Source organism: Brachypodium distachyon, chromosome 4 (genome assembly GCF_000005505.3).
Source record: "Brachypodium distachyon strain Bd21 chromosome 4, Brachypodium_distachyon_v3.0, whole genome shotgun sequence".
Taxonomy (NCBI): Eukaryota; Viridiplantae; Streptophyta; class Magnoliopsida; order Poales; family Poaceae; genus Brachypodium; species Brachypodium distachyon.
This window is the reverse complement of record NC_016134.3, coordinates 1,584,082-1,691,401: the sequence shown is the minus strand read 5'-3', so window position 1 is coordinate 1,691,401 and position 107,320 is coordinate 1,584,082. Positions and strand designations below refer to the sequence as shown.

Below are 107,320 nucleotides of genomic sequence, written 5' to 3'. Positions count from 1 at the left end.
GCGAATTTTCCCTTATAAATAGAGGGCATCCTAGCTAGGGTTTTAGCAAGGACGTGAGGGAACTCAAAGCTTTGGATCTAGATCAATTCTTGGAGAGTTCTTGGATGCATGGTTGCATTTTTTGTAATCGATCGACATCGTTGCAATAAAGAGATTCGTTGGCGGTGTCATCTCTGTTCTTCTCGGATCTTCGTGAAATCTTCGTGCTAGATCTTTCTAATACTTTGGTGCAGGTTCATCACAAGTTTATAATACTTTGCTGCAGGTTTATCACGAGATCAAGAGAAGATTGCAATTAATTCATCTTTCTTGTTATTCCTCGAAATTGGTTTTAGATTAATCCTCGTAACTTTCTGTCAGCTGTTACTATTTTGATCATATCCTTTGATTGGTAAGTCCGATTGAGGTGATTCTTGTTGCCTTGGTTAGATAATTTTAATACCTTTCTTTTCCATACTCATACGTATTTTTTGGTTCATCCAATCAAAAGTTACGGCTGTTTTACTATCACGGACAGAAAGGTGATTTAGGGTTTGAACTTTCGGGAAAAGTTTTAATTTGCTTCCGCGCAATCATTCACCCCCCCTCTGATTGCCTATCTCGATCTCACAATGTCAGCCAAGAAGACTTGAAGGGCTTGTCACGGGAGATGCAAGAGCTTCATGACTTCTACTTGAATGCATCAGCTCATTCTACTCAGCATGCCCAACAAATCAATGTTCAAGTGCCAGCACATTATGGCTTCTACAACATGTCAGAGCAGGGCATTCAGACACAAGATATCACCTTTGGCATGGAGTTCAACGAATTGTTCCACCTCTTCAACCGCAAAGAGCTAGAAGCCAACTTGTCAAGGGTGTGGTGTGCCTACCAAACGAGGGAAGCCTTGCAAAAAGGTAAAAGGAAGGTGGCCATACTTGACCCCACGATGTTCAGCTACACCGACATCGGTACCGAGCCACTTAAGCATCAATCGAGAGAACGGTCGGGAATATACCTTCAGCAATGTCTGAGGAGATACCATGAGATGGATGATATCATCATTCTCGTTAATTTGCAGTAAGTTGTTTCAATAATAACTATGTATCGCGTTGTTTCTTTTGCTACTCATGTCTATCACTCTTTACTTACGGAAGTTTGTACATTTCGAAAACAGAGACCATTGGGTGACACTAATCCTGACCCTGCCGATGGCCACGGTGACGTACTTCGATTCACTATCAAGGCCGAAGGGTGTTGACCAACGCCCATGGAGACCCATCAAGACACTCCTGGACGTCGCTTGGAAAGTGGCACTCACACGAGAATTGGCTGGCAAAGGCACTACTACAGAACAGCACGTTGCTGTCGGACGATTTTTCACTTTGCTGTCGGACGGAGCGCCCGACAGCACGTCGGAGACAGTGAAGCTGTGGCCATTGCTGTCGGTCGAAATGACCGACAACAATGATCTTCATATTGCCGTCAGTCACCAGCTGCCCGACACGGACGGTTCTCAACGTTGTTGTCGGGCAGGAATGAGACCGACACTGATGGTCCTATATATCAGTGCCGGTCACTTTCCTCGATCATTGTCGATTTTGCGACCGACACTGACCGTGTACAGGTAATTAAAAAAAAATCTGTTCCAGATCACAGAAATATATATGCAGGTCTACAGAAATACAGAAATTCACAGAAACACGTATATTTATTCCAGAATGCATATATTTCGTATTGTAACCACAACCACATAACTAACCACAACCACATAACTAAAAGCATTCATGCATATCCATATAGTTCACTTCAATTACAAAACCAAGTTACAAAATAAGGCTTCTGATATGGTTCTAGACCGATGTCATTGTAATTGAACACCGTGGGGTCTAGTACGGCGGTTCTCTGTTTACCCTGTCGGACGGTTTTCCTTATTTGGAAGGCAACCCACGTCCTTAACATGTTGCCTTCAAGCTTTTGGCGGTTGAAGAGATGGAACAATTCATTGAACTCCACGCCAACGTTCATATCCATGGTCTGAATGCCCCCCTCGGAAACGTTATAAAAGCCATACTCTTTTGGCACAAGCATATTGAGTTGTTCGGCATGCTGCCCAGAACTAGATGATGCTTTCATGTAGAAGTCATGAAGCTCTCGCATCTCTCGTGGCAGTCGCTGCAGGTCGCTTGTATTGACCATCGGTCTTTTAGGATAGAAAAGAAGCACCTTGTTCTCATTCCTAGCCACGAAATAGGATCCGTCCGACAATTTTTCGCCTACACGAGGGTTCTTCGGTATACTGTTAGGTCGGTCTTCCCACAATCCTTCAATGTTAGGCGGCCATTGCTCCTTTGTGGCATCAGATTTATCCTTCGAGGAGTCCTGGTTGCCCCTGCCACCACGCCCCCTCCTCTTGTGTCTTCTGCCGTGCTCCCAAGCTTTACGCTCCTCTACCTTGTACCTGTCATCGATCTTGCAGCCACCCATGGCCTCTGCGGCGCCCATGAGAGAGGGAAAATTAGGAGGGAGGCTAGTAGTATGCCCCGTGGTTGGGGATGCTTGTTGTTGTGCAGGGAACGACGACGCCCGCTTATGATCTCTGCCTTCATCGGCTCCGTGCTCCGCGTCATCGACGGGAGGCGGCATTCTAGGGGATAGGCCGAGCGGCGATGATGGAGTACCCTTGCGGGAGGAGGGAGATGGAGTCTTGCCTGGTCGGGACAACGGAGATGGAGTCGGGGAGGGGCGCTGGTTGTGAAGAGATACCAGCCTCCTAGGCCACATTAAGCGGTAGTTTGGACAACCGCCTAGGAGGTCCACGTCTTCCTCCAGAGGAACAGGGACAGCATAATTTTCATGCCCCTCAATGACGGAGTCAACCCACACACTCACTTGTGTGTCATTCATCGCTATGCCGTGGACGAGGGGCGGCGACTCTCTTGGCACCAGATGGCCATGTGCACCTACAGGCTTCCCAGGCAAGTCTAAGTGAATACGACACTTCACCGGGGCCTGCACGTAACAACATAAGCCATGTGCGTAAGTGCTTGATTAAGGTAAGTAATCAATTAAAGGGGTACGCAAAATTATGCTTACCGGGATTTGGTCGCTCGGCCCCGGATCGTCATCCCGGATGCCCTCGTTTGGATCCGGCTGGCTAACGGCGATGTCCATGCTTGGAGCCGGGCTATAACGTGGGGTGTCATAGTAGTCGACGTCCTCCACACGTGTCTCGGAGGCGGCGCTGCTCCTCGGTGGCCGCGGCGGCCGCGGGGTAGAGGAGGAAGGAGGTTCCTCAAACCGTCCATTCCTTGCGCCAGTAAGGGTTGAAGGGTGGGGTGCTGACTGGCGACGGCCGAGAGCAAAGAATGTACGGCCAACACCGCGGTTTCTCGGCAAACCTCATTTGCCTCTTCTCACGCCTGCACCTTGCACTTCTCTAAGATCTCCTCTTCGGCCTTCCTTTTGAGGCCCCGTTGCTTTGGAGCCTTCGGGAAATGATCGTTCCAGCTCGCGCCTTCACCTACCCCATACACACGGCCCCTGTGCTCAGCCTTTCCTAAGCCGGCTGTGATAGCTGACTCCCACCTATTGCTCTGCACGGAATCGGGGGATCCGTCTAACCTTGTTGCCTCCCATCCCGACGCTTTTTCCTGTGATCATAACATAGAGCTAGTCTGAGTTTATATGTAATTGTCATGATTAACGCTAGAAACAAAAGCACGTGGACCCTTACCGTAAAGTCGGCCATCTTCGGTACCATAGGCACGTCCCCCGCCCACTCGGCCGGGCCCATGTGAGCCCGTGCCCAGTCTTTAGCGCGTGGATCTTGCAGCATGTTCTCCAAAGGAGGCACCTTCCCTTCTGCCGCCAGCCGACGATCCTCCTTCGCCCAAACCTTCTTCTTCCCCTCTTTCCCCGCACTCCCGAGCCTGTGCGGATACTCCCTCTTCGCGGCCAGATATTTAAATTTTTGTTCCTCTGCCAAGTAGGCAGGGTCACTCACTTGCTCCTTGAATTCTTCCCAGTCGGCCTCATCTATCGACGGCCATTTCTTCTTGACCACCTCGAAGTCCTCTTCAAGGTAATGATTTTTAGCGGTCCCTCGCCAAGTACTGATACCCTTCCGCAGTGCGGTTCGCGCAGCCCCCTTAAATTTCTCACGCCATTCGGGCGCCACTTCAAATCTCTTGAAGACGTCCTTGAAGCACTGGTCTTTCGTGACCTTATCCACCTGATGCCATTTCTTGGTGATTTTGCAATTTCGACAGGCAATGGCTGCACAGGTGGATGAGAAGGCCTTCTGTGCTTTTTCTGGCTCCTCGGGTCGTCCTCTATCTGAATGCTTGGTGACGACGTAGCAGAAGTCCCTCAAGATGTGACTCCCCCTCTTCGTCTTCTCCTTCGGCTGCGTCGAAGCCGTAGCTTGTTCCTCGGATGGCTGCCAAGTTGCATCCGCCCGTTCCTCGGGATCATCTTGTTCAACTTCTTCATCGCCAGAGTCATCATCACCGCATGAGCTTTCGTCAAATGGGTCGTGATCCCAAGACGGCTCTCCGTTGTTGTTCGGTTTCTCCAAAGCTTGATCCTTTCGAGCTAGTGCATGTTCATCTGGAGCTGGAACTTCACGAGCTGGCTCTTCACGGTTCTGGCTACTATTGTCCATTTGGAATGCCTATGCCATCAATACTATCACATTTAAGGCGGCAAATTTCGGCATAACCTAGGTAGGAAAACGAAAAAATTTGAAATGATTCAGGTACACCTATAGGTTTCCGATCGGCCAACCAATCCGTGCAAAACTCGACACACTCTTCCGCCCTGTAGCCTTCGATAATGCTGCCCTCTGGACGCGATCTGTTACGAACGTAGCGCTTCAGAAATCCATTGTATCGTTCAGGCCCATACATGTTGTGCAGGAAGGAGGGTCCTAGGCACAGGATCTCATCGCAAATGTGGATCATTAGATGCACCATGATATCGAAGAATGTGGGAGGAAAGAACATCTCAAATTCGCACATAATCTTTATTATACTGTCCTGCAGCAACCGGCATCGTCTAACGGTGATCGACTTTTGCGAGATGCTGTCAAAGAAGTCGCAAAGCTTCATGATCGTCTCCCTGACTGGCAGATCCATGAGACCTCTGATTGCGACCGGCAGTAACTGAGTGAGTATGACATGACAGTCGTGAGACTTCATGCCAGATAGCTTGTGACTCTTCATGTCAACAAAATGCTTGATGCTAGACGAGTAGTTCGATGGCACTTTAATGCCATGTAGGCACTCGCACATCCTATGCAATTCGTCTTTGTACATGTTGTAACAGGCGAGATGACATCGCGTAGTCACCGTCACGAAACCATTCTTGTCTGCTGCCGACACTTCTTCTTTGGCCCACAACTCTTTTCTGATGGACATTAGTTCCAGGTCCTTCCGTGCTTTCGGTCCGTCTTTCGTCTTCTCCGGAATGTTCATCAGCAATCCCAGTATGCTCTCGCACACATTTTTCTTGACGTGCATCACATCTATGCCGTGACGGCATTGCATAAATGGCCAGTACTCCAGGTCCCAGAATACATACCTCCTTTTCCATACCACGCCTTCAGGCTCCTTATATTTCAGGGCAGCAATCTTTCCGGGAACAACTTCATCCAGATCATTCACAATTGCTAAGATTTCTGGACCAGACTTCTCCTTTGGCCGTGTCCCGTGCTCTATCTTTCCATTGAAGTTTGACTTCTCATTCCTCCAAGGATCTTTATCATCCAACCACTTCCGGTGACCCATGTAAACAACTTTGCTTGAAGCAGGCAACCTCTCAGATGTCGTGTTTTCCTCGCACTTTGTACATGCCTTTTAGCCTTTTGTTACCTGGCATGACGTATTGCCATTTGCAGGGTAGTCATGCACGCACGTCAGCAGCGCCGCTATCATCATGAAGTAGTCCCTCCGGTTTGCGTCCCAAACGATCCTCCCAGGGTTCCAAAGTTGCTTTAGTTCATCCTTCATTAGCTGCAAGTACACATTCAGGTCAGCTCCTGGCTACTTTGGACCCTGTATGAGCATACACAGGTGGATGTACTTCTTCTTCATGATTAACCATGGAGGAAGGTCGTAGACAAACAAGATCACCGGCCATGTGCTGTGCTTGTTGTTCATGTTCCTGAAAGGATTGATTCCGACGGTGCTAAGCCTGAGCCTGATGTTCCTGGGCTCATCGCCAAAATCCAGAAATGCCCTGTCAAGCTCCCTCTACTGAGTCCCATCGGCAGGGTGTCTGAGGACCACGGGTTCCTCTACACGATACTGACCGTTGGGATCTAATACGGCTTGGGCCGGATCGTGATGGACCAAATACCTTGCGTCCTTAATGTTTTGCATCCAACACTCAAGTCAGCCACCGCATGATAGATACCAGGCAATCTTCCTCGGCCGACCCTTCTTTCCTTGTTCCCCATCTTCTTCGCCAAGAGTGCCAGCTTTTTTCTGCTTGTATCTTGGTGTTTGGCATATTGGGCATTTGTCATGGTTTTCGAACTCTCCAATGTATACCATGCAGTCGTTTACACATGAATGATATTTCACGCATTCTAATCCAAGCGGGCATGTAATATTCTTCGCCTCGTATGTACTCTTAGGCAACTTGTTTGGCTGTGGTAAAATCTCACCAAGGTAACTCAACAAGTCTGTGAAGCCCTTGTCCGGCCAGTTCGCTGCTGCCTTCAGCCTCAGAAGTTCGAGGATCACTTCCAGCACGTTATTCTCTACGCCAGCTCCATCATACAGGGGAGTGTTTGCATCATGTATCAATTTTGTAAACTTCACACATTCTACCTCATCGTCGGGGTCCTCCAGCTGTTCTCGAAGATTATTTACCATTTCGGCCATCCGACCATGCAAAGCTTCTTGATCTTCCACATTCTCCTCATCATCAAGCATCACTACATCCTCCGGATCATTTGCATGATCGTACTGCATGTCTGCATGATCGTCTTCGCCGCCATCAACCGCATCCTCACCGTGAGAAGTCCAACGCGAATAACCTTCCATAAAACCTGATGCCAGCACGTGCACCTCCACAACTCCAGGCTCATGCATAATTGTGTTTCCACAATTGCGACATGGACAACACATCTTCACAAAACCCTTCCTTCTCATATCGGCTCTCGCGAGATTGTAAAAGACCTTCCATTCGGCTAACCAAGTTGTTGTGATTCTTTTCTTGGCATACATCCAACTCCGGCATTTTGTCGATCTACATACGGAAATGCATGCAAAATTAGCAAATATCGACCCCATGCAAATCCCCGTCGGTACCAACACATGCCGGAAACAACCCGCGTTAATTAATTAATTAATTTTTCCGACACGATGGCCGGGAACACACATCTTCCCGACATGATGGCCGGGATCACATCATACGGAGAGAGAACGCAAGAGAGATGGAACAATATTAGGGATTTTTGGGTACAGAAAAAGTGAGAGAGAAATTAGGGATTTTGGGTTCAAATTAGGGGTGAAATTGGAGTGAGAGAGAGAGAGAGATCGGGAGGGAAAATGTAGGGGGAGAGAGAGAACTTGCTGGGGAGTAGAGGGAGCTCGAGCTCGAGCTCTAGAGAAGGAAAAATGAAGGGGAGGTGGCCGGCGGCCGGAGCACGCGGGGAGAGAGAAGGAGGCGCAGCCGGCTGCCAGGGAGAGAGGGGAAGCCAAGTGAGAGGCGGATCTACCTGTTTTCGGTCTCCATGGACAATTTTGGCGGAGCTCCGCCTTCGCCGGAGAAGGAGGCAGCCGCAACTGGTCGGGGAAGATGCGCAGCGCGACCAGCTGCGGCCTCTGTTGGCTATTTTATACATGTAATCATCACTGTCAGTCACCCTAAGTACGCACCGACAGCGATGAAAAGCCTAGTTCAGCGACGGACAGCGTTGTGCTGCCTGACAGCAACACGTATCCGTTTATTGTCGGTCCCGCCAAGCGTGACCGACAGCGATGCATTCCGCCAGCTATAGCGAATCATCACTGTCGGTCACTCCGTCCAACCGACAGTGATGGGTCTCCAGATCAAAATCGGCTTTCAGCCCAGGTGTCATTGCGGTCAGTCATTATCTCGCCCGGCAGTAAAGATTCATGGTTCTGTCGGACCTGTGGCGACCGACAGGAATGCACCGACAGGAATGACTCGTTCTGTAGTAGTGAGGCTATCGCAGTGAGCTTAAACATCAGTACCACTTCCCCTGCAATCAACAGCTGGAGGACAGTGTGTACTGCGGGTACTACTGTTGCTTCTTCATTATGGAGTGGGTCTCCAACTTCAAGCCTGGGTGGAAGGAGTACAAGGCTATAGAGGAGTACTGGAAGGGTCGAAGGGATCACAGGCACCTCCCTCAATGACTAGTGTATAACGTTCAGAGGGAGCTCGCCTATTTCTTAAACGAGGAGGTCGTCAAGCAAAGTGGGGATTTCCACCCACGAGCTGCGCATCTAGTTACTCGGACTCACCGAGGAGCATAGAATCAAACTATAACTTCATCGTGCGATGTAACACTAGAACCTTGTCATGTCTTGTATATATATTCTTTCTTGTAACTAATTAAAGTGAACGATGGAACATGCATGCTTTCATTTATGTTGTTAACGTAAGATGTGTTATGTACTGCCTATTCTGTGTACTTCTGTGTATTCAGTGAATTTCTGGAATACTTTGCTTATTACTGAAATAATATCAGTGTCGGTCGCGCGCCCGACACTGACGTCAAACGGGCGACCGACACTGATGTGGTATGTGTCATTAGTGTCGGGCCGTTGTGCACCCGACACTGATAATAAGCAACATCAGTGTCGGGTGGCCCGCCCGACACTGATGAGGGCCACATCACTAACATGAAGTTAGTGTCGGGCGCCCGGCCCGCCACTGATGAACGTTTTTTACCAACACTGATAAGTCTTTGTGTAGTATTGGTGGATGATGATGTGGACAACTTGGATGTATAGTTTGCAATTAGTGAGGATGTGGATGATGATATAGACATCTTGCATGATGTAAACATTAAATGCATCTTAGTGAGGAGCAACTTACATGTGATGGGGAAAATTAAAAACTGCATGCGCAATCGATCGACCGCTCCATTTATATTGCCCTTCTCCATGTGCTGCGCATCTCACTGCTAATTAAGCACTAATTAGCGGCATCCACACACGCGCGCGCGCGCACACACAGACACACAAAAAGCAAGCTCGAAGAGAGTACTGCCGCTAGCTAACCATGGAGAAGTTCTCGGTTGGGTTGGCCAAGTCGGCGGTGGAGGGGACGCTGGTGGCGGTGAGGTCGGCGATCGAAGAGGAGAGGAGGCTCAAGGTGCAGTTCACCAACGACCTGGTGTTCATCATCGACGAGTTCGAGATGATGCAGTCGTTCCTGAGAGGCACCAACTCGGGGGAACGCGTAGCAAAGAACCAACTGGTGGGCACCTGGGTCAGGAGAGTCCGCCGCCTCGCCTTCGACGTGGAAGACTGCGTGGAGTTCGTCGTCCATCTGGAAAAGTCGTCGGCCTTGGACTGGGTGAGGCGCCTGGCCTATCATTTCACCTGCAGGACGTCGCTGCTTCCCCTGGACCTGGCGGTCGCCCAGATTCAGGAGCTGAAAGCCAGGGTGGTGGATGTAAGCCAGAGGAACACCCGCTACAGCCTCCTCACCAACTTCGACGACGTCCCTGCCTCCAAGCCGGAGGAGGCCACAACCCCCTACGCCGGTGCATCATCCAACATGCTACACGATGTGTGGGAGGCCGCAGGGGAGGGTCGTCACTGGACGAGGGACCTCAAACCTTTGATCAGGGGTGGAGGCACCGACCTTGAGGTGATCTCTGTATGGGTAAGCACTCCTACTACTGAAGGAGGTGGTGGTGGTGCTGCTGCTGCTCATCATCCTGAGACGGCGTACGTTATCAGTGAGGCGTACGATGACCCAGAAATCCGCCGGGAGTTCGAAACCCGTGCCAGGGTGAAGCTGATGCATCCCTTTGACCCGGACCATTTCCTCGAGAGCCTGCTCACCCAGTTGTACTGCAACTCTTTCCATCCAAGAAAGATAGGTGCAGAGTTGGGTAAAAACTTGAAGGCAAAAGTGGCCAGGTACAACGATTACCTCATGGGGCAACTGAGCCAGCAGAAGTATCTCGTCATCCTGGAAGATGTAACCGATGTGGCAGAGTGGGATGCCATCCGAATGTTTCTGCCGGTCACTAACAATGGCAGCCGGATCGTCGTGTACACTGCGCAGCACATAGGGCTCGCACGTTTCTGCACGGGGGGGGCGTGCCGAGTATCAGAGCTCAAACGCTTCTCCAAAGGTCAATCTCTTTGTGCCTTCTCCAACGAGGTAATACGTACGTTAACCCCCATTGATCCAACAAATTAAACTACCTACGTTATGTACCTCCTTCCATGAAAATTATACCCTTTTCCTTCTGAAATAGTATAGTGAATGCTTTTTTAATTATTATTTATATGAACTAGCGCAGTGTCTTGCTGGGAAATTAGTTTCCTTAATATTTAATTTTATTCATTTAGTCCTCTACCAATCAAATACTTACAACTGAATGTGAGGATCCTGCCTGCCTCTCACTACTACAAAGCATATCATCAGTAGCATGCAGGTGGAAATCTCCATCGCGGTGGCAGTTTCACCGTCCACCACTAATTACGCGCCACCCCATTAGTGGCAGGTCCAAAAACTGCCACTGATAGTCATCTTGTTAGTGGCGGTCGACTAATGCACATCTTAATTTCCATTACATTTTAATCATATTTTTTGACTTTTTCTCAAGGATGGGTGAAAATTGTCGGCACATCTTTCCATTGCAAGGACCCTCGGCGAACCTTATATAATTCTTACTTGGATACCTCAAAATGAGTTTTGAATGAACTATCACACACTTGTAGTTCACATTTAAATTACTTTTGAGAAATAGCTAGAAATTCATTTAAATGGGCAAAAGCATCTGGAAAGCTAGAAAATACAAAATCTTTCGACACTAGCAATGAAATATGGTCTACTTTGTTCGAAAATAGGATGTGTGACATTTTGAAACATATTAATTGTACTTGCTTCACAAAATACCCCATTTTTACATTTAGAAAATGGAAAAATATTTTTTAAATACCACAAATTGGTAAACTCTTTAGAAATATTGTTTGTCATGATGACAAGAGATGCACCTCTATGCAAAAGATTAAGACTTCAGCAAAAAGAATCGTATTTTTCGATTTTTTGTAAATTAGTTATGAATTTTTTAGAATTTAGGGATACGGTTTTCAGTTGCTAAAACCGCCACCAGTGACACCCCCCCCCCCCCACTGCAGTGAGAGTTTTTGGTTCAGAACCGCCATTGGTGACCACCAATTTTCAGTTGAGAGCCTGAAAATTGCAAAATTCATAACTAATTGATAAAATATCAAAAAAATATGATTTTTATTGAAAAATTCTTCAGTTTAATTGGTTAACATGGTGAAACGGTTGTCACCATTCACACCAAAGAAAAATCCCAGATGTTCATCGCAGGTTAGAAGCTCAAAGCTTTGCTCAATACTGAGAAATATTTGAATTCAACGACATCTTCCGGGCTCCATGGATATACACCACAAAGGTTATTGCAAAATTCTGTGAACGTTATGCTTGTTTCTACTACCTTCGGATAGCAAAATGCAGACAACAAATGCACTTTAGTGCCCCGGAGTGTTCTAGTTTCCATACGAACTGCTAGCCGAAAAGCAGTCACTGGATCAATCCTATTCGATCAAAAACAGAGTGTGCAGTTAGGCGACCTCGAATTGGCCGGTCGGTGTAACCAATCACGGGCACAATCGCCCAGTCCTAGGCATTCTACTGAGTTAGATCACACATAGGCATGGTATTGGATTCCTCTGATCCCTGAACGACCCCATCATCTCCAGTAAAGCCGATGCTTTGCGCGGTGCTAGACGAAGCCATTGCTTTGTCCACGTCGTAGTAAGCAGCAGAAGAGCAGCTCCCCTCTAGCGTTCGAATAAACTGCCGCAGATCCACGCGCCAGCCCACGGTAGGATAGGACGCAACAGCTGCCTGCTCTTGTAGTGGGGTGGGGAGGTAGTGGGGAGGCCTGATTGGGAGTGGCAGTTGGGTTTTTGTGGGAAAGCTTTCGCGGTGCGTCCCTTCGCCCATCTAGCCAGCGAGCTCACATTGGTGTATTTGGCGGCGCCGGTGCCGGTGCTACGCAGCCCGTGATTTGGAATGGGGGGAATGGGTTGTGAGAGATACAAGACTGACCCCACATGTCATGCTTTTGCGCAGGCCCACATGTAAGTTAGGTCGACCGCCCCTAGTTGCCATGCCACGCATTGGCCAACATGTAAGGAAGCTAGACCCGTTAAGCCCTGCCTGCTTGCGCTCGCAGCCCCACATGTCAGAATGGCCGAATTGGCCCCACCTATCAGGCCATCCTGCGGTCCACTTGTCGGTAACAAACGGTCAAAGGGGCTTGACCGTTAGGAGGTGCTCCGTGAGGGCATTTGTGAGGAATGGCCAAAGGGGAAGGCGTAGAAGCGAGCATAGTTTTAAGGCTTGGGCAAAACTGAGCACAATTAAGGAACAAAGGGCATCGAAATAAAAGCCCTAAGTAATATATATTTCTCTCTCCTTGGCCACGCCTCCTTCGGAATTTTTTGCGGCAGTGGCCCCTGGCCAACGTTTTTTGTCAAAAATGGCCCCCTTCAAAAACTATTGCCAAAACTAGCCTGGCGGAAAGCAAAAAAAGCGACACGTGCTCCAATAACATTGGCGGAATGCACTGTAACACGTACTGTCGGTTCGCGCAGTGTTTGCGCATTTGACTTTGTGTACTGAAAAGCTCTTCCGCACGTCCTTCCACCAATGCTATCGGCGAAAAGGTCTTTCTGCCAATGGCATTGGCGGAAAGGCCACCTGCGTTTTATGGTCTTTCTGCCGGACCATTTTTGACTTTCATTCGGAAAACCGCTATTTCTATCAAAAACGCCCGCCAGAGGGCTAGTTGAGCAAAAAAAATTCCCTCCTCCGTGAATCGCCGGCTGCTGCACCCTTTGGCCTACTCCTCATATTAGAGGTAAAGACCGGCTCCTACTCGATAATACTAGTATCGGTGCGTTACAGATTGGAACTCACATCACCGGCTTCTGATTCTACATATCCTAAACAAGAACTGATCTCTCCTCTAAAGCTCCCTCGGCTGGCTTTATATAATCAGCCTGCCTAGGGTTACAAATTTATGCCGTAATTGATTCGAACTCCGCTCCTTGTGCGAGCTGACTTGGATCCGCTAGATGGAGAGGTTCCTCCGTGACGCCTGGCCCCTGATCATTGACTCCGTCTCGTGGGCCTACTCGGTTTGGGTATTGCCTCCTGTTGCCTCTCCTGTTCTTTCGTCTCCAACTATACAAAAATAACGTATTTAAATTTTTATAGCATACTCCTTTCATTCCAAAACATAACACGTCCACGCATTTTAAGGACTAACTTTGATCATCAATTACACCAACAAAATGTGAATTATAAGTTATAAAAATTATACCACTAGATTTGTATCTGAAACTAGCTAGTTTGCAATGATATAACTTTCATAATACATAATTCATATTTTGTTGTCTAACTGATGGTCAAAGCAAAATCTCAAAATGTGTGCGTGCCTTGTGTTGAAACGGAGGAAGTCTCTTATAACACATCGAATTAATTATATGCTGTCCTGCAGTTGGCAGTCCGTCGCAGTGATTTGGGTGAACTTAATTGGCAAATAACGCGTGGTGGTGTCATCTCCCTGCTTCATGCTGGTGGTCCATTCGCCGAGGCGGATGTCATCAAAGAGAGCACTAGTGGTGACCATCCATATCACATTCAAATGCTCTACAAATACATAATGCATATGCGTATAAAATTGGACATACGGCTAAGGGAAGATGTAAAGGAGAAGCAGAGTTGGGTGAATTTGAATGTGATTCGGTATCACATGAAGTCCTTTTCTGTTGGACTGCTTCTCGAGGCATTCTCTGTTGGACTGTTTCTGGGCTTTCAGCGACGTGATTTTCAAGCCAAAGATATTAAAGCAGTCGGTGGGCAGGGACACCAAGCTATAGTCCGACGGTGTCGCAGGTATCTGCGTCATTATGCCTGCCTTGTTGTTATTAATGGTCTGTCGGAAGAGTCCGAATGGGAGATGATCAAAGACACATTCTTATTATCCGGTGAGCCAATTAATAAAGGCACCAGTATCATTGTCATTACAACTGACAGGCAAGTAGCCGAACATTGTGTAGATGACCAACAGCATCGAGTCTTTTGTATGGACAAAGATGTGAAGCACAACAAGGCTCTAAACCGCTTCATCGAGGTACTTACGTAGTACCTCCGTTCCTAAATTCTTGTCGAAGTATTATATGTATCTAGACGTTTTTTAAGAATAGATACATTCATATTTTTATAAATTTGAGAGACAAGAATTTAGGAACGGAGAGAGTACTACTGTATCATTGTATTATTGTAGTTTTCCTATACTAACTTGATCCATCATCCATGGTCTCGGTAGCTTGTACAAAAGATGTTTCCGGAAGGAAGTAAAGCTTGTACTACAAAAACGTCGGTTTAATTAACAGATTGTCTTTTTGCGCATAGGTTTAGTTAATTAACAGCTACAAATAAAGTATATGTGTATCTTAATTAATTTTAATTTGTAGGATTATAAATGCTCTGAAATTGGAGGAAAGCAGCGTTCTCGTTTATTCCATGACACAGAAAGTCTATCGTACTCGAATTTTGAGTTCCAACTTATTGGTCGAGATAATGAAGTGTCTGCCCTTGAGAGACAATTACAAGATCCTGGTGTGATCTCCGTATGGGGCTCTTCTGGTTTTGGGAAATCACTGATTGTTAAAAAGGTCTACTATGGAGAAATGCGCAAGGACTTATTTGAATCACTCAGCTTTGTGGACTTGCCTGGTCGTGATCCATTCGATCTGACCGACTTCTCTTGGCAATTGCTGCTGGACTTTTATACACGTAAGCCTCGAATCAAGGAAAAGATTGTAAATTCTCTGTACAAAGGCCAGCAGGACCCGATTCAAGCGTGTTGTCGTGTTCTGCGACGAAGAAAATGCTTGGTTGTGATCGATGGTCTGCAGTTTAGAGGTGATTGGGACAAGATAAGAGATACGTTCTTTCCCCCCGATGATCAGCCTATTAAAGGATGTGTTGTTGTCATTACAAAGGATAATAGTCTCGCCAGACATTGTGTCGCTGCAGATGATCGAGTGCTGGGTGTGGAACGTCTGAGAGTGTTTCGACGTCTTCCCTTAACAGAGGTGTGTATCTTTACTCCATCGTCAATCGTACGTCTCTAATCTAAATCGTCGACCTTAATTAATAATTTGTACGCTCGTTCTGACTTAGCTAGCTGGCTAGATATACATACTATTTTAATCAGTGCACTACGTTTTCTGTATATCTTACTTGCAGTTACGTCGTCCTCAAGTCAGTTTTCTGTACCACCTTGTTGGGCGTGATAAAGAAAGTGAATGGCTTCGGTGTCTGCAGCCCGGTGTGTATTCCTTGTGGGGGGTTGCTGGTGTCGGGAAATCAGCACTCGTCAGGGATTATTGCCTTAGAAACCAGAACCTCCGACAGATTTGGGTTGATGTGCCTGATCCATTCGATCTGACGGAGTTCTCCCGGCGCTTACTTGTGGGTTATCATTCGCATGATCTTCGAACCCCAGAAATTGCAGCAGTTGCCATCATAGAAGGCCAAGACACAGTTCACGGGTGTCGCCAAATTCTGCGTGAAATAACATGCTTACTTATTATTGATGGCCTAAGATCCAAAGATGACTGGGATCTGATAAGAGCTTCCTTCTTGTCCGAGCATAATGATCATACTATGATCGTCATATCAAATGAAGCAAGTGTCGCCACACATTGTGCATCACGTGACGAGTGTAGAGTGTTCAATGTCAAAGGTTTAAAAGCTACACATTCACTTCATCTCTTCAGACAGGTGTGTTTTACACTCAGTCATATGAAATTCATTTTTTTCTCATGTTGTAATATATTGTTGGGTCCAAATATATTATTATTATATCAATAAAGTTGATCCCCACTAAAATTCATTAAATATTTACAAGCTCAACATGCAAGATGTCCATGTCACCACCAAACTCCCCACTAAGATTTGTTCACGTCATCATCGACTTCACACTAAAATTCATTTAATGTTTGCACACTCAACATGCAAAGTATCCACATCAACATCAACTAAGTTGATCCCCACAAAGATTTATTGAATGTGGGCAAACTCAACATACATAGTGTCCACGTCATCATCAACTCAACCAGCTCCTAGCATCTGCACAATCCAAGGAAAATTTTCCATCATTCTCGGCAAAAACAAATAAAATTCTTTACCTCTAGGACCATATCCATCATTCCATCTTTCATCATTCCATCAAGGAAAGCTCATAAGAAATATACAGATGTAATTCAAAATCTGAGTGATACTAAACCACCACATGTTTGTGTTTAACTTTCAAAAACATGCCTTATGCTCACATCTCAAACCAACTACCAGCATGTGATCATCCATTTATCAACATTGATTACATGAAAAATGATCCTCCAAGCTAGAATTAAGAAGCAACTCAGAGCAACACCAACATGTAGTTCAGCCTAAATATATTTATTTTTGTTTCCTTCCCAAAAGAAAATAGCCATGAGTATAAGCAAATTTGTATACCTAGAGACACATTTGCATTCTCTCTTAAATCAATCATATCATGAGTTCTAATACTCCTATAATATTTATTTGCTTAACTGCAATCTATTTTTCTTGAGGAGTTCTCTGGTGCTTGAAAATTTTCTGAACCGTCCGTTTTATAGGATCTAACGGTTAGATATTGATGGTACCTTCCCTCCCGTTCCACTGCTCGTCTTCTCCGTGAACCGTTACTCCGTCAAATCTGCTCTCACGCAGCCGCCTTCCACACCCGCGAATCCCGGCTAGACAACCAGCCTGTTGCCATGGTGGTCACGGGGTCACTGCAGACCAAACTCGTCGGCGGCGCCTGGCGCTTTCGTCGTCTCTAGACCACACGTACGGGCTCCACCTCAGCCCTCCCCCAAATCGATGGCTTACAAGGAATAGGCAGGGACACCATGGCAATCGCGGGGTCGGCGTCTTCTCCGGGCGCAGCCTCCGTTCCCTTCCAGTCGCCCAGGCGGTTAGGATAAGGCCGCACAGAAGATCTGCTGCTGGGCGCAATTCTCCGGCGGTCCTGGTGCGGGTCTGCCCCGAGGTGGCTTGCGCCGGCAGGCTGGGAGCAACGGACGACGATGGAGATGGCTGACGCCGACAGAAGGTCGTTTGGATTAGGAAGAGAGTTGGGGCTGCAACTTGATGCATCTTACCCATCGCCAAATCAATGGTGGATGGTAGGGAGGTACCAGGAGTACCGGTACCTCCGTAGAATTGCTCATTTTTCATTCATGTATGGATGGATGCATTTCCTTTTGAGGCCCGCAGCAACGCACGTGGTATCCACTAGTTTCATATATGGCGATGCCAAGAAAACAAGTGGGGATATTTTTAGAAAGCCCAAGTTTTTTCTATTTTTGAGTACAAAGACCTCAATCAATTAATTCACAAGAAGAGAATTGCCTGGTCAATTAGCGAAAAAAAGAAATAATCGTCACAACAATCCCACAATACACCCCCAAATGCAAACACTTTGTTTGGTTGGCCCTTCAAAACCGTTTCTGGACTGCTGATGGATTGGGCCCACAACCCGATCTGCCAACTTTGCCGCCATGCCCCCGAGTCAGTCACCCACCTCCTTTCCGGCTGCCGCTTTTCCAGGTGTGTTTGGAATGCTGCAAGACACTGGATAAGCCTCCCCTCGATGGCCATTGCCCCCTCTAGTGGCAACTCCTCCTTGCCCATGTTGTGGGACATTGTGTTATCCTCTTCGGGCAGGCCATCTAAAGGGGCCCGCTCGCTCACCATTCTTGTGCCCTAAGAAAATCTAGAATGGGCGCAACACCTGTATTTTTGGAACACTTCGGCGCCTCCTGCGGTGATCATTGCTTGTATCAAAGACAAGACTTTTTGCCAGGACCAACGCAGAGGCTAAGGATCTTTCTACCCTAATGTAGTGCCTCTGTTTTGGAGGGGGCCGGTTGCCCCTCACCTCTGTACATACTTCCTCCTTTATTAATATATTGGCAATTCTTTTGTCTTCCAAAAAAAAACAATATGCCAAGTCGGCCGCGTCATAATAAAAAAATGCACGGCCCACATGGCTTCCAACACACACTCTCTGTACACATCTCTGCGAAGAAGACCATCAGCCGAGGTTGCCAGCATGTGTCATCATCATCACTATATACTTTCACTATAACCAACCAAAGTCATGCCCTCGCCACAACAACCACACTTTTTTCAGAAATGGAAGCATTTATGGATCTCAATGTTGCATCCAGCGATACAACCACAGAATATCACACCCGCAGCCTCTACGCCGGAACGCACACAACCAACAAGAACTGAACAAACTTATGACAATGAAAGAAAATGAACAACTCTAAGCAGCCCCCAAGGTGGAGACTAGACCGCCAGCTATGGTGGGTAAAAATATCCCTAACAGCTTGCTCCAACCTATTGCACTCCATCAAAGCCAGTTGGCGGTCCACCGACTTGAGAATTATAGACCACATATGGAGCCAGAGCGTGCAAGAATGCAAAACCTGAATAGGAGAAGTTAAATTATTTGTATTGAAAACATTATCTTTCATGTAAAGTCAAATTGCCCAACATAAAGCTGCAGCCCCGAACATAAGAAATCCGCTCAATCTTTTATTAACACCCTGTAAGCTAGACCCAAACAAATGAGCAACAACACCAGGAGGATAAAGATTAGAAGTTATTTAGACCATTGACCACACAATCGAGAGACACGACACCGAAAAATGTGTATAATAGTCTCATCCTAATGACAAAAACTACACTTTGGGCTACCCTTCGAGTTATGCTTTAATAGGTTGTCTTTAGTAAGAGTGACAACCGCCACAATAACAAAAGTAATTTTTTTATTTTAAGAGGAGCCTTTAGTGTCCATGTCTTTTGGTTGGATATCGATATATCAGCATGGACCAAGGCGGTTCATTCATTTGATCGAAAACAAACCGTTGGGGGGGGGGGGGGGTGAAGATTTCACTGAAACTCATCCCATCCACAAGATAGGTTCGTTGTAGTAAGGTGCGCGAGGAGGTCGGTCGAAAAGTCACCAGTTTAAGTCTAGCAAGACTTCGTCTGAAGGGCAGTACATTTGATGGAAAAGAAGCGAGAACATGTGCGAAGGTATCATGTTTATTACGAACAATGAGGAATAATGATGGATATTGATCTCGAAGGGGCCACTCACCAAGCCATGAAAAAAAGAATTCACGAAACAAATTGGACCGACGGTAGAAGGTGAATATTGGAGCATAAAGATCTTTTATGTAAAAAAAAAGGAAGTAAAAAGGTGGAGGCTAATTTATCTGGCAAGTCTTGGGCTATATTTAGGACGAAATGGACAAAAAAAATCATATAATTCCAGAGTCAATTTTGTTTCACCATCTTGGTCAACCTTTAATCTTAGCATGGCTTGGTACACAACAACTAATGTCACACTACTGCATAAGCAGATAAACATTAAAAAATTGTATCAGTTGACAGGCAACGTATCCAGTGAAAACTCTCATTTAGTGCAACTTGCAAACTATTTCGTGAGCTATTGGATTAAAAATGCTCAGATCAAAGGTGAAAGTCCCACCAGCCAATGAAACGGACTTTTGCACATAACCCTCTACCATTGAGTTTAAGTGTACAAAACTGGATCAGGGATATCGCATCATATATCATTTGGATGATTTGTATAGTCCGATTCGGAACATGGATGGTGCAGATCATCCGGATGGATCTGATATATCTCATGATTTTTACTTTGAGTGGTGATGATGGTTATAAAATTCGTTTGCAGCTCACTTTTCACATATATTTTCATTTGCATTTGTGAATACAATCTTTCAATTAAGTCATATTTGTGATGTATTGGTCATGCGTGCATTCCACATTTGAGTTTTTTTTTCCTTTAAAATTTATTTCATGTCCCGATACCCATTTTGGAAGTAATTTTAATAGACGTGCGCAGTTAACTTGGTATATCACTTGCAAATTGAGCATTTATGTAACTCGAAATTTCTTATTTCAGATAGCTTGGGACGCCGGCAAGGATCAGTTGACTACCGAAGAGAGGGAATTTTCAGAAGCTATCTTGGCCAAGTGTGGCGGACTTCCCAAAGTAATAGTTGCTATAGGTGAATATGCCTCGGAAAGAATTGCTTCCCTGTTCTATTTCCAGGCCTTGACTAGACTATCAACAGAAATACATCATGACTTTATGGGCAAGTTGGAGATGGACTCGAGATTCCATAGTTTAAGAGGTCTATTTTGTTGGATGCAGTCCTACTTCGATGCTTGCTCGGATGAACTCAAGCCATGCATCTTCTATCTCTTAGTCTTCCTGAACATCAGACGAAGGCGTATGCTGAGGCGATGGATCGCCGAGGGTTATTCCGCAGAGGACAATGCGGAAATGTTGTTTGATCAGTTTGTGGACTTGAGCATAATTCAAAAGCAGGAGACACCAAGCAGCGGCAGAAATATGTACCAAGTCAATGGTTTCTTCCTTGAATATATCAAGTCAAGGCCAATGGAAGATAACCTTGTCTTCGTACTGGAAGAGCATTATTGCAGCCCCAACACACAACACACGATACAACACCTTGCTATAATGAGCAGCTGGGACAGAGACCAGATAGTATTTGAAAGCATGGACTTGACACGGCTGAGGTCTTTGACTATGTTTGGGGAGTGGATGTCATTCTTCATCTCTGCTGATACCAAGATGAGACTGCTTCGTGTGCTTGATCTGGAGAACACGACTTCTGGTGTAACAGATGATGACCTCGAGCAGATCCTGAAGCTATTGCGTCGTCTCAAGTTTCTTTCCCTAAGAGGATGCCGAGATATCAACCGTCTGCCGGATTCTTTGGGTTGCTTGAGGCAGCTGCAGACTCTGGATGTCAGACACACCAAAATACGCATGCTGCCCCGTGCTATCATCAAGCTAGTGAAGCTGCAGTATCTTCGTGCTGGCACCACCACTCATAAATCATCGGATGAAGGCGTACTACCAGCAGCAGATGAGGATGGCTGTACATCGATATGTAGCCAGACACCAGCATCAAGGCAAGGCGATGACAGTGATGACGCGAGCTCAAGCCTGCAGATAGCATTCGGAGATGGTGATGTCGCGAGCACAAGCCTGCAGATAGCATCCGAAGGAGATGGTGATGTCGCGAGCACAAGCCTGCAGATAGCATCCGAAGGAGATGGTGATGGCACGAGCACAAGACTGCAGATAGCATCCGGAGGAGATGGTGGTGGCACGAGCACAAGCCAGCAAGCCGCTGCAGACGGTGGTGTCGCGAGCACAAGCCAGCAAGCAGACAAGGTCCTGACAGCAGCGCCACGCAGCTGGACCAGGGCACGTGATCTGGTGGTGTTGTGCAGGAAGAAGCTGCGCAGACGGCGACGATCACATGCCGATGATGGCAGTGTTGTTGAGGTTGCTCTGGGCGCTGCAAAGGAGATGGGGAAGCTGAACGCCCTACATACCCTCGGTGTTGTGCATGTTGGCAATGGTGCTGCTGGAAAGGCATTCTTGGTGGAGCTCAAGAAGCTAACCCAGTTGCGCAAGCTCGCGGTGTCCGGCATCAACCGGAAAAACTGGCACAAGTTATATTCTGCCGTCTCGGGTCACCTCCATTACCTCGAGTCCTTGTCAGTGCGAATCGACAAGGCAGCAGAAGCAGCTAGTTTCTTTTCGGATGAAATCTTCACCAAAGACGTACCGAATGGCTTGCCCAAGAGCCTAAAGAGCCTTAAGCTGTACGCGGAGGACGGGAAAGGGAACGTACACGTATCCCCGGTCCTGATCAAGCAGCTTGGCAATCTCACAAAGTTCAACTTCGAGTTGACGGTATCAACGCAACAGGACATAGACAGCCTTCTGGAAGTGCCAAGTCATACGGGTAACCTGTTTCATCATCTTTATGTCAAGCCCATTCAAGATGGGCAGCTCTGTTATGCTCCGTGGCGTCCGTCAGATTCAGATTGGGTATTGTTCAGCAAAGTCAAAGTCGTCGAGATTGATTGCGGCAGCTACAGGTCAGAGATATTTCTTGGAGAATGGGTACCACCAAAGGCTGAGGTGCTGGTGGTTCACTGCTCTAGTGCTGAGTCGTCTTTGGAGCTTTCTGGGCTAGAAGAGTTAGATTGCGTCAAGGAAGGGGACCTCAAGGAAGTGCGGCTCAAGGGTTCCTACAGCGAAGCTCTCAAGCAACACTTGCAGAAGAAACTTGACGAGCTCGAGGATCCTCGTTGGGGGGACAGACCTGAGTTGAAGACTTGAAGTTGAAGCTTGATGATGACCATCAATCAAAGTCTAGCTGTCCTGCGTGCTGACAGACACGTTAATTCAAGCTAGTTTCTTCTCACCGCGTGCAAAGCAATGTTATCATCCGGCGTGTTTGTAGTTGTACTGCTATTTGAACTTTTTATTTTATTTTCTTAAAAATCAATACCTTTCACACTATGCATTGACAGTTAACTCCTTTGATTCAAAGGAAATTCTTAGGATTTTTGGAGGATTTGAAACCTTTGGAAAAATTTCTTTGTTGGTCGTTTGATTCATGGGAATAGAATCCTTAGGAATCTTCCCTATGGATTCATTTGCACTCTATTTTGGAGGAAAATTTCCATCCACTCAAACCTCATTTTACAAATCCTTTGTTTTTCCTGTGGTGTGTCAAACACACTTGATGTTAATTCCCGTAGTCTTTAATTCCTGTAGTATTCATGAGTACGTGTCACTCTAATCCTGCGTTTTTCCTATTCCTGTATTTTATAAATACTGCGAATCAAAGAGACCCACGTGTACAATGGGGTGACGTCAGCCTTTTCTTAACGCCGTCACGAAGGACAATTACTGATGTGGAAGAGAGAGATGTGAAGAAAGGCATAGGACATGTACAATGGTTGATAAGACTGTCTTAGGTGTTCCACGTCATTTTGAGAAGACAAAAAAACATGTTGTACAATGGGTTATCTCTTAGCGTTATATCTTAAAAATTAATGCATAGATGAATAAAATTAGCTAAATAAATGCTAAGAAAAGGTGATCTAGTACAATGAGAATTTTGCCTTTTCTTTACCTTATCATTTTTGTGAAGAGATCATCTCTTAATTAAGAGAAGGTTTGGGTTTTTTCTTCGTTTCTCTCTCATCCACATCAGTTTTTATCCTATGTGACATCGTTAAGAAAAGGTTGATGTCACCCCATTGTGCACGTCTTAAGCTTTCTTTTAGCTAAGAGATGATATGTTCACAAAAAGGATATGGCAAAGAAAAGACAAATTTCCCATTGTACTAGATTTCACATTTTCTTAACGTTTATTTGATTAATTTTATTCATCTAGACATTAATTCTAAGATAAGGCTTTAAGGGATGACATATTATACAACATGTTTTTTTGTCTTATCAAAATGACACGGAACACATAAAATAAAACCGTTTTATCAACCATTGTACATCCCAGTATTCGTGAGTTTACAAGTTGCAGAATACTTATATCAGATGGAAGAGTTCTTCCGTTATTTATTTGAGTTCCTTCATTTCCGCTCCCTCCCACGCATCGTCGTCGCACGTCCTTCTTCTCCCAAGCGAAACGCTGCCGTCTCTTTCTTCCATCTCCTCGATCCACTGATGAACGAATTCCATCCACTGATGCAGTTCCCCTCTCTTCCCTTCGCCGCACCGCCCCTAAACCATCCATACAACCACCATGGCTGCTGTCTCCGAGCACACGCGCGTCGCAGGGCAGCTTAACCGTTCGACGGAATGTCTCAACGGACCTCTGTTCCTCCCCGGCCGCTCCGTTGTTGACCACCAGTGCAAATTCCGATTCCGATACACCCTCTACGCCGTCGCTGCACAGCCTGCGTCGCTAGGTATATACCATCCACCTACATCCCTCGCAATCCCCTCACGCTAAAAGACCTCCCCCTCCTGACATGCTTTCGCCACCAGTTTCACTCCCCAGGCTAAATCTTTCTCCTTTTCACTGGCAGGAATTTCAGCTCATGAATGCACAATCAGTGTGTTCACCAAACAACGAGAGCTGCTGTTTTCAGTGGCATCGATGTTGCGTAGAAGCTACCATATATATGCCCGCCAAGTGTTCACCAAAACGCCAAAGCTGCTCAACTATCTATCTTCGGGAAGGTATCACAACTTAATTCCTCAGCAATTTCATTTAATCTTGGTTTTCTTTCACTATCATTAAAGTTGCACGGATTGAATCAAAGAGCAAGGTGCAAAACTGTTCACTTTTATAAATTTCAACCTTTGAGCTTACAGTGGTTCGTTCGCAGTTGGTTGACGATGTCATCAACCAAGGTGTGCGTTCCCACAGAGTCAGGCCTACACACAATCTGGAATGGTCATTCTCCAAACAAAAGGTGGTGCGTCCTCCTTCATTTAACTCCTGTGCTTTTGCTTTTTCAGTTGTTAAGCTATTGTGATAGTCAATCCTTAGTAATTGTGTATGTGTAGCCCTGATATGTACTTTATAATATGAGAATGAGGGGAATACACCCCCCACCCCTGATGTTCATAAAGATGAGAATGAGGGGAATCCCCCTGTTTTCATCCTAAGATAAAAGGTCTATAGACCCAAACCCAGGTGGGCTGAGTGGAACCTTTGTCTCACTACTTTATTGCCCTTAACATTGACAAAACCGTGATGAAACTCAGCAAAAACATTGCCGTCGGAGACAAAATTTACCAGTTGGTGTCAACGTGGCAACCAACTAGAGATGAAGAATTGCCCTGTTCAGTGAGGAGAACATGGCGAGAAGAGCAGTCCAGACTTTTGCTGACTTGCCTGAAGATGCCCTCCGTCATGGAAGAGAGGAGGATGCTGAGGACGGTCTTGTCCTACTGGAACTGAGTTGGTACACGAAGCACAGCATCGCCAGTCCCTTTTGTGATCATGAGAGCCGGTGCAAATGTTCCCATGCCACAACAAGAAGTTGTCCCGGTTCAGCTTGATGCTGATGAGTTTGCCGAGGGAGGACACAGACATGGTGGCGCCGATGAGAGATGACAGGGGCCTGATGAGCTGGGAACTGTAAGACGCAGCAGTCGTCGTGATAAACGGATTAAACTCTGAAACAAATTTAAATATTATGGTTTGGCATGGAGAAACTACCCAACCAGCTCTTGGTTAGAATCCAAACTATACAAGCAACAACCATGTTGCCAGATAAGCTGCAGTATGTAACCGACAACAGTTATACAAGAGATATACACGGGAAAGATAACGATTCTACTTTAACATGGAGATTGCCTGAGGATTCTTGCCAAAACCTACCACATACATATACACACACAGCTCAGGACCCAGGCAGACTGTTGAGGCTGGTGAAGCCCAGCCGAGCATATCACAACTTATTTGATGGCTGTTGTCAAAATTCTCCGATGCACAACGATATATATCAGAAGTTCTACCCTGGGTCGGAACTTTAGCTTCTTTTTGCCGTCTGCTCTTCCATGGGGTCCTGACTTCTTGGCCGGGAGCTGCTCCAAGCCTTCTCTTGAAGACAGGGGGCAGCTCTCCAGTTCCCCCCTTAAGTCAAGCTTTCTCAGCCCGGTGTCAGTTCTTGCACCTGAGCCAAGGACAACCCTCCAAGGCTCCAAGAGAAACTGAAGAATGTCCGCATCTTCTTCACTAAGCTGCGGGACTCAGCTCAAGATGAGATTCAGGAGGCCTAATTTTGCTTTCATTGTCCTTCTGTTAGGACCTTTGTGTCTAAAGTTTGTAATAAGCTAGACCTTTTCAGCTTTCAGTTTTAGATCTTCTCCCGAAGACTTGATACTGGGACTGTTAAGTGTTGGACTTATGCCTGGTTTCTTAATGGAACCGGGGGGTTTTCTAGCCCGAAGAGCAACAACTATTGCACAATCTCCAAGATGGAATGAGAGAGCAAATAATTTATTCTCTCAAGACATGACCAATTGTAATGTTAGTACATAACATGACCATTTTTTCTCATAAGCTAACATACAAAGTGTTGGAGATGCCCTTAGAGGTAATTAAGCCGTAGCATATAATCCTAGCCATTCAATCTCAAGGGTAGCTTTGGTAAAGAATATTGGTAACGGGGTCATTGTAAATAAACAATGGAAGTTACGAGTGGGTTCCATCGGGCCGTCCGGGTGGAGTCCGCTCGGTCGACTGGTTGTAGGGCGAAGAATAATTTACTCCCCTGATCCATAATATATGGTACTAAATCTGCGACAATTATTATGGGTGGGAGGGAGTATTTTTGTTTAACCCGGTAGTATATTAAATAAAGTATCTAAATTGTAATAGTACTTAAGTGTGTGTGTGTGTAACACAAATACACAAATATTATATCTACAAAGATAAAAATATGACTAATATATATATATATATATATATTAGATATTAGAGTTTTAAATGGGTTATTATAATATTTTAATATTGAGCTTATTTTTTGCAGGATCTTAAGTGGCTGGTGAGGCCTACAGAGCTACCGACGGTTTGTGTAGTGGTGTAAAAATCATACTCAGTACTCACCGTATTTATTACTATATTGCTTCAGGAGTAGCTAAGTTTATTTTCATAGGCGTCTTTAGTCAGGTTTATATGGGTGATTTCTTATTGTCTTCCCAGGTAATTCCACCCGAAGGGAACACTTCTCTACGGTTACAAGGTTCTCATTTCAACGCCATACAGAGAACTACACACAGAGGTTTCTCCTATAGGATCCCTAGCATAAGCACCCACCCGTATAAACATGTTAAAAAGACCGAGGGAAAAACTAAACTACTTCATTTCACAACATAGCTTACATATGGTTTTCCCTTTCGGGAACCCAAAGAAATTACCTTACTACCTTCCCAGACTTATGTTACAAATGCCTTGATTACACAGGCTTTATTACAGTGGGAAATGGTACTGCTACTAGAGAGCAGATAGTTTTCTGGCTAGCTGCTCTAACTACTTGCTGCTCTGATGGCTTATGTTGTGCTCTCGATGGTTGTGTTCTCCAATGCTGCAAAGAGCCTTCTTATATAGGCAAGATGGCTGGCTCAAATAGTGCTTTCATGCATTATTTACCTCACCTTTCTCCATGGCCATGATGCACCTTTTTTATAGGTCCTAGGTCTCCTTTATAGGTGCATACATGCATGGTGATAAGGGGTTTTTTGGCTGCCACTATCATCTTTGGCTACATTAGTACGTGGCCTCCTTCATATAGGGAGTTTCTTGTACTTCCATGATGATGTCTGCGACAACTATATCAGATATGTAGCCTTATCTTGTGCTTCCTTGACTATCTCCATATGCGTACCACAATTCATAGGATCTCTTGTATTTGTGAGATCTAGCATGCTAATGATGGATCTTATATGATTATATAGTTACTATTTATTATTATTATTATTAATCAATTTTTTTATATATTTTTAATTTGTACCTTAGTTTCCAATTCTTACTCATATTCTTATTCAAATTATATTCTATCAACTATTCGGGTATCTGTGTGTATATGTCCTCCCCGCCCGAATAATTGATAGTATTACCAATTAAAATTCTGGCTTCTGCCCATGGCCTGCAATATCCATGTGATCATCATCTGAAAGATTAAAATCAAATTTTGAAAGATTTAGTTCAATTTTTAAATCATATTCTTTCTTTATTTTTTCAAATTTTTGCATGAATTCAAGTCTTGATTATTTTAAAATTTCTTCTTTTAACTCTTCTTTCCATAATTTTGAGGTATCTTCTAATGTTTCGTTTATCTTCAGATCTATATATTCAGAATCTAAAGGATCCACTCCTTTTACTAGGCAGTCTTTGCATGTTTGATATTTAGGAGATTCTTCTTCTTTTACCTTCTTTAATATTAATGTTTCTTCTTTTACATTCTTTGTATTTGATGAAGAAGAAATATGCAACTCTAAAGGTTTCAAGTTTTTGACCTTTTCTTTTATGGCCTTGACTAATTTTATGTCTTCAGAGTTAAAATACCTTTGGCCATTCTTTCTTAATTTAGCGTATAAAGGTCCAGCTAGTTTTGCTAAATTATCTATATAATTTCTTGCATAATTTACAATTCCTAAGAATTGTTGTAGGACCTTTTTGTCATTCATAGCATCATGAAATTGTATTTTCTTAGCGATATGCTCTTGCAGATGTATTTTTCCTTCTCCTATCTCGTGCCCAAGAAAATTTATTTTCTCTTTACAAATCTCCATTTTCTTTTTAGATAATATTAGGCCATTTTGTTCTACCTTTCTAAAGAAGACTTCAAGGTGAGCAATATGCTCTTTGTATGATTTTGAGAAAACCAATAAATCATCTACATATACTAATATAAATGCTTGATTCTCATTAAATATATTTTGCATCTTCCTTTGAAACAATGCAGGCGCATTTTTCAATCCGAAGGGCATTACCAGCCATTCATAATGACCTTGAGGGCATGTAAACGTTGTTCAAGGAATAGATTCCTCAGCCATTTTTACTTGCCAAAACCCGGCCTTTAGATCAAACTTAGAAAAATATTTCCTTCCTTGTATTCTATTAATCCACTCTTGCTTATTGGGTATATTGAATGCATCGTCTATTGTATTATCATTAAGTCTCTTGTAATTAATAACCATTATAGATTTTCCCCTGACTTCCTCAGCATGATTCCTAACTATAAAGGCAGCTGACCTATGAGGGCTTCTGCTTTCCCTAATGGCTTTTAACTTCAATAACTCTTCAATATGCATTTTGAATTCTTCTATATCCTTGGGAGCAGTTTCTATTGGTCCTGACTTAATTATGTAATCAGGGTTGATAATATTTATTTTGCAAACTATGGAATTCTTATCCCAATGTTTCATTGGTATTTCTCCAATAATTTGTATATATTCTAGTTTTTGTACTATTTTGTCTATATCTTTTTTGGTTTTTATATCTCTGTACCAATTTGGCGAGAATGATTGTAGACCTATACATTCTATACATGTATTTTCTATATGATATTCTTCTATTGTGTCGCTAAGTTCTTCTTCCTTGCAAATTTCAAGAGAGTCTGAAATTGCACTATATTCATCATCTATATTAGTTATTTCCACATTTTGTATAGGTTTTCTCTGTTTTATAATCTCAGATATGTATGGGACATTATCTTGATATGGAATGAATGTAACTCCTTCATGTATAATAGTGGTTTGTAAGGATTGTTGTAAAAATCTTAAACCTAGTATCATGTCGTCCTTTATTACTGACAGGCCTCTAATTGTAATTTCATCTATAATGTATTTTGTTCCATTTATGTAAAATTCAATATTATAGGCTAATTGATTGTGAATCTTCTGTATACTTGACATATCTGTGGACACTTCGGCTTTATCATTTTCTATAGTTTTAACTATTTCAGGGCATCTCACAAAATATTTGTCATGAATGATGTTCTTTGTGCACCCCGTGTCTAATAGTGCTAATATTTTATAGGAAATATTTGGTTTTAGTACTATTTTGATTGGAATTCTTATTCCTAGAACCTCCTTAAATGGTAAACGTACTATGTATTTGCTTCCAAAACTAGTAATAGCGTCCTTTAGTTGGATAAGCCTATCTCCTTTCCTTTCTTTTACTGTCACCATTTGCTCCTTTAATTCAGTATTTTTGTCCCTATTATCCTCTTGATATTGATTACCACTACTATTATTTTCTAACTTATATTTTACCTCTTCTAGGTCTGCTTCTAGTTTATTTATTCTATTCTCTAAGTTTCTAACTCTACTAGATAGGATTCGTTCTTCTGGTTCACATTCTATTTCTTGTCTCCAGGCTTGATTTCTAGCCTTTAAACAAGAGGCACAAGCTTGTCTTAAGCATAAGCTACATGTAGACCTATTTTCTTGGCTTGGGTAGTATATACAAAACGCACATTTTATATATAATCTCCTTTACCTCTAATCCAATCGTATTCACAATCTACTTGATTCATCATTTCAATTTTTAAACCAGCTAAATCATCTATTAGGTCTATTTCATCTTCACTTGATTCTTTTTCTAAAGTCTCATTTTCTACTTCATCTGTATCTACGATAGAATATATCGACTCATCATCTTTTATTTCTTCATCGCATACTAGGATATTTTCATTAACACTATCTATAATTAACACTCTTTCTTGCTATTCATATTTACTAGAGTACCTTTTCTGATCTTTATTAGGACAAGTTTTACTTAGGTGATCTGGTGAATTACATATAAAACATCAACATGTTTTATCATAAGTTTTTCTAGGATCATATCTTCTTACATTTCTCTTATGTAGATAAGGAGCTCTATTATCAGACCTTCTTAAAAAATATCTTTTCTTTGTCCTAACGTTCCTATTATCTCTTCTCTGGGGTTTGTAATATTTTTTATTTTTATGCCTATTTTCTCCATATGTTAGCGGTATTTGGGCAATGTTATTGCAGAAATTATAATCTGATTTTTTCATAGATCTTTGAGCTTGTATATTCGTGCATACTTTCCTTAGTTGTTTAAATACAAATGTTATGGCTTGGGATATGTTTACAACATTTCCTGCTGATTCTTTCTTGTATTCTTCAAATATTATAGATCCTAAAGGATCAGGCAATTTATTGAAGTATCTTTCAACCACTCCTTTATTATAACCTTGCTTCGCAGTGGTAGCATTGTATAAATAATGCTGAGAGAATTCTTTTATACCTTTCCAACTAGTTAATGTTAATTTTTCTATCTCTCTTGGTCTCTCATTCTGCAATGTGCTATGTCCCATATTTGGGTCTTCTGCTATGATTATATCTGATATAATATTAGCAAAGTTATGGGGATTGCTTCTAGCCCTTTTTAATTCTTCATATTGATTAGGATATGCCTCTACCCATTGCTCCCATAAAACTTTTGCAGATTCTCCTAGAAAAGTTTCAAGATATGTTATCATATCTTCCACCTTATTACCTATATTATGCTGATTTTGTATATATTTTTGAACTATTAAGCCTTTCCATATGCTAATTATATTAGGCCAATCTATCGGGTCATGGGCTGCTAGATTTAATATTGCACCATCATTTCTGGAATTCTGGAATTGTACGGGCTTTTCAAAATCTCTTCTTCTAGTGCCATATGTCTGTATTGTTCAAGAATATAAGTTGGTCGAAAATCATCTTTTTCTGGGGGCCATTGTCCAGCTGCTCTAGTTGGCCTCTCTCTTTCTCCTTCTCTTTTTACTGACGTTTCACCATATGACCTTCTTCTTTTATTAGTCATTTCTACTTCCATAGCTTCCATTGCATTTTCTAAATTATGTAGTCCTACATCATCTAGGGAGTTTATAAAGTCATTATATTCCTCAGCCCCATCAATAACTTCATCTTCTTTAAGCACATCTCTTATTAATTCTTCTTCCTCTTCATAACTTTCTGTTAGAATCTTATTATTTATGTTCCACTGCTCTTCTTCACCTATATCCTTATCTTTATGGTTCTGGTCTGTATTATTGTTTTTACTATTTCCAACCTTATTTTTGTTTATCGTAATATTGTTATTTAGTATAACTGATTCTTTTTCTCTTATCTTAGACCAATCTTTTGTCATGGTATTGTTATACTCCCATTCTATATGTTTTAGTTTTGCTTCATAATGATTTATTTCTTCTTCTAGATCTGTTTTTTCCATGTATTCAGACGCACCACTATTTTTATTTTCATTAAAAGCTGATTCAGAAACAAAAGATTCGGTGTCATCCATGGTTGCAGTTTTATAGTTTGTGAATCTAATGCTACTAGTTCCTTCACAATTTTGGTAGCTTATGTAGTTATTAGGTTGGTTTAATTCCTTCTTTTCTATTAGCTCACTTATTTTCCATTCTTCTCCAGCTCTTTCTTTAGAGCTTATTTTAAGAGGACTCATGAATTTTATACCTTTTGATTGCATGCTTTCAATTACATCATCAACGTTTACTCTATATTTAGAGCTGCTTTTGTTAGTTAGTCTTCCTATAAACTCTATACTTACTAATAAATTTGTGCATTTAAACTCTTCATATCCTTTAGTTTAGAACCCAAAACTCATTTTATCAATAAATTCCTTCACAGGCATCATTAAGTCTGGAGCTATATAGGTTATTAATATGTTTTCATTCATATCTCCTTTCATAAAGCCTAATGAAGTTTTATCTACTGATTCCCATCTTTTGTCTAATAATGTTATTAATACCTTTGCTCCTAATTTCTTTCTTGTCATTCCTTTAACTCCTATGATATACATACCTTGATGGATATATTTGTACCCACAATATTTGAGTTCATTTTCAATATTCTTGCTCACAATTCTTAATTCTACTGGATGTGTTAACACACTTAACTCTACTTCTCTGGATATTCTATATAATCCACCTCTCTCTTCAAACAAACCCATGTGGTATACCTGCTGCGATTTTATTTTTCTCAATGTATCTTTTTGATACCTTTCCAGATCTCTTTCTAACTTTTCTAAACTATCGATGTCATCAGCCTTGCTGCGTGACATTCTATGCATCATTGTTAGAGGCCTTGAATCTTGCCTTATTAACTGGAGGTTTTGGTCTCTTCTAACGAGGCTTTTAGATAGGTCCATTTTTCTGAATTAATATTCCTTGGTGATGCTGGTGATGTAATTATTCCAGATGATGCTAATGCAATATCTTTGTTACTTTGTTCGCTATTTAGTTTATCTAGGATCTGAATTAATAACTGAAAGATTGTATTATTTTGTCTTATTATTATTTTAGAGTCTTTTTTAGGAGAATCGTGGTCAAAAAAACCAACTGGCGGCGCTAAATATTTTGCTACTTCTTTTAATGCTTGTTTATATTCAGTCATGCAAATTACGAAAGGACCAAGGTTTTTAACTCTTGCACTAGTCTTTTAATTTCAGTTATATCTTGTCTTGTTTCGGTGTTTGATAGAGTCTTTATTTTTATTTAGACAATGCCCTATACTTTTTCCAATGGATAACACCTCTTCTTTAATGTAATCGTTATTCTTACAAACTATATTTTGTTTTGTTTTGGCTTCTTCCAGCTTCTCCTATATATATATATTTATATACGAAAATTACAGCGTACTCCCAGGGTAATTACCCCTACTCATCTACCGTTGATCCATCTTCCCGTGCGTCTAGCGATCAAACTGTTCCCCCAGCTATGGAGTCTCCTGCTAACGGGCAGAGAAAGCTGCATGTCATACCCGACCCGGCAAGAGAGAGGATAATCCAGTTCTGATATTTAATTAGCCAACTAATGCCGGATCATTATCTAGTTCTTGATTCTCCCGTCCTCATCCATGCAGATTTTAGTTTTGCTGCTAACGAACTAACAAATCGTTCTAATCCATCCATATTACAGCGGTCTCTTCTCTCTCTCTCTCTCGTTCACCCAGCACCGGTGCATCCGGCGCGCCGGCCACCTGCCCGGAGACGGCGGCCGTGCAGATCATTCTTCTCGCCAGGCCTGCGCTCATCCTCCACCACTTCTGCCGTTACCCCAAAGTCAGAGGTGAAATCGTCTGCTGCAACGGCGGAGCATCAACATCGATCTTGTATCCGTTTTAGTTTTGCAGGCAACGTGAAGAATCAGATCTTCTAGCATGCATGGATACATATGCCATCTTCCTACCGTTAGTTTGCCGGAGTTAATTAGATAAAGCGATGTATACATGCATGGATTTGGACTGAACGGAAGGATATATGCATGCGTTCAGATCAAGTAACTGCTAATTAAATTCTTTATCCCAGCTCTTTAATACTATCTCTGATTCTAAATTGTTATCGTGGTTTTAGTACAAATTTTAGAAACGGAGGAAGTAATTCTTTGCGTCGCCTCCTTTGTTTAAGAAAAATGCCTAACCTACCTTCTTTTATCTGTTGTAGAAGATATGATCTTGACAGGCGGCGAGACAAATACGACTTTTGTGTGACATAGGTGCTGCTTGCTATTCTCGATCTCGCACTGATGCGCGCAAGCTCTGGTCATCGTGGCGAGATAGCCATGACAAGCAAATGATGAGACGACTACACGTGTTCCGAGTCCAACCAGATTTTTTGCCGTCCAGAACTGATGAGATAGATTGCTATATTAGCTAGTGTGTATATCCGTGTTTGGAGCCTAGCTAGCATATATTTTCTTTTTGGCGTTAACATGACTTATGTTTTATCAGAGAAGTGATCATCAGTTGATTCAATCTAGCTTGTGTCAAGATATATATCTTGTTGATCATATATGTACTTTATTTTTTCTTCAGAAATTATACTACCTTTACAAACTTCTCCGTTCTTCATTCTATATACTACATTCTTCATACTCCATTTCTCCATTCTCCATTCTATATACTCCTCCATTCGATATACTCCATTTCTCCATTCTACATTCTATATAGTACATTCTCAATTCTATATACTACATTCTATATACTCCATTCTCCATTCTATATACTACATACTCCATTCTCCATTCTATATGCTATAAGCTCCATATGACCATGAACATGTAGTGTAGAAGAACATATACTACGTACGATTAGTATTCTCTCTCTAATACAGCCATGATTCCGTACGATCGGTTCGTCGGCCGTGAGAGAAAATACAGCAGCAATCGTCAAGTAAGAAAAATCTGTTACTGATCCACACCTAAAGCTAAAATAAATCAGATATACTATTCAACTCGGCCTCACTAATTTTTTCTAAATTTTGAACGCGGCTGAGTTCGTGGACGGTACAGTGCCTCTAGATTCTTTTGCCATCCCTTGTTCAATTCCAGCATATGTATCAAGGATGTCAAAAATAGCAGCGGAATGCAAACAAAATCAGCAGGCTGCCCCTCCATGCATGATAGATATTCTTTTCTTAGTTTTTAAACATTGGTCCAATAGTAAGACCATCATACTTTTTCTGGCGAAACATGCATCATAGATACTACCTTCTACAATATAAGACCATTATACTACATTCTACATGCTGCATCTCCAGTACCATCTTATAGCTGGACGCCGGCATATGCCTTCCCACGTACGTACTACAGTACATCATAGGTTCTACATACACGCCATCTCATTACTCACATACTCGACATGCGAACAGAAACACACAAGTATAATCAACGCCATAAATCACAATCTTGATTGCCAAACAAAACACAAGGATTTTATTCATCATGAATAAGAGAACGCAATTATTGGAAGTACAAAGGGATTAAATTATATAGTTCCCCTACACAAAATAGACCATATATATACTAAGAGAAATCTGCGCAGTCATATATCTAGATGAACATCCACAAGTTGCCGGTGTGGCCTGGGCCTGGCTGCCTGCAGGTTTGCTGGACAACGCCTTGTCCTCACGCGTCACGATATATATGGCTGTTCCTCGATCGACGATCGGCGACGACTTTTGGATATTCTGCCATGCGCTCAGCTAATCTCTCAGTCTCGATCCTCTAAACCACTCCAACTCCATCGGTCTGACGTATACCTGTGATGTAAACAAGAAGAAAACCAGGATATGAATATTTCACGTGCTAGTACAGCTGCTAGTGCACACGTAACTATTTAATTAAACAAGCATGCAAAACTTACTCGTACGTATGGAGAATTGGTGTGTTTATTCTCTGATCGATGGTTGTTCTTCTGTGCATCCATACCTATTCTTCCGATCTACTCTCTACATGCTAGTATACTACCAGATCGATTGATCCATTCAGAATCGATGTGTGTGCTAATGATACCGGCCGGCCAAATTTGCACCGATGCTTCTGCCAAGAAAAGCTCATCGCGATAGCTATATTTATAGCCGCGGCAACCCAGCCATCCCGCGTACCAACTCTCCTAAAAATCAGCTACGATCAGGATAATTACGATTCTGTTTTTTGGGAGATAATTATGAGCCTTTTTTAAAAATGGGCTGCACCCATCGGTTTGGTGATTCCGGGCACGCCCGTTAACCCGGTAGAAGGTAGGGTGTGGTTACTCCTGGTAGTACCTAATAGTCTTCCTATTTATATATAGTTACTCCCACGTACGTTTTACACAAATTAGGTAGAATATAGCACAATTGGGAGTATATAGAATATAGAATGTAATATATAGGTCGTATGTAGTATGTAGTATGTAGAACATAGAATATATTCTACGTATAAGGTAGAATATGCAGTTTTTTAACATATTCTATTGTATGTACATATATGAAGGTATTTCTAAAACATAGCAAAAACTAGCAGCCAACTTGCAATTTTTTCATATAGTTCTCTTTGAAGTATCTTAGAAATAGTATATGAATTTATTAAAAATGATAAAATTAAATATATCCTATCATATGGTAGAATATACAACATGGGAGTAACTACCGGGAGTACCTTGTAATTTCCCTTTATATACCTATATATACATACAAAAGGACATGGAGCCTGGCCCATATATCTTAGAAACCACTTCCTATACATACATGCATGTATAGGAAGTGGTTTCAGTACGACCAACCTCTACAGTGCATGACATCGGTACCGTCCATCTCCCTTGAGATTCCAACGATTTTTCTCAACTTAGTTCTTTCTAAAATGATTGGGTTGCTGCTTTTCTCTCTCATGCACATGTCAAAAGCTGGCGTGTGGTACTTTATTTGAATCCTTTGCAATTTAGATACGGTCTAGTGTCTTTGGTCATCCCTTAAATTTGAAATCGCATTCCTCTTATACATGGGCCAGGCCTATGCTCTGACGGCTCCTACTGTAGCATCCAGGCCCGTGTCCTTTTGTGGTCTGGGCCAGCTCAGTCCGCCCCGCGCAGAGCTGCAGGCTCGATGCCCTACCTCGCCATCCGTGCGGCCCAGAGGTACCGGTCCACTGTACATCACTCCGGACCAGCGGTACCTCTTGTTCTTGTTAATCCGGTACTGGGCCAGCTGTGAGCCAACCCACCAAGCCCCAATTATTTCTCTTCTCGGTTTCTCCTCCGCGGGCTCCCACTGGCCGCTCCCGTGTGCTCAGCGTTGTCTCTGAACGAGTGGCAGGTTCAATGCATGTTTTTCTTCCACCGTGCAACCGGGCCCACACCGAACAGAGGTTATCGACCGCATGCAGGGCTAGAGATGTAATCCCGTGGCACATGCGTACAGGTTTAGGAATGCAGGAGGCCTTCAAACCGAGAGGACAGGCGAGAAAAACTGCTGGACTCGGTAGTCCACAAGTCATGCGCGTGTGTATTTTAGGCCGTAGCTGCTCGTCAACAACCGTGATGAAAGGTTCTTTAGTTAAAGTGTTTGTACAAGTAATTTGTATTTCTTTTAATTCATTAGACTGCACAGCCCCTTGAGGTACACAGCCCAAACTTCATGATGAAAGGTTCTATAGCTATCTTAAACGACCGGCTATGGCTAACTGGACCGAGGGAAACAATCATTACGGTGAAACTCTATGAATCAAATGGTAAAACTAATAACAACAAGAGTGATACGCACTCTTTTTCACAAAGATTGGTGTATTTTGTTTCATTAAGACAAGGCTTCGACCAATGAAAACTCTATTGGCATGTGTTTTTTCATATATAAAATTTATATCAATGGATTCGTTTTTAAAAGTTCTCTCTAATGATTACGGTTTCATATCATATAACTTACAAATTAAAAACGTAATTTTTGATCAAAGACTTGTTTTGAAGAAACCAAATACGCCAACCTTTGTGAAAAGGAAGGAGTAGATTGCTAACTGTCTGGAAAAAAAATACCAGAGTTCAGACTGTTAGCTTTTCATGTTCACCCTGTAGTTTACTTTACACCCTTTGGATTGGACTATGTTGTATTTCCTGCTGATTTTTTTTTTCAGTTTGTAGAGATCGTGGTCCTTACTGTCAAGTTTTTAACCATTAAAATTAAAGCTCGGTAGGAGGAAAAGAATTGTAGTTCCATTCGGAGGAGGCATTTTCTATCTCTATAGTATGTCGTTTTGGACAAGGTTTAATTATTTGAAATGATATTAGAAAAACACGGGTGGTTTGGACTTTGCATGACAACATATTCATATTCGAGCCAACTACAAACGGCTTGTTATATCTCTAGATTTTAAAGGTGGAGTCGAGTGGAGCAGACAAGCCAAAAGACCCGTTTAATGTACCAAACTAGCTTTAATGAAGTAATTTTTGGTTAAAAGCCTTTGTTTAACCATACCTAATACGACATGTATTAACAAAATTGATTTACTAGCTTTTTTCGAAAAGGAGGGACTATTTATTAGCTATTGTGTCATCTTTTCATATCTGTCTTTTGTGTTCAACAAGCATAATATTTATTTATTTTCATTTGCAGATACTTTATTGTAATTGATGATATATGGACGGTGCAAGCATGGAATGATATTAAGTGCGCATTTCCCATAATCGGTTCTGGCAGTATAATAATCACCACCACTCGCAATAATGTTGTCGCTGAGTCATGTTGTTCATCATTCAGTGGCCATATATATAACATGAGGGCCCTTGATATGGCGCACTCAAGGCAACTATTCTATGGAAGACTATTCAACTCCGAAGAAAAATGCCCTTCCTACCTTAAAGAAATTTCCAGTCAAATCTTGGAAAAGTGTGCTGGTTTACCTTTGGCGATCATTGCTATATCTGGTTTGTTGGCTGGCAAGGCAAGTAAAAAGGATATATGGGAGCAAGCTAAGGATTCAATTGGTCGTGCACTAAGAAATGCTAGGGTCGATGTTATGGTAAACATAATATCTCTTAGTTACTTGGATCTTCCTCGTCATCTTAAAACTTGTCTACTGTATCTGAGTATATTTCCAGAAGATCATACTATCAATAAGGAGAATTTGATAAGGAGGTGGATTGGAGAGGGTTTCATTCATAAGCAAGAGGGTTATACACTCAGGAGAGATGTGTTTCAATGAGCTCATCAACAGGAGCTTGATCCAGTCGGCAGAGCTAGACGAAGGTCACGAGATGAATAGTTGTCGAGTTCATGACACAGTTCTTGATTTCATTGTATCCAAGGCTGTCGAGGAGAACTTTGTTACTATAGTAGGTGTGCCTGGTGTAAATCCTGATCCACGAAACAAGGTACGCCGGTTGTCTATGCAGAATGATGGTGAGATTCCGGCGGGTCTGGTTATATCTAGTGCCCCGTCACTCCATGTTTTGGGGCCTAACGCGAAGATCCCATCTCTGTCGGAGTTCAAGACGAGGCACCTGAGTTTGAGGCTGCCATCAAGAGAGCGATGGAGGCCCATCCCAACCGTCCCACCTTTATTATTTCCTACTAATATGTGGCATTAATTACATTTGCACTTACGTTTATCCAAATATGAAATAAAGTGTCGTATCAATGCCGAATTTTCGGCATGGCGGTTGAGTTTTGTTTGTCTTTAAACATTTCACCTCGTCTTCCGTAATTAGATCCTTCTTTGCTTGACCTGTGCCTAATATCCAATCATACATGTGTAATGTTTTCCTGTGTTTAAACATCAATGCTGAAACTGGAAATGCATACATGTTTTCTTGTCACTTTGTGCAAACGATCGGGCATTGCCTACTTGATCTGAAGTACTAGTAGTCAAGTTACGTTATTCAGCAACAGCAGATTGCTGTCAAGTTGCAGACTTCCTTTCATTCCAAGAAACACAGTTAGTTGACAATCATATTTGTGTTGCTAGCTTATGTGGGGTTATTGGGATGTTTAGTAATGACATGTCTTCTTTCGTAACACTTATTCGTCTGGTTTGCAGGTCACTTCACTCCCTGTGCTGTCTCTGTCGAGCTACACCAAGCTCTTCAAGCACTTGGCTCCTTCTGTTAAGCTGTGCATGTACTTGTTGTTGGTTTTAATTTAATTTGAAAACAAGAACCAGCAGCATAAAAAGGCAAGAAAGGGAAAAGAAAAAAACATTGCATTTTCGTCATTGGGCTTGTCGTTACGCAAAATTCAAGTAGGAGATGGGCTTTGCTTGTATTTGTGAGAGCCCAATAGGGACTTGGGAGGAGTGGGCTCCAAAACACTGCTGACTGGCGGAATGAAAACACGCGGTCCACGTACGATAGAGTGAGTCCAAGCCTTTCTTGACCCGGTCGTCGAGAGCGGATCGCGGTGGAGCTTCGATCTTCTTCTTCTTCTTCTTTGGTGTAGCTAGCTTCAGAGACCGAGTTTAATTAGATGTGGAGCTTAGATCTGGATTCATGGGTTATAAAGAGCTTTGGGTCCCAAGAGACCGCCCAACAGTGTGGTGCAAAATTAATGAGCAACAAAAACAGGAAAGAGCATTGTTTTCTGTTTGTTTACGGAACTCCAAAAATTTAAGATCGAATACTTGTGCTACTCTTCAAAAAGAAAGAAAAAATGGTTTGCACTTTAAGACGTGCAGACCAAAAATTTGGATTCTTTCACATATGAGGTCGACGAGACCGCGAACGCAAACAAAAATGTTGGTGTACAATCACTACTGTCGTACATATGCCGTCGGCCGGTCAATATTTCGCAAAGCTAAAATAATGAAGTATAGTTAAATTAATTTGATTTTGACAAGATCTAAATTAAGTCCAATATGACGCTAAAACAGCGTCGCGATCTCAAACTCTCGCGCGCGTGCAGCTTAAACGTAATTTTTTATTTGAGAACGTACGACTACACATCAGTCAAAGTGTACTCAATATATAGGTATACAATTTCATTTTTGTACGTAGCATATATACGTACGTACTTACGCACGTATCAGCGCAGGCTGGTCTTTACTACGCCACGGTACTATACGTACGTGTTCCGTTTTGCCGGGTCAAGATACACGTAACATTTTCCTTCCACGCGTGCACACAATTTTAATGGCGTGAGCGAAGAGCAAAATGACCAATCCGGGTTGATCTGTCCACAGGAAAAGTAAAAAAAAAAAAAAAAAAAAAAAGCGAACACACCCAACCGTCCGACCAGTCTGATCGCCCTCTGTCTCGTATGGATCCGACCGTTGAATATAAAGAATCTCACAACGGAATTCCTAGCTAAGCTCTCTCGTTCAATTCCCGCGTCCCGTTTACATTTTGCACCTTTTTGAAATTCCACAACGAAAAAGAAAAAAAGAGAAAGCTTTTTTCTGTCGGTTTTGTCTTTTCCATGTTAGAGATTCGAGGGTTCTGCACTTTTGGTCCTTTGGCACCGACGCGTACGTCCCTGCTGTCCTAGTACTATGTGTGTTGATCTTTTCCAGTTGACTTGGCCAGACGCCGAGACGGAGGCAAAAGTGGAGTAATTAATGCGCTGGCTTGACAAGTCAACGGCAGCCACCACGAGCTAGCAGCTGAGCTTCTCCCTCCCGCGTTCAGACTTCATTCAACCCACACCACAGCACACGACCGTTTCTTCTTTCTCCATCCATCCATCTATATAAACCCCGACTCTCCCAAACCTCATAACCCATCCAAACCCCCAGTCTTCACATCCAATCAAGCTCTCGATCTCTAGCTAATTAAGCTAAGCTACATCAAGATCCAAGAACAACAAGAAGAAGAGTATCATACTCTGTCTGTCGATCTCACACTCTTAGCTTCGATCCTCCAAACAATGGCGTCGGCAGCGGCGATGAGCGCAGAGCAAGTGCGGGAGTTCCGGTCGGCCTTCGCCTTCTTCGACAAGGACGGCGACGGCCGGATCACCGCCGACGAGCTCTCCACCGTCATCCGGACCTCCCTCGGCCAGTCCCCGACCCCCTCTGAGCTCCGCGACATGGTGTCGGAGGTGGACGCCGACGGCGACGGCACCATCGAGTTCGCCGAGTTCCTGGCGCTCATGGCGCGCAACCGCTGCAAGGACGGGGACGGGGAAGAGGAGCTGAGGGAGGCGTTCGGGGTGTTCGACAGGAACCAGGACGGGCTGATCTCGAGGGAGGAGCTCCGGCACGTGATGGTGAGCTTGGGGGAGAAGATGAGCGAGGAGGAGGTGGACGGGATGATCTTTGAGGCCGATGTTGATGGCGATGGGTTCGTGGATTTTAGAGAGTTTGTTCGGATGATGATGCTCGCCGATGATGGCCAGAAATAAATGAGATCGTTGTAACTGAGGAGCATCGATCGGTGCAAGTCATGTATGAGGATCTACTTCAGTTCTTTCTTCCATGGAGCTGTAGACTGTAGTGCAGTGCAGTGCAGGGTCCTTGATTGAATTTTTACTGCTGGGATAGTAGTAGTAGAGTGTTTTTACATGACATGTTTTTTGTCTGAGCTGCTGAGCTGCATGCATGATGGGCAATTAATAAATTGTTGGGTTTTGACGTTTCGTGGACATCTTGTTGACTAATATAGCATGTGCATCTTTCTGTTGATGGTCGAGCGTATGGCCTCGTCTCACTGAACTTCCATCTGAACCGCGTGTGCAACTCTGGATCGCTTGCACACGGCGCGCGGCCTATACGCGTTTCAGAGTAAAAGTCACCGGACTTGACTGTGCGTTTTTGTGTGCATTCATTCGTGTCAAAGAAAGAGGTTCAAAAATGGAGTTTGAATTTGACTTGGGTTCGTTTTTCAGATTTGAGACTCAAGAGACAGAGACGGCTCTGAATCTGCGATGAAAGGAACCAAACCGCCGAGGTCGTCTCGTCTGCCGCTGGGAGCGCTGGCTAACATTGGACCGTGGATTTATTCAACCAATCCCGGCTCATATGTTCCCCTGGATAAAAAAGATAAAGCTTGGTGGCCCATATGAATGTAAAGCCCAGTCAGATGGAACGGACGTGGCAATGGATGCAAGGGAATAGAAGAGACCAAACCGGCAGAGTCGATCGATCTAGGCCCAGAAAGCCCGGCTTACTGCATTGCAATCTGCAAGAGAGAGCAAGCGTGCTGTATGTAGGCGCCGCATGCATTGGCAGAAACTAAATTAATGGCTTTGTCTTGTGCAGAGAGCCTGTATATGTAGATGGAGATAGGTAGCCGGCGCCCTCGATCGCTTTCACGTACCTAGCTTCCTGCTGCAACTTGCAAATTAACCGTAGCTAGGCCAGATCGAACGCGTACGTAGCTATCTATACATTGCTGCTGCCGGCCGCCGGCCTCGATCGATCAATATATTGCTACTACTCTACATTGCTATGGCTATATAGCTTTGCAGTAGCTATACATACATTACCTAGAGCATGCATGCAGGACCGCCATTAACGCGCGTCTATACTACACAGAGATACAGAGAGGGTCGGTAGCAGATCATGCATGGAGCTGCTGCAGGTGCTTGTGCCTGGTGGGTAGATGGATGCAACGGACGGACCACAGCGCCGCATGCACATGATCGATCGGTGCAGGCCGGGTTAGTTAGTAGCAGCAACCCAACAGCCGATGCATGCGTGGGCACCAACTTGCTTCTACTCCCTCCATTTCAATGATATGCACGCATTTCAAGATTTTACATTGACCAACAATTAGACTAATGATTTGAGAGTTTTGTGTTATAAAAACTATCTCATTGGATTCGTATTTCAAAAACTTTTTCAACAATATAAAATTGTAACATATAACCTACATATATTAGTGTAATCGTTGGTCAAAGTTCGATCTCGAAAAGCGTGGACGACATTCTTTGTGAAATGGAGGGAGTAATTAATTTTATCTTAAAACTACAGAAAATCTTAGGGGTGGCATAAAAACCGAGATACCGAAACCGACGACCGAAAAACAGATTGGACCGAAATCAAAGAACCGTTTAGATTTTTGGTCAACAATCTTAAAAAACAAAAGTTTTTTCGGTTAATTCGTTCGGCACCCTTGAGTAACCGAAAAAACCCGAATAACCGATACCAACACTTCAACTCGTGTGTTGCTCCGACTCGTGACTCCCAGGTACAAGAAAAACCTTTCCCTCCGTCTTGAGCCCAATAGCCATAAGCCTAATCGGGCCGGGGCGGCCTGGCCTGAGTCACGGCCTATCCCACGCCTGGGCCTCAACCCCAGGCCCGTCGGGCCGGCCCGGCACGGCCCGTTTAGCAAGTTTTTATTTTTAAAACTAAACTTGCTGCATATAGCAAAGAGGAATGAAAACTCGTCGGTCTCATGGCTGCAAATGCATTAAAAGGCCTTTGGGCTGTGTTTTTTCCCACGGGCTTTCCGTGCTGGGCCGGCCCGATCTGTGCCTGGGCCGAGAGGAAGTTGTTTGGGGCCGGGCCGGCCCGGCACCTTTAATGTCGGGCTTCGTCGGGCCGCGCCCGGGCCAAGCCCATTTAACTTGTGCCGGCCCGGCCCGATAGCGCCACCTATGGTCCTCATTGCGCGGAGCTATTGAGCTGATCGATCTGCCTGTACGCCTACCTGTCCCCAGACCCCAATGGCTTGCTCTCTCTGTTCCCAGTCGGGAACCCTAGCCGCCAGGGCTCCAAGCGCCGGCCATGCCGCCGCCTCCCCACGACCCCATCGACCTCCCAATCCTCGCGAGTTTGCCGCCCCGATCACCGCCTCCATTAACAGTCGGCGAGCTGACCATCTTCTGCCGCTCTCCTTCATTTCTTGCATCCCGAGCCCGTAAGCCCTGCCTGTACCTCTATGCGCGAGGGGGCGACTTTGTTTTTTGACAATTTGGGTTCTCACGACTCGCGTGCTGCAACTCATTGACTCGGTTTTGTTTAGGTATAACCGAAAACCGAACCGAATTTTTGAAGAACCGAATTTTTTCAGGAACCGATCGGTCAAGATTTTTGAAGAACCGAACTTTCTAAAAACCTGAAAAACAGAATGCCCAGGCTGAGAAAATCTACTTACGATTGCTAATATGATCTACTAGCTGTTGCACGCGAGCACGCACGCACGCACGCACCCGCATGCATGGCCGGTTCCCGGTTGATTAACTGAGATCTCTCTACTGTTGCGTGCAGTACATGCATGCGTACGATACGCATGCGCCAACCGTCTAAAAGCTGCATGCAGGCCTCCTGAGATTATAAAATGGAAAAATTAAATGGCATTACAGTAATCGACCATCTGCTGCATGCGCATGCAGCTAAGCTAAGCTACAAGCCGCATGCAGAGATCAGTGCTACTACTAGCACTTGCTGTTAAATACCAGCAAACGCATGCAGGACCGGAAGCCAACAGTGCACGCGGCCGGGTAAACAAATGCGTTTACGCATTAACTTTGTATATACACTATATACATCTGCCTGCACTCAGGCATGCATGCGTCGCCTCGCTTTGCAAGCCTGCGTACATGTACACACATGCCCTGGACCACACTATATATACACATACGCATATACTTTACGTATGTACATACGTGTAGCCACTACATCCACACACACATGCATACACTGACATACACTAGCTAGCTACTCCATATGCGTGCCTTTGATGTAGAGTGGCTATGGCGCCAAGGCTAAGCTATGTATCTATAGCTGCATGCTTTCTTTTTTCTTTCCAGCAGAATCAGCTGATGCCATCTGCCATCGACCATGCATTGAGAGGCCACACACACAGCTGCAAGCCTATAGCTCCTAGCTTTATACTACTAGTCACCAATGCAATGTGTGGTGACCACGCAGTAATGGTTGCAATGCCACTGCACGCACCAAAAGGAAAGGAAGATGAAAAGAGAGAGAGCCAGCAGAAACAACAACCTAGAGATCGAGATCAGGCCGGCCGGCCGGGACCAGCTAGCTAGCATGGGAAAGGGTTTTGAGAAGGATTGGAAAAAAAAAAACAGGAGGGGTCCTTTTCCCTTGCTCTCTTTGCTTGGGTGATCGAAGGCCGGACGGCCGGTGGTTATATTGCCACAAATGTGCGTGGCGTTTTACGTACCTCGTCCCAAAGGCAAAGCTGCCGCTAGCCATATATGCATTCGGTTGCTGGGTTTGGTGCTGGTAAACACTCCTATATGTAAATTGGTTGCTGGCTTGCTGCTGCTGCCCGGAGCTAGCTAGCTAGGTTTCTTCCTTTTGGCCGTTGGTTAATTTCGGAGAAGGGATGCATGCATGTAGGAGTAGACCGTTTGTAGCAAGAGAATCTTTGCCTGTTATGTGAGCAGATTGTTGCTCCATCGATCCCGGCCCGGGCTAGCTAGGGTGATGATGGATGACTACATCGATCGTAACAGCTAGCTACTGCTCTGCCAATCTTGAATTTGCTTCTTACTAGCTCCTGGCTAGTATAGCTAGCACACAAAGGTCGACTTTCGGTAGTGATGCCAAAGACCACATGCATCATGCATAAGATTAAAATTCTCATGGATTACACACGTACAAACAGCTAGCCCGCATACTAGATATATATTTTCTAATGGATTACAAGGTGCCAGGTTCGTCTAAAAAGACACTTGAGATTGAAATCCTTACGAACAAAAGAGCCACCAGATGCATGGAACAACCCATGCATCGATCGCACGCATCCACGGTTGACATGCATGCTTCCGGCTGACTAGTTAACTAATCCCACGCTCACGCGTGCACGCTCGACGTACATTTATTTAGTCTGTCGATGCAGGCATTGGTGCTGTAAAAAGATGTTAGGCTGAGGCCAGAGGTACAGCTAGGGCTGCACAGCACCGCAGCACGTAGTGGTACGTCCAGCTAGAGAGATGGCATCATCGATCGTATATATAAAACAGATTAAAAATGCTTAATATTTTTTAAACATTATAAACTGCATGCGAACATCGGCATGCAGATCCCGCGCATGGATGCATGCACGCTTCACCCAGGAAAAAGCTGCCGCCCCCTTCCATGTATGAGCTCTCAGTGATCTTCTTCAGGAGGCTCAGTTCGGTTAATCCCAAACCCCACAAATCCAACGGTAATGGCAGAGATTCAGAAGAATTTTAGTTCATCTTTCCTTCAATCTCTCTCTCAATCCAGTCCGCCCAATCCAGAGCAATTTATATAACCACAAGGCCGTAGGAGTAATTTTTATGCACAAGGTTTAAATCTCGATTATTGACGCACATCAAAACCTTTGGATTAAGAGGCTATCTGTGCTCCCTCTTCTTCCACATGTTGTCGTTGGATTAAGATCGATTTAAAGGTCAAGCATATCCACTTATCTCTAACTTAAAATTGACTTCTCGCTAGCAAACGGCCAAACCCGGTCATGTATTTGTAGAATGAGGGACGAGAGACAAAATCAGTGAAATAATGCATTTTAAGAGAAATTAGAATTGATGTGATTCCATCATATTGAATTCTTGTACTTAATTCTGATAAAGGCTGTAGTACTCTTTTGATCGAGAGAAGGGCTAGCTAGCTACCGTACCGTGTAGTTACGTGTAGCCAATACTGACATACACCTCGATGCTGTAAACGTATTGCTGTACAAAGCAGTGCATGCACGCTGGCCGGCCTCTGCAGTGTGCCGCACCCCTATTAAGCTACTCCACAGACACGTCGCACATCACATCCCTACTAGCTAGGACTATTTTTTTATAGCAAATTCCAGTTTTCAAATATTAAACTTTCTAAATAAAATTAAACACAACCCTCTGCAGCCTGGACACCCATGCATCAACCAATCGCGACACGCCACGTACGCACGCACACGCATCTTGTTTTTACAGCACACATCTCTTCCCGGTCCCGAGTCTATAAATACACACGCCCGTCCAACACAATTGACACCAACAGAGCCCAAACATTATTACAAGATTGAGCTTGATCATGATCTCCTATTCTCACAGCCACAATATATGTCTCCTGCTGATCCATAATACTTCTCTCCTCTTCTTTTATACACTTCCAATTACACATGTAGGTGGGGTATTATGTTGATCTATGTTGGGATGCTCATGTGAAAGAGTGAAGCTGCCAGCATGATCTAGCTTTGATCCAATGTATGTCTCTACGTGTGGATCCTTGTTAGATCATGCCTGACAGCCTCATTTCTTCGCAAACGTTTGGGCATATTTGTACATGTAGATATCAGGGTCGTCATGGTAAGTTGAAGTTCATGTGTGCTGCTACTGAAAAACGTTAACTAATCAGATATCTAATCAGTCAATCCGTGCTTCTTAAAAACTTCTGGTTGCTTTGGTTAAAAGTAGTTAACTAGTTTGGGGTCAATTTATTTATTTGCCGCATGTATAGATAGTACATGTTCGATTAATCTAGAATGTCTGAAATAGATGGAGCCTGTTTAGAGTATTCCCCTAGATCTGCTAACTGCTTCTCTGTCTGATAGTCGTCGCTAGTGTTTATTTAGTACAGCAAAAGCCAGTCCAACAGAAGCACTTTGGCCACAACTAGCTAGGTACTCATGCATATATTTAAAGTACCAATCAAATCTTTGCATCTGTTCAGGATGATTTGATGCATGATCACTTCATGCACTAGTACACCACAGAACACAAACAAATATGGCTAGTTAGTTCTGCTGTTCAGATGTTGGTCTCTAGCTAGCTAGAAAGTAGAAACATGCACCTCAATTCTATACATTTTTCATCTTTAATTTGTTTATGTATAATTTTACATAAAAAATAAGCATACATACATCTCTCCTACGTTCAGTATTATACGCAGATTAATCAAGCAATTGAACTGTACACATGTAGAGCAATGGCCAAGTCTGTCCCTGTGACCACTGTCCATGTATATCTGTGTATGTATGTACATCTATAGTTGCATAATTAATTAGCTCCATATATAGGTGTGGAAATATATAGATACCTAGCTAGCTACATTAGGAAAAGATCTAGATCTAGCACCAAACTACTTACATTTATGTGTGTAGGCAGAGCTAGCTAGTTCCAATTAACTTCTGCAGCCGATCGATGTCAGTCATTTTCTCTCTTCCAGAACTGGTTCACTGCTCAAACGCGCTGCACCTCTGAGCAACCCTCATTTTCTCATGCTAGTTATCATTAATTGACACATATATCGAATATATTCGTATATAATTAAGTGTGTCCACATCATGCATATTTTTCTTCTCCTTCTGTATTTCGAGTGCTTATTAAGAGTACTGTTTTGCCCTATATACGAGTGTGACTCCACAGAGATAAAACAATTAATTTATTAGCAAATGAATGTGATGTCGACTTGCACGATATGGTCCCTAGCTAGAGAGCTAGACGGAATCGTAACAGATAAACAAATACCATTTCAGGAGGAAGAAGAAGAAAAAGGCAAGATTATAAATCGCCACCAAATAAAGAATCTTTGGATGCCTTGGGTGTGGCATGCATGCTTACATGCTTTGAATTTGGGACCGCGAAATTTCATATGCATTAATCTGGCCAGGCACATATTTTCTTGATACTAGCTTCGATTTACCTTTTCAAGTACAAAGAAAAGGTGCACGACACACGTTAATTAATATTGAAATGCTGGTGTAAATAATTAATCATGAATTCGAGAAAAATAAAAATGACATCAACACAATGTCAACTCACCATGCCGTAAAATTTAAAATAACATTCCTTCCAGAAACAAAAAGAAGAAGACAAATGTGCTAAAAGGAATCCCAAATAAACGGAAAAAGAGACGACCCCTACACATTGAAATTTGTATTTTCTTCTACTACTACTTGGTTTTGACTGAATTTCCATCGTGCCTCCTTATATCTTGACATATAGCTAGCTACAAAATTTGGATTTAATTACATACCTCTTTGGACCATTAATTTGATAAGTATGTTAGTTTCGCCATATCTAGTGGTCGATCTCGTCGGTATGCTAGAACTATCTTCCTGTTTGGAGCTGAAATCAACTGCAAAACATAGAATATAATTCTGCAACAACACCTACTAGCATCAATCTCTATCCATATGCTTGTAACCATTTCATGTTACCTGCAGGTCTGAAAAATCCAGGACGCCCTTCTAGCTCTCTCCTGTAACCACAAGCTAGGCTTTATCCTAGTACAAAAAATCCAGGACTACTGAAAGTAAACAACCAGGGAGGGAGAAAGAGAGAGAGTTTTGAGCTTCTCTCTCACCGCTTTGGAGGAAGGCCATCTATATATCTCACTCACTATCGTCAGGTCTTCTTCCTCCTCCCCAATTATTCCCGGCCGTCTTCCCCCTTTACTAACTCCAATTCTTTCAAGAAGAAAGGGTATCATGTGCACCATACAAGCTGGTGAAGCTGCCAGCATGATCTGATCTGACCATATATCTAGATTGGCATGGATGGATATGTGATATGATCTGATCAGGTCATGCTGGAGTTTCATCTGCTGGTTGGGAGCACGATCGAAAACCCTAGAATCACATGAAGAAGGAAGATCCATGGACCGATCCTTCCAGATTTCCATCTAGGGACCGACGGATCTCTCCAATTAAGGTGAGATCCAATCATCCAACTCGTGGCGCGCTGCACCGATCGATGATTGGTTGGTCGTTAATTTGTTGGTTTGTTCTTCCTCTCTTTCGTGGAACGGATCTGGGTACTAGTTAGTTTTCTGCAGATCTATCCTGTCGATTATTCCCCTTTTTTTCTCGCGGATTTTGAAGAACCAAGAAAGCCCTCTCTTTTTTATGGTGATGTTTATATTGACCGGTGTAAGTAGCATCTGAAATTCTGAATCGATTTTGATTGGGATTTAAATTTGGGTTTGGCCGTACCTATTAGTTCGCAGATATATGAGATTTGATCTATATACTGTTTAGGCAGGCTTTAATTAGTACTCCGTACTCAGGTTTTTTCTTTATCAATGTGAATATGTCATGTGTTTACTTGTCAGTTATTGCTCATTTAGATGTTATTCTGACATTCATAATCAACTATACTGGTTGATTGATCTTCCTCCTATCAAATGCAGTTAGTTGATTTCTTATGTTGTTTTTGGCGAAATTGGTACTAATTCCTTGGCAGAAGCTAGGGGAAGAAAATGAACTCAGATCTCTCTGGAGTACTCGATCCACTTATCTTAAGCTAACCTCTCTTCTCTCTCCGCTCTCCACTACCATCTCAGAATCCCCTGATACGTTTGTTAATTTGTGATTATGATCATCGGGATTCCAGGGTAGTAGTGGTCTGGAACTCTCGAGATAGGTTTAAGCAAGGATCTACAGTTCTCTAGCTCTAGTCAAACAAATTTCACCAATCTAGCTAGCTGGAGAAGCACATCCAAACGGTTTTTTTCGATGACTTGCACCTCTATTAATTAGTTCTCCTTTGGACATGCCATGATATTCTCTACATGAAAATGCAACGCGTGAATGTTAGTAGTAGTATTACATTGTGGTGATAATTATTTGTGGATCATTGAACTACTAAGTACTTTCACCAACGGTGTCTATGATCAATTAATTGTGATCTTGTCATCTGTCAATAACAATGAGAGGTACTCCAACATAACCAACAAATAGTATGATAGTGGTACCATTTAAATATTGAAAAGGCGGGTATGATTATTCTTGTCCCTTAAGGGACAAATATCAAAGGACTCTGCAATGACTTCTCGATCATATCCTAAAATTTAGAATGGATTATCAGTTCTTGCTTGCAAGCTATATATGTCTGCAGAAGGAATAGTGGTACAGCTGAATGCATGATTGTGTGTTGCTTGAAGGGATGAAACTGCCGTCCCCTCAATCTTTTCATGGATTCCTTTTGCATGCATGCATATGATTGCCCGCACTTCATTTGCTCCTTTCTTTTGGGCTTTGTACTATGCAAGACATATATTCATCACATCATCCATATCGAAAGTTAATATTCAAAATGCATATAATGTTATTTAAATAACTGAGAGTTGAAACTGAATTAGTGATCAAGGATATGAAGGATATGAACTTCTCCCTTCGTTCAGGCTTATAAGAAACTAAATTTAACTAACACAATACAAGTTTGTATGAGAAAAAAATTATATATCATTACAAAGTTCTGCCAACTATGAATCTAAATGGTATATTTTTGTGCCATACTACACGTATTTAGTAAGTACGGGACGACTTATAAACCAGGGTGAGTGATAAGTGATTGATGAGTTAATTAATCTCGGTTGCAAAAGGACGACTTGTTTCTCTCTCTGATTAGTTGCAACTTTTTGTTGGCATGTCTAACCACCTTGATGATCTCACGGCGATCCGATCCAAACTACATTTGTCAGCTAGCATGTCATGCATGCATGGATGGATCATGGATCGATATATAGTCCTTTGGAAGATTCATGGGCCACACATGTGATGAGCAGATAGCTCCAAGCTCTCCTTTATGGCGGTTTGGTAAGCCGGCCGGTTTGTTACAAGATGTCCTCTAGCTATACCACCAAGCAATCTGTGTCCTCTCAGTCCATATCGTCAGTCCAGCTTTCAGAAAGGACGCATGAGAATAAATTTTGCGTGAACCATCCTCACGCTTTAATTAATATTTAAATCTGACCAAAGATCACACTAATAAACCGTATCCAAAGCAATTTCTGGCGACACGTACATGACTTTTGTGTCATAATTCACATCTTATTATTGTGAAGCCGTTGGTTCAAGTATATATAATGCATTTCTAAAAAAAAGTACTCTCCCGTTCTAAAATAAGTGACGTCAATTTGTAAAAAGCTATATGCAAATTCACGTCAGTTATTTCAAAACGGAGGGACTATATATAATGTACGTATAGTTTCTTTCTGTCGATCTGATCAGGAAACAAACAGGATGGTATGATTGTGTGTATCATCAATCGATGTATGATGGCCTAGCTTGTTGGCCTGGCGTGCGTTTGTGTGTGGCTCCAAGAGGTTTGCCGGCCGGCTTGGCTGCCATGAATGAATTTTCTCCATACCTTGGCTGGCTAGCTTGGTCCCAAACGGCTGCCGTCGTCTTCTTCCTCTTTTGTTTTGCTTTACTAGCTTTGTTGCCTCCTTGGTCATACTATATAATTACGATATAGACTTTAAAAATAAAGGAAGATTGCAGATCTGGGCACTGTAAGGTTGCACGAGTACAGTACATCAAATCGACTGAAACTCGATTGGAGATTGTGAGTTCAGAACGAGGTGCTGAACTGCTGATCAAAAAGAATTACTGTCAGCCGTTCTATATTGGAATGTAACAAAGGCGTCCTACTGTTATACTACTCGTGTCATGCAAAAAAACAGGTGAAAATAGACACCTGTTTTTTGACATGCTAAAATTAATGATTTTGGAATGATGTTTTTCAAAAAAAAATTAGGGGTTTTGGAATGATGTTTGTTGCTGTGATTTGGAAGATTTTTTTTTGGAGCAAACGGTGCTTTGGATGCCCATTTTTGCACGCAGGAGTTACCTGGTGAATTTGGCCCACAACATTCCGAGAGGTTGTCTTCGCCCCTTTGTGTTGGGCTCAGCGGTTTTGCGTCAGAAATGGGCCGGTGTGGACAAACGAAGTTGGCCGTCAGCTCAGTTGAGCCCAGCTCACTCTAGCTTGCCGGCCCAAATGTTGGCTTAGACTTTGTATTTGTCCATATGTGAAAAACACTTTCTAAAAAAAAAACTTTTCTCAATTTTTTTTCTGAAAAAACAATGTGTGGAGGGTTCATAATCTAACATCACATTTTCTTGCAGAATTCTTACATCGTAGATAGACATTCCTAGCCATAGTAGACTGTAGACTGCAGTACTGCCTGGAAATCTGGGTCTATGTTAACAAATGCTTAGGACGGCGACCACATATATACGGGGACAAATTCAGATTCATTCATTGGAAACACGAGTCTCCGATAGTCCGATCTGCAGTGCGGCAAAGCAGTCAGCCGCCGTTTCTGTCCCTCGAGCGTAACAACAAACAAAGCTCAAGTCCCAACTTATATGCGTGTAGCTCGTCCACATGCTTTTCAACATCCAAAGATCATACTTTTACACCTTTCTTCCCAACGTGATCTGCAACTGTTCAAATCAAGGGCTTCCTAGCTACTCCTACAGCAGAGTGGCTAGATGCCATTGCCTTTTGCTTTGCATCTGATATTCTGATCTACATCGAGTTTGCCCAAGGAAGCAGCAAGCCCCACGCCAAAGCGTACTATATCTGAATATCTCCTCTCAACTCTGAAACACCACTTTCTATCCTTCTTTATTTTGATTTTTCGCTTCACTTCTCTTCTCAGTGCTGAAAACATGCACTTGCACACAATTTCTCTGATGAGAGCCCTAAATTATTACTTAGTAGTATTAGGCTGCGATTCTGTTAAGTTCCATGCGCAAGGCAAGGATCAATCCTTGTTGCTTTACTGCAGCCTTGAGATGGGTGTCAAAGCATGTAGTAACTTCATTGGATTCGATGTTTTCGCGATCTTTGGACACTCGAAAAAAAAGGATTTCACATCAGTCCAAGATGTAATAGTAACACTTTGCAGTGTAAACTTAACTAATCATGAACAGGTTGATTTTCCCTTTAAGGTTCTGCTTAGATTGAAGGCATTTTTAGTGGGATAACCGGTAAAAGGGTCTAGGGCATGTTTGGTCGGTACCCACATGAGGGAACTGCGGAGAGCGTGCACCCAACAAACTGTTTGGACTAAAATGTTTCCACACTTTATCAATCTAGCATTATGGTTTTCTATATCCATAAGTTTGAATCATCCTGGAACATGATTCCTCTCACTAACCATGACAGCAACCAAACAGTGGCCAGTGCAGCAGCTTAAATGCTTAATGATGCAGAGAATGTGTGGTCCTGTGTCCTGTGCATGCACACCAAACTGCCCAGCAACAGCCTTATTCAGAGCTCTGGTCCTGGGCTGGGATCCATGAATGAATCCTCAAAAACAGTTAGGGGTAACAAACAGGACATAGAATTATCCTCCAGTTGCTGCTACACACAAGCAGATAGATGCAGAGTTGTTGCAAACAGATAAACAGAGCCCCACCCAATCATCCAGAGCAGATCACACGAGAGAAGGGACCCAGCAATTCAATTCAAAGTGGCAGGACACAAGTTGGTCCATGTCCTGGCTTAGCTGAGACCCATTTGTTGATCATTAGTGCCCATGAGCTAAGGATGGTAGGGCAGATGATGTCAAGGTGTCAATGGCAACCCAGTTTTTCCTTTTGCTTTTGACCTTGCAGGCAGCGAGTCCAAGATTCTCAGTAAACCCTGGTACAGTGACACTGCCCATGATGTTCCACAAACAGTGAAGAAACCACTAAATAACATGGGAGCAAAGCACTTGTGAATTGTGTTAATTGCCATTTGCCACACCTTATCAAGTTTAAACAAGAGTAAGAAAGAAAAACTTCAAGGAGATCAAAACAAAGAAAAGGGAACAACTACAAGAACACATTACTAAGTCAGGTCACTCAGATCACAAGGTTGCACCGCTAGCTGTCCATGATGTCCCGCCGGATGATCGATCGTCACCGGCGTCCGGCCATTTGAGGCGTGCCACCGTCAAGCGAAGCGCTTGCGCCCGTTGACAATGGCGAGGAGGCGAGCCACTCCTTTGGTCCACATCTCGTGGTCCCTCTGGCTCGCGCACTCGAACTCGATCACCCGGTGCTCCGCTGTCCGGAGGCCGAAGTAGCGGCGGTGCTCTCCGCCTTGTAGCAGGTGCCGGCCCGGCCACGCCGCCACATCTCTGCACACGTCCACCACCACGCCTGCATGCACAAAGCCGGCGTCAGTGAATGTCATCATTGAGCATGCTACTAGCTTAGCCATGGATGCACACTTACTCTTCTTCTTCTTGGTGATGGTCCCTGCCACATGCCGGCTCTTCATCTTCAGCATCACCTGCAGAAATCAATACCCCGAATCGAACAATTCAGAACTTCAGACATCAATTACAGAATTTCTGTTATACAAACACAAGATCAAGAATAACAGGTAAGGAGATGTACCATGCCACTCCTGTTGATGTACACCGAGACAACCTTCCAATGCAACGATCCTGCAACATGATCAGCAACATCCATCAGTACAATTCAGAACACGGCTGTGAGGAATCGATGATTTGCCGGAGCTACGCGGTACCTTTGCGGGTGCGCTTGAGGAGCTCGGTGCCGCGGGCGAGCAGCTCCTGGCAGCCGATGCCGAGGAAGCTGGTTTCCTCGTCGACGTCCTGGTCCAGCGACGGCGGCAGGTCGTCGCTGAAGCTGCTGCTGTTGCTGCTGCCCACATTGTGATGCTGCTGCCTCTGGCTTCCATGCATTTGGATATGGCTGTGGCCGCGGCTGTGAGCTCCCATGGCGCCCTTCTCCACCGGGATCACCGCTGCCACGTTCCACGCCTCCTTCGCCACCCGCGCCCTCACCGTCGCCGCCCCTCGCAGTGCTGCCAATCATCAACAAACAGAAGCTCATGGTTATTTGATGAGGAATTCGATTAATTTGGGTTTGGAAGGTGAGTGGATCGATTCTTCACCGGTGGCGGCAGCGGCGGTAATGGTGGCGATGTCGCCGGGGGTCCGGGCGCTGACGGCGGACGCGACGGCGGCGGCGAGGTGGTCGCGCTCGGCGCCCATGGCCTCCGCCGCCTCCACGCACTGCGCCGCCACCAGCGTCGCCGCGGACGCCACCGCCATGTCGTCCCTGCGGCGTCCGGTCCCCGTCGCGGACGCGGCCATGGCGGCGACGGCCGCGGCCACGGTGGCCACCGAGACGGCGGCGTGGACCTGCGCGTTGTGCGCCCGCGTCTCCTCTTTCCTCCTCTCCTTCCGGTCCTTGAGCCACCGCCCCACCGTCTTGCTGCCCCCACGCGCCGGCGGCAGAGCCTTCGGCGTGCTCACTGCTCTGTAAAACTGCAAGTTTTCGCCGCCACTAATTAGCATCCAATTCATCACTAATCACCCTTTTCTTCCTTTAAGATGGTTGCAATAACTCAATCAAAATGCATTTTTTTGTTACCTAGTACTACTAAATATTTTATCACATTTTTAAGCTAATTACATATTATATGTATGCATCAATAATGAGGATGGAACTGTGCCAAGAACAGATTTTGAATGAATCGACAGACACAAGGCATCGATCCATCCGGCCAGACGAGGCTGATTAAGACACACTGTAGCAACGAAATGATTCGTGCACTGACAGGTATATAGCACAAATAATTGTGCTCCTTCGCTCCCTCCGTTAATGGAGTTAGTTTTAATCTAGGGTCTTTCTAGGTCTAATTGATGAATTGCTGAGGCACGCGTGCCCTGGGTTAATGCACTCACAGACCACTGACAGACAGAGAACATAATCATGGAGCCACTATGCAGGGAACAAGATACACTCTACTGTAATTACTTATAGCAGATAAGAAAGGACGCATCATTAGATTAGTGAAGTATACTGGAACAGAAAGCTGGGACAGTGAAAATAATGCTTGATTAGGGATAAGAACTGCGACTAAAAGGTCAAATTGCAGCAAGACAAGCAAGAGCGAGCTGCATAGGCCTGCAGGCTGCAGCAAGCCTGTGCTGTGCTGCTTTTTTATCTAGAGAGAATGGCAGACCAGCAGTGAAGGGCAGGCTGTGGGGGGCACTGGGACAGGTTGCAGTGTTTGCTTGTGGGGAAGGAGTTCAAGGAGGAGACCAGAGTGGCAGAGCAAGGGCAGAAACTGCAGCTAGAATCAAAGCTTCTTTTGCACAGCAAAGCAAGCAAGCAAGCCACCAAAGACCATCAAATCAACATCCCCTCTCTCTTTTCAACTCTTTCTGGTCAGAGCTACAGCAGCAAACAGGGCAGACAGGGCCACACCCACACACACCAATAGTATAGTACAGGGTCATTTCTCAATTCTTTCTTCTCTTCAGTTTGAAATGAATTAATGGTCATAGTGATTTCACCCAAAGTGCCTTATTATTGCTAATCAAATCATGACCATGACCTCTGTAGTCTGTATCATGTGAGGGGTGTGTTGGACCAAGACCAAAAGCTTGACTTGATGACATACTGTAGTACAGTACTACAGTGCACACTGAAGTCATTTCACTCACTCACTTGATTTGTTGTCTCAGGGAAGTTAAGAAAGAATCTTTCCTCTGAAAAGATATCGGTAAAGAGAGAGAAGGTATCAAAAACATTAAATGCCATCATTAAATAGATTGTTTCAGATTTTTCTCTTATAATCTGGGTTCAAAGGGCCAATTTCAGAATTTAAATAATGCATTTGTCAGGTGATATAGCCCAGTCTCCTGCCTGGTCCAACTTGCTGAATCCTTTTATGACCATCCTAATGTTTTCTGTTACATGTCTGTTAATTGGTGGCATGATCCAGATTGTTTTTTTTTTTGCAACGGCATGATCCAGATTGTTAGAGTAAAGAACTAAAAGTTTGTAGGCATGCTTATGAACTGCAAAGAGACGAAGATGGGTAATCATTGCCGTGAGAGCACAAAGGCACACTGCTACAGTATGGAGTGGACAAGCACCGTGGAGAAAAAAGGGTCATAATTTTTTTATTTTTTTTTGGGTGGGGGGGGGGGGGGGGGGTATTTGCTACAAATGAGGCAAAAGAAGATATTTCCATACATGTATTGTTAAATTCTAAACGATTTTGACATGTGCTCTAGTAGTTAAATTGTGAGATGTAAATTTACAGAGAAATGGAATGTAAGAGACTACAGTTCTCCATTGGAAGGTGAGAAAGGCAAATGAGTTTTCCTTTTCATATCTGTCTGTGCCAAGAAAAGGCTGCAGGCCTGCAAGGAGTGTTTTTGATTTTGTCCCAACCAGACCAGTCTGACAGGTTGTACTACTAAAACAATCCTAACACCAATTTGGTGAATGCTAGCTAGACATGCTCACAAAGGTTAGAACCCCAAGAAAAATTAAACTATGCAAACCATCCCTTGATGTATCCACAAGTTTGTTTGACACCAAGTGTGCTCCACATAAAAAAGAAGGAAACAAACAAAGATCCATTTCCAAAACATAAGCAACCAGCTCATACAGGGTTCACAGAATTGGTAAAAGAAACATTATCTTCCCTTTTTGTTTACCATGCATTGGAGACCGACACATGACAGTGACACAGAAGTAAACCACTTGAGAATTAGCCAGAATATTAGTATTATCTTGCAGAATGAGTATTGATTAACCATATTCTAGTTCTAGCCAATCAAGAAAATAATTCGATCCTAGGTACATACCCTGCTGTCGTCAACTTCCGGCGAGACCGGCGGGCTGTCAGAGAGCGAGCCGCCGCCGATGAGCGGGCCGCTGCTGTGGGAGAGGCGGCCGGAGGTCAGCGGCGACGCCTCTTGCTGCCCAAGCAAAACAAGATATAATCAGCACGTAATACCTCTGCACATTGCTGCTAATTGCAGTTGCAGCAACCAATTGAGCAGGAAAAGTTGGTCTGAATAGAGTCTGATCCTCAGATGAGATTTCAGCTGAACAACCAACAAAGACTGTCGGTTACTACTACTACTACTACTACTTAAGAACAAGAAAAATAAATCCCGTATTTTGGCTGCTTCTCCTTGTCCTGACGTTACTCCAGCAGTACAGGGGATTCACGAGTCATGGACGATGGACCAGAATTCACAAGGCATTCAAGAAGGAAGCAAGTACTAAATCATTGCGAAGATTGAAATACAGCATTGGAATCAACAGAAATCTGTACTGGCTGATTGAGCAAGAAGCATCAAATTAAATCGGCAGACGTACAGGCAGGTTTTGGGAGGAAATTTTCTGCGTAAGAGTTGAATTAAAAAAAGACCGGCTTGGATAATCTCTGTTAATAAAGAAAGAACAGGGGGGCCAAGTCAAGGGAGAGGGGGAGGGGACGGACCGAGTGCGACATGATCCGGTCCATGATGAGGTGCGAGGTGGCGGCGGAGGCGAAGGAGAAGGAGCTGCCGGCGGCTCCGGCGCCGGCGTCGTCGAGCTCCCCGGCGGCGTCCTCGGCGATGGCGCCGGCCGTGAGAGGCGAGGCTGCGGCGGCGAGCGCGCGGGAGACGTCGGCGGCGGACGCGCTCCAGGACCGGGAGAGGAACTCCAGCGGGTCGCGCTCCGGCGGCCATCGGGGCTCCCCGCCGGCGGTACCCCTGCCGGAGCCGTTCATCGCCGCCGCGGCTGGCTGGCTGGATGGATGGCGGTTGCCGCTTGCGTGTGGGGAGCACGGCGGAAAGGTGGCCGGCAGGGGAAGAAGCCAAGCGGAGGTAAATGCTGCAGCTTTGGTTCTTTTGGGGGAAGTGGGTGGTTTTATAACAGGAGACTATAGAAGAGAGTGTGTGTTTGTGTGGAGAGGGAGAAGAGAGAGGGGTTAACCGTTTGTGGTCATATTAAGCTGTTTTTTTTTCAAAACTATATTAAGCTGGTGTTTGTCTGGGTATTTATTGGCCTTTTCTTTGGAGGTTGAGACTTGACTGAGGAAAATCACTGGTCCATTTGTGCGTTTCTGGTTTGTTTAACATGGCAGGATTTTTTTTTATTGTTTTTGTGTAATTCAGGGTGTGTGCTGCGGGTTGGAAATTAAGGAGAAAAAACTTCAGTTCGGGTTTAAAATGCTTCAAAATTTAGCAATAAAGATCTTCACGTCTTGGGCCACTGCCCCTGTTGGAGGGGGAAGGGCCACGGACAATGGTAACAAAGGGTCGGATTTGAATAAGAATAGTCATGCTTTTTTTTTAGCCTATGTCGGAGCTTATGCAAAATCCATAGCAACATGAGGTAACATAAGGACGGTTTTGGTGGATAGAGGAGGGGGGAAATTGAAGGATAACGATTGGCGACGGTGGAGAGAGGTGAAAAGTAATAGGAGGCTTTTTTTTCGAAAAAACGCAAAAGCTTTGCGTCCCAATGCATTGATAGAAAGAAAGTTTATGTACAAGACCACAAAGGGCCACACCCGAAACACAACACGACGCGCCTAACTAGAGTCTACTGGCAGTATCGCACCGAGGCCTGCAGCTCCCGCACTCACCCAACTCTTAGCATCAGTCTTGACCAGGTTAAGGAGAGAGCGCGAGGTTGGGGGCTGCATTATGGAAGACAGCTGCGTTGCGGTGCTTTCAGATTGACCACGCCGTAAGCATGACCAGAGACGCAGTGCCCTTCCGAACGGAGGGGGGGGGGGAGCGGATGGACTCTTGCCACCAAGCTGAGAAACATTCGCCGGCGGTCGGCGGGACGCATATGGAGCGGACCCACAAAAGGACCTCATGCCATAGGACGCGGGAGAACTGAGGTCAACGAAAGGTGGTTCACAGGAGGCTTTTCTGAGGGATTGTTTCAAAAATGTAAGATAATAAAAAAGGGTATCTACTTGGTGGGAAAATGGTAAATCCTTATAGCCCGTAACTTCGCACGTTAGGCTCCATAAGTGTAGTTTGACCTCATGAATCAACCATACGTGAGAAATTCACCGAGAAAGGTATAAGAGAAGTTTAAAAACTCACTTCAACTTCCGATGTTGATGTGACAAGCCAGATGCGCATGCATAACGTTTCATTTACCTAGGTCTCAACGATAATGCACTTACCTTTGTTATTTTTGGAGTTTTCTCCAACTTATATTATCAAAATAAAATCAGTATATACCTCATTGTCATCACGAGTGAAGCATTAAAAATTCATACTACTAGTCAAATCAGTATTATGTCAAATTATATTTCTCGAGATAGCACTTGTATAGTTCTCTTGCTATGACACTATCTTAATCACACCTGTACTCCGGAAAAAAATAGTTGGACATTCTGGGCGGTTGTATAGAATGACAGACGTATATATGTAATCGGACATCAAATACCGGTTTCCGACCATGCACCATGAACATCTCTAGTTCCCTCTCCTCTTCATCCGCTAGGTCATCAGCTTATGTTCATAGTGCTTCACATCATGGGCATATCAGTCTTCCTCTTCACGGTCTACGCCAATTCCATCGATGAATAGCGCACGTCGACATAATATGAATGATCGATGGAAGGGCGAAGATGTCACATTCGGCAAAAAAAATATTGATTTTCTCTTGAGCATTTAGCTATCGCTCCGGCGACCAGCTTCACCTCTAGCTTAATGTCCTTCGAGATGCACCCGTTTAGTTAGGCTTTTTGATCAAAAAATCATACATGACCAAAAAAAAAGTACGCAGAGAAGAGTTGCTCATTTTTGCTTATGTGTTCCAATTATAAGCGTGTGTTTATTTAGGCCAAAAGTGCATACCCAAATGTTTGGCGTTTCTTGGCGGTGGTGCTGGCTACAAACAAATCATCCATGATCGAGGATGCAAATGCAAGCAAGCACGCAACCAGAGACAAGTTTCGCTGTGTTGCCCTGAATGGGGGTTCGCTTCACGGTCTCCATCCATCGGCCTACCTTAGCTAGCTGGCTGCAAACAGAAAGAAAAGCAGGCCCGTGGCCTGCGAATTTCACAAATCATAGATCGCCAGGCCTGCATATTTTCATCATTGCCGACCAGAACATATCGCAAATCACAGATTAATAAGCATCCCAGATCATGGATTACAGCAGGAAAAAATCGCAAAAAAATCACGAAAAAAAAGCCGAAGCTCTCCATAGCCTGATCCAGCCACATCGCCCTCCATGGCAGTATGGCGGCAGAGGAGAGCGCCTCCCTCCATGGCAGCGGCTCCTTGGTCAAGGGCAGGGAACGCCAGATCCGCGCGTCGAGGTGGGGGGAGGCCGAATCCGGCGATGTAGAGGCCGGGGAACGCCGAATCCGTCCCTGGAACAAACGGCCGAGAAATCAATCACAGAGAGAGAGAGACTTACCGGCGGGAGAGAGGGTACCGGCGGCCGGAACCGGCGGCAGTGCGCGGCGGGTGGCGGCGGGGGAGGCCGGATCCAACCGGGTCGGCGGCGCGTGGAGGCGGATGTGACGATGGCCGGCGTCGACGGCACGAAGCAGGGAGGAGGGCGCGAAGGGCGGAGGACTCGGCCGGAGAAGGGCTAGATCCAGAGAGGGGAGGAGAGAGTTTGGGGGAGAGGAGAGAGTTCGGTTGAGACTTGAGAGATATCGTGGGAGAGAGGGAGATTGCGTGGCGGCCGAAGGGAGGAGAGAGTGGATGTGGGTTAGCTAGGTTTGTCCTTATATAGGAAATTGTTGGGCCGAAATTTGTATGCAGGCCCAATAGTCTATTAGTGGCGGGCGAAATTTCAAAACCCGTTACTAATGTCTAACTTTTTTTGTTCTTCGTTTGTGTTTCTCATCTCTCTTAAAAAATTTCAACCTATCTTAATGGCTTAGTGGTCAAAATAAGCTCTGACATTGTTTGTCATGGCAAAATGCAACTTTTTTACATCATGAACGATGGCACATAAAGGTAGTCACTTTGGTCATTTGGCTTGAAAACCATAAACAATCATACTTAATAGTCCATTTTGTGAAGAATGTTTTTGAGCATTTATCAAAACTCAAGTTCATCATTTTTCCTTCCATCTAATATACATATAAGGAATCCATGCCAAAGAAAGGACTATTTTGACAAAACTTCTATCATCTAGGAAAAAAAAGTGAACTCTAAGTGTGAAAAATAACAAGTTTGTACTACATAGTTCATTTTTTAAATGTTAACATATGATATTATTGTTCCATCATGTCAAGCAAGAAAAACTAAGACTTTAGCAAAAAAGAATCACATTTTTATGATTTTTTATGAATTAGTTATGATTTTTCAATTTTCAAAAGTCTTCAGGACTCATCAGTGGCGGGCCTTGATATTGAGCCCACCACTATGTGTGCTTTTCTGAATTTTGTTATTTTTCATATTTAACCATGAGTGACGGGCCTCCCATGCCTGTTGATGATGATTGGTTATCAGTGACGGTCGTGGACGCGACCACGGGCACGAAAGGCCCGTCACTAATGTCTCGTCAGATATGCACTGTTTTGTAGTAATGCATGTAAGATTCTTCTTGGGTTGTTAAACTTGAGGCTCTCCCTGCAGTATATATGCTGCCACACGTAGATGTAGTAGCACTGCCAGTAGATGTTTCGGTTCTATCCTGCGACGAGTGCAAATAATTAGTCAGTGATAAATGATAATACACGCGCTACATTTATACTTCTATTTTGTACAAATAATTAGCTAGTGATAATTAATACACGCCCCCAACACAACCCAGAGATCGAACATGCGAGAGATATTACAAACACGAGAGACGAGACAACATTCCGTCTAGTGTGCTAATTAACGTGGCTCTCAATCATCTAATCTTGCTCACCGGAGCCCTACATTGGAAGCAAGAAGTCGCTCGACCAACTTCAAAACCGGGGTAGAAGCTGGAGGACACCGTGGTTGATCAAGCCATCAATTTGTGTTGGGCCAATAAGTTCAGTTCCCTTTTTAGGAAGTTAGTCTGTTGTGAGGGGGCAAGAGATAGAGCTGGTGAGAACAGTACATACATCCAAGGGAACAGAAGGGAGAAAAGAGGAAGCAAAAGTTCTATCCAAATTGGTGGCTTTATGTTGATAATCAAGCTTATTCGTTGTAGACACAATTTGGTGAATGGGAATGGTTCTTAATGAGTTTGTTCCACATTCAAAGCATTTAACTTTAAGCACTTGGTCTAAAGATTAATTGAAGCTTGGTTTGGCATTGCTGAATTATGCTGCGTTGAACTTATTTTATAATATGCCGTTGACAAATACATAAAATCAGAAAAAAGTTGGTTAAACAAACGCGTAAATAGACAAAAACCGATTGGAAAAACTGGATTATCATAATCCACACCTCAGTACCAAACGCATCTAAGTGGTTCAAGTACTGGATTTGAGAATGTTTTTTCAGAGGTGCGCGGTCCGATGATATTGCCAATCTCAGGGGGCAAATGTCGTCAGATCAAGCTAAACTTTTGACATTGCGTTCATGGCTCGTCATATTGCATATCTGACAAGTTTCACGCAATTTGAGTTAGCAATTTTAAAACAGACATACAAAAACCAAAGACGCGGAAATTAAACCATGCTATCTGCTCCTATTAAGAGTGAACATATTACTAATGACGATAACACGTTTCTAACTTGTACTGTCATTTTTTTGAAACGGGACAAATTCATTAACTAAGAAAAGAGTGCCAGATTACAAAACTGTGGAGTTACATCCTGCTCCACATCAGGAGGCAGGCCAACTGACATTCCCGTCGAACAAGATTCTCTATCGAACTGAGCCAGACAATGAGCCACCGTATTGTCTGATCTCGAGCACCAAAGAAGTTTGTAGTTGCCAAACAAAGAAAGGACATGACGAATCTCTCGATAGAGGAAGCAAAGGGCAGAGCGGTCGTCCGCCGATTCTCGGAGATGCCTGACCAGAGATTGGCAGTCACTCTCCAGAATGAGAGAAGCATCTTGACGATCCAAGCACGCTCTGATGCTCGCCAAGCATGTATTAGCTTCTGCTTCCAGGGCCGACGAGCAGGAACCTAATGCACCCCAGGCTGAGGTGACAACACTTCCGTTGCTACATCTCAGAGCAGCTCCCCAGTAGGCCGGCAGGAAACTCGCATCAAAATTCAGTTTGAGCCATCCTTGTTCAGGCGGCTTCCAGCGATCAGCCGGAATCGCCCTGGTGTCCATATCCGGAATGCTATGACGTTGGTGACGGTGCTCGGGCCTAGCCAACTCCTTTGAATCAACCGGGACGTCGAGGCACTGGAGCAGCACGTCATCATCGCCTTTAAGGTTTTCCATCGCCTGTGAATAGCAGCTGATGAACACGGCAGACTCCTCCACAGAAGCCCTCTGCCGGTTCCAAAAATTGAATCATTCCTGAGCTGCCGAGCTCTCCACCATAAGAAGCGCAATCTTTGTCTGGTAAGCTCCTTAACAGAATCAAGGAGCACCAGGACCCAGTTAGGGGGTTAATTATTTATTTATTTTTTGAAACGCACAGGGGGTTAAGTTAATACTGGAGTGTAGTAAAATCGAGGACAAATATTTGGTACGGTAAAATTGGGCTAAACACCGAACGCGCCTGTCTTTGCCCTCGCACGATCAAGGCCTCTCAAGTCTCAAGGCTGGGCCGGCCCCGGGCGGCCGTGGCGTGATTGCGACGGGCCGGCCGGTTGCATCCCCCGGGCACAGTACACCAGGCCCCGGCCCGGTCACGTCCTATCGTGCTGATGTCTCTGATTCCGTCCGACCGTCCGACAGCTGAGGGAGGCCTTGGCTAGAACAAGTAAAGCTTACGACCCATTGGGCCGGACGACGCCCGCTGTACCGACGAAACAGCCTCGTCTGGGCTTTACGACACCCCCCGGGGCCCGTTTTGGCACCAGAGCACTCACTGGCCGAGGCCTGCCGCCGCACTTCTGTTTTTTCTATCGCGGCCCGGCCGGGCTTAAACCCCGTCAGTTTCCAGTGGCTTATATAAATAGATCCTCGCTCTTCCCCTAAGAAAAATACACTCCCTCCGATCCATATTAATTGTCGAAATATTACATGTATCTAAACGTTTTTTAAGCATAGATACATCCATACTTGGGCAAATTTGAGACAATTAATATGGATCGGAGAGAGTATATAAAGAGATCCTCGCTAAAAAAAAAAACAGATCCGACAATTGGTTAGATAGCTTACAGTGTTGAGGTGCCGACGCCATTGTCATTGGTGCGAAGCAAACCAGCCTCCCTTGACATCGACGAAAAAACGGATTAGGTCTATTTTCGAGTTGCTAACTAGTTTACGTTTTAAAAACTAGCAAAAGAAGGGTCGAATTTGTGAAGGGAAATAATGCCTCATTGCCTTCAAATTTCTCATTCAAACCGGATCATAACAACAGATTCATTGCCCCGCTTGAATGAGAGGGACAGCATCTGGACATACATGGTACTCCTCCAATCCATTGGTCCCTGCCATAACAGGGTTTCCATGGTCCAGCCTAGCACATTAAACCCTCGGCGTGCACGTCCACCACCCTCATAAACCCTACAGCAGCAACAGCTCCGAATTAAGCTGCATGCAGTACAACATACAGATCATCTCCCAAAGAAAAAAGAAGAAGAAGAAAGGGTACAAACAGACACTAGCCATCGATCGAATTATCGGCACAAACTCTGTGAGATCAAATTAAGTTGCTGAAAGATGCAGAGACATTCAGCCATTCAGGGCAGCCACAATACAGTAGAACCTTCCCCTTGGATCATGAGCCACAAAGCAGTTGGTGTACCATGCCTGCCTTTCTGTAATAGTAAGGTTTTAGGAGTACCACTGGTGCTGCATGCTACTGCTGTTAAATGGCTGTAGACCTGGTGCCCACATTGACAATTTTGGGTTTCAGTAACAGCTCACTAATTCACCATGAATAGCAATTAAGCTGATCCATCTCATGCCAGGCCCTAATTGGCCTGGACAAATCACTTCCCCCTTTTCTGAAACTTATGCAGTGAAAGGCGACAGTTGGTTGTGTTTGTGCTGGGTACAGAAATTACAGATATGGTAGTAATATCTATTTACTTAGCCCCATTTCACTCCACAGACCATTTCGTTTCACTGGACATACCACATAGTAGAACTGTACAAGCAGAGAGCGTTTGAAGGTATCAAGATTCAAGAATCCATCCATCGTGTTGAGATCGTTGGATCAATTTCCTATTTTCTGAAAAGCTTCTGTTCTGCTCAATTCTTCTTCTGATTATTGGCTCTGCATGACTGCACGAAGCTGCTGCAGAGACTGTAACAGAGTAGTGCAGGTGGTGGTGGCAGCAGGATCGTAGAGCGGTTTCTTGTGCAGAGATGGGCAAGGCGGGCAGGTGGCTGAGAAGCTTCCTGACAGGCAAGAAGGGCAAGGACAAGGGGCCGGGGAAAGGCGACGGCCCGCCCCCGGCGCCGGCCGCGAAGGAGAAGAGGCGCTGGAGCTTCCGCCGCGCCCCGGCGGCGGCGTCGGGGAGCACGACGTCTCGTGGACAGCTCGCGTCCACGTCGTCGCCCCACTGCTTCTCAGAGGCGGCGCGCGTCGCGACGGCGCAGAAGGAGGAGGACCAGCAACACGCCGCCGCCGCCGCCGTGCCCGAGCCCGGGGCCGCCAAGATCGCCGCCGCCGTCAAGATCCAGTCGGCCTTCCGGTCTCACCTGGTAAAGCAAGCACCGTAAATCCTTTGATTAAAATACTGAAATCCATGGCGATCTATGGGTTATGCGCGTGCAATTGCAGGCGAAGAAGGCGCTGTGCGCGCTGCGGGGGCTGGTGAAGCTGCAGGCCATGGTGCGTGGCCAGCTGGTGCGGCGGCAGGCGGGCGCCACGCTCCGCCGCATCGAAGCTCTCGTCGCCGCCCAGCGCCGCGCCAGGGCCGCGCACCTCCGCCTCCGCCTCCTCCTCGACGACGACGCCGGCGCCGGCACGCCGCCACGGCGCCGCCGCTCGCCGCAGCACAACCAGCAGCAGCGGCGGAACAGCAGCTGCTGCTCGACGCCGCCGGGGGCAAAGGGCGCCGGGATGCCGACGCCGATGCCGATGCCGATGCCGGCCGCGTCGGGGGAGGAGGACGCGAGCGCGCAGACGTGCAGCGGCAGGCTGGACGACGACGAGCAGCACTACTCGGCGTCGGCATCGGCATCGGCGTCGGCGTCGGCGCTGTCGTCCTCGGAGGCGGTGAGCGGCGGGCCAAGGCGCGCGAGCTACATGGCCAACACGGAGTCGTCGCGGGCCAAGGCGCGCCGGTCGCAGAGCGCGCCGCGGCAGCACCACCACCGGCACCCCTTGGCGGCGGCCGGGGCCGGGGCCGGGTTCTCGCCGTCGCCGTCGCGCAGGGCTTCGATCGACCCGCGGGACCTCCTCGGCGAGCCGCGCGCGCTCGAGCCCGGGAGGAGGAGCTCCGACGAGCGGCCGTGCCCGTGGGCGGCGCGGCTGGAGTGCATGGGCGCGTCGTCGGCCCCCGGCAACGGCAGCGAGTGCGGGTCGACGTCGGGCACTGTGGTGACCTCGGCGGCGCGCATCCCACGATGATCTCTCTCCGCTTATCTCTTGGAGCTAAGGCTCTGACATAGCACGTAGCACATCCAGCTCAAAAATCACGGCGGAAATTCAAAATCATAACGCGAATAATATACTCACTCTTTTTAGAAAGGTTAACGCATTTGGTTTCGCTGAAACAAGTTCTCAAAAGTTCTCGCTGATAATTGTGATTTTCTATTATATAAATCATATACTAATAAATTTATTATTGGTCAAAGTGTTGTCTTAACGAAACCAAATACGTAGATCTTTCTAAAAAAAATTCAAATTTGATTCGCTCAAACAAAAAAGATCAACTGGCCGTGAGTACTACCGAATTCAAATTCCCACACCACGGTATGACCGGATATTCATGTTCTTGCCGCCTCGTCGGTGAGCGAGGAGACATGAGCTAGTTTCATCAATCTTATTGCAAATTTGCCGTCAGTTTCTTTTTACATCCGGCTATATATCTAAAAAAGGTGAGTTGGCGAGAGATGATACTATCCACCTATCACGTCTTATAGGCACTGTTTGATTAGATTTAAATGTGGCTTTTGATTTTTGACTTGTAAATCTTAAAATAAGGCTTTTGACTTTTGAATTGATATTGTTAGACAATAATATAAGCAAAAAGCCAAAAACAAATGTCAAAAGTCATAGTTAAGCCTAACCAAACAAGGCCTTAATTCCTTTTACTTATTGTTAAAGAATTCAAACCCCTCCGTTTCTTTTTTATAAGATGTTTTACAACTCTAAAGATTAGTTCATAATTATTTTGGTTTCTCTATCCTCCTCTCCTCGTCCTTCTTACCCCCCGTCGCTGAATTCTCCCGTATGAAGATTATATGTACTCTTATAAGGATATGAGTTGGTGGAGGTCCGTTCAATCTTTCCGAGGTTACATCTTAACTTGCCCGAAAATTAGTTAATGACGTTTTGAGATTACATCGTGCCATTCTAGTGCAGTAAACATATTTACCATAATCTTTAGATGAGTTATTCGATTGGTGTATATTTTGAGATACCCTTTTTGTTTTGCACAAAGTTAGAGACTATGATTGCACAAATGTTAAAATAATCTTCTAAAAAAAACTCCATAGCAATTCACGGAGCATTTAGCTACTCGAATATTCAAAACATATAGGTGCATGCATAATTAACCATGCATGAACCATAATGACGCTTAACATTACGTCTGATTACGATAATCTAGCTCTTGCCTGCTTTAGCATTTCGCTAACCAAGTGGTTCTCATGGTCAAGTTTTGCAGACGGATCGTAAAACAAGCTAAACGAACTTGAGAACTCCATACCAGGCGAAAATCGGAATGCAAGAAGGACTAAACTGTGAATACCGTGACTTACCATGGCTCAAAAGAAAAACCATTTCAGAGGGGGGTTTATACGCAAGAGATTCGCAGGCCTCTCGACTTGAGCCGTGGCCCGTGGCGTGCCCCGCAAAAGGCGAAGAGGCCGGAGAGAAAGCGCGAGGCGGGGGCGGAGCGAGCGACCGCGTCAGGTCAGCCATCGATCGCCACCTCCCACCCCATCCCCACACCCGCGCGCGCCGGCGAGCGAGCGAGCGAGTCGGATCGGGGGAATGGCGACCGAGGAGGACGCGGCGGCGGAGGCGGTGCAGCTGATCGACGGCGAGGGCGAGTTCGCGGCCGAGTCCGCGGAGCGGTTCATGGCGGCCGCGGGCGTCGCCGGATGCGGCCTCTCCTACGCCGTCGTCTCCATCATGGGGCCCCAGAGCAGCGGTACGTACCACGTACGACGCCACGCGCGCATGCCGATGATCTCGGTTGGGTGCGTGCTCGGCGAATGCGGCGGCGCTGGCCACCTGTTTGATCAAATGTTCAACCTCTCGTGAATCCATTTCGTACGATTTGTCGAGATGCTATTTTTCTGGGGGCCAATGTCGCCTGCCTCTGGTCGGCGCGCCGCACTAGGTCGATCGATCAGCCCTGCGAACCGATATCGTTGGTGCGTTGTTAGATTAGACGTACTGGGATGGGAGCGTCGGCTCGAGTTCATGCAAGTTTCCGTTGTTTTTGTGCGCGCTGCCATTGGTCGTTTCCCGATGGATTTTTGACGCTCCACCGCTGTAGAATAACGGGCATTTCAGTTGGTCTCATCAGTGAAACAACATGTTATATTATCGTATACTCGTAGTACATCATTCCAAAGTAACTTAAACTGACAGCATAAACTTGCAAGTTATGAGTCTAATTTCACAGGGGGTGTGGAGGGGAGGACGGTTGCTTGTTTGCTTCTATAGTACATTGGTCGGAATCTGCATTGCTAGTGTGTGGCATTGCTGTTTCTATGAACTACTTATGGTGGAATTTTAAGCGCTCACCAGTTCTTCCACTTTGACCCGTGCAGTATTATTTTTGGATAATATGTGCAATGTTCAACCTTACCTGACTAACATGACTTTAGTTTGAAGTAGAGTGCTTGTATAGATGTTTTGTTTTAACCCTGAACTTGCTGACATGAATGATGGATCTGAAGCAAATGTAGGCATTGTTTTCCCATAGTATCGACCCTGACAGTCCACAGATGTATTTTGTGAGTAATGTGTCTTGCTTTCTTGGAGGTTGTTAGTTTTTCTCCTCGGATAGTATTAAACTGTAAACTGTTTTTTATGTAAGATAAACTGTAAAATGTTGTTTTCATCATTTGAATGATAGCCTAATGCTGAACTTAAACATATATTCTTGACTGATATGTGTGAGTTCTGGACTGTCTTCTCCTTTTCACCAATCTACAGTACATAGCTCTGAACTTATTTGGGATTTATTTTCACGATTCTTTTTCTTTTGAGCAGGAAAGAGTACCTTATTGAACCAACTCTTTGGAACTAAATTTAACGAGATGGATGCATTCAGGGGAAGGTATATACAGTTTTGTTTAACCCACATGATTACAAATCTGTGCATCATGTTGTTTATTTTGTTTACTCCTGAACACACAATTTAGAAACTAGTTCTCTTTCTTTTACTTTCCCCTCCTCTTATCATGAAATCAAAGCTGTCAAATGCAGTATACACTCTCAAAATTTCGACTTACAGTGAAGGAAAAAAAATCTTGATGTTCTATCTGTGATCTGTCATTAGGAGCCAAACTACCAAAGGCATCTGGATAGCACGCTGTATTGGTGTCGAGCCTTGCACTGTTGTAATGGATTTGGAGGGTACTGATGGGAGAGAAAGAGGAGAGGTATGCTTACTTACACAATTAGATTTCCCTGTTCGATATCTTTGAGCGAAACTTTTGGAGTAGCAAAGTGCAATGGACTAAACACTGTCCTAACAGATTAGAAATATTCAACACTATACAATAGTTTTCTAGTTCTTTCTTTGAATTTTAGTGTCTGCCCAGAAAACCTTGGGTCGTGGAACAGGACAAGTTTAAGAGATGATACCTGATGTTAACAGAAGATTGTTCCATTGTTTTTTTCTTTTGTGCCGCGTTACCTCAAAATCTAGTTAGGGCATCAGGCTCAGTCAGGATATGACAAAAGTTTCACATAACTTGGAATATAAATATCTCCATTCCTCCCATGATATGGCATTATCTCAGAACAGCTTGCAAAATTTGTTTTACAAATAGATTGCATTGTCAACTCATTCCACTTTCCGTTCTGTCTTTAAGCAAGAAATTAAACGTGGTTGATCGTCCAATGAACATAAGTCAACTTAACATGCTTAATTAAATAATTAGATCATGTGTTTCAAAAGGTGACCTTGTATGAGTTGAAGGAAGTTGTCATGGTGTATGAATGAGGCTTATTAGATTAGCGAGCACATTTTCCTTTCTGACAATCTGTGTTTTTCGTTCATTTTAGGATGATACTGCATTTGAGAAGCAAAGTTCGTTATTTGCTCTTGCCATTTCAGATATAGTTCTGATTAACATGTGAGTTATTCTCTATGATCCAACTATATGATGCTGGCTACCTCTTTTGATATTATGATAATTTCGTCTTAAGGATTATAAGTTGCAGCTTTACTTCATGCATTTACTTACTGCCTTTCTATTTTAACCTTGTGCAAGTTTTATGCAAAAGTTAGATCTCTATGTACCTTATATTTTCTTTAAAACTGAATCAAACCCAATATAAGAAAAGGCACTTGGCAGAGCCCGGTAGGTGGTACGCTTAGCCCCGAACGAGGGAGATAAATACTAAATACTTCAGGAACAGAAAAAACAGGAAAAGAAACACGAATGACCTCTGAGTATAACCTTTTGTACTGCTCTAGGTGGTGCCATGATATTGGTCGGGAGCAAGCTGCCAATAAACCACTTTTAAAGACAGTATTTCAGGTACAAAGTTGTAACCTCTCTGTTCAGTCAGTTATACTCTTATTTCAAATTGGAATATAGTGCTGATGTACTTGTAACATTCGGATTACTCGATATGTAGGTCATGATGCGTTTGTTCAGTCCACGGAAAACAACACTTTTATTTGTTATACGTGATAAAACCAGGGTTTGCCTTTGTTCTCTTCCTTCCTTGAATATATTTAATGCAATGCTTTTATGCAAGCTATTGGAAATAAGTCCAATTTACTTAGGCAAATCTCAGACACATCATTGTTTTCATGCAGACTCCACTTGAACATCTTGAACCAGTTTTAAGGGAAGATATTCAAAAGGTGCTGCTATCCTCTTCTATTTTAATTTAGTTTACTAGTTTGTTGGTTTTCTCTGGTTCTAATTTTATCACAGATTTGATCAGATATGGAACTCGGTTCCTAAGCCAGAGGCACACAAGGATACCCCTCTCAGTGAATTTTTTAATGTGAGCTATCTAATTTCGTTATATAGTGCTGATTTATTTCATTATTTCTGCTGATCATAATATTGTTTGCCAACATGAAGGTGGAAGTCACTGCATTGTCCAGTTTTGAAGAAAAAGAAGAGCAATTCAGAGAGCAGGTACTTCAAAAATAACGAAGCTTATTCAAGCACTTTACTAACCTTAGATTAGTTCAAACATATTTTCAATCACCTTACTATTACCTTGACCAGGTTCAACAACTTAGGCAAAGGTTTGCAAATTCAATTGCACCAGGAGGTCTCGCAGGTGATAGGAGAGGAGTGGTTCCTGCTTCAGGTTTTTTGTTTAGTTCACAACAGATTTGGAAAATTATCCGAGAGAACAAGGATCTTGATCTTCCCGCTCACAAGGTACGCAGGTCCATAATTTTCTTTTGGGCATTGAAGTCTGCATAAATTGCTGTGTAGCATACATACACAATTCTGTTCAACAAATAACTCAAACTTGTTAGTTGATTTGTTTCCATTTGCTTCATCATGGAAGGTAATGGTTGCTACAGTTCGGTGTGATGAAATTGCAAACGAGAAGTTTGGCAGCCTAACGTCAGATGCAGTAAGAACTCACCACTTCAGATCTTTAATCTTCTTAGATGTTTTGGGTTCACTAATATGTTTCTGATCTTTAGGCATGGCTGGATTTGGAGAATGCTGTACAGACAGGTCCAGTACAGGGTTTTGGGAAAAAACTTGGCTATATTGTGGACGTTCACATGCAAGAGTAAGCCCTTGTGTGATTTAAGTAATAGCAGTTAGTACAGTAACAGACAGTTGGTCACATATATGCTTTCTATGTTCTTTGCATCTACCAATAGATTTACAGGCATGTACTTCACGAAGGAAGTCTCTAGAATTTCCACCATTCCTGGTCAAACATATGGCAAACATTGACACTTTCTTTCTTTAAATTGCATACCTGCGAATTAATATTAGTTTGGCCCTTTGTTTCTTCAAATTGCATATGCAGATGTTGTCATCTTTCTTTTTCTATGACTGAATCACTGAAATGCTGGCATTGAAGCTAGCTGTTGCTTACTTTACTGCTTGTCTTGGTTGTAGTGAATCCTACATCTAGCTAAGACAGTAAACTTCTGTTCATGAATAAAACTAAGATGTGGATCATTATTTTTTTAGGTATGACAAAGAGGCTGTCTATTTTGATGAAGCTGTTAGGAAAGCCAAACGACAACTGCTGGAATCTAGAATACTAAATGTAAGGTTCTCTTGTACATCAATATTATTTTATCATCACAAAATAATAGTGTAGACTGTTTTACTTTTATTGTAACCAATTTGCAACTCTGGAAAATTCATGTGTTGTTAAAGCGCATATCCAAATATTCTCCTTATGTGAAATACTAGCTGGTTTTTTTGGCATGTGCCATTTCTTGCTACGTCGACTTGATGTCATGTCGCTAATTCTGCCTCACATTCCTTGCAGCTTGTCCAACCTGTATTCCAGAAAATGTTGAGTCATCTACGTACTAAGGCTCTTGAAAAATTTAAAACCGGACTTACTCTATCTCTGGAGAGTGGAAAAGGTTTTGCAGCAGCTGCTCGAGAAACAACTGAATCCTCTCTACACGAGTTTGATCAAGGGTGTGCAGGTAAAAATTATACACATGGTAATTAGTATATATTTTTTTATTCCAGGACTGCTCTTATGTTAAAGGATGTAATAACCGTTGCATGCTTGTACTGAAATAGTATGGTGCCCTGCAAAGAAAAACAAGTTTAATTTGCTATGCGTACATTAAGTTTGTCTACAGCCGTTCTTATGTGCTGATGTTGCAACGAGTTTATCCCTATATCTACTTGATGTGCCCATAAGATACACAATTCATAATTTGTGTTTTTTTGCCTCTTTCTTTTGGTGTACTAAACCTTTATAAATTGAAACTGCATTCTGACGAGTCTTCCTATTCTAGATGCTACAATCAAGCAGGCAGACTGGGACTACTCTAAAATGCTAGAGAAAGTTCGGCGTGATATTGAAGACCATGCACTTTCAGTTCGTGAAAGCAAGCTATCAGCACTAACAAGCCGTGCTAAGGTTAAGTATGGCAACCTAGAAGAAAATATTTTCTTATTAGCTTTTGTCAATACATACTTCGCTTCTGGATATTTTTTGGCAAGTGATAGCATTTGTCAGCACATGGTAATAATTTATGTTTTATGCTACTTGTACGTGCAGGAGAAACTAAGAAAAGGACTAGTTGAACCTGTGGAGTCTCTTTTTGATGCTGCCGGACAAACAACCTGGGCATCGATAAGAAACCTTTATAAACGTGAGACAGAAGCCATTCTGCCAGAGTTTTTGAAAACTCTTTCTGGGTTTGAAATGGAAAACACATTGTCAGAAGAAATGGTCTCAAAATTAAGGGATTATGCCCAAAGTACAGTGGAAAATAAAGCTAAAGAAGAAGCTGGCAAAGTTTTGATGCATATGAAGGAGAGGTTGAAATACAAAATGTGTTCCTCGTTCGTTGCACCGATCAATTCAACCTTCTGATAAAGTTTCCCGTTATTGCCAGGTTTACAACGGTGTTTAGTCATGACAAGGATTCAATTCCAAGAGTCTGGACAGGAAATGAAGATGTCCGTGCAATAGCAAAGGATGCTCGATCTGCTGTATAGGACCCACACCCTTCTAACATGACAAACACTACAGCACTTTGTTTTCTTGTTAAGTGATCTTACACTAACATTGCAGGCTCTCAAGCTTCTGTCTGTATTAGCTATCATCCGCTGGGATGACAATCCAGACAGGATTGAAAACATGCTCACCTCAACACTTCTGGATGGTTCTGTTGAAGCAAAGAGTTCAAGTGCTTCTCATAGCGACCCACTTGCTTCAACTACTTGGGAAGAGGTAGCTTTGTGTTTATTTGTTCTCCATGCGGCCAGAAACGAAGGTGCTTATACCAAAGAGACATCATTTTGTGAAACAATTTAAACAGGTTCTTCCAAAGCATACACTTATTACTCCAGCTCAGTGCAAGTCACTGTGGAAGCAGTTCAAAGCAGAAACTGAGTTCACCATTACACAAGCAGTATCGACACAGGTGTGCATTTCATACCACATAGCTTTGTCACGATGGTGTATTTACCATTCAGAGATTTTGTGCTAGCACGTTTTTGTTTCTTTAGAACGCCTCTTTAAACCATAGTTGTGTGTTCAATTACCTCTTATAAATTGCCTAAAAAATATGACCTCTCATAAATTGGATAACTTATGATTGTGTTTTCCTTTTTCTGGTGTAGATTCCTGTTTCTGATGGTGTTTGTTTTCTAGTGGGTATTTATTATGCTTGACTTGGATTTTTTTCATCTCTCTCCAGCAAGCTCATAGGCGAGGTAATGGCAGACTGCCTCCTCCTTGGGCGATGGTTGCTATTGCTGTTCTTGGTTTTAATGAGATTATGACGCTTCTGAGGTACTTAGTACATTGGCTGGAATGTGCACCATAATTCTTTACACAAACTGAAAACTATAACACGGCGCTGACATTCTTGTTCTGCTGTGCAGGAATCCCATATACTTGTTCTTGCTATTTGTGGGTTATTTACTTACCAAAGCTTTAGCAGTGCAGCTAGATATTGGCAGAGAATTCCAAAATGGCATGGTAAGATGTTGAACATTTGTTATAAGTTGAGCTTAAGAATTATAGCATTAGTTTTCTTTTCACATTGTACAATCTTATCCGAAAGTTATTTGTACAGAAGGTGCGTTCGAATGCCTAATTCATACTTACTAATTACTATACATCTATTGATTACCGACTATGTTGGGTCGGAACAGCAACATGTAACGGTGCAAGCACTTTGGCAACCACTTTGCAAAACAAGAAAAACACTTTGTTATGAGGACAGCGGGGGAGGACCGTACTAGACTATACTGAAAAATAATTAAATAGCGTGAAAAAAGTCCGAAGGACTACTAAGAAGAAGCTTAACACGTCTGGAATCAACACGCGAAACATGGACAATCTAAAAACTATCAATATTTGTGGTGATTTATCAACCAAGGGAATGCAACCCCAGTTGTCAAAAGAACTTTACAAGAACTTTTTCTGAATCACAGCATTGGTCCAGGTCTAGCCATGTAGAGATGGCCTCTTCTTATTTTCTGCCTTGCACTTTCTTTGATCACTTTGCCAAGAATTGGATTGCTACCCTACAACAAAGCTATTTCTGTGCTGCTTTTTTAGAAGAAACTGATGTAGGCGAGACTGAGGGCCGAGGGGTCTCCCTGATCAATTGTGTTAAATTAACCTATGGTACAAGGTGTTACAGTGACATCTCTTAAAAAAAAAGGTGTTACAGTGACAGCCATTATGAAAACAGGGAATGAGAGGGATAAAAATGGATTAGGATCAAATACTCTTTTTTGGGCTTGGGGAAAATTATGAAAAACATAAGATTCATATTTCCATGCAGATGACAGAACATAATGCTAACCAGTCAACCTATCTGACTTGCACCAAAAGCAGCTGATTGCGTATTCATTTAAAGTTCTCAGTATTGTGCTCAAATCACCTGAAGGAAAAGGTCATCAACCTGCATGAATAGAACATGTGGAGTGAGTTGGTGGACAGTATTATGAGCGTATATCTGCGTAACCTGTGCATTTTGCTATTCTTGTCAAAAGTGATTAGTTTGGTTTAGGTTGATGATATGCTTATCTTGCAGAGCAAAAACTTGTACAGACATCACCTCTGTCTGAAACAACACCAGCATCTGTTTTTTAATGAAACATCAGATCGGAACTTTGAGATAAATACTTACCGTGCATATTTTATCATATAGTCACAATGTATTCGATCCAATATAACCCATTGCTTGATTAGCTGTGAACTCTGGTCATTCTGAAATAGCGCTTGACAAATTGATTTGATCTCCCTTCTTTTTTCGAGGACACATAAATTAAATCGATCTTATCCTGCAGGTTCCTGGGATCCTCTCTGTTTCAGCAAAACTACTACCTACAATGCAGAATCTTATAAACAAAGTCGCAACTGATCAACAACAACAAGGGCAGCAGCAGCGTCACCATCCTCAGGCCGCAGAAGCTCCGGAGCCGCAGCCACCCCCTCCCCCACTACTCCTGAGCCCCAAAAGCTCGATGAACGAACTGCGGAGGCTACACGTGCCGTTTAGCCCGGTGCGCAGAGCAGCGTCATCTCCATCACCCTCCTCGTCACCTATGGCATCACCCAGAAAATCCACCGAGGTCCAAAAACCGAGACGAGCAGTAGAGCCTGACAACGAGTCTCACAGTGAGTACTCGATAGTGTGATCTCCGAGGGGGGTTTAGCTGCTGTGTACAGTCCAGTTGGAAGGTATGAGCATTTGAGTGCATGTAGCAAATGATGTTTTGTCGGTAGATACCCAGAGAGAATAAATGTAGCACCCTTCTCTCGCGAAATTTTGTAAGGATGGCTAAATTTGTAGACAGGAATACCATTTCATCAGCATCAGCATGTATAGAAGAACTATAGAAACATACAGGAAAGGAATCTACTTCGGTTCAAACCCAGGACATATCCAGTGACAACCAGACTTTGTCATAGTTTTGCAATCTATATATATACTGGTTGCCAGACTCAGAACCAGGATCCTAGGCCTTGATATTTTAGTCTCTGGCACCCTTGATTACATTACATAATTATTATCTGTACTTCTAATGTTGCTTAGAGTATCGGCAAAGAGTTGCAATGGCATCCCAAGACCAAGATGCATGTAAGCAAGGGACAGGAAAACTGTTGGGTACATGGTATTGCTTCCTGGACTCCTGCAAGGAGCCAAGACACACGCCCCCGTGCTAGCAGCCTCCCAAGATCCACGCCGACGGAGCCTTTGTTTTCTCCGATCAATCACGTACAGGCGACCGAGCCAATGACAATACGAGAGGCAGGGCACATGGAGAGATTCGGCTGGCTCTACGGCAAACAAACCCCCAGGTTTTTTGTCTTGTTTTTCTCATCACCACATGGGCCATCACAGGTGTTTTAATCTAGCTACATGTCGAAGCCTCACAAAAGGCTAGGTGCATGGTATATGGTATGTCTAATGTATGTGGGCATCTGCCGATCCATGCATCCATTGGTAGGCCAGGAAAGAAAAATTACATTTATAGGTGTTTTTTTTTAATTGGCTAGTTAAAGAGAGTCCATGGATCATGAAACCAGCATAGGATTCTTCGGTCTATGCTCAGGAGGAAGAGACAGGGGACCCATCACACACACACACACACACACACACAGTATTGCTGCTGCCAACTGGATGGATCTCCTCCAGCCCTGCCTTGCAACATGATTGATTAATTGCAGATGCAACATGGTTACAAGGGTTTTAAGATCTTGCCAGATCCACAGCAAATGTTTCTACTACTAGTACTAGTAGTCTAATACTACTGCTACTGAGCTAGGGTTTACTGGCTAGCTAACAGGTAAACCATGAGTCAGGGTTGGCAACACTGGGATGGTGTTTGCCTCAGTTCCCAGCAGCTAAACTTCAGACCTAATTAAAAGATGGTTCGGTTTTTCGACTACCTATTGCGCATAGCGAAAAGGTTGGTGATTACAGAGATATGGCGCTGCTACGACGCCGTCTCCTTGAAGCTCTTTGTGAGCCAGATGGCGGTTTCCCGGGGGGACGCTTTCTCGGGGCCAAAGGGCTTCAGCAGGATCCCCAGCTCGTCGTACCTCTCCTGCTGCAGCAGCTGCGCGCTGAACTCCAGCAACCCTTCTAGCGCCTCGGCTCGCTGCTGGAAGGACGAGGTGTCGAACCGCTGCAGCCTGGAGTCGTTGGACCCTCGGCTCGAGGCAGCTGTGGCGTTGCGGCCTGAGGAGTCACTCACGTTGTCCCCGTCCGTGCGGAGCACCTGGATTGTGCATTTGTCCTTGGTGATTGACCGGTTGATGGAGGGAGGTGTGGAGCATGATCCGTGAACCGAGGAGAGCTTGTGGATCGGGAGCAGGGGGTCCTCAGATGAGGCCAACGGGAATTCTGCGATCCTGTCAATTCGAGGTGCATTCACGGAGACATCAGGGGAGTCTAGCTGGTCCAGAATGCTGATGTTGCGCTTGGTTGGTGTTTCATATGTCGACAGTGGGAGGGATGCTCTTCGAGCCAGTCGAGCACTTTTGTTTAGAGGTGTTACTGAGGGTAGCTGCAAAGGAGAAATTGGACCGTCAATGAATATTGGACCATTTATTTCAACATAAAAAAACTCATGCAAACTTCCAGATGCAGATCCATGTTAAAGCCAAAAACAAGATAGATTTAAACAAATGTGTCATGACAGAGACATAATAACTATATGACCAAAGGCTGACTGAACATAAGCTTATTCTGATTGACATGAAGAGAGCATGTGCATGCTATAATTGACGAGTATGGCATTCACAAACAGATGAAGAACAAGCTTATCAGTATAATCAAGAGCATAAAGAACATAGAACAAGCTCATTGTGAAAAATACCTCAACGCGGTTTGTACTGGTATAAGATGTTTTTGGAGTTTCAAACCGATTCCTACTTGTGAATGTCTTGGCTGGAATACTCTTAGGAGTCCTTAGGATGCTTGCTGTCTTAGTTATGATGGCTTTACTGGTAACCTCGTCCTCAACTTGACTGCTGTCAATGGAGAACTCTTTGACACTCTGAGTAGTTGTACATTCTTTGATGCTCCTAGTAGAGCTAACAGAATTCCGCTCAGGAGATGGTTTGCTAAATGTTACAATCCTGTGAGTTCCCAAAGAGTTTCTCCTGACCATTCTTCTGCGCACGGAATCAGCTAAATCATCAGGAAATGTCATCTTCTTAACTTTGTCAGTCAGACATTCATTGATAGGAAGTATATTGCGAGTAGGACTAGATTTCAATTGGACTTGAAACACATAAGGCTGAAGTTGTGGATGTTTGAGCAGTTCTGCAGCCTGTAGAGGTCATTTAGTGCATATTTACATCAGATGATCAGAGAACAGCTTTGTATGAACATAAAAAATAGGTTACCAAAGACTAAGATAATATTGAGGAATTACGCTTGGTCTGTGCTCTGGACTTTTCCGTAGCATGCTCTTAATAAGTCCCCTACTGCATGAAGGAAGTAAAACTTTGAGAAGCATGCTCCATTCGAGTAAGATGACAAGCAAAATGGAGTAAGAAACAAAAAAAAAAACTTGACAGCAAACTTACAATGGACCAGAATATTTGGTGGGCAATGGTGATACTATTGACTTTGTGATCTTGTTAATAAGAGCTTGCATGTCCTGCCAAGAAATGATAGAATCAAAACCTGATTAATTTCTTGGGTGTTACGTTATTATTAGGGTAGAGATAGTAGTCTAAAAATATAATAAAATAGTTTTGCGCAGAGCATGTGTGCAAGTATAATGGGAGTCTACTAATAAGTAGTGACAATCCAAGTTTACTAATGTAATAATAGGACATAAACATGACAAATAAATCTAAATTACAAAGCAGGAAGTGTTCAGTAAGCCAGTAAGTGAACATAATGTTATTTTATAGTTTTAACCATCAAGTTGCAGCATTTGTATAAACCAATTACATGCACCGGCATCAAAAAAGAAGGCAGGGTAGAGACTTACAAAAGCTTTAAATGCAGGCCTGAGAGCAGTCATTTCATATATACAACATCCTGAAACAAAACAAATATTAATACTGAATTGCATGTTTTCTACCTGGTTTCAGGAAAGTGATTTCTCAACTAGAAGAAATACATACCTAGAGACCAAATGTCAGACTTGCTACCATATGGTATATCAGCAAGAAGCTCTGGGCACATATAACTTGGTGTTCCTACCACCTGGTGTTGAGGGCAATATAGTATAAGAACACCATCAAATATGTACAAGAAAGACAGCAAATGTTTTAGTACTCACGGAAGACGCCAGATCATCAGAAGTCAATATTTTTGCAAGCCCAAAGTCACCTGCATTTTTTTAGGATTAGAATTACAATCATTATCAGGATTGCTGCACTCATACATAAAGTATTGTACTTTTTCAGGGACTAAGCTACATACCAAGTCTTATGGTTTGGTCTCTGGCAATAAAAATATTGGAGCACTGAAACGAATTAGCAGCTTCAGTACACATTATTACAACACCTTAGAAAAATCACTATCTATCAACAAATTCTCCAAATGAAGCACTGTTACTGACCTTCACATCTCGGTGAAGAATGTGATTTGCATGCAAGTAGTCAAGAGCCATAAGGAGTTGCACAAGCCACTTGCAAAGCTTCTGCAAAATCAGAAAACAGTTGAAGGTGTCTTCCTCAGCAGAACAAGCTAAAGATACCAAAATGAAAGCAACTCAAGAAACACACCTCCTCAGAGAAATAGGCACCATTAGCTCTTTTAATAGCTTCAGCCCTGAAACCAAGACATATTGTGTTAACTACAGGGTCTTAAGTTTGTGAACAGACTATTTAAAAGGCCATTACAGGAATACATACATGTCTCCTCCTTGACAATAACCTATGACGATGCAGACATAGCAACCCTGAAAGTTTAAAACGAAAAAACTTAGCAGAAGGCATGATAGTTAAAACAGAGGCAATTTCACCCTCCCTGCTTGCTAAAGTTTCTCCTTTCCTGTCCTTTTTACCTACCTTCTCCACCCATGAATCTTTGTACTCCACGATAAACGGATTTCTCACTGTCGCAATAAGCTGCATCTGCATAAAGAAACATTCCAGCCCAACTCAGTAAAAGACAGTATATTCTGTGCCAAGAATGTCATCAACAATCCAGCATTCCAGCCTTTATGAGAAGAAGCCATTCTCCTTGAAAACCAAAGCTAGGCAACAAACAATGAAAGAAAAATGTAGCAGCAGCTTGGTGAAGACAAGGAGAAGAAGCTTTCATTTACCTCCTGGTGGGCAGACCTGCGAGTGCGGTCGGTTTGCCGAGCAAGCCGTATCTTCTTCAGCACATACCTGCAAGCAAAAAAGCCCAGAGAGAGCTCCACTCATGATCAAAACGAACGACTGGAACAACAATTGACCCCGCCCAGAAGGTAAAATGAAAGGGGCGGTGCTAGTTAAAGCCAGGCTCACTTCTTCTTCTCCACCTTGTGCCTGACCAGCAGCGCAGAGCCAAATGCCCCTTTTCCAATCTGCTCCAATACCTCGTACTGATCCATCCCGCTGCTGCTGGACTCTGCAGCTCCCACAAACCAAAGACGCTTTTCAAACTATCCTGGAGGCAGGGGGCGGAGCTACAGTGTTGGCAAACAAATATTGATTATTTCTCTAAATCCCTCCCCATTTTCTCCCCCCACAGAGCTCATTCATCCAGCGGAGCAAAGCAGCGGCGCGGATCCAGAAATCGTGAAAGGTCAGTGGGATTTAACAAGCTACAGAGATCGCTGGATGGAAACAAGCCTCATACCTCAAAAACCCAATGGCCAACAGAACTGCCGACGGTGGCGGAGAGAGACAGCAGGAACAAGATAGCCCGGCGAGGAAGAACCAAGAATGGCGATGGCGGAGAGAGGCGGGGGGATCGACCGCGTCGGCGGTGTCGCCGCACGGCGGCTGCGGCTGCGGCTGCTGCTAGGGAACACAGTGGGTCTTCTTCTTTCCTCCTTTCCTTTTTCTTTTGTTGAGAACTGGCAGGGTACTAGTACTACTAGTAGACTTCAGAGAGTGTGGGTTTGGTAATAACTGAAGCACACAGCTTTGCCTGCCTGCTCCCGTTTTTATGTCCAGCTCCCATCCATCCAGACGTCATATATCATGTGATATATATCATGTTTTTTTTTGTCGATTATTACGACAACATCCGTAAAGATCAATTGTCGTATATAATCAGCTACACTTATTATGAAAGAAGAAATTAATTTTTGTTTAAAATTTACTGAGAGAAAAATTGACTGTTCGTGAAAAGCCAGATTTACCCGTGATAAGACAGCCCAATCTGGCTCTTAAAAAAAGAGCAAGGCTAGAGAGAGAGGGGTGAAGGTGATGGGAGTGAGGAAGAAAACAAAGTGTGATGAGAGAGAAGAAGGGAGTGGTGTGTGGGCCCACATGGGATGGTCAAATGTGTGTGTTTTTTAATTTTCGGAGGAGTTTTTAAATCTCTTGGATTGCATCAGTGGTATGATGGGAACAAAAAGGAGTGAGTCATTAGTGTGAGTGGCTATAGTATAATGCTAATGGGCTGATGGCATTACTAAAATCAATGAGAAAGAAGAAGAGAAAAAAGAAACTTGTAGAGAAGCCGAATGCAGCATCCAGTTGACTAGATAAGAGGTTCTAAAATGTTCCAGGTGGCCGCGTAAAACAGTTCAATTTTCATGGTCTTGGGATGAAATTTGAAACATACTAATTTAGTTAAAATTTAGGAAGTGTCTATTTCTTAGTCGACTTAAAAATAGTTATTTCTCGGCAACAATCATACCCATACAATTAAGTTTTTCTCATCATTTTATACTTATATGAATCTTAAACAAATCTCAGTGATTAGGTCTGATGGTTGTTGGCGTCGACTTAGAAATAGCTATTTCTCGGTCGCATTAAAAATAGCAAAACGATAAATTTATTGCGAAACCGTTCAATTTTCGCTGAGCTAGACTTGGGGTGAAACTTGCGATCCAAACCAGGCCCCTTGGGTGTAGCTATTGTTAGCTGCAATTGTTTTTCCAGGATCCAATCCAGAGAGCATCTGAACAAAAAATTGAAACATTTTATAATCTACACGGATTTTAAGGCCTCTGGAACAAAAGATATACATGAGCATGAAGACCATTGGACGTAGCCTTTTGTTTGGCATCTTGTGAATTCAGGGAGATGCTCAAGAGATCGAGGGGCCAGTTTTGAAACAGTATATTTTCTTCTTTTGTCCGAAAAGGAGAGGAATCTCCTTTCGATTACCTGTTTAGAAAGAAATTTAGCTTCTTTTGGGTGAAATCCCTGCACTTCAAAAATTAACCCACTATTCTAGGAAAAAATTTAACCCACTCGATCAAATCCAGAGCAAGTAGCATTGCCTACCATCTCCCTTTTGGCGGCGAATCAAAGATGAAGAGACCCTATTTGGAGCCAGCAGCGAGATTTAATACAGTAGCTCTTTTACGAAATTGCTAAGTTCCAAGCTGCCCCAATTAATTGGGTGCAAGCAAAATTAGCCGGGCGCCGTTCTTCCTTTTCTTCCCCTTTTACATGTTTGCACTTGTCTCATTTTGGGTTGGCTGCCACGAACCCTTTCCTCTGACTGGCACTGGCACCACATTTCTTGTCTTGATGAGCCATCTAATGAAGCGGCTTGATCGTATTCACTTTAACTTGTTGCGCCAAATTAAGATGGTCATTTAGCTTCTCGGCCAGTTGCTATCTATCGGTCCTAAACTGAAGTACCCTCACGATTATGTCGCCATCATCATCCTAGAAACAAGCGCCAAAACGGGCCATTTGTTCTCCTTGAAATGCTCCGTTAATTAGGCGCGGTTTTCATGTCCCTGCATACACAACAATACAAACCGAACTTAATTTCATGAGGAATTTCTACAAACATATACCATGCAATGAGAAAGGTGGCTATAATTATACCCATTTTTATGGGTTTGAGAGCATGTTGCAACGATTTGATTTCCTGCAAAAATGTTAGTTGATCGTAGCTACAGTAGGTCCTAGAGAGCCAAATTCAAAAAAGTAATTGTGGTTAGATTCTTCATACTGTTTGAGTTCACGTTACAAGTAATAACTATGGTTGAATCCGTCAAATCTTGAATCCTCTTTCATTGCGATTCGTTGTGATTGTGATGTGACATCATTATTTGTACCGTGTACTAGGTCCATCTACTTTTCGAGATCAAAAAGTAGATGAACCAAATAACGATGGCATCACAATCACAATGTACTTTTGTTCCCTATGTTAGATGACTTAGGATTTTGGGACGGCCAGAGACAGAGAGATGCGAGAAAGAGGATGAGGCGAGGGGCAAATAGCCAAATGTGCGGAAAATTGGTGACAATTCTAGCAGCGAGTTCAATTGGCTTCCAAGCAACGGAATTGAGGTTGCAAAATACTCTCTCCGATCTTAAATTGTTGTAAAAATATTACATGTATTTAGACTTTTCTATGAGTAGATACATCCATATTTAGACAAATTTAGTCAAAATTTAGGATCACAGGAAGTACCAGTTAATTTTGAATTCTGCATCTTAATATCTACTCCCTCGCTCCAAACATATAATAGATATAGTATTCGTAAAACATTTATGAAGAGAAAAAAAATGGTTTGTCGTCACCTGCACTGTACACATGCATGTCATTATATATACGGAGTACATACATACATATACATAGATCCATCGAAATGAAAATCCGACAGGGACCGGATTGGATCTCACATGCATGGAGGGAGGGAACAGTTGGAATCCAATGCCCGAACTCGAGTTAAATACAGACCACACGATAATTAGAAGCATCTGATGATAATGACGATATGACCTGAGAGAAAGTGACCTCCTGTACTAATGAGTAATGCTTAGCCTCTTCTTCTGCTGCTGATGTACTTAGGCATAACAGTGTAGAAAAAGAAAGAATGTCAACTCGAGTCAGATCTGCTCTGGGTTGGGTTGGGTTAGGTCAGCCCTGATCTCAACAGAGTTATCTGGTCCGTGCATCTTGCACTTACACCCTTCTTTAACATACATATTTTTTATCATTCTATTATTCAAAATCTTGGGGGTTTAACGCAGGGTACACTGGTGTAATCCGGACGGTGACAAACAAGTCGTTCCGGTATAACCCTTTTCTTGCTACTAAATATCGATGAAATATGAGGTAATATGCGGTCGGATCGTGAAATAACTATTTTTAAATCCACGCGATGAATCTTCTATTCTAATACCGAGACTCGTGTCAATATGAATGGATGAGAAAATCATCATTGGACTATATAACTATTTTGAAATCGCCGGAGAAACAATTGCTCCTAAAAATTGTGAGTTGGCACCTCAAATCGCTCTGTCTACGAGCACTATCCTCTCCATCGTTGTGTAGCCTTTGATACCGAAAAAGCATAACAATATTGTTTCTTTGTCATTTTTCGCCTTTTTTCCTTTCGCAAACTCTCGTCTTTACACCGTTTCTGACGGCTCGTCCTTACTCGGTTCATCATCACAATTATCCTCTTCGCTTGAGCTTGTTGATTTGTCGAGGCCGGCTAAGCACCTGCACCGTCACGAGAGCCCGGATTTATAAAAGCCTATAATAAATCAGAAAGGTCAACACTTGATATAATTAAATCTAGTGGACCACTGTGCGAGAAAATATTGGAAGATGGCTTTTTGACAATAGATGTTCTCGGTGATGGACCATCATCCGTTGGAAAACAGTAGTACTCCCCATTTACCTACGAGGGACTTTTTGACATGCATGTCTCGACGGCTTTACCCTTTTACTTTATTACTTTATTCTCCGTTCCCCTTGACCAAGCCGGCCGGCCGCCGGGCTCACAAAATTTCACACCGGAGAACCTCAAGATTCACATTGGGTGTTCTCAAGCTAGCTTTGACTGCTTTGTTTTTTTGCCTTCCCTTTAGTCGACACCCCTTTTGTACATACATAGATATGTTACTGTCCAATCGTGCATGTGTCACTCTCAATAAAAAAAAATGCATGCTAGCAAAATAGCGTGCTCCTATACATATGCCCTGCATGTCGTAATTTGCAAGAGCAGTTGGTTTGTATTTCTACCATCACGGGTTCGTATGTAAAGTCCGGAATTTTGGAACATTGGCGCATATTAAATATGGTTCCTGACTTCTTGTAATTTAGCAGAATCATATTTTAGAAAAACAGAACCGAGAAAAATGATGCGATGCAATATAATTCGGTAGAAAAAAATCTTAGCCCCATAAATCTTGCACAAAAAATACGGTCATTATTTACAAGCTTTATATATGTGCGAAAGATCACCGAAAAATATAAGGCATGTGAACAGGTTACGGCAATCATAGGGATTATTAAGCAACCTGTTATGTTTACTTTTTGTTTTGCATGACTCCCGATCAAAGTAATGACGCGAGAAAATAAAATAAAATAAAATAAAAAAGAGAGCACGGCCGGCCGGCATGCCGACTCTTGTCGCAACTGCTGAAAAGGAAGATCCAGCAACATGCATGATGCATGAATGGAATGGAATGCACTCTTCTTTCTTTCTTTTTTGCCCCTTTTCATTTCGTGATGGATGGATCACGCGTCTCGGCCGGGCTCCATAAATTGGGATCGGTTAATTGGTTTGGCGCGCAGCCACTTGGACCCTACTCTTTACTTGCTTGCTTGCATGCGTGCGTCCTCTTTTTTCACTCATTAATTACGCTCTGTCTACTCTCACCTCGCTAGCTTTATCCCTTCCCGACTCCAGGCTAGCTGCTCCTACGTCCAAAACGAAACGAGCCATGGTGATTTTTCTTTTTTACTTTATATATGAGTACATTTTTTGGGCAAGTTTTTTCTCAAAATGTTTATATGTTTAAAGCCTAATCACTCTTACTTGTTTGTCCATCCTTTTTTTTTGGTTAATAAGTGGTGAGGAAGCTGATGAGAGAACGGAGAGAATTATATCACACCAACAAGGGTGTAACTGATTGCATAAATATTCCAGGAGAAATGCCATGTAAACCATTTGCCTCCACAGCTGATTTCGTCTCCTATGAGATCCATATTAATTGTTTCAAATTTGTTCAAATATGAATGTATTTATATATAAAAAACGTTTAGGTATATATTATTTGGACAACTAACAGGGACAGGAGGGAGTAATACATACATGTACAGCTAAACTAAAAGGCTGCAAGTGCAGACAGAGCCAACAGAAGAGAAGAGAATAGAATAGAAAGAGAGGCTATCGATCTCATCCATATATTACTGCATCGAAAGCTCCTCCTGCAAAGTACGTAGGTTTGCAGCTCCTTCCTTCGTAGCTGCCTGCCTGCAGTGCTGCTGCTGGCTGCTGCTGCTGCGTGTAAGAGCCGGCCGGTGTAAATACGTACTAGTACTACATCGCTCGCCGCACATTAATACCATCACGATCACGTCAGAGATCGATCAGAAGACCGGCTGGCTGGCTGGCTCCTTCCTTGCAGCGTATACGAGTAGTTCGATCTCACCGGCCAGCCGAGAACGGGGAACCAATGCCATGGGGAACGGGTGGACGGCCACCGAAAGCAGCTACTGCCTCCGTTACTAAATACTTGTCGCTGTTTTAGATAAAATTTGCACTAAACTAGTGACAAAGTATTTAGTATTTACGAATGGAGGGAGCAGCTACCATGCATCGCCATCGCCTGCTGGAACATGTGACACATGTAGCAACGCTGTTTATTTGTTGCCGCACACTCCGTGTGCACTCATTTATGGGCTTCCCTCCCTCCCCTCTTGTCTATTTTTCATCTCCTTTTGTTTAATGGGACTACTCTAATTTGGCATCGACATATGCGCATTATCCATTAATTGCGTTCCCCGTGATTTCGACCAGAAAACAATTAATGATAAACCCAATGCCAACTATACCAGTATGCATGAGGATAATTATACTCGATCCTCCGCTCCAAAACGTAGCTCGCGTAAATTTCGTTAATCGTCAAATTTTATAAAGTTCGACACAAGCCCATAACAAAAATATCGACATCTACGGTGCTAAATAAAGACCGTTCACAATATCTGATATTGATATCTTTTGTTAAGCTTGGTCAAACTATACAAAGTTTGATGGGCAATAAATAAACGTCCTGTGTTTTGGGATGGAAGTAGCAGTACATGCATGTAGTTGACATCGTCGGTTCCAGAGTTCCAAGTCATGCTCTCGTCTTGTGATAATGTGATTAGTTTTGCTGGGAGTAACTAATTACGTTATTTTTTCCCTTCATAAAAAATAATAATGTAACTAGTTACTGCCAGCAAAAACGATCCATCGATGTACAAGGAAATATGCTTTCAAAATTGGGCAGTCAAAGCTAAGCTAGCACGGCCTACGCAATGGAATGCATTGATCTCTCCGTATGGAAGGCAACCCGTGCCGCTCATGCTTTGCCATGCCACCAATGATTAATCAGATTATTGACTACCATGAAATGAGGTCATCGCTGAGAGCTCTCCCCACACTGATCGGACAACGAAAGCAAGAGAAAGATCCATCTTCAACAATCATTTTAGAGGCACGTACGTAGGTCCAGATGAAGATTGACCACGCATATACGTACAATGTTATATTCCATATTGATAAACAAATGACACTCTAGCTAGCATCTGATTCCAGCAAAAGGGAAAAGATGGAAGACTCATTCATCACAAATATTTTACAAGTTTCTAAACATAATTCGGTCGATGCAGGTACGGTTTCTAAGACTCTTTATATCACATCAAGAGCCTGAAAAGCAAACGATGGCGATGGATCACTTGCCATATATCTCCATGGCGCCACCACCATCATCATCAATTCATCATTATCCATGTTCATGTCTGGAGCCATCAGGATATGAAACAAAAATATTCTCTCTTTTTTTTCTCTAAGCACGATTAATAAATTGTTCTGGAAAGAGCATTAGTAATGATATGGGGCCAGCCACAAAACATGATAAATCAGAGAAGAAGCGTCTAAATTATACCAGGAGAATTTTTGATGAATGAAAGAAATGCAACCCCACCAAAGCCTGTTTGTGTGCACTCCAACACATCACTTGTATACAGTAAAAACATCTGCACAGAGTTGGGAGTGCTTGGGTGTGCAGGACACCGATACAGATTGATCGACCGACCTACGTTTTACAAAATCTGGCATTTCATTCTTCTCGCAAGAGAAAATACACCGCCCTTCTCGATAACCAAGCAGGAGGATTACGGATCAAGCACGGATTATGGACCATGCACCAGGGGTAGAATCAAGGAGACCCACTGCGCATTTGTCGCTTTCAAACAGTTTCAGTTTCTTTGAATATACGAGGGAGGATTTCATGGATGGTAATGTCCAAAGGCTCAGGACTCCTGCAAAAGTGGCAAAGAAGAGACATGGTACACTTTAAAAGCTTGTGACTGTCATAAAGAGCAAAGGAAGAGTGATGGTTATCTAACAGGTCCGCGAAAGCAACCCCAAAGGCATGGGTGGAGGGTGTAAAGTACTTGGCGGTACAACAGATGCATCTATGGTCACATAAAGTGCAGAGCATCACGAGATGGTGCAAAGTGCAAACAATTGCTATTGCACAACACCGATTAATACTGTAGAGTTCAGCATATATAAGTGGACACGTGGAAGCCAGAGGAAGGCTAGTAGTTTTATTCAGCACTTACAAACATCTGTACAATTCTAGTAGAATATTCACGCGACTACATAATGATGTAGTTGTGCACACAACTATGACTAGTTGATCATTTGGTTGGCATGTTGACTTACCAATGTTGTCTATGGCCAGAAATGACTATCCTAAAATTAAAGAGGAATCTTCAAGCACCACCAAAACTTTAACACGTGTAAATTCAACAAAAAGCCTTAAAAACAGGTAATGCTGACAACAGGCTGCAATAGAGACCTATTTGGAAGAACTCTCAAATTGACAGGTTAATAGCCTCACGCAGAAAAGGAGAATTACCTGCACAATGTCCGTCCCTTTTCTGTCGTGCTAGGAACAAACCAAATCTTCCGTAAAAATGGTGATTCAAATTGTACAAAGAACCCATCACTCTGATCAAGCTTCCATTTTCTTGATCCTTGCCCTTTCCAGACCTGTATATGATGGATCATGTTACTCTTTATCCTTCTCTTCTGGCACCAACAGCACCATGTATGATATAAAGAAATTATCACAAATGACACAAACTAATATTTGAAGGAAAAAAAACTATAGTGCTAGGGTTGCAACAAGCCAACAACAAACTATGAAAAACATAGATTGTTCACACCAGCACATAAAAGAGGTGAATTGAACCTGTGGGTATGAGATGATGCTCTTAGGTGCCACCATACAAGCAACCTTCGAAAAAGAATCCTGAGAATATTGCCGCAAATATTCGAAGCAGCTGCTATGGGTGTGGGGTGACTCAAAGGCCTACATAGAAAGGAGAAAGCATAGAAGTGTTCGTAAGTCATACTTTCAAAATTGAAGTTATAACAAAAATTCAACAAATAATAATATCAATTAAACCAGATCCTTAGTACTCTGAAACTTCAAGCAGCAGAACAAAGCATCCTGAATCTACATATACCTTATCAATGTTAACCACTGGAGCATATTTTTCAGTATCGGTCTTCTGATCATCAAGAAGAAAATTGACCTTTGCATCCACTTTTCCAGCTTCATGCCAAGCCTTTATCGCTGATTCAATCACGTTGATAACAAATGAGAAGATATTTTGTCCCACTTCTGCATCGCCACACTTAGCAGCCTGAAATGGAAATGCATACATCTTAACACGTCCAAGATGGAACATGTTGGTCTATAACTGAAAGTCCTTTTTCTTCTGTCATTTCAGCAACATTCAAACTAATGTACATAAAATAATAGATGTTACACACTTGGTAAAGTCAGCAAGGTGCATATGTATACGCATTTTTATTTTAAGATGTATTTACATTTGCATTTAAGAAGACTACTTCCTTGATTAAACAAGTGATCTGAATTGTCATGCTAAAAAATTGGACTGTCTGGATTTGAAAAGGAGATCCTTCACGGAATGCCTTACTGAAAACTTCTTGCCTCTTGGCTTCCTGTACCCAAGATATTTTGGGCACCGATGGCATTATGAAACTAACCGTGGGAACAGAAGGTGTACACTCCAAAGATCATTAAACTACATAAGGCGCCAGGAGGTAACCATTAAACTCACCAGCTCGGTTTTCAGAGACTCCAAGTTCCTCCCAATGTCAATATTGGATCGCATGTTCTCCACATCAAGAGCTCGCTTCTGCTCCCTTGCTAACTGAGTAAGCCTCTTGATTTTTCTCGAGACTTCTGTATTTTGTGGATTGTGCTGCAATGCTGTTTGAAAAGCAGATATTGCCTGCACCAGAACAACATATAAGTACATCAAAACATAATCTTGGTTTTATGAACATATGGTTCATCTCAATGTAAATAAGATATATATTGAGCCAGTATTTGGAGAGTTCGATCGGATGAAGGATCAACATGAGGCACAATTTATTCAATTTAGCCACAAAATACAAGCACTACATGTGGGTGGATGCAAATAGCATTAATGAGTAAGGTTACTGTATGGTTCACACACAAAATAAAATCAACAAGTAATCAAGTTTAAGAACAAGTATCTTGTTTTGTTGGATACAACAACACATAAGGTGTAATATAGCAAAGTGAACATTTCTTTAAAATGCCTATTGTTTATCTATCATTTATCAGTTTCACACTTTCGCTGCAACGAACATATTAACTTAGTCATCGTCTAGAACAAAACTTTAGATCTTTACTTTTGATACTTGCAATCAATAATTTATGAGTGCGATTATTTCTCGGCTTGCTAGCTATAAGGCGCCCACGCATTTTGAGATTCAACGTTAATCATCAACCTGACTAATAGAATTTGGGTTATGTGCCACAAAAACTAACATATTAGTTGTCTAATACATGGTCAAATTTAAATGTCAAAATATGCTGCCGTCATATAATTTGGGAAGGAGGGCATACAACATAGGAGGCTGAGGGTGGGATAAAATCCCTCTCCCCTGTTGATCAAAGGTAATAAGGCATATTTGACTTTTACTCTAACCTCCTCATACTGCTCCATGGCCTCCAAAACACATCCTTTCCTGAAATAACCCTATATTAAGAAAGAAGTTAGGATGTGAGATAGCAGAAAAATTAAGAGCAGATACAGCTGAGGGCAATTCAAAATTGATAGTACCTTCTCCCATTGTGGCTTGAGCTTTACTGTCATCTCAGCATCAGCAAGTGCCTTATTAAGCTTAACCAGCTGCAAAAATGCAGCAGCTCGGTTGCTGGCAGGGATGTAAATAAAAGGCACAATCAGAATTTAGTCAATAGAATACGGAGTACAACAAAACAATAGATTAATAGACTATGGCGTAGATACTCTTAAGTTGACGTTGCTGAATTTGTTAGCCTTAAGAAGGAAATGCAATCTTTCTCTACTCCATTTTTTGCTATCAAATGAGTCCCAAAATGTTTGATTACTACTCCTTCCGTCCCATATTAAGTGACTTTCTATTACATGTATCTAGACGTTTTTTAGGTATAGATACATCCATATTTGGAAAAAATTTGAGTCACTTAATATGGGACGGAGGGGGTATATCCTAAACAATGTGCCTATAAATCTATAGCCAATTCCAACTTACCATCTGAAACAGCATTTGCCCGATGATTTTTAGAACACTTCGCATGACTGGTGGTCTAGTTTGATCCTCCTTTCCTCCTTCTATGCAGTTAAAAAAATCTTCATTTGCTGAGTCCCCATGATTTGATGGTTTAAGACTCAGTCTGTCGCCTGAGGGCTGAGGTGCTAACTACATAAACCCAGCTAACTAGGTTGTTCAATTTCTTTTCACGTTCATTCTCATTGTGTGCCTCATATCGCAATACTATGTGAGAGCATGGTTTTATGGTAGAATCAATGATACTAACTACACCACGATCAATACGAGGTAAGATTTCCCTAATCAGAAACGGGCATATGAAGTAAGGACACTTTTCACACTTATTCAGAACATTCTTGGCACAGACAATACTGGGCAGGCATAGAGGGTTTTCCTACCTTTGGGAAGATAAGTTGCATCCAGAAGTAAATCCTCTAGAGTGAATGACAGTGAGTGGAATTTCTCTTGTCTTTTATCAATAACGGCTGCACTTCAGAAGTTGTTCATCGTGCCACGTGGACCCTAAACCCCTCACGTGCTAAATATCACCAGACATTGTGCATCAATGAGCTAACTATATCACAAAAATGTGAACACATCTCTAATATTACATTTTTAGTAACCGCACAAGCCTAATTTGCCAATGACATCCAAAATAACACGACGGAAGGCCTATCTACTTGGGTAGTTTCAACAAACCAACCTAGACATTCACGTCTAAAGCTCAGCAGCTTATATCACAATGCTTCGACAGCCTAAAGGATCCAACAAAGCCATCACCGCAAAGCTCGCCACACCACCACAAATAAATCACACACGAAATAACAGGGTAACCGAGTCCCTAAGCCTGAATCCACGCCAACATCACCCGCTCAAAAACCCAAAATTTTAGCACAGCTTTCATCATTTCACCAACAAACAAAAACAAACGCACGCTACAAAAGTTCTCAACTCAGCTCCGCACGCAGGGATCGATCAGAGCAACTAGCGGAGACGAGGAGAGGGGATACCTGTATAGAGTTGGGTTGTCGGGGTCGAGCTTGATGGCCTGCGTGTAGAGCGCGGCGGCCTTGAGGTATCCCCCCGTCTTGAACTGCTCGTTCCCCTGGTCCTTCAGCGCCGCCGCTCGTCCGGCGTTGTCCGCCATCGCCGCCGCCGCCGAGAGTTACAGGGGTTAGGGTTTTGGGGTCGCGAGTCACTCTTCACGCTCCTTTTTTTTTCCTTCTGTTTTTTTTGTTCTCCGGAAAGAAGAGCACGTGCGCCGTTTTGCAAAGAGAAAAAAACACTGCAACAACGAGAGGGTACAAATGTAGGAGTATTTTTTTTGGAAATAATGCGAGGAAAATCCTTACAATAATTGTGAGAATAAGTATTGGAACCCCACATTTCATATGGGTATTTAAAAAATTATCAAATAGACATACAAGCACAACACTGTATACACGTAATCCCGCTGTCCCATAATTCTTGTCGCCATTTTAGTTATTCGAAATAAAAAATAACTAAAACTGCGACAACAACTATGGGACGGAAGGAGTATTCATTTAGGTTTTCTTTGGATCACAGGAATAAAAAAATGTAGAAAAATTTGTACAGTACGTGATTTTCAAGGCCGTGGCATTGCTTGTTCACTCCTGCCTTGGAGTCTTCTTCCAGCTAACCGCGAAGAAGCTATGAGTAATGAGGGTACGAGACTACGAGGTGTCGATCTCCAAGCTACAGGCGAGCCTAATGAAAAGTACTCGATGCTCAAGGAATAGGGTGATCTTTGTGTAATTTTCCGAATCATGCTGTAACAATTCACCAAGCACAAACGCAAAGCTGGTCAGTGAAGCTTTTCCCAATTCATGGCGAAAACATTTTCAGCTCCAGGAATGCGTATCAGCAAACGAAGAAACCGGACACTGCCTGGATCAACGAGCATGGAGAGCAGCACAAGAAGAATTTTCAAAGGAGCCAAACTTTTTTACTACGGAAATTTAACAGTTTTGCCGCTGGCATAACGAACGACTACCATTTACATGCTTATACTTGAGAAGAACAAACTAGGATTAAGATCGACCGGTCCAACTTACAATTATTTACCTAGAGCAGCATAAAACAGCAGGAGAAAAGTTTGAACTGCAAATTCTTGTCTGAAGATTAAAAACTGGGTAAAAGGGTAATCTTGATCAGTCGTCCATGGCCTTGGCCCTCATGCAGCAGGAGGGTCCGCGCTTCGTCCGACGTTGGCTGGCGGCGTCGCCCCGCCGCTTCCCGTAGAGGTACTCCACCAGCTGCACCCTCGACCGCCGCTGCTGGTGGCCTTGCATCGTCTTCGAGGCTCGCCGGCTGGCACGCTCCTCTTCGTGCTTCAGCAGGACCTGCTGGAACTTCTGCATCTCCAGCTCCAGCCGGCCGACTTTCTCAGACATCTTCCTCACCCGCTCCAGGATCTTGCGCTGGCTCCTGCTCCGGAGGTCCACATTCTCGCCGTCGAGCCCGTCCACCGAGGTGAACTCCTCGGCCTTCTTCAGGAGCTTCCCGTTGGTGTCGATCAGCTGCGAGATGGCGGCCTCGGATTCGACCATCTGCGCCCTGACGCTCTCCAGCTCGGCCTCCCCTGATGCTTCCACGCTTGCTCTCAGCTCTTGGAGGATGGACTGGAGATCCCTGAGCCTCTGAGCGTCCGACGACAGCCTCTCAATGACCTTCTTCTTCCACTCACGGTGCGGTTCCGTGGTGACCACAGACCTCGGTATCTCTTGCTTGTCGACACCGAGATCCTTCACGAGCATCAGCTCAGAGGATGATCGTTTGCCCTTGTCCTTCTCCGATGATGCCTCGCTCTGCGGCGGTCGCAGATCATCATACCTGCCGCTGCCGCTGCTCGTTCTGACCACGCTCCACAACGCTAGCATCTTTTCGTCAGGCTGCGATGCGATTTTCTTCTTCTGGCGGTGCGAACCGATGGCTCTACGGCTAGGCGTCTGGACGAGGTCAAGCTGAATGTCCTTCAACATTCGCTCGTAGTTCGCATCGCTTGTGTCGCTGTCCAAGACCTCCTTGAGCTTGAGCATTTCGATCTGCTTCCTGGCGTCCTGGAGATTGCTGCTGAAATCAAGCCTTTCTTGCTCGAGAACAACTCCAGTATCCGTAACCACCTTCTGGAGCGCTTTGATGGTTCCATGCAACTTCTGCAGCTCCATGTCTTTCACCAGCTTAGTTGAGTTTTGGTCATCACTTGGTTTCACAGCAATCTTTGAGAGCTGAGGTGACAATTGGAATTCCTAGCAAAAGCAGCAAGCAAAGTGAATCCCTGATGAGTATGAAATTCAGAAAGGGCAAATACTGCAATGCATACTATGTGCAACACAAATATCAGATTTCTCAAGTAGGAACAGCATAAAAACATTGGGCCTATTTCTTCAACTGAAGGAGATGGAAACCATATTTATGTTTACAAAAAGAACTGTAATAATACTTCAACATGAATACATATTGGATAGAAGAAAATAGAGCAAGGAAATAGTTGTATACCTCCTTCCTGAGTTTGTTTGACGGTAAGCAATCCTTGGCCAGTGACAGGGTTTGTCTCTCTAAGGCATTGACTTCAGTTTGCAATGCGTCTAGCACTGTGAAGTCACCGTTCAGGTCGACCTTCAGCCTTCTGTTCTCGATCTCGACAGCATTTAGCTTGTCCTTCAGCGCATCCACATAAGAATTCCTCCGAGTGATCTCCTCCTTCAACACCTCCTTCTGTACTATTTCACTTATCTCGCAACTCTCGCATGTTACAATGAGCTCAAGAACCTTCTCCTTGAAGAGAGCTGCATTGGCAGTGGCAATTTGCATGTTTGCCAGCAGTTTCGTGATCTCTGCATCGCAAGACTTGACATCAATCACTGGCTGTTCGTTGTTTTTAAGCACCCGCACTTCACTCTTTAGCTTCTGAAGCTCTTCCCTTAACATTTCGTTTGATTTCTCAAGACCAGCACTGTCCACTTCTTTGCGGTGTTCTATGCCCGCCATACTCTCTTGGCTCTTCCTGCCAGATTTCAATAGCTTGGTATCTCTTCGCATAGTACGCCTTCTTCCGGAACCATTTTCTGGACTAGATCCATCACAAATGCTTATAGTTCTACTGAGCTCCTTCTCAAGGTAGTTGTTCTCGAGTTGTAGATCTCCAAGCTTCTTGTTCATCAGTCTGATTTCCTGATAAAGCTCATTGCCTGCTGCATGCAGAGACCCGAAATCATCATGCAAAGACTGCAATTCTGATGTCCTCTCATCATGAAGGCTTCTGAAAATGACACCAAGGATATCTGTCCTGACTGCTTCACCAATTAGAGTACTGAAATCATCTTCAAACGACTTCTCTTTCTCCCTTGAGTCATAAAGTTTGCCTGCGAGTGAGGAATTCTCTTCTATCAGCTTAATAATCTCAGCTTGCAATGACTGGCGTGACTCTTGAAGCTCTGAGAGTTGTCGAACCAGGAACTTTGCCTCAGATTTCATCTCATCCACTTTGCGATTACGGGCCTCCATGTCCTTCCTTAACTCGCAGCTGATCTTTAGGAGGTCATGCCTTTCACTCTGGAGCTGTAGCAACTCCTCGCTCTTTGCTTGCCACTCTTGCCTCAGAACACTCCTTTCTGACCTCAAGTCTGCCACCTCTCGTCCAAAGTGCTCCAGAAGCGTGACGACAAGTGACTTCTCAAGGATCTGGTTCTGCTTCACATCTTGGGCATCAGAAATGGTATTCAGCAGGCACTTGATCTCATGCAAGACGAGCTGCACAACTACGTCAAGCTTCATTAGATCCAAAGATCCATACTTCTCATCAAACTGTAGTACTTCCATCACAGAACCAATCCCTTCAGTAAGCTGCTTGTTATTTTGTGACGAGAAGGCCAATTTGTCTTCAAGAATCTTGCGTGTCTCTTGTTGCTTCCGCAGTTCCCCTGAGAGATCACAATTTGCTTCTGCCATGTCCCCTAAGCACTGCTGCAAGACAAAAATCTCTGTCTGAGCTTCAATAATCTTGTGCTCCTGCTCTTGAAGTTGTTTCTCCTTATGGCGTCCATCATCTAGCAGTAGGGCTATCTGCTTCTTTATAGCACTGAACTGAGTCTTCTCTGAGTGGGTGAGTTCTTTGCTCTTCTCTCTCTCGAGCCTTAACAATTCCTGTACCTTGATTACTTCATTAAGAACCTTGTTCTTCTCCTGCTGGAGATCCAAGTGCCGTCCTTCTAACTCTGCATACTGGGTTTCCAGATCAAGTAGAGCACCATTCATGCTATCAACCTGAAACAACATTAAAGAATCCAGGGATCCAGTTACAATATTACATCATTTTTTAACCTACGATGAATTAGCAAAGTACTAAAGAATTTGGTCATCATACCTCATGCACAAGAGTTCTCTTGTCAGATCGAAGTACAGAATTCTGATTTCGGAGTGCCTGTGCAGACTCTTCCAAGTCTTTCAGCTTCCTTCTATGTATCTCAAGCTCGGTACTGTTTTCGGACAACAAATTTTCCAAGAACACGTTATTCTCTGATAGCTTCTCCATGGTACGAGAAATACCCTCAATCCGAGTAATAAACATGGTTCGCTCAGATTGGTGGCCACTAATCTTGGAGTTAAGGTGCTTGCAAGATTCTTCCAGTGCAATCTTGTTCTCTCTCAATCCTGCAACCTCAGTAGCAGCAGCTGACAAAGATCTCTCCAAATGAGCATTTTTCTCCAACGTTCTCTCCAGCTGCATAAGATTCTCAACATACAGCGCTTTCACACCATCATGGTTCTTGATGGTCTCCTTTAGCTCAACATTTCCATCCCTCATTTCTTGTGCAAGTGCTTGGAGTGATTCCACATTGAAATTAACCACTTGTATTTGCTCTTTGATGGAAAAGTGCTTCCTCTCGACATCACCCCTATCATTCTTTATGTGTGAAAGCTCATGCTGAAGTACTTTCTTTTCCTCCACATGCCGAGACACCTCTTCCTCGAGGTGCCGTTGTGCATTCTTCAAGGAAATTATCTCATCCTGCAGACGAACAATCACAGATGTAGAGGTGTGATTTTGATCATCCAGTTTCTGATTTTCTTCTCGAATCTTCTCCAGTTCTTTCTGAAGCATAAGTTTGTTTGCTTCTATGTCCTTAAACTTACTTGCTTCACCATGCTTTTCAAGAGACAGAAGTCTTAGCTTCTCCTGCACTTGGGCCAATTGCTTCTCTAAAGACAGCCGTGCCATTTCAGCTTGCATGCTCTTCAGTTGCTCCTCTTGTATAGAGACGCTAAGCTTTTCCAGCTCAATGTATTTCCCATTAAGCTCTTCATGCTTCTCTTTGGAAGCATACTTCAGCTTATCTAGCTCCAAATGCAAATCCTGATTAGCCCTCTCAAGCAGAAGACACTGTTCCTCTGCAGTGCTCAAGTTCTGCAGTCCGTTTTGCATCTCCTCTTTCAGCTTCCTGAATTCCTCCTGTGTAAGTAATATTTCAGACTTGAGGTTTTGTAACCTGTCACTGGACTGCTTGCATTGTGAAACCGCGGCCTCTTTCTCTGACCCTTGTTGTGCAAGGGCCTCCTTGAGGCATCGAACTTCAGATTCAGCACTTTCACTCTTTTCTAGCACTGACGAAATCTTCTTTTTAAGGTCTTGATTTTCCTGTGACAAGCTTGAAATTTCTTTCTGTAGCTTCTCATGGTCCTGGTCATCTGCAATACAATACAGGCGTGTCAGTTTTGATCTGACTTCTATTGGGATAATGAATTTATAGATGAAATGAGTTTGACAGATACCTTTATTACGCTTTTTTGAATCGCCCGTGTTGATGAAAGACCTGAAAAATGGTGTCATGTCACGAGTTTCGGCGTCAGTTTCAGATGATGCAGTTTCAGATGGTAGGTCATCATCCAAATCTAGCTGGTATTCATCTGGAAATGCTTCTGCCATCTTTCGATGAGCCTGTCGGAGTTCCCCAGCTGCATGATCGTATCTTTCAGCTAAAGCTCGGTAAGCACGGTATAACTCCTCAAGCAAGGACATCAACTCTGGGCGCCTTTTGTAGTACATTTCTGCTCTTCTTGCAAACGAGTCAGCGTCCTCATCAATGATCTTGATCATGACTTTGATTTTGCTATCCGTATCTGTGTAATCATGCATTATTTAACAATAGTTCAGTACATAATCCACACAAATGTTTCTCGAAAAAAGAACCCACACAAATGTTGTAAAAAGAGAAATGTTGTGTGTATGATGCAATGGAAACTATCTATCATGATATATATCAGGAACTTCAGTAGTTTTTCATGACACAAAATTCAGGACTATCCAAAGAGATGTAGAGATGCAGACAAGTTGATCTTACTCCAAGAGTTTCAGAACTGAAATAGACCAAAATATGTATGAAACAACAAAAAAAAAGTTGTTTATCAGTACGATCTCTCCTATTAAACAATGAATATGGCTAGATTTCCAATATATTGAATTTCAGCAGTTGAAATAATTTTAGCGTCACCCTAGCTGAAATTCATTTTCACCATAGGCGCTATATTAATCCAGACTGATGGTAAATCAACTTATATTTCAAGGTTCATAATTGCACACAAGAGTGCACCATGTACCTGCCTCAAAAACCTAATCCAAGACAGCAGCATGTGACTCCCTAGAAATGATTGTTCATTTGGGTAAAGTGTTATCTTGTACAGGAGCATTGAACTTGTTCATATGCTTTCCTGAATAAATTTGCTGACTTTCGACAGGAGATGGTAACATTATGACAGGCAGGGCTCTCTTTATCATTAAAATCGCCTTACATCCTCTCCTTGGAAATACACACAGCTAAGATAATTGCAACGATGGCAAGGCAATAAAATGCTCAGGTTCAACACAATAGACACCAACTTATGCAAAATACAATGAGGATATTATTATTTCGAAAGAAAAGACGTAATTGTTTCCAAAAGGAATGGATGGAGAACTAATGCTAATGTTAAGTTCAAGTAACATGTTTCCCTAACAATACTATGAAGATCTCACTAAAATGACCCTATATTTTTACCTGTGAGATTTTCCTGGAGCCATTTGGAGTTTTTCGGGCAGATATGACTATCCCACCACCATGAGTACTTGCGCATCGGATTGTTTGGCGACATCCTCGCCATGAAGGCCAACCAAGAGAACGGAACAGAATAACAGTCCTCGAGCAAAGCAACAGGAAGTTAACCTACATGAAGATCTACTGCCAGCAAACTACCTGAAGCACATCAGAAATATCGAACATTAGGGTCTTACACCGAAAACATCCAACAGAGGTAGAAATGAAATCGAAAAAAGAACTAAACAAGATGGATCAGTCACCCTTCAAACCCAAGAAAGTTTTTAGAGATAGAAGTTGCAGTAGGAGGCTAAGGTAACCGACTATACTGTTCTATATATAGACATCTCAAAACGAACCACGGATCTCAGTAGCAGCACACAACGGTCAAAAACTAAGACAAGGTAAACGTTAACGCAATAAATTATTTCCTACTAATTATCTCTCTCAAACGGTCTGACAGTTGTTATCTTCACGTAACGGGGGAGAGGCCATTAAGGTTATTAATGTTTGTTTCCAGAGGAAGCGATGATAAGCATCAGCAACAGCTGGAACACGCAAACCTGAGAAGAGATCAGAAAATGTGCCAAGATCAAACAACGCCAAAACCCAAAGAAAAAAATACAGTGAAAGGAACCAGAAGGAGACATGGAATTTATCAGAATACTGCAAAAATCGACAGAGGAAGAAGTGAAAGACAAATGAACAAATACTTCATGAAGAAAGAATCAGAAGCCTAACCTCAAGAACAGGAATGGTAGAGGGAAAGGGGAAAAAACGGGAGGTCGGTGAAAAGAGAACGAGAGAGAACCCAACCAGCACAAATACAGACTGATATTGACAGCTAAACCAGGCCCCCCAGATCGGCAACAGAAAGGAGAAATGCAGCAAGAACCCCACCCTGCCGCAAAGAGGGGAAATCACAGCATTTCACACAGAGAAGAGAACGCGTTAAAAAAAGGTAATCTTTGGGATGAACGAACCCGTAGAGGCATACCAAATCAGCAGCGCAATTTGCTGCCCTTAAGGAGGAACATCAGAGGAAAGAAGAGAAATTCGCGAGATATTTCCAGAACTGCGCAAGATGGGGGTCAAAAGAAATTACCACGATAGGGGAGGAATCGCCGCATTTTTCCTAAAGAGGCAGAGCGCAGGATCCTCGCGCCGTCACATGAAGGGCGCCGGCAAGAGATCGAAAAGCTTCTGCATCCAGAAGCAATCCGCGCACGCGCAGTGACCCAAAACCAAAACCATCCCAAACCAAAACCGCAGTTCTTTTTGGGCAGGAAACGACGGGCAGTTGCTAGGTATGTTCTGGAAGAGATAATTTAGACGGCAGAAAACCAAAGCACGCACGAGGAACACGAGAAGGAAATGGCCAGGAAATAGAACAGCAGCAGAGCCCCCGGCTAACAATAGTAAGAAGAACACCCACACAAACAATGGGAGAAAATTTGTCCTTGCCTGTAAAAAACATGAACAATGAGGAACGGCAAGCACAATCTCCACATTGCCACCTAAATTTACGCGGTGCCCAAATCGAATCAGCAGACATACATACCTTGGAACAGAAGATCTCTGGGTTGGGTGGATCTTTCCTGTTTCCGTTCCTCCCTCGGCAGCTGCCGCCAACCCAAGAAATTAAGAGATCCAGCTGCTCCCCATCCTACCACAGCCCCTACTTTAGGTCATCGTCGTCCTCAGAATCCCATGATGACGAAGACCGTGCATCCAAGAGAGAGGGAGAGAGTGTGTGTGCTTCTGCTTCTTGGAGCTCTCTCCTGGGCAGCAGGAGTGAATGCAATGATGGAGGACCAGAGGGAGTAGCAGTGTGGTGTGGGGAAGGGAAGGAGGAAAGGGGCAGTGATGGGTATATTAATTGTTTATTTATGTCTGATTTATATAATAAATAAAAGGTAAGGACAAAGATTAATGCACATGAGCTAGTACAATTTTGTGGGGGGGAATGGTTTTATTTTTCCTAGAACAGGATGTCAGGAACAGTCTATGCCTGTTGCGGGACTCTGCTTCTTGCTGCTTGTAGTTTTTTACTACTCCACTCGCAGTACTTTTTTACTGATATCCAGTGGGAAATGGCAAGAGCAAAGACTAGCAAATAGAGGGCCAATAAGCAGAGAAATTTACTTTGTTCCTTTTCTTTAAGGATTAGTGTCACTGTGAAGTTCTGTGGCTTAGGCAGAGGATTTTTTTTACTCTTTTACTGTGATTTTTCTTTACCGTTGTGGTTATCTTTTGGTTTTATTTTGACGGGAAAATAGATTGGTTTCTGAACGTTGGCGATTGATTAATCTCTTTTATTTTACTTCATAAAAAATGAGACTATTCCTTACTTTGATTTTTCTTTACCGTTGTGGTTATCTTTTGGTTTTATTTTGACTGGAAAATAGATTGGTTTCTGAACGTTGGTGATTGATTGATCTCTTTTATTTTACTTCATAAAAAAATGAGACTATTCCAATTGTTCTTGTGGAGAAGATAAGAAGGAAATGGTCAACAGGTCAAGGCACATTAATCGTGATTAAGGGATATAGTATGTGCACAGCCAGCTGAAAGCTGACTGTCAAGGTTTTTGGTGGTGTCCTGCATTTATTCATGTGTGCCATGGCTCTGATTCAGCTGGTTATTTTCCCTTAAATCTAACACATTTAATTGTTGAGATCTCCAATTAATTAGTTATGAACCGGCAAATTGGTCCCATGGGGCATGGGGAGCCTAAATGTAGATCATTTATGTGGTTATATGATTCAGATTTCAAGGTTATGCATGCACTCAAGAGGATGGCTCAGTTTCTGTCTCTAGGGAGCTCTGTCCTCCCTTCTTCTTCAGTGTAAATACATGTCATTTAGGTATTGACCTAGTCTCTTCCCTGTAATTATGATATATATTTTTCCTGCGAATGTGTTAGCAAAAATCTATTTAATTATTGTATTAAGTTATAGAAACATTTTTCATGGTGAATTTAGTGCCTGTCCTGACATGACAATTGACAAGTCTAATTTTCCATGCTTTTTCTCGGTCATATTTGGAAAAACTTGACTTGCCATTTTTCAAAACAGTATCTTTTTTCTGAATGTATGCCAAGATTTGCTTTTCAGAACAACAATTCAACAGTGTCTATGAATATGATTATATGAATGTAATCAAAGATGTTTACTTATGTAAAAAATCTTTAGCTTCTAAAGCTTGGTTTCTCATAAGATAAATATATGTATTCCTCTTTGCAGTTACATTTTCTTAATACGTGATGTACGGAGGAATACAATTTTGTGGTCACTGTATTTAAATTACATACACATTAGTTCAAACAATTTACCTACAGAGTTTTGTGCTGACCAGAAGCCATGTTCTTCCAGGTAATTAAGTAGTTATTTTACAGCCTGCACATAGTTAATTAGTGTGTGTGGGAGAGGGATTGTGCACCTAACCACCATTCCTAATCATTCTTAAGCGCATCATTTGCATAGTAAAGCATGAGTAGTAGTGGAGGAAGGCATGAGAGTTAGCTAGCTAGGAAGGTCGGGTAGAATTATAATAATCTATCATAATAAAATACTAATAATGGACTAATTAAGCAAGCACACTAGCTAGCTCTACTGCATATGCAGATCTCCAGCAGTAGTACACTGGTCTTGCTGTCTTCTTTAATTATCTGCTTACTTGGCAACACACACAGTTGATGGTTGTTGTCTACCTTTGCATTGTCTTTAGCTTTTCCTAGCAAATGGCACCTTCCATGCATATTCTACACACTCCCTTCAGAAGTTCAGAGTTCAGATCACCCCTATGTATGCCAAATTGCTAACATTGTATTAACAGAGCATCAGTGATCAGTAACAAAATCAAAAGCGATAACCTAACCAACTTAGCTAATAACAGATCGACGGTGGTTTTCGCATCACATCAATAATTAAATGAAATATTGCAGTTTATATATAGTGTTTAACTCGCTAATTTTTCAGGTCATGGATTTTTTGGGGGGGGTTAATAATTTACAGCTAGTATATATGTGTACATATGGAGCATA

General features: G+C 43.3%; 8 protein-coding genes, 2 non-coding genes and 1 pseudogene across 21 annotated transcripts; 7 read left to right on the top strand and 4 right to left on the bottom strand.

The window, feature by feature from the left end:
• Positions 1 to 9,169: 9,169 nt before the first annotated feature.
• Positions 9,170 to 22,796, top strand: LOC100829248. Of its 2 annotated transcripts, XM_024462948.1 has the most exons (5): positions 9,170 to 10,359; positions 13,742 to 14,377; positions 14,721 to 15,344; positions 15,499 to 16,035; positions 20,285 to 22,796. In XM_024462948.1, the coding sequence occupies exons 1-5, from the start codon at positions 9,244 to 9,246 to the stop codon at positions 22,547 to 22,549; spliced, it is 5,178 nt and encodes a 1,725-aa protein (XP_024318716.1). In that variant the 5' UTR covers positions 9,170 to 9,243; the 3' UTR covers positions 22,550 to 22,796. The 2 variants fall into 2 exon arrangements, with proteins under 2 accessions (XP_024318716.1, XP_024318717.1); XM_024462949.1 differs by lacking the exon at positions 13,742 to 14,377.
• Positions 22,797 to 23,798: 1,002 nt separating this feature from the next.
• On the top strand, positions 23,799 to 29,256 carry LOC100831284. Of its 6 annotated transcripts, XM_024455269.1 has the most exons (7): positions 23,799 to 24,147; positions 24,268 to 24,421; positions 24,557 to 24,660; positions 26,725 to 26,775; positions 26,898 to 26,976; positions 27,159 to 27,302; positions 27,384 to 28,902. In XM_024455269.1, exons 2-7 carry the CDS (start codon positions 24,280 to 24,282, stop codon positions 27,401 to 27,403), a joined length of 540 nt encoding a protein of 179 aa, XP_024311037.1. In that variant the 5' UTR covers positions 23,799 to 24,147; positions 24,268 to 24,279; the 3' UTR covers positions 27,404 to 28,902. The 6 variants fall into 6 exon arrangements, 4 of the variants coding, with proteins under 4 accessions (XP_024311037.1, XP_024311036.1, XP_010237061.1 ...); XM_024455268.1 differs by having other exon boundaries at positions 26,725 to 26,763; positions 27,159 to 28,902; XR_002960506.1 differs by having other exon boundaries at positions 24,571 to 24,657; positions 26,725 to 28,543; positions 28,660 to 29,256.
• Positions 29,257 to 41,673: 12,417 nt separating this feature from the next.
• Positions 41,674 to 42,550, top strand: LOC100842387 (annotated as a pseudogene).
• Positions 42,551 to 48,022: 5,472 nt separating this feature from the next.
• Positions 48,023 to 48,124, top strand: MIR167F (microRNA MIR167f). The gene has a single exon (NR_127108.1). It is a non-coding gene; the product is annotated as a microRNA MIR167f (primary transcript).
• Positions 48,125 to 50,289: 2,165 nt separating this feature from the next.
• Positions 50,290 to 50,415, top strand: MIR167E (microRNA MIR167e). The gene has a single exon (NR_126967.1). It is a non-coding gene; the product is annotated as a microRNA MIR167e (primary transcript).
• A 4,880-nt stretch (positions 50,416 to 55,295) lies between these two features.
• LOC100833525 (VAN3-binding protein) lies at positions 55,296 to 60,383 on the bottom strand. Its single transcript, XM_003577646.4, has 7 exons — positions 59,868 to 60,383; positions 59,224 to 59,337; positions 56,508 to 56,883; positions 56,118 to 56,417; positions 55,985 to 56,034; positions 55,820 to 55,877; positions 55,296 to 55,744 (listed from the first exon to the last, which is right to left on the bottom strand). Exons 1-7 carry the CDS (start codon positions 60,138 to 60,140, stop codon positions 55,536 to 55,538), a joined length of 1,380 nt encoding a protein of 459 aa, XP_003577694.1. The 5' UTR covers positions 60,141 to 60,383; the 3' UTR covers positions 55,296 to 55,535.
• Positions 60,384 to 67,020: 6,637 nt separating this feature from the next.
• LOC100828648 (protein IQ-DOMAIN 32) lies at positions 67,021 to 69,195 on the top strand. 3 transcript variants are annotated; one of them, XM_024462729.1, is made up of 3 exons: positions 67,021 to 67,575; positions 67,707 to 68,110; positions 68,190 to 69,195. In XM_024462729.1, the coding sequence occupies exons 2-3, from the start codon at positions 67,772 to 67,774 to the stop codon at positions 68,979 to 68,981; spliced, it is 1,131 nt and encodes a 376-aa protein (XP_024318497.1). In that variant the 5' UTR covers positions 67,021 to 67,575; positions 67,707 to 67,771; the 3' UTR covers positions 68,982 to 69,195. The 3 variants fall into 3 exon arrangements, with proteins under 3 accessions (XP_024318497.1, XP_024318496.1, XP_014757709.1); XM_024462728.1 differs by having other exon boundaries at positions 67,698 to 68,110; XM_014902223.2 differs by having other exon boundaries at positions 67,025 to 68,110.
• Positions 69,196 to 70,389: 1,194 nt separating this feature from the next.
• Positions 70,390 to 79,424, top strand: LOC100824023 (protein ROOT HAIR DEFECTIVE 3 homolog 1). Its single transcript, XM_003577614.4, has 22 exons — positions 70,390 to 70,731; positions 71,805 to 71,871; positions 72,094 to 72,196; positions 72,825 to 72,895; positions 73,240 to 73,303; positions 73,404 to 73,469; positions 73,588 to 73,635; positions 73,719 to 73,781; positions 73,862 to 73,918; positions 74,012 to 74,170; positions 74,304 to 74,372; positions 74,446 to 74,537; positions 74,951 to 75,029; positions 75,258 to 75,423; positions 75,745 to 75,869; positions 76,011 to 76,273; positions 76,351 to 76,447; positions 76,530 to 76,688; positions 76,777 to 76,881; positions 77,158 to 77,252; positions 77,345 to 77,441; positions 78,764 to 79,424. The coding sequence occupies exons 1-22, from the start codon at positions 70,572 to 70,574 to the stop codon at positions 79,112 to 79,114; spliced, it is 2,556 nt and encodes an 851-aa protein (XP_003577662.1). The 5' UTR covers positions 70,390 to 70,571; the 3' UTR covers positions 79,115 to 79,424.
• Positions 79,425 to 80,083: 659 nt separating this feature from the next.
• On the bottom strand, positions 80,084 to 84,517 carry LOC100830559 (serine/threonine-protein kinase Nek2). Of its 3 annotated transcripts, none has more exons than XM_010238758.3 (15): positions 84,238 to 84,517; positions 83,904 to 84,064; positions 83,717 to 83,783; positions 83,457 to 83,522; positions 83,301 to 83,347; positions 83,172 to 83,217; positions 83,006 to 83,086; positions 82,867 to 82,909; positions 82,724 to 82,773; positions 82,566 to 82,647; positions 82,430 to 82,479; positions 82,017 to 82,090; positions 81,863 to 81,914; positions 81,302 to 81,757; positions 80,084 to 80,989 (listed from the first exon to the last, which is right to left on the bottom strand). In XM_010238758.3, exons 2-15 carry the CDS (start codon positions 83,987 to 83,989, stop codon positions 80,417 to 80,419), a joined length of 1,773 nt encoding a protein of 590 aa, XP_010237060.1. In that variant the 5' UTR covers positions 83,990 to 84,064; positions 84,238 to 84,517; the 3' UTR covers positions 80,084 to 80,416. The 3 variants fall into 3 exon arrangements, with proteins under 3 accessions (XP_010237060.1, XP_014757328.1, XP_003577684.1); XM_014901842.2 differs by having other exon boundaries at positions 83,904 to 84,045; XM_003577636.4 differs by having other exon boundaries at positions 83,904 to 84,006.
• A 6,817-nt stretch (positions 84,518 to 91,334) lies between these two features.
• On the bottom strand, positions 91,335 to 96,417 carry LOC100845023 (stress-induced-phosphoprotein 1). Its single transcript, XM_003577683.4, has 8 exons — positions 96,196 to 96,417; positions 94,714 to 94,807; positions 94,579 to 94,629; positions 93,679 to 93,852; positions 93,058 to 93,237; positions 92,781 to 92,900; positions 92,445 to 92,578; positions 91,335 to 91,839 (listed from the first exon to the last, which is right to left on the bottom strand). Exons 1-8 carry the CDS (start codon positions 96,330 to 96,332, stop codon positions 91,767 to 91,769), a joined length of 963 nt encoding a protein of 320 aa, XP_003577731.1. The 5' UTR covers positions 96,333 to 96,417; the 3' UTR covers positions 91,335 to 91,766.
• A 712-nt stretch (positions 96,418 to 97,129) lies between these two features.
• LOC100825247 (protein NETWORKED 1B) lies at positions 97,130 to 105,133 on the bottom strand. 2 transcript variants are annotated; one of them, XM_024463335.1, is made up of 7 exons: positions 104,837 to 105,133; positions 104,381 to 104,739; positions 103,240 to 103,434; positions 101,978 to 102,325; positions 100,572 to 101,893; positions 98,705 to 100,471; positions 97,130 to 98,454 (listed from the first exon to the last, which is right to left on the bottom strand). In XM_024463335.1, exons 3-7 carry the CDS (start codon positions 103,340 to 103,342, stop codon positions 97,357 to 97,359), a joined length of 4,638 nt encoding a protein of 1,545 aa, XP_024319103.1. In that variant the 5' UTR covers positions 103,343 to 103,434; positions 104,381 to 104,739; positions 104,837 to 105,133; the 3' UTR covers positions 97,130 to 97,356. The 2 variants fall into 2 exon arrangements, with proteins under 2 accessions (XP_024319103.1, XP_010237058.1); XM_010238756.3 differs by lacking the exon at positions 104,381 to 104,739.
• Positions 105,134 to 107,320: the final 2,187 nt, after the last annotated feature.

Bases quoted from the DNA above. Each gene is read 5' to 3' on its own strand.
- LOC100824023 (XM_003577614.4), top strand. From the start codon at position 70,572: ATGGCGACCGAGGAGGACGCGGCGGCGGAGGCGGTGCAGCTGATCGAC. The intron at 72,896-73,239 runs GTGAGTTATTCT...GTACTGCTCTAG, and splicing joins GATATAGTTCTGATTAACAT to GTGGTGCCATGATATTGGTC. The intron at 76,448-76,529 runs GTATAGGACCCA...CTAACATTGCAG, and splicing joins CAAAGGATGCTCGATCTGCT to GCTCTCAAGCTTCTGTCTGT.
- LOC100825247 (XM_024463335.1), bottom strand. From the start codon at position 103,342: ATGGCGAGGATGTCGCCAAACAATCCGATGCGCAAGTACTCATGGTGG. The intron at 102,326-103,239 runs GTAAAAATATAG...ATGATTACACAG, and splicing joins GCTCCAGGAAAATCTCACAG to ATACGGATAGCAAAATCAAA. The intron at 101,894-101,977 runs GTATCTGTCAAA...ATTGTATTGCAG, and splicing joins TTCAAAAAAGCGTAATAAAG to ATGACCAGGACCATGAGAAG.
- LOC100845023 (XM_003577683.4), bottom strand. From the start codon at position 96,332: ATGGCGGACAACGCCGGACGAGCGGCGGCGCTGAAGGACCAGGGGAAC. The intron at 93,853-94,578 runs GTTAGAGTAAAA...GTTCTGGTGCAG, and splicing joins CCATGGAGCAGTATGAGGAG to GCAATATCTGCTTTTCAAAC. The intron at 91,840-92,444 runs GTAATTCTCCTT...CCACTTTTGCAG, and splicing joins AAGGGACGGACATTGTGCAG to GAGTCCTGAGCCTTTGGACA.
- LOC100830559 (XM_010238758.3), bottom strand. From the start codon at position 83,989: ATGGATCAGTACGAGGTATTGGAGCAGATTGGAAAAGGGGCATTTGGC. The intron at 83,784-83,903 runs GTGAGCCTGGCT...TTTTGCTTGCAG, and splicing joins CACAAGGTGGAGAAGAAGAA to GTATGTGCTGAAGAAGATAC. The intron at 82,091-82,429 runs GTAAGTCTCTAC...ATTTCTTGGCAG, and splicing joins GGCCTGCATTTAAAGCTTTT to GACATGCAAGCTCTTATTAA.
- LOC100829248 (XM_024462948.1), top strand. From the start codon at position 9,244: ATGGAGAAGTTCTCGGTTGGGTTGGCCAAGTCGGCGGTGGAGGGGACG. The intron at 15,345-15,498 runs GTGTGTATCTTT...TCTTACTTGCAG, and splicing joins GACGTCTTCCCTTAACAGAG to TTACGTCGTCCTCAAGTCAG. The intron at 16,036-20,284 runs GTGTGTTTTACA...TTCTTATTTCAG, and splicing joins CACTTCATCTCTTCAGACAG to ATAGCTTGGGACGCCGGCAA.
- LOC100833525 (XM_003577646.4), bottom strand. From the start codon at position 60,140: ATGAACGGCTCCGGCAGGGGTACCGCCGGCGGGGAGCCCCGATGGCCG. The intron at 59,338-59,867 runs GTCCGTCCCCTC...TTGCTTGGGCAG, and splicing joins ACCGGATCATGTCGCACTCG to CAAGAGGCGTCGCCGCTGAC. The intron at 55,878-55,984 runs GTACATCTCCTT...TGATTTCTGCAG, and splicing joins ACATCAACAGGAGTGGCATG to GTGATGCTGAAGATGAAGAG.
- LOC100828648 (XM_024462729.1), top strand. From the start codon at position 67,772: ATGGGCAAGGCGGGCAGGTGGCTGAGAAGCTTCCTGACAGGCAAGAAG. The intron at 68,111-68,189 runs GTAAAGCAAGCA...GTGCAATTGCAG, and splicing joins CGGCCTTCCGGTCTCACCTG to GCGAAGAAGGCGCTGTGCGC.
- LOC100831284 (XM_024455268.1), top strand. From the start codon at position 24,280: ATGAATGCACAATCAGTGTGTTCACCAAACAACGAGAGCTGCTGTTTT. The intron at 26,764-26,897 runs GTTTGTGTAGTG...TTGTCTTCCCAG, and splicing joins GGCCTACAGAGCTACCGACG to GTAATTCCACCCGAAGGGAA. The intron at 26,977-27,158 runs GTTTCTCCTATA...TTGATTACACAG, and splicing joins ACAGAGAACTACACACAGAG to GCTTTATTACAGTGGGAAAT.